Genomic DNA, 113,976 nt, shown 5'->3' with positions numbered 1-113,976 from the left:
TTTCTCAGATGAGACAGACTCGATTTGTACGATTCAGAGCAACAATTCATTTCTATTTACAGACCATTGTATCAGTCGTGCATGACGAAAAAAATTTACTACTCGAGCCTTGAAGGACAGGTGAAACATAAAAGCTGATTGAATTGAGCCAACATTGGATAAATAAGTTTATAAAAAATTTTTACAACATTTCGTGATTAGAATTCATAAGTTCCGTCAACCTTTAGTGTGGAAATGTAATCAAAAGTCATTCTTTAGCATGTATCTATTCTCAGTAATTTTTTAACTTTTGCAGCCGATCCTGATCACTCTTATCTCACTTTGACTTAATTCATTCATGAAATGACTATATAATCAGAACCGAAGGTAAAGTTTGAATTTAAATAAGGCATCAGTCTCACGATTGATTTAATAGCAATTTTATAATGAGCGATATTATCTCAGAAATATATTATTTACATTGTCAACGTTCGGATTCATTGTTTATTTATATTTTCTCCTGGGTCGTACATAGTCTAGAGATATTATTAACATTGCTTGTAAATTGATTCATTGTTTATTCATACTTTTAGATCATCCGCTCTTTCTACCCTTATTAAAGTTCTTCACGGTTAAAGTGGAACGTTTATTCATCTACCTACGTCTCTCGCGATTACGTTTTCCATCTCCATCATTTATTTTCCAGGAAAACGACTGATTGTTTTTTTTTGAAACTTTTAATATTCGTTGATAACAAGGAATCCAAACTTATCATTTATATCTTACCAAATCAAGTGTTCTTGGAATTTTCAGCGGGAGTTTTCATTCATCCACCCACGACTTTCGCAATTAGCTTTTCCAACTCGATCGTTTATCTTCCTGGAATGCAATTAACGCATGATCTATCGCCTTTGTCACACGTCGGATCGTTCAGACATTGAACTACTTCTCACCGAAATACACGGAATTTCTTTGTTCCCTCAATGAAGGAATTTATCGATCTCTCCAATCCCCAATTCGTTCCAATAACCAACACTTTTCTCCTTTTATTATCCTACCTCTCGGAAGTCACTCGCACGACTATTTTTCTCTTTGTTAATTGGATCCAATTATTGAACCAACTAAGTTTCACAAATCATCCAAGAAATTAATTGTTCAACTTTTCACATTGCTGATGAATATTTTTCTTTCATTTTTTACCATTTCATGATTCTTCGTCAGCTTGGAGGAATAATTACGGTAAGAAAATTCTATTTAACTTTCGTTAATTTTTGGAAATTAACATGTGTAGCTTTTACACAGGACAGAGATCACATCAGGCGATAACTGAAATTGCAAAATGGTTAGGACAAAATGAGAGATTTTGACGCCGTTCTCGTTCCATTGGGGTAATTCGAGCCGTTGTTCAGTTACAAACGTTTGGCCGCCTCTTTTCATAGCCAAGTGTGACAAACCACAGTAAATCACACCCACCAGTCATCGACTGTCAAATCCACCCTTGAAACTCTACACGTGTTCCAATTATTACCCAAAAAAGAGGTCTCCATTAATTTGCATAGCTCTCTAAAAAAAAATAAAATTTAAAAAAATCAAACTAGCGAAAAAAAGTAACGTAGAAAAAACGAAGTATTTGTACGTAATATAAAATCCGAGAGCAACCGTCGAAAAATATTCGATTCGATTAATTTAAGGAGCTCGTCGTGGCATAAATTATATAAAAAAAGCTGTACAATAAATCGAGCATATTTTATCAATGAATATTTCATTAATTAACGAGCCTCTAGGGAAGAGTCTCATTGGGCAATGAATTTACAGTGGAATAGCAAATCAACTTGAAGTTATAAGGCAAGAATGATTTTGTAACAATGTGTGCCGCGTCATCGGAGAAATCGCACAGTGCATATTTATGGCTCATTGCGTTACTATGCCGCTGCCTATCCTAGGCGAAGGACAAACACGCAATGGGAATGGCTCAATTAAATTTATAGCCGTCAACAAATCCAATATAGTATTAATGATGGCCGAAAAATTTAGTATCAATGAAAACCGATCCTTCGATTTGCCCCTTCAATTTTTTACCGTTTAACGAAATCCACTTTTATACTTTATAAATTAGAATAAATTACAAAAAAAAAGGTTAAAGGATAAATTTGAGCAATGAATCTGAAAGTAGCGTGACTAAAGAGAGATAGGCTTGAAGAAATATATATATATATGTATATATATATATTGACTAATTTTCCTATAAAATGATGCAGCAATGACATGAAACATTGAATAGCAAATATATCGAGTGATTAGTGGTACCATTAATTAACCGGAAATTGCGTAGCTCGGATTTCACGGTGGGTTCACAGTGACGGCCCTAATTCCGGAGTAGCAGAAGTAACGGGGTGAAAGGTCGAGTGCACTTGCCAGAGTTGCGGGTTCATTAGCACGTGCAGCCGCAGCTTGCGATTTCATCCAGCGGCGGGACGTCAGGTGGTTGTGCGACGAATCCGCGAGATGGCGACGCATCAGCCGGCGCCCGGCGTCGATTCGCCGGCAGTCGACAGCACGACGCCGGACCTACCACGTGGGGATCATTCAAATACGCCGCCACTACGGGCCTAATTTCAATCCTCGCTCTTACCCACGCTATTCGGCGCTTTAAAAACTTCCGGGTTCGCTCTGGAAAGCTCAGTGACGTCACCGTTGGAAGAGAGACCGTAAGAAACCTAGATAGTTCGCTGTTACTACCAGTTAGAATATTCGTAAATGATTGTTTGCTAACAACAGTGAAGAGGGTGATTGTATAATTTGTGTTTAGGTTTTTTTTTTTTAAGAGATTGAGAAAATTTATTGGTCAAAAGTTGGAACGCGTTGGGTGAAACCAGAACGGATCCTTTTGTGCAGACCTTGCTGTAAGGGTGACCTTGGAGGCTCGACCTTGGATTTGGCGCCACCATCCAAAGATTCAGCAGTTGGTCGCGAGGCGTCTCCGAGTAAGAGACTCCTAGCAGCTCGGCTCACACATCCAGCCGACTCCAACTCGAACGCACTCCGATCGTCACCTCTTCGACATCTCTCCAACCATCCTTCATTGTTCTCCGATCAAACATATATCGTTTGATTTTTTATCATCCTCCAACATTCTTATTATTTCCGTTTTATATATCCCGCTTGGCCTTTTGCCAATTTTTTCAAAAGTATTTTCGTTCGGCACCCTCTTCAAGATTCTCGATCTCTTCAAGCTCATCGCCGAGATATTTCGGCTTCTTCAAGATACTCGTCGAGACCTTTGGTCTCCTCAGCATTCTCATCCACACTGTTGCGCCCTCTTGCCAGGACTCGTTCAGCCAGGAGCCGGTATTTTCCACTTCAGTCATCGTCCTGACTCGTACAGGACTCTTAAAGGATCTTATATTTTCCGTAGTGATCAAAAGGACATTTTAGAATATCACATTTTCTACGTCAAACCCTATTCGACAGGAACCTTCGACTACCAACCAAAGTGTCAAACAACGAAAATTCGTACAATTTCTGCCAAATAGTTTCTATACCAAAGAATTCTCAGGCATTTCTACCAATTTTTAGAAGTATTTTACACACCTCTGAATTTGGATAAAGTGTGATTGCTTGGATTATAAGTAGTGATAAAGATTTGTGAGTTTTCCCGTGCTTTCACGAGACCAGTTGCGCCCTCTTCGAGTACCAAGCAGTGAAAATCAGTGGAATTCCTTGGAAAGCCGGAAGAGGAATAGAAATTTGGCTGAAGTGTCAATGGAATGATCGAGGATGCAGTTTAGGTAAGTACCAGTAAACTCTATTCACTTTTCCACGGAATAAATACTTTCGAAAGTTACGAGTAAGAATTTCCCAGGAAAACTCTTCTTTATATATTATAATTTATTTATCGTTCGATGACTCATTTCCAGTGGGATAGTATACACAAATTTTCATAGCCACGATCCGAGCAAAACGTAGCTCCGTAAATATCGAAAACGTGATGAGAGAGTAAACAGAATGTAGTGGGTGAGGAAAGATTGAGAGAAGGTGGAGAAATAAGAATAATGATTTAGGAGAAATACACGGAAAGAAAATGGAGCGCGCAGAGTTGGAAGGACGATACAGGAGGGGGGGAGAAGGAATCGTATTAATTCCATGAATGGAATTGATGGATGCAATGGTGATGCGCGCGGTTCTTGGTAATAGTCGAAGGATTCGTCATGGAGTCCAATTAGCGACTTTCCTCGGACTGGCGTTCGGAACGTTCGTCAAACATTCGAGTTGGGTTCATGAATAATCCGAAGCAAGAAGAAAGTTATGCAATGTTCAGCTGACGCTGTGCCCACACGGAGTTGCACTGATTGCAAGCTTCGAACTCTCTTGGTACAATCTGCCGCTGAAAAGTAAATATAAATGAGCGGCAAGAAGCTTATAATCTTATCCAACTCGCTCCAGTTCACTTTTATCTTCTCTCCTACTCTTGCCAACTGGTCCAGCAGCCCAGTAGAGAACAGCGATTCCAACTTTCCACGGCTAACTGGTCCAATTTCATAGCTTCCCCCCCCCCCCCTCTCTCTTCCTGTTCCTGCACCAAACTTTCGTAGACTACCTGTGGCTCATCCGGAAAGACACCTTCGCTAAATATTAATCTTGTTGAGACTTCCTTCCTCTTCCCCCCCCCCCTTAAAAAATTATCTCCTTTCACGTTCAAATTCAAAGTTTTATCGACGATATTTCTGTTGCTACGACTGCTTGTATAAATTTTTCGCTTGGTGAATTTTATGGGAAAGCTCCTGGCCGAAAATTACGAGAGGGAAATTTCAAACTGGTATATTCGTAGGTGACACCGCACGCTTACGAAGAGTCATGCACCACGTGTCACAATGTTCAAGCAACGTCACACGTGTACCGAATGTTCATCTCAACTCGTAAATGCTCTCGATTAACACGTGACGTCACATGGCGTACGCATATTATTGCTCGGTTCCTAAAATCCTGTCAGACCGTCCCCAGGTGTCATGAATTTTTTATAATGTAGGTCAAGTCTTGGTATAAAAAAATACACATCCTTTTTATGAAAAAGATTTTTTTAATTGGCAACGAAAAAGCAACAAAGGTTTTAATATCGTGAGTAATATAATACGTGAATGTAGAAATGTTTTGAGAAAGAAAAGGAAGAAATGGCTTTGCTTCCATATTGGAGAAGAGATGTAACGTAATGAGAGGAAGCGGGAAATGAATGTCAAACAAATGTACGGGCGAGCAAAAGGTGACGGAGGGTCATGAGTAGGCGAGATAATTTTATCTGTGTGATTTCACGCACGTTTAGTTACGTACCATGTGAATGTGAGTGTGCGTGTGTGTGCTGGTAGCGTGCTAGGAGGTATTCCCTTTTACTTCCGATGACTTCACGCTTCCTTTATTTTCAATATTGACAAGATTTATTTTAAACCTCCCTCCTTCTCCTCCTCCTCCAACATCTCCACTGTGTAACCCTTTTTATCTTATTGTTGGTACTAAATTCAAGCACTCTTCATTTTCTCATTTCCCTCTCTTCATCAAGAGCTTTACTTCAAACTCGAGTAATTAGAACTCATTCATTTGTACAAAAATCCTGATTGAATTATTGCAAATTCTATTCTTGCCCGAACAAAAAATTTCACCAGTTTTATTATTCTCCTTGGTATTTGCATAACTGGCACACGTTTCGTCTGAAAGTTTCAAGTCGTGAATTAATTATGACGAATTAGAACACTGATGCGGTTCGTTTTTGTAGAAAGTAATCTTTCGCTGCTCTTATAGCACAGTGGTGATGAAACTCGAGAGGAGAGCACGGAATTATCGAATTGGAGCAAAGAAATGGAGAAAGAGGATGAAATTGAGAAACAGATGATTAGTGGTGTATTTGTACTTATTTTAACGAATGGAAGGAATGAAGGACGATGGAATATTATTGCAGTTTGCGATATCGATGTGTAGCTCTGGTCGACGGACGCGCGCGCGATTATTATTCATTAATTAAAGGTGGATGGTGCGCCGGTAGGGATTTGGTTGGTAACAAAAAGCTAAGGGGAAGAGAGGAGGGGAGGGTGAGTGGGGGGGGGGGGGGGTAGTGTGGCAGGATCGACAAAGGAGTTTATCGATCCCGGTTCTTGCCTGGAATTACGTGGCTCGGAGGTGACAAAGGGAACGCCAACCTCGACAATGACTCGTGGAGAGTTGCCAAGTAACCAGAATGGCCAGTGATGAAAAGAAAGCACGTGTTTCACGCGAGATTATATGCGCCGCTTCCCATAAAATTCCCCTCTCGTATTACGCGACCAATGTATTTCATGGAAGGACACATTTTTCTATCCCTCTTTAAAAATTCAGATTGCCCATCTCGTTTCCCTCCCGAATATTCTCGCTCGAAACAAAAAACTAGACAACTTTTTGCTCATCACCAAACCAACCCTTTGCCACGCTCGTCCAAATCACCGAAAGTCGTGGGAAAGCAAATCGGTTTCTCAATTAAGTTTTTAATTGACATCGTGCTCGGTGAATATTTTCTCTCGTCCTTTTTTCCAGAATATATTGCAAATTTCTTGGGTTATATACTTGCTCCTTATTATATTACAAATCATGGTAATTTATTTTTTGATATTATTGCAAAATCGTTGAGATTGTTAATTATTATTTTTCGTTATTTTGTTAGGTGGTTAATTATAGAGAGATGGCAAGTGGTTGGACAGAAGTGAAATATTTAAAAGGCAAGCATCCCTAAATTAGAAGAACCGGCTATGGGCTGTTAAGCCGGCATTAATCAACGAGCGAGGCGTGCTAATTAGCGTATTAATTGCCGTGGAGTGCGAATTCCATCGGTGAGAGGCCGTCGAAATCCCCTGAATCTCTCAAAATCTCGTTTGTTAGAATATTAAATTACACACGATATGCGTATATTCTGTATGCACCGTCGAATCACACTTGTGCTTGAGTATTTCCAAAATAATTCTCACAGTCTAAATCTGTGCTATGGATTGTTTGTTCCTTTATACAACTTATTCTACTGAATTTATCGTTTCAATTTTTCGGAAATATTATATATACAGTATAATTTTGTTTTAATCTTGAAATTGATCGAAACATCATGGTCCTCGTACAAACATTTTTTAGTGTTTACGTCTGCATGTACATGATTATTCCTTTGAAAGCTTAGTGACTTATAACTGGGGATTATAATGAAAGTGCATACTTGCCTAACAAGGAAATATGGTTTACGAGGAAAGTTCTCGTTAAAGCTTAAGCACCCTGACAATGGCCTTCCTTGTTTTTGCTAGAAGTGTGCTATTCAGGTGCTCCGCGTCCCTCTGCTTCTACTCCTTCCATCATATTTTATTTTCTGACAACTGATTATCAACTTCTATTGATTTTCTATTGATTTTTTTTTTCAAAGATTTGTATTTTATTAAAACGAATACATCGTTAATTTATAAGTTAATAAGTTATTGAAAAAATATAATTATAGTAGGAACAAGTAAATCATTATAGATTGTATTTGAGATTTCATCTCTTGTATTTACTTAATAGGTTTTATATCAGATAGTGGATAAATTATTGCTGGTATTTCAGAGTAAACGATAAGGGCACAATTTATGGGAGTCTCTCGCAGGATAATGAACCGTTCAGTGTCTCGCTCCATGGCCGAGACAATGGGATGAAGGTCACTAGGAAAGAGTTCGACGTAGCTCTAATTAATCTCGTCAATCATTTCGATTCGAGTAACGCGATTAAATTTTATGCAAAATAACAAAAATAAATTAGCATAGCTATACATGGTATAATGCAACAGTATGTATAGAGATATATAAATTGTAGAACGATTAGATCTTATTACGACTAAAAAAAAATAATAATTTATGATTGTTCAAAATAGTATCAAGTTTCTGAACAACAAATTGAATTTACGAGCACGTAAGATTTTGCAAAAGATCGAGTAAAATATCGCGCAGTTCTCGAAGTGGGATGGATTTAATTTACGAGTATTCGAGATAATGTAACCAATCGGGGGAGTTTTGCTCGTAGGGGAGGGGAGCTGGTATAAAGAGAGCAATTTATCATTTTCTCGCTGCGAATTCGTTTTCTTCTTGGCAAACACGAGGGAACGAGAGGCACATTCCGCTCGAAGTTTATACGTTTGTTGGTGGAGAGAGAGTCCGTTCCTGGAACGTTAAAATCATCTAAACGTCGTATCGCTGGAGGCACATGGCTCTAAACGTCAGTTTATACATAGCGACGTGGCTTGGTACTTTGCGAGACCTACAATCGTCTTCGTGCAGTCCTTACGGTACACATTGTCCCCTTACTGTCAAACATTTCTATCTCACGAAAAATCCTAATTTATCCTGGCTATTAATTTATCCATCTCAAAATATAAATCTAGTTCAGTGAAATTAATCTTAACCGTAATTCAAATTGGTAATATGTTATTCAGCACATAGTTTATTTTACGAGCACTCAAACTCTTCTGCAAATTATAAATTACACTTGATATATTTTCATTGAATTATTTAAATATCGAAATTGTAATTGGACGTGTTTCTAATAATTTATTTTTGGTAGCGTTAATTCTGCACTTCAGTCGTTTCAAAAAACATGAATGTTTAAGTTTCGAGACGTGTCTTAAGAGCAATATTCTGGAAAGAATTTATTATAACTAGAAAAGTGAAAATATAAAATAACGATAATACAGCACGTTCTATTAGAAGCGTGACGATAAGAGAGAGTAAATAGCATGAAGCCTGCTTTAGTTGACCAAACTTAAGAGGCTATAAGAATGCGAAAAAAATAAATATTTATATACTTGATATTTATACTCAAATTACACGAGTAGCAAATTTCATTACAGATAAAACTATCTTTTATTTATATTCTAATTACAAAAGTGGAACATATGCATTATAGATTTATATAAAATTATGATTAATTGTGTTAACAGCATAAACAAATCAGTATCTGCTTTGATCTATCATGAGTAACCGGAAACTTGAAGATAAAATTTATCTCAATGTCTGCTTTGGCCAGTAACGATAACGTTCTGCAGGGATATCTTGCTACGATGATCGATTTATAAGGTGTGTATTTATAATTAGCAGCTCATTCCAATTGATACAATCTTGAATTAAATATAAACCAGAAATGATCGAACTTGTCTCTAAATTCGCAATTGACTCGCGTATTTTTGGCTGGATATTTTTAACATTAACGAGGAACGCGAGAAAAATGAACACCGAGGGTGGGATTGAGAATCGTCCAAGTTTTTTTCACTACGACGACAGAGAAACGCAAAATCGCCAAGACTTACCTACTCAAGATTGATGCTTATAATAAAAATACATACATTTATTTCCGTGTAGCAAAGCATACCCGAGCTGAGGTTTCCGCTCTCCAAGGCCTCCAATCGGTCAACACTCTTTTTCATCGAGTTTTATTCACATCTGTGTGCAACAAATCAACAAAAATCTAGCAGTCGTTACCATTGACACATATCACGTCTTTAATAATAATACATATTTATCTAACTTATAGTATTTTCACATTTTTAATACAACAAAATTGTATCTTTAAAGTTTTTCTAGGTTTTTCTTTCGTAAAAAATTGGAGATCGAAATAAATAGTAAAGAACGAAAGAAAGACAAGATATAAAAGAGTCTAAAAACTGTTTGCAAAGAATAACGAATACGTTCCATTATTGATTTTTGTGTTTTCGAGCTAGAGGATATTTTGTCACAGATGTAAGTTTCATTTATAAATGAATAAATCGAGATGGAACGTTGTAACGAAACGTTATATTTTATACGTGGCCTCGTCTGGAAAGAAACGTTTCAACGAAATGAATTTATTGCGATTGGCGTTGAACGACGTACAGGTGCATTTGCAAACAGTTTTTGCGTTTCAGCTGGTGATAATTCAGCTTCCTCTGTACGTTACAGGAACATATCAGTAAGGTCTCTGGGGGCTTTTCTAGCATAATCCAACGCTAGTGGAATAGTCCTGTATCATCAGCCAAAGAACCATAGATCGTGACGCAATACCTTCTACACCGAATATATAGAAATTTGCATACAATTTTAGATAAATATTAACTCAATGGTATTGAAAATAGCATTAGAACGGATAAAGATTACTTCGAAGAAGGAGGATGTAAAATTGCATTTTTGGAATTATTGAAAAATCCTTGAAAAGAAACGAGTGTGTTTTCCGAGCATTTAAACTGATATTAGTCAATGATGACATTAATAAAGACGAGACTATGAAAATGAAAATGTGTTAGGAGGCCTTTCTGGGTGATAACGAGGAGGGATGACGACACTCAATTAACCCTGTGGCCCGAGGGACGATAAAAGGAATTGAAAGAATGGGAGTTTTAGGGCCAATCAGCGCAGGCAACACGTGTATACTAAGCGCCACTTGGCATAATTAGCCTAGCGAAGTCATCTTCTTAACGAACTGTATCCAAAGTTGCTTCCCATTCTCCCCAATTCCTCTCCAAATTCATTCTTACTTTCGAAACTGTTTATCGATCGAAACTAAAATCTCAATTGTTCTCTTCTTTTTCCAGGAAGTTATTGCTGATTCTAATCGTGCTCAGCACGAGTTACGCCAGAGTGGATTTGTTTGGTGATAAGAGAGGTGAGTTTTTTTCATTACTTTTAATATTTATCTTTATCGCATGTGTATATATATATATACAGCATAGATCAACAAAAATATTATTGGAAATTATTTCTCCTGAAAGATACACGAATATTGTGGTAAGAATTGGATGTTTCTTCAGACTTTTCAAGCCTCGAGCAGATTTTCAGCTACCTCTCTCATTCCTTTCTTCCTTTACCCCTCTTACACTCACTCCTTAATCTGCAAGTCTTCCAAGCATACCGAAACGACTCTCAGGGGTGTCCTGACGGAATTCTCCATTCTTCCCCATAGACCAAATTCAAATTCCGCAGCTTTAAAGCCGATCTGCGGTTAGCCAGTGCTCCACAAGTACAGACTAGTAATCTCGTTACCTTTAAGATAATACCAAATTCCATAATTGAAAGGATCGCTGATAACTTTGGAAAAACCCAGCGAAAATAAATATAATCTCGTTTAAAACATCATTTTGCTGATTGCGCTATCTTCAACTATATAATAGAAAAAATTGTAATCAAAGGAAGCGGGGAAAATAGAAAGAAGAAGTTATGTATTTAATCAGTAGAATTTTTTTAATAAAGAGAAATAAAAAATCTGGGGTTAAAATTTAATTTTACAACGATTGACAGTAGGTGGTATCGTTCTCAAAAACGTGAGAAATTCAGAGACATTATGTCACCTACTAAAGAAGGGGATTATAAAGTGTAATGAAAGAATATCCTCAAAGGAATAATTTTATTAGCTTTCGGCCTGCAACGTGCTTATATTTTTCATACCTTTCTCGTCTTGACATACCGCTTAAATAAATTCTAAGTATAATCATATGAAGTTTAACCATTTTCCCAGAAATAATAATTGTATCAATAAAGTTATTATTTCTATAAGAGTACTTTTGGAAAATAGTAATTGAAGCTATCAGCGAAGATTCGAGTGATTCATGGCTTGTTTATCGTTCAGACCGATGGGAAGGAGAAGGTCGGGGATAAGGGTCCAAGAGTGGGTGGTCCTAGAACGAATTGTTCCCACAGGATACCAGATAGCACTTCTCATTCCATCGAGCTCATTTGTATCTAACGACAACCACTTCACGTGTAAAACGACCATTTTTTCCCTGCAGATTCAATATTAAAGTATCCACCCAATCTAGAGCTTGCAACTGATATTCGAATTTTAGCTTAACTCGATGAAAAAAGTATATCACATTTTTAAGGCCAAATAAAAAAATGAAGCAAACCTATTGGATCGCTGACAGATTGGTAGACTGATTTATCGCTATGAAATTCTCGGTTTATCAAAATTGAAAAGCTCAATCCTATTTTAGAGTGACTAGTTGGTAATACTTTATTGATTTTCTTATAAAATATTTGAATATTCTAACTCATTCAATGTAAAACTTGAAACATCCAATATAAAGATTTCAATTGCTACTTTATAAATTTGTCGAGAACATTTTGATGATCCTTCTACGAGATTTTATGCCTCATAAAAAGAGTTGGATTCATTCACATCTTACCAAATAATTATTGTTCTTTCAATATTTCCCCTATTATTTTTATAATTATTTCTTCCATTTTATTAAATTTATTGAATTGGTAATAAACACGTAATTAGATAAGTACATGTATCAAGTTCGCAGAACTACGTGATACAATTTTATTACAGCATATTTACTCCAGAATTATTTTTAGCTATGAATGTTGAACAGTGATCTCATTGACACTTGATGAAAAGTAAGTTTGATTTCAAAGTCATTAAATGATCAACCAAAAATACAATCTTGATAGTGAACAAATGTTAAAATCAAAGAGAAGTTTTGTGAAAAAATCAAGAATGAAAATACTGTTGAAATATACAATGATATGGCAGAATTGAACACTCATGGGTTTGATTCGAAGAAAGTAGTTTTTGAATTTTCGTACGTGTATGCGAAACAATTCAAGCACGAATGTGTTATTTAGTATGGGCAATAAGAATGGAAAAATGGAGGAGGAGGGGGCAGAGGAGTATGAGATCAAATATAAAAACTATGCGAATGGTGGAAACGTGATGCAGTTAGTTGTTGCCGGAGGCAGACATATTGGATCCTGGGCTTGCATAGAAAATATGAAATTTCTCATAATACTGCGCCTTTCTATGCACGTTATGTACGCACCCCTTCCCCTTTAAACTGATACAAACTTCCGTTTTATTACACACTCACGTTTACGTGACGACAATGATAAAAGTTTTTTTCACGCTGGATAAATTGTCCAATTATTCAAAAATCTACTCTCCTATTTTGTGAGAAATCTGTAGTTTTTGTTTTTCCAACAATGATAGTCGACGCACAGGAGAGGCGAATCCTGACAGTGGCAAAAACGAGTAGAGTAAAGTTGGCACTGAGCGAGAAGCTGCGACGGGAAAAGTGGGGATATGAAAAAGCAGAGGGCTGGCTGGAGTAGAATGAGTTTGGTGTGCAAAACGAGACTAACAGGGCTTATTTGCAGGTGGTAAAACATGGATAAGAAAAGGGCACTATGGGGTTCAAAGGGGTGGGAATGATGTTTGCAGGTGGTAAAGCATGAGTCAAATGAATTTGTATGGTGCCGGAGGGGAGAAAGGTGATTTTGAATAACGAGAATGGGGATTTGGGTGGGTCGGGGTAGAAAGTAGCAAGGGTGACTTAGCATAGGGGCGAATGAGAATTCGCGAAACAAGTGGACACTGGTATCTTTCCCTATATAAAAGTGCTTCCTCTTATAGATATTCGTTTTGATGGTTTTAATTCTCATTTGTTACTAGCCCCATTCAAATGTTTTTATACAATTATACAATCCACAAATTAGAGCTTGTTTATTGTACTATGCAATTTTCAGTGTATTAATCAAATATAATGAAAATCTTGATATAAATAATACCAATTTTATTTTGTTAAATCCTAAATCTGTAAATTATTCGGTACGATATGCGTAATTCTCCTACGGCGGTTATAAGTGTATGACGCGTATAGGTATGTATACGTACAGCACGAAAGCTTATATAACGAATATGGATGCATTAAATATTAAGAATTTTATTAATTCTGCTTATACAATGTTAACTTAATCAATATCTCCATAGTGTAATGAAAAATTCATCTAATTATCACCAGATACGCTTAAAAATACTAGTAAGCAGAAAACATTATTGCTTTGAAGTCCTGGCTAATTTTTACTTCCAGTTGCTTCCCACTAGATCTCACACCTATTGCATGAACGATAGTAGTGAACTCTATTGAGACAGAACAATTAAAACTTCCAGGTATTTTATTCGGAAAAAAAGCTTAACGAGCTTTTCTATCGCATTTGTTCATTCAAAGTTAGCTACGTCATTAGATCCCACCCCCTCTCAGTCTTTTCCTACGATCCTATTATCCCACAGAGCACCCTTCATTTTCAATATATGTAGCATGGTTAAGTAATGTAGTCACTGAATAAACCACTTATTCTTCAATCATCGACTGATAAAGATTGCTTGAATATTAGGTAACAGAAAATATTAAACTATTTAAACATATTGAAAATTATTTAAATTGATGAAAACTGCACTCAGTCGTTAAAATTATATAATATTTTTAAAAAAATGATTAAGTTACTTTTTGTTTTAAATTTCATCTTTTAAAATTGAACTAAGCTATGCCAAGGCCATCAAAAAAGCTTTATGAATGAATTAGGAGACGGTGAGAAGGTCGTCCTAGAATTTAATTGGTACAAGTGGTGAAAATAGGGGTGAAAAAAGAGTGGTGCACTGCACGACGTATACATAGAAGCGATATTTTGTTTACGACTTTTTTTTGCTGACCGAAGAGTAACGACCATTCGTTACAGCACACTCGTCACTCGTATAAGCTCCATTTTTCCTAGCTGAGAAAACTCGTTCACCTCTACTTCAAAGAAATCCTATTTTTACCTCCCTTGACTATTAAAGCTCACATTTCATCCATACTGTTATAAAATTAAAAAGAACCTGCAAAAATAATTAAATTCGAAATATAATTCTTAATTTTATATGTATATGTTTTGAATTTCACAGTGTTTTTTAAAGTATTCGCGTTACTTATCGAGGAATATAAATAAAACAGCACGTAGAGAGAATTCTTGAAAGAACAAAGCGAGAGAGATTTTTGAAGAAAAAGAAAGAAAGACTTGCAGTATCCTGGATCAAGTTCTATCTCGTAAACGAGTCCTTGCATGTCTGACCCTATACTGCCCCTTCGTCCTTTCGACATTAATGTACGATCCCTCTCATCCCCTCTTACACTATCTTACGACACTCTTCACTTCTCCGCTATTAAATTCGTTGCATAACCGGAAACGATGCCTCCACCATCATATCCCGAGCTCTTCCAGTTATATTTCAACTGCTCCGAAAGCGAATAAACATTACCCCTTTCCTGAATAACGTAGCTTTATCATACATCGTAAACTAAAGCGAATGTTCGAGGAGAAAGCTGTTAACCTGAATTAAAAGAAGATTAGACTGACCTTCCTCGATCAAAAACATGCACTGAAAATAACAAAAAGACCTTAAATCGATCTTCGGTTAAAAGTCTCATCTGCATATTTCAAATACAATTAAGGGACGGAAGAAGAGCCGCGCCGTAGCTTTTCATGTCGATTAGTCGACAAAATTAAAGGTGAAAATTGAAGCCGAAGAGAATTAAGGGTAGGTGGGAAGTGATAAAGTGAAACAAATGGGGAGTAAATAAATGATTGTGCATAGTGCACGTTACATATCGTACTGTTCCTGGGAATTGGGACTTCTTATTCCAGCCGTTCGCCGGAGCGTTCATTCAAATTGAACGCTTCAATTCCCCTATGCATTAGCGAACTTCTCGCGTATTCCACATCCCACTTTCTTAACCCCCTCTCTTCCCACCAACTTACACTCTCTCTCTCCCTCTCTCCTTCATTCTTCTTTCATTCCACCCTCCTCCATTTCTCTTTCTTGTTTCATTACTCCCTTACCAACACACACAAACTCGTCCCTTCCCAAGACCCAGGCCTCCCAGTAGAGCTGATCTCTCGCGCGTGCTGCGAGCCGGAATTTGCGTCGTGGGACATGAGATTCCGAGAAAACCGTTTTCCGTCAGCCTTCTATACGTGCAAACGTCAAGTTTCCTACTCCTATACTAGAGAGTACCGAATGCCTGTTTGTACTAATGCGCGCGGAGGAAATTCTTGCGGAAACGAAGATAAAGACCAAAAGTGACGTATTCTCGAGGAGGCAGCTAGTAAAACAGAGAAGAGACATAATAATACAGCGACGACAACGGATAAGCTAAATATTAGATCCGCAAGAACAAAACGTGGGACACGAGAGATCAGCCGTGTGTTGGTGCGAGTGCAGTCGTGCATAAGTGGGAGAAAATCCACTTTCCAGGTCGCCCAACCAAGCAAACACGCGAAACTCACCCCTCCTGCAAAGGGACGCTCTCTGTACAGCTTCAGGAAGATAGTACCTGTTTGCTTTTGAAATCACACCTGGGATACCCCCCCGGGATTCTCTTGTTTCTCCATTCCTCCTCCTTTCATCCACACGCAACACACGTACACTCTAAACTTATATCTACACGCAACTGCAGAAATTTTCCTCTCTTTTTTTCCTCTACCTTTTGCTTCTTCTCCAAACGTACATTTTTCCTAAACTCCTTGCCTTCTCTTTTCTCTAACAACACTCTTAATATTTTCACTTTTATCTCCTATCTCTCTTCCTCGCTTCAAATATCATATAGTGGAACAATGCCCGAATGTTTAGTTCTCCCGAAAATTTATTCCGCAGCTGAATTATTTTATAAACTTGTTTTTCATTTGGAAATTGTGGAACTTTGTGGACGAATAAATTGTATTTGTGGAGTTTTATGCACGTATTAAAATATTGAAATAGCTTGTTGGATATTTGGTGGTTGCAGTCTCGAAGTCGACCCAGTGGGTTTCCTGTATAGAAACACCTTACGGAGCTCAAAACGCATGCTAATGTAGGATAATACTTTGCAGGATTATATAGAAAGTTTGCCAGATGTGCAGGATTTTATTAGAATCCACCAAATTGAAGAAAAGCACACACGTTGCCAACTCTCCTTTTTCCGTAAACGTTACGACGATAATTCTTTTATCGAGAGGCAATTTTTGTATCGTTTAATTGTATTTTATCGTTAAAGTGTGCTTGGAAAAAAATGTATAAAGAAGAATTAAAATATGTTGTGATTCTTTTATACTGTAGGAGTCTGAGACAGTCTTGGTATAGATGAGATTTTTAAGATTTCCAAAGGCTATTTTAAATGGGCAAAATTAAATCGGGGGAAAAAGAAGGAAAATTCCGATAGTTCCGGTGGTCTTCTTCTTGTACAGAACTCCACTTCCTTTTGGGAGACGCGAAAGCCGCGAGATAACGAAATCAATTTCTGCGGGATTAGAAGGCTGAGGAGCTCCGATTCTCATTCATGGAAAATAAAATCAAAATCGAATTTACCTCATTCGATTGCTGCCTCAATACCAATAAGTATTGAAAAGATTATTTGAACCACGAGAAGATCTTATGACAGATATCTATAATACCAGCCTCTACATTATTTTTTCCAATAAAATGAAGAAGATTACTGTTTAAAAAAAATAGTAATGACCATGATGAAAAAACTAGGTAAAAGTCTCGGAATTTGACATTTAATTAATTTTTCGTTTCTCGCGTGGGAAGTTTCATGTATATACGTACACAAATGCAATTAACCCGTTTCGGCCCAAAACCGCGCGAATTGAATCGACAGTATACATTCAAATTTATAATAAAATCAATGGTAAAACTTACAGGCTATGAGAGTCCTTGAGAGGTTATCCCTTGGCCGCTATGCAAGGACAAGAACGCACAACGCAAACACAACGAGTTCCTTGGCCACACCGACAACAAACGTTTGCTATGGTATTTTAATTATTGCACGAATTTTGAGGGGAATATGTGAAAGCTGTTAATTTCACCACGCAACACTTCATTGAAAAATTGCACCGTTTAATTGAAGATTGTTGGATCACGGATTTAAAGAAATGTGCGAATATACACAACGGAAACACAGGAAACGCGCGCGCTGCGCATTGAAGATTTTTACACGATATTTTCACTCTTTGCACAGTATTTGAGAAGATTATTTGACAATCAATGGAGAAAAACGCGAATTCCGATGAAATTGCACGCGCGGGCGAGAAAAGTGAAAGATCCGGTCACTTTTGGTCGCGGGCGCGTAAAGTTAAAAAGACTGTCGCAACGGTGGATTCGAAAAGAAAAAAGAAAGATGGCGGAGGGATATCCGGAGCGGGAGAACGTGCCCGGGGAAATCGGAAAACGGATTTTTTCAACTCCACTGCACACTTCACGTCGATATTGTATCGAATTTTTACAGATATATATACGTTTTTAACTACACTGTACACATTGCACCGCAGTATGATGTCAGAATCTTGGAGAATTGAACGCTTCCGGTATCACTTGACACTTCACTTGGACATTTTATCGTGTTTTGAGCGATTTTCTCAATTAAAACTGAAGAAAAGTGCGAATTCCGGCGAAGAACTGGAGGAAATGTGGTGAAATCGCACTGGCGCGCGATAAAAGCGAGAAAAAGCAAAAAATCCGGTCGCCGGCGGTTGAGGACTTCAAAAAGGGAAACGTCGCGGCGGCCATGATTGGAGAAAAAGATGGCGTCGGAGTGGAGAGAGGAGAGAACCTGCTCGCTCAAATCCGAAAACTGAAAAGTGAAGTGTCAAATGATACCGGAAGCGTTCAATTCTCCAAGATTCTTACATCATACTGCGGTTCAATGTGTACAGTGTGCAGTGGAGCTGAAAAGTTCCGTTTTCCGATTTCCCCGGGCACGTTCTCCCGCTCCGGATATCCCTCCGCCATCTTTCTTTTTTCTTTTCGAATCCACCGTTGCGACAGTCTTTTTAAATTTACGCGCCCGCGACCAAAAGTCACCGGATCTTTCACTTTTCTCGCCCGCGCGTGCTATTTCATCGTTAATTTTCATTAATTTCATCGGAATTCGCGTTTTTCTCCATTGATTGTCAAATAATCTTCTCAAATACAGTGCAAAGAGTGAAAATATCGTGTAAAAATCCTCAATGCTGTGTATTCGCACATTTCTTTAAATCCGTGATCCAACAATCTTCAATTAAACGGTGCAATTTTTCAGTGAAGTGTTGCGTGGTGAAATTAACAGCTTTCACATATTCCCCTCAAAATTCGTGCAATAATTAAAATACCATAGCAAAAGTTTGTTGTCGGTGTGGCAAAGGAACTCGTTGTGTTTGCGTTGTGCGTTCTTGTCCTTGCATAGCGGTCAAGGGATAACCTCTCAAGGACTCTCATAGCCTGTAAGTTTTACCATTGATTTTATTATAAATTTGAATGTACTGTCGAATTAAACTATAGCTTCCGGTTGTGTGCTGCTGGTCACTTTTGGTCAGGTGATTTATACTACGCTTCTTGAATCTCATTTTATAAGATATTAATGTACCATTGTTTTTGACAGAATAGTATGATTAAATTCTATTATTCGCAACAAAGAATATTTAATTGTTTCATATTGTTGTTGAGAAAATATTCTAATCTAAGGATAGAACGGTTTGAATGAAAATTAATTCATGATTAGAGACTCCAAGTTGGCTAATTCGGTTCTTTTCTCTTAATACACACAGATGCAATTACAGTCCTTAACCTTTTTTCTTTGCTTTAACGAAATAATCAGATACTCCCTATTACTGATAGCAGTCATTCACTGGGAAACTGTGATTTTACTTTGTTATATTGAGTTTTCTATCTTGAAAAGTACTTTTACCTCTGGAAATAATAACTTTAAATTATTACTATTTTTTCTCGCTATATTTCTTTATATATACCCTTTTATACAATACAGTTCAGATTCCTTTTCTCGTTTTTGCAATAAACGAGAGTTTCGCCAGTTTTCAGCCATCCGCATTTAAAATCGAATATCGATTATTCGAATTGTGCAACGGTACTTACAACTACACCAATTGCTGGCTGATGGAATCAAAAGTACAATTTCACACCAGGCTGGTTAATGCACCGATTTATTATATAGCCAATCCCACACATCAACGATACCATAAAGCTTCTCAAAAATCGAACTAACCTGAATGAATCCTTAGAAACTTATGAAAAACTTTCATGAGATATTATTATTAATTTCTTACGAGAGAAATGTTATATACAATAAGTTTTGATTCACTAATTAATAAACTATTTAAAAATATAAAAAAGGAAATGCACTTTTATAAGAGAAAACTGCGAAAATGCTCAACGGACGAGTAATTTTTATTCTTATGGAATATGCTGTATCCTAATTTTTTCCTGCTTCAGTGTATTTATCTAAGACATACTAGGGCGATAGAACATACTTTGCATTCCTGGGACATAGTTGCAGTGAGAACTCCCACAGGTTTCAGAAGGGTGCTGTTAGGAAGTAGCTGGGATCTGCGAACTGCTCGAAATGTTGGGAAAGTATGGAAAATATTCTATAATGACTATCACTACACTGTAAAATATTATACTATAAATGCAGCATATAACATATTTTAACGAGAAACTGAATTTTACCTTATTAATATATTGTCGATAACTATCCCACAAAGAACAGACTTCGCCTGTAAAAAAAGGCGGCAAGTACATAAACCATCTAGCATAAATAATATAGTAAAATTATCTAATTAAAAAAAGTAGTGAAATCCAAATATTAGGCAAGTATATTTTTTCACCTTACCAAAGTTAAATTTTCGAAAAAAAAGGAACAAAACAGTTACTTGCCGGGCCCGTAATGTCCATGCACAGTGGGAAATTGAATCGTATGTGAGATTCAGCTATAGCGTAGTATAGCAAATGTCATGTTAAAATACAGAGTGAAGTTAGCCGATCCATATACGATTCTATTTCTCACTGTGCATGGATATTACGGGCCCGGCAAGTAACTTTTTTGTTCCTTTTTTTTCGAAAATTTAACTTTGGTAAGGTGAAAAAATATACTTGCCTAATATTTGGATTTCACTACTTTTTTTAATTAGATAATTTTACTATATTATTTATGCTAGATGGTTTATGTACTTGCCGCCTTTTTTTACAGGCGAAGTCTGTTCTTTGTGGGATTTCATAACGTTTTGTAAGAGTATAATATTTAAAAAATTAAATTATTCTTTTAATTTCTACAGATTTTAAAGAAAATCTCCACCCTTCTCATGTTTTGAAACAGCAGCGTTTAACTAATAAAAATATATATATTTATATTGAAAAAATATCGCAGTCAACACATTGATTTTATTGATATTTGTAATATATTTTGTATAAATGAACTTTATAATTAATGCTCAGGCTAGTTTTTTAATGTTTTCAGTTTCACCATAATAAAAGTATTATTAAATTTTTCATAATCAATAAACATACTTTCAACATATAAAAATAATGAAATAAAATGTATATATTTTAATTAATTTACATTTTCTGTTTATGAACATTTGACTTGTTACCAACATCTAACTTTGCCAAACTTCAGTAACTCCCTCAGCTGCTTCAGGTGATACAGGGGCAAGACAGGAAAAGCAATTCGTAAATCTTCAAATAAGATACAATGAAGCATATAATCGAAGTTGGCATTGTCGTTTTGCATACGCCGTTTCTTTTTAGCACCAATCATTGTCACCTTTATGCTGCTAACACTTGACAAAGGTGACATGAGAGATACATTGGCAAGTCGTCCTTATAACATTTCCTGTGCCAAAGTCCTCAAATTTTCCTTTCGTAAATTTCTATACACTTGAAACTGGTCTGATTTCTGGTGCTGCAAAATGCAGTCGAAACAACTAATTTTTAGACTGAGTTTTTTTCCATTGAGAATAAACGTGCATTTTTTCATCCATACCAATGACCAGTATACTGCCTCTCGTCTTGAATACTTGCATAGGTAATGGAGAAAAACAATCAGCAGCTATTAACTGCATTTTATATCATTTCATCCAATAAATCTCATACTTAAATTGTGGCTGAGCAATGGACGACGTTTATCTGAAAATTGGCTTATTCTTACTTTGCCAATCTTTCAATACTTTTTATACTTGCCTGTTTCAAGTCTCAGAATACAGGAGCGAAAAGCATAATCTTTGATCCAACTCCAATAGTCAGTATGTGTGCGAAAAATCCTCATTGGATTTTTAATTGAATTGTACCAAAAGTATTTAAGTCAAAGCACAAGTATTACTGTTTGCTATAATACACTTGCACAGTGACTGTAAAATACTAAATGATAACACTATGAGTAAGCCTGAAATCAAATTCATCATTTAAGAATTATAATTCCTCAAAGAAAATAAATATTTGAAGGTACATGAAGCATCTTATTTGCTTACCGACATTTGACTTTCTATCACCATCTGACCTTGCCAGACTTCACTGGTTTCATCAACTGCTTGAGATGATACTGGGGCAAGGCTGGACAAGCAATTCGCAAAGCTTTGAATAAGCTACAATTAAGCATATAATCAAAGCAGACATTGTCGTTTTGTATACCACGTTTCTTTTTAACACCAATCATTGTTAGATTTATGCTGCTAACTCTTGACAAAGGTGGCATGGGAGATACATTGGCGAGTCGTCCTTATAACATTTCCTGTGCCAGAGTCCTCAGATGTTCATTTCGCAAATTTCTACGCACTTTTGAAACTGGTCGGATTTCTGGTGCTACAAAATGGAGTGGAAACCATTAATTTTTAGACTTTGCTTCAATTGAGAATAAACGTTCATTTTTTCATCCATACCAATGACCAGTATACTACCTTTGGCGCAGAATACTAGTATAGGTAACAGAGGAAAACAATCAACAGTTATTAACTCAATTTTACAGAATTTCATCCAATGAGTCTCATCCTTAAATTATGGCTGTGCAATGAATGACGTTTTTCTGAGTATTGGCTTATTCTTACTTTGCCAATCTTTCAATGCTTTCATCTTTGCCTGTTTCAAGTACCAGAATGCAGGAGTGAAAAGCACAATTGTTGATTCAACTCCAATAGCCAGTATGTATGCGAACCTTCCTCCTTGGATATTTAATTCAATTGTACCAAATGTATTTAAGTCAAAGCACAAGTATTACTATTTGCTATAATACACTTGCACAGTGACTGTAAAATAATAAATGTTGACACTACAGGTAAACCTAAAATCAAATTCATCATTTAACAATCTCAATCTTCAAAGAAAATAAATTTTTGAAGAAACATGAAGCATCTCAGTTACTTACCAGTATTTGATGTTGCTCCATCTCTATTTTCTTTAGTGCTTGGTGACTTAACTTCCTTGAGACTAAAGATCTGTAATATTTGGGTGTCTTTGCGTCTTTTGTAAACATCTATTATTGTATAATTAGCTTAAATTCAAACACTAGTCAACTGGTACTCTACGTAAATGAAGGTTCATCGGAATGCTTCATATTTTCCAAACAAGCATTACTATAATTTAGTCTGAAATATTTGTACGCATATATGATATTTGTTTTATTTAAAATCTTCCTTAATCTGCATCCTCCAATAACAGGGTATTTCCAAGATTTGATACATTATTTGGCACTGGTTTGGCATCATACTGCAAACTATGAAATGGTGCCTTATATATAACTTTATTTTAATAAAACAAACTTTTTTTACAATGCACTTACTTTACTTAAAAACCTTTATGTCAATTGCTGTTGAGACAATACCATGTGTCTTGATTATGAGTGAACGTAACAACCTCATCCTTCTCTGTTTCATTTACAAACTTCCTTAATCTCCATTCTCCAATAACAGGGTATTTCCAAGAATTGTTACGTTATTTGTTTCATTTACAATCTTCGTTAACCTGCATTTTCCAATATCAGGGTATTTCCAAGAATTGTTACATTATTTGGCACTGATTTGGCATCAAACTGCAAACTATGAAATGGTGCCTTATATATAACTTTGTTTTAATAAAACAAATTTTTTTTACAATGCACTTACTTTACTGAAAAACGTTTATGTTAATTGCTGTTGAGACACTACTATATGTCTTGATTATGAGTTAACGTAACAACCTCATCCTTCTCTGTTTCATTTACAATCTTCCTCAATCTACATTCTTCAATAACAGGATATTTCCAAGAATTGTTAGAGCATTTGGCATTGGTAGGACTTCAAATCAGAGCTGCATACAAGGAATATGCATATAAGGAATATTATATAACCTGCAATAAAAAAAATCCCACAAAGTACCACCAAACATTAAATTTTATACATATTTTTCAATACAATGTGACTTATCTGATAATCTTGCTGGCTCCTTCATGTTTCTCCCTTAAATTATCCGTAGTTTTGATTATATTACACTATTACACTATCATTACAGCCAATTCATTTTTATAAAAATATTAAGGTTATACCGGTAAACCTTACAATTCAATTGACATTCAATTGACAGCTAACAGTAGTCGCCATATTAGTTATCGATTATATCGATTATTTAAACGTCGCGTTTGTAAAAATTACGTCATTTTCTTTAGCGATTAACTTCAGCCCGAGACATACATTCTGGCTGGAGAAGAAGAAGATGACGGAAAGAAATTAAATTCGTTATATATATAGCTAACAGATTATGAGATCTCTGGATTGCGTGAACCAATTTTGATGTTTATGGGCTCAAATAAAAGCTTGTTCCAAACCATTTCAAGAAAAGCTTTACTGAAATCATGAGAGTGTTTCATTTACGGAGAAAAATCTATTTAAAAATTGAGACAGCCAAACTTGCTGTATAAGATACAGTAGTGCCTCGACGGCGGTATAGACATGTCTATACCTACTTTTATGTACTTGCCGTCGAGACACTACCGTGTCTCTTGATTTGTAATGCTTACACGAATATTTGACTAAAAATATGTTAATCTTGACTTGCAGTCAATTTGTAAAAGTGGAAGTTTGCCAATTACTCAGAAGAGTAACGGTGAGAGATAAGTAAGACACCGGAAAGCGGAACAATAAAGAAAGGGTAGAAAATGCGGAATTCTCATTAAAATACGAGAGGTCCAATTTCGAGTTGCACGTTGCACGTTACAAGCATGTAATAAAATAAAACGATCGCCATTTGCATAGGACACCATTACACGAATGTTTCGCAATGGAGGCGTTCGCATTTTCCATACGAGCTCCCAGTTAATTTCGCGGATTCCCTAAATGGCCATCTGCCTTCACAAATTTCCTCGCGAAATAGACAAGTATTCTTGCAAATACCTTCTTAAATTTTTCTTGTCAAGCAAGGACAGCATTTTATCACAGTGGTTAATCGTTAAATATTTTATAGAAGAGTCACACAAAAGTACGATTTGCTTTTTCAAAGAAATTATTCTCTTTCCACTTAATCTTCCCCTAACATCTCATTTCAAAATTTACCAATAAACAAATATTAGAAAACATTCATTATCAAGATTAGAAATTAATAATATTTATGATGAAATTTGTCTTGAAAATCAATTAAGAAATTTGCTAAAATATAAAATTGTAGACTGTTCAATAACAACATGAGAATTTTCTTCAAAATATTGAAAGATCCATTCCAGGTTAGGTTGGGTATATTACAGTCAGCGTTTACGATCTTGAGGAAAATTCATACGAAACGCGGTGGACTATTGGGTAGAATTTTCGCGTCCATCGAGTCATTTAAAGTATCTGGTGCAAGAGTTTCACGATACCTGGAGTGGGATCCAGAGAATTTCCCAATCTCATTTAACCGTAATGGCCACGTTCGCAATGAACACTTGATAATCTTTGACCCACCGTCTCCCTTTCTAAATCTCCATCTCTTTTCTCCCTACAAAAGTTGAAAATTGGTGGCGAACCTTTAATAAGCAATTTTCATTGCACTGACTTCCCCGTGTAATTTATTTTCCACAACGATATTTTACGTTCTAAACTAATAGAGATTCTTCACTGCTCCAATCCTGATGACATTATTTTGTTTTATATTGCAAAAGTTGGACGCAGGAAGAAGTATCGCTTACGATAAAATCGGTCGAGAGTCGCGTAGCTTGAAGTCCAAGGGCATTCCCGTAAAAGTATTCCCATTGCCGAGGAAGATAAGCCGAAAGTTATCGAGCTCCTACGAATTACGACTCGATAGATTCTCGCTAATCCTGTGTGATTCTAGATATCGGGTAAAGTTCATTTTGTCCCCAAAAGATACTCTCGAATCTTGCCACGTAAATTAGCCATAATGGCATCAAAGAAATTATTAGAGGATATTGCATTAATTTTTTAAATAAATCTTATCCATTTTTTTTTTAGCAGACTCTGTATTACGCAAACATTTATTTACGAAAAAAGAGGGGAGGTTTCGTATTGAATTTATATATATATATACAAGAACAATTAAATTGACAGACCAGTATAACTTTGTTCATGATAAAAAATTCGTTTTATATAATTTTCATACGAGGCCAGTGACCCAACATGACTAGTTTGTTTCCTCGAGAAAGAGGAAGTCGATATCCCGAAGGATTCGGTTGTGCACCCACGTGTCCTGCATACGAGCAAAAAGAATTATTCCAGCCTGAAGCCCTTCAGAAACGAATCGGATCGTGGAGTCACGAAAACTCGTTCGACTGCTCGAAAAACTCTTTGCTACTCGATCCTCTTTCATTTCTCTCTGCATCTGTTCCTCCTTCATCAACAGTATCAACCAGATTCCGGTTCCATCCCATATTTTTCTTTCATTAATTTTTACCCACTATCTCCACCATGAATTACCCTCGTTACTTATTGGAACTTCCATCGGATAACTTTTGGTGACCACATTCTCCCAGAAAATTCCATCCATCCATTTTTATCCCAGTGACTCTTAGGTCTACTTATTATAACAATAAAAATTGATGGTTTTTTAATTGCCACTTTCATAAAGCCATAAACTATTTTCTACCATTGTTTGTTTCAAATTTTGATTGCTGAATGGAAAAGTTCCATGTGAAAATTGTTTTCAAGATTTTCGTTTACAATCGAAAAAGGCAATGCAGTTATAGAAGAGCAAAGATATAACCTAGGCTCCTGTGGGGGTCGCAGCACCATAAAACTCGTTATGCTGCAACAAACAACTCGCTTTATCATAGTATTAGATAGGATGCAAAAAGCCTCTCCGTTATGTTTAAGCTGTGCGATGAAAAAAAACATTACCACAAAATCCTCTTATTTATTGCTGAACAAACGAAATAGCTGCAATAAAACACGAATAAGCTTGGCTCTTGTGTGTTTTTATATTTTTCAGTTGTGTACTGTACGTTATAAAGTAGCTTTGAAAAAATGCAAACATGATATATAAAAATAAACTTGGGATCTTCTTCGTAACGATACATTCAGCCATAACGTTTGACTATTGATGGAAATTGATATGGTAGGTAGTTTATATTTTCGACAGATTATTGTTAGTTATTGCTGTATGGTGTAATTGTTCATATCGTAGTGTTGCAACTTTTATTATAAAACAAATTACTAGTAAGCTGGATGTAAACATTCGATGATTCAGCCATTGCAAAGTGCTTATATAGAAAGTAAAAATATAAAAATTTAAGCTTAATAATGTAATGAATTTTAAATAGCAAGTATAGTAAAAAAATTATACCTCTTATTATATATCAAGTTAGAATACCACATACAAAATTACAAAACGATGCTTTTTTAAGAAAAGGATATAATAATCCATATAGCCAAGACAGATTTAATTGTAACACTGAGTAGGGTCCCAGCTTAATGGAGATAGTGTAATTAGGAAACTGAAACAAAATTATTTTTCAACACGCAACCTCTATATTTTTCTTTATCCACCTTTCACACTCCTTACCATCAGTAAACGACCCACTTCTCCGTCGTTATAGCATAACGAGAAAGAGCACGGTAAAATCTACTCCAACACATTCCACTCTTCCAACAAAACCTAGATTCCACTCCCTCGCTTTCTTATCCTGGAAAATTCACCAAATATCATCACCCTCTTATCATTTCTACCATTCTTAATACACCTGACCCTGAAGGCTAACAAGATCTTTGTCAGTTTTATGAGGACATTTTTCTCCATTTTTTATAAAATTATTTCTACCTTTTATAACGATATTTTATTTATAAATATTTTGGTATAGTTCTTAGTTATATATATATTTATTATCATTAAGATTTTCGAGAATGATTTAATGGTGAAATTAAAATCTTTACATTCTTGAGCAGTTTTAAGGAATCTGACGAACCAGTATATGGTATCAGTTTAATATCCTTTTTAGAGATCGAGTCCAGAGCAGGATTGCACTATCATTGTGCCATTACGATAACAAAGTATCTTTTACCACTCTCCTTCCCCTCCCAAGACCCAACTTACCCCTTCTTCTTGGTCCTCTGCCATGTTTTCGGTTTCCATTCTCTACTAGCCAACTCAGCTCCGGGCGACGCTCATATTTACACAGGCGTTATCTCCTCGTGCTTCTAGAATTCTCACGTGAAACCCAAGAAAAACACAGTCCCCTAAATTACCCAAAGAGTCCCCAGGAAATGGGTCGATAACTCTTTCTACCCTTCTCCTTTACTCTCTTTCTTCAGAGCTTACATTAGTAATTACTATGTGTACCTATATTTTTTTCGATTAATTTTAATATTGGAAAAAGAAAGATCCACTGGAGAGAAAAATTGTAGGAAAATTGGCTTTCCGAAGAATGACAGCTTCAAATTGGACCAGTCATAGCAAATTATTCGACATCTTGAGTATAGTTACTGCATCAGAGAGAGAGAGAGAGAGAGAGAGAGGAATCATCGTGGAATACCGGAAGCTGCAATCCAATTAACGTTCTCAGGGTTGTATCGACCGCCAACTTGCAGCACCCGAGGCCACTGCGTCTGTGGTGATGGTTTCGCTAAACTTGCCTGTCGTATTTGTTACAAGACCTCCCCTATTCTCCTCTCGACCCTCAATGTGCTTTCCAGCTTACCTGAATTGTAACGGACAGCTTCTTCGATTTCCACCATAATCTCTCTTCATCTCCCATATACACTAAACGCTATTATCTAACAAAACCCATCCAGAACCGATTGTTTTAGATATCTCAGATTTCCACCTCTCTGCTGTTTCGTATCAACTATAGTTTCATAATACCATAACAAAACCATTCCAAAAACAGCCATAACCAATCCTGTCGTTTCCAGATGTTTGTCAACTAATTGCATTCTTGCATTAATCCATCTAATTATATTGCTCTGGAATTAAATGTCTGATCCTTAGCTGCCTCTTTTCATTAGAATAAACTTAATGACAGATTTTCATAATTTTAAATTGTATCAAGATTCACATACAACCGGGAAGAAAGGTTAATCGTCAGGAATCTACGAGTCCTTTAAGCAAATTTTATGCGTTTCATATTTAGCTTAAGAATCCTATCATTGTCGCTAGACCACGAAATACGAAAAGCAGTCTTATAGCTATATTGTGGTTTTGGTACTATTCCTCTCCTGTTTCTTTAAACAGCATTTCTCGAGATTCTTTCTATGTATAATTTGAATTTTATTACTCATCAAATTCATTTATTTACTTACAAACATTTACAACAAAATTAATGAAGAAATTTTTGTTAATTTTCTTTTTGGTTTTTAACTTTTTTAAAACGAGACAGGAAAATAATGTAATTTTAACCTTTTAGGACGGTAAATTATAGAGATTATAATATATTTCTCTCTCCTACCATACTGCACTCCTCTTTTCCTATTCCTTCAGATATATACTCAGGTAAAATTCCTAACCGATGATCGTCGTTTTCCTATAGTATTGGAAAATCGAAATTAACTACGTTCCATGGTTATCTAAATTGTATCCTGCTTTTCTACCGAATCTTAAACTTTTAGTTAAATTTTGCACTATTTCTGAATAGATAGATCCCCGATGTTAAATAAAGAATGAATCATTAACACTTAATTTTCTGCATTATAAGAATTTATTGAAAAGCTAAATTTTTCAACAAAAGTTTCATGATGTTTTTTAACAGCTCCCCTGGGTGAATAAGACTTGACAGCTCTTGCTCATCATCGCAACCCAAATGGTTGAAGGATAGTGTGAAGGAGTTATGAAAGATGTAGCGTACTGTGCCGTATTGTTTATTAGGGGTTGCTGGCAGGCAAGTCTGAGTGGTAGTCCCGAGAATCTTCCTTATAACTATTGTCTTGCGTGCCAAGTAACCTTAGGCTATATATTTTACAGTTCCTTGGATAATTAATTTAAGAAATGAATATAAAAGTCTCTTTAATTCAAGCATTTTCTTGGGGAAAGGCTTAAAAATAGAAAAATAAAGATAGAGACGTTTCTCAAAGATATTTCTATTGTTACAAATGATTTTTGTATTTTCATATTAATGAGAAAAAATACAGACCAAGGATTAATTGGAAGAATTATTGAAGATCGGTAAATACGCTTGTATGCTTTTAATCAAAGTAAATTCTTTCCTGACAAAGTTTTGGGTGGTGGATAAAATGTTCAGAAGTCAAATGATAGTAGGCACTTACCAGAGGTGATCTCCTTTTCTTCGAAAGTTTTCTGATTAAATCTTCTTCTTTTAGTCCAAAACCAGTACTTCAAAATTTGTTGGTGCCAACAATGAAATTCGCTATCTTCACAAAGAGCTGTAAAGTGGAAATTCACATCTTACATATTTCAAGTTATAGACACTGTTACAAAATTTGGGTTTAATTGCTACAGTTAAATTTGAAAGTTCACAATCAGATTTCTAATTTAAATGTTTATTTTTAACTGTATACTATCTTAAACTTCTGACTATCAAATTTGATAATCCTAGTTTCGTAAAATTAATAAATATATATTTTACAATATTCAACTAGGGTAAATATATTTGCAAAAATTTAATATTCAAATCAAATTGAAGCTTGTCATACTTATTGAAGAATTTTTTAACTTGTGAGAAAAAATAAGTAAAAAATTTTGATAATTTTTTAACAGGTGCTTTGAAGTTTACACACGTAAGACAATCAAATTGTTGAGAAGCTTGAAAATCCAAATCGGTTCGGTTCCTACCCCTGGGAACCCGCATGAGCTTTGATTTCGAAAGCTTATTAAGCTCTATCAGGCTGAACAATTAACACACTATACTGTTTCCCAAACTACTTCGATATTGGTTGCTATCTCCTATGTGACTCCAACTCCTAGTCTAATTAGCTAATTTATTAAATCGAGCATTTGGGAATACTCTATTCCAGTGTTAAATCTATTAAAAACATTCAGATTTCACTAATCCTTCCAATTGAAATTATTTAAGCACCACCTATCCGTGCATAAGCTTTGAGATAAATTGTATTATTCACGAATAATAATAATAATTTAAATGTTTCGTCTTATATCTAGTAGATAATAAAGTAGGTAGTGACTATAACGAGTCTGACAAGCTCCAGCCTATCTGGCGCCATCTGTTCATGAATTCTAGAACTGAACGGTCTGGTAAAATCGTTCCACTACTACTGTAAACCATCAGAGATAAATTTTGCATTTGTAATTATTAAAATACAATTTTTTCTTCATACATTAAATAAAAAATAATGTCTAAATCTTCAAAACTTATCAACTTTATTCATCCGAATTATGCAAAATTTTGTCTTTTTTAGAATAAATAGTTTTTGAACACATACGATACGAAATTGAACAAACAATGATTAAAGAAAACTAATAATTGACCCTAATAGGTGGACGATTAATTATAATATTTTGTACACGCAATATTTTCCAAATCCTGCGAGCCTTTGATATAAAAGCATTTGCGTAACGAGCTACACTTTTATAGCGAATAGAACCTTTCAGTATGTAAAAATACTTTCTGTGTAAAGGTGGAGGATTCATGATGCTTTGCGATAACATAATATGGAAAACATATTTTTAAAAAATGGAAGATCACTTGTTTTGAAAGCACAAGAGAGAGATTATCACCTGATAGATGATAATACGAGAAGTTAGGAAAACAAGGCGAAAGAAAGGGGGGGGGGGGAATATATAAAATTAGTTGATGTGCAGTTTGTTTGAATCGTTGATAGTGTGTTCCCCCCTCTAACATGTGTTATCTGTCGATGTCGATTGGACGTGCAACGAACGGGTAATCTCTAGGGATAGGGTGGAAGGGTATGAGAATGATCTTCCGTTTCAGCAAGTTTCTGTACTTCACCTACTCCTTTCCCTGTTCTCGGGAAAACGGACATTTCCTGTATCGCCGAGTCAGAACTTTTATAAAATTTCCTCGCAAAAACCGAATTCCTTAAATTTCCCTAAAGAAAAAAGTATGTGCAATGTTTTGTTAACTTTAATTTGATCCCTTCCACGAATATCATTATCCCCCTTGTACCACTATTTCTGAAAATAACTATAAAGTAACTAATGATAAGGAATTTTGTATTATTTGTCTACAATTCGTCTAATTATACGCCAGAAATTGTGTGCAGTTAAAATTTATTACGTAAAGTTTTATGATTCTTCGTTAGCTTTAAGCTGAACCAGCGTAACATAGATATACTACAGTGTAGTAATTTTTGCAATTTCGACGGTTTGTTTAATGGAAAATTACTAGGGAGGAGTGGTATTCAAGAAGAATTTAGGGGATATCTCGAAGTAATAGGTTAAAAGATAAATTTGAAAATTTTGAAAAGCAATAATGAAAAATTTAGATTTAGAAGATTCAGTGGGAGAAACAAAGAGAATATTTATCACGTTACTTTTTGAATTGAATGGAAAATAACAAAGGATCGGAGAAGTTGGGCTTATCGTAGTACTCTTGCATTAGATAGTCTAACCATATATGACTGTATATGTGTATATAAATTCGTTTGGCTGTCAGGTGTTGAAATCTTCTGCGTAAATGAGAACAGAGTTGCATAGTAATAATAAAGAATAAAAGATAAATAAGGATTTTTGTAAAATTTATAAATCAAATTAACAAAAATGTCCATTATTATTTATTTCAGAAACTGTATATGACCTTCTGCAAGCAGCAGTATCATCGGTGGACGTGGACGATCTGCACACCCATGATGGGTTGGATGGATTTCCAACATTCAGTTTTCGACTCGGAGCTGACGTAAAGCTCCCTTACAGGCTCTGCCTTCCGGAAAAACTCCCCGCCGAGTTTACTCTTGTGGCGACCTTCAAACCTAACACACCGAAAACAAGTTACCTCTTCGCCGTTGTCAACCCCTTCGAGACTGTCGTCCAACTTGGAATTCGAATTTCTGTAAGTTTATAAAGAAATGTATACATGCACCCTTACTTTATATAAATTATTTAATGAACAAAAATAATTTTTGAAATAACTTCCGGAAGACACATTTTATCCTGCTCTCTGTTATTTCTTAATTTAGCGATTAAAAAATAAACAATTTATTCACTTTTATTAAAACTTTTACTAATTGTCGATGTAGCATAAATTCGTATGCTCAAATTGAAAACATTTTTCGCTTTAATACAAAGGATAAAATATGGCAAGCAGGTTTATTCCAGTAACGTAGATATATCAACTTCCATCGGTGCGCTCGGCTTTCGAGAATATTTCGGTGAACTCACCTCCACGCAAATCTTATCCGGGATAACCAACTTGCTCTCACACCCCGCAATTCTGATACCTGTTACATATTCCAACCAGTCGCGTTTCAACTTTTGCAACTTTTTATCCCGTCATGACCCGCGTCGTTGCATCGGAACTCGCCAAACTTTGCCACAAGCGTAAAATCTCTATTTCATGCTTGAAAAAAAAAAATGAAAATTCTTGCACGAGCAAATCCAGTGCGAACGTGAAAAAATGCTCTCCTAGAACGATGAAATTAAGTATTTTGTAGGGTTTATGGAAAATACGTAATGGAAAAACAAAACATACTAAATGTTCCATTGGATCTGGAAAAAATTTGAGGAAAGAAGAGATTTGAAAAACTATATATAGTATTTCAGTATTAGGAGGATATTCTCGTTTAGATGGAAGAGAATTTTAAATGGAAGGGAACGTGAGGATGGAGAGATTTTAATGAAGCTATTCATTGTGGTAAATATAACCGAGCCTGGGGTAAAACTAATTGAGCCATTTCTGCACGTAGCATGTCCATTGAGGGAAGGAAGAAGAGAAGAAAAAGGAAACTGGCAAATGGTGGAAAAGGTTGTGGGGGAAGGGTATCTGGTATTGAGAAGTAGTGAAATAAAGACAAATAGCCGAGCAGTGTGATGGGAAGAGGAAGGGGATGGGAGGTAAGCAGGAAGAACGAAGCATGTCCTTCGAAAGCAAATTGACAAAATCCTCATTGAAGCGATTGTTGCATGCCAAACTTCGATAGTTTCGTGTTCTCTTTCTGCTGCAGAAATCTATCCCCAAGCTACTCGTCCGCGCGTGATCCGCAAGAATAAGTGACTCGTCTATACTGCGCAAATTTCCTCAAGAACAACGCGTCTACAAATAATACAACCCTCAAAAATATTTAGGCTTTCATTCCATACACTGTTTTGTCTCAGTCTTTGCGTATCTCTTTCATTATAACACTCTGTAATGGTTTCATTTACTACCTTTCTTAAAATAGAAAAAAAATATTGAAGTAATATATATATATATATCTACAAAATCAGGATTTTTCTCTGTCTTTAGGAAGGACAAGGATCCAATCAGAATATATCGCTGTTCTACACGAATTCGTACGAGCACTCGAACTCCGAAGAGTTGGCCAAGTTTTCCGTTCCGAAACTTTCCAAGAAATGGTCGAAAATCGTGATCAACGTTGGTCTCAATGACGTCACGCTGTTCCTCAACTGTCACGAAATGGCCAAGCAGACTGCCCTCAGGATTCCTCAGGAATTAGTTTTTGACACAGCAAGTACCCTATACATTGCCCAAGCTGGCCCTCATATACAAGAGAGATTCGATGTAAGTACTAAAATTTCCTATTTTTTATCATTTATGCCACTGTGCCAACAACGAGTCTCGACCGTAATTTTTTAACTATAATATTTTGCACTTCTTAAAACGCAATTTCAAGTTTCATGTAATTATTAAGAGAACTAATTTTTAGAGCATCAGATAATCCCTATTAAATGTTAATTACAAAAATATTTCGATGGAATCGAGTTCCATAGGAAAATAGAAGTAATTGGATACGTCGTATCAGCTTAACACGTTTTGTGAATGTAATTTCAAAATATTACATTTCCATGTCAGGTTGCATTAGAATTTTCATGGAAAATTTCGATTTTCCCATAAACCGCAACGACGTTAATTCGACGCTAAATAATGGCAATTTTCCGTGGATAATATTTGACTCCGATTTGCAAATAACAGAAGACTAAATTTTTACAACGTAAAGTATCGAAAACGATAGTTAAGTTATAACAAGAATTTTCAGAAATCCTAATATTATAATCAACTGATAAAGTCTAGAAATTAATTGCTTTCAAATTTTTATACGCGTGTATGTAAAAAAATTACTATGGAATTGAAAAAAACCGAGAGTATAGTCAATTTATCATAGCATCGAAGTATCGTTAAATTTCTTACAGTTTTCGGGGAGTTCCTTCATCGTCTTCTTGTCCAAATATTCCATTTCCCCCATTTAAAAAGGGTCTGTCGATGAATTTCCGGGAACCATCTACTTTTCCGGATGAGTGATAGACATGGTATGTACGAGGCTAATCTCACCATACTCCCATTTCAACCCTACCTCGATCTCATCCTAGTGTGCACCTGCTGCACCACAAAATTGAAAACTTTACGATCGTAAATAAATAAAATGGACAATCGGAATGGACCAGATTTTATGTCATTAATTAAACTCCATTTTTCATATTTTTAACTCAAATCTTACGTGAATGACTATTATTGATCCCGAAGATTTTCTTAAGTTTCTGTTTCGAATTTAATTCTACTCTTCATTTGTATTTCGATCTACGTTCAAAGACACTCGATTAACGCAAAGTTTCTTCTCCTTTCAACGTCTTCAAGATCGAACATTATTTACAGAACTATTACTTTTGCCAATCTCTATGTAAAAGTAAGCGAAGAGCATGGAATGCTTACACTCCATTAACTTGGAAGTTCATCAAACATTATCTTCTAACGAATCTCAATTGATATTCCTTTAAATACTCTTTGGACTATTTTAATAATGAATGGTAATATCTCAGCTTTCTGTTAACGTAAATTTCAATGTTATCATCCTTTTCAGGATCCGTTATTAACGATGTAAAATGATATACACCTGGCTTATGGTATATAAACGAGTTAAGAAATAATTAATACAAGTTTTTTGTCTCAACTACTTAAATAAATCCAGTCTCTGTAAAGTAATTTTTTTTTCTTAGTGAGTTAATTTTTAGTTTATTTGGCTTAGCTCAAATAAAATTGGATTGAAACTTATGCATTGCATCTTGAAACGTAGAGAGCTAAAAATTAAAAGTTAAGACCTGGCCTACTTTATTTCTTCCTCTTGTGTATTTCGCATTATTAACAATGCAGCTACGGGAATCCGTTTATAAACTTCGACGCATTTAAATTTCACAGGAATGCATTGTCCCCTTGGTCCCCCCCCCCCCTCAACCTCTATCCCTAAGAAACAATCCTATTAAACATTCAGAGTGCATACTGGAGGAAAACATTGATATCCCTAAAAGTTTATTTCACCATTATTAAAATTAGGATTTTTTACTGTGCTATTGATTATACGACTTGTATATTTATGTACAGAATTGTATCGTTGAAAATATTCAAATCTCTCCAGAACTTCCTTCGATACAAATAAAGTAACCATTTCCATCAGCTCTACTATTATTAATTTATTTAATAATTTTAGTAATCTAATTTGTAATGATCAAATGTAATTTCGGTCCATAATTGTAAAAACTCTGGATTCGTAATTTCGATTGTTGTACAAGGGAGCTTCACCTGGCTTCTAGGATAAATTTAGGAAAGTTCGGTAGCGCGATAAAGCGAGGTCCGCGCTTTTCTTTAACCCCACCAGCCATTCCCGAAACTGATAAAAAGAAGGCTCGAAAACTACGATATGTTGTGGTGGTCTCGTAACTTATCATCCTTTTGCCCCTGCGGGATCGTAATTTTACCCTTTGATCTTCGATTATTCAACATATTACCTAAAGTGAAAATGCGTAAATTTCTTCAATATTTTGTGTGTGTCACTGCTTAATGTAAATATATTTGAAAGGCACGGGGAGGAGATAAAAACGATTTAAACTGGACTAGGTGAATAAACGAGAGAGGAAGAAGAGAGCAAGATATAATGTTGCATTTCATAAATTCAACGGGACGCTGTGACAGTCTGAATTAGGGAGTCGTTCTGGAAAAAAGTTGTGGAAAAACAGTACTTCGAAGCTTTTTCGTCGAGCCGAGAACAAAACGGCCATTAAACTACTTCGTACCCAGGCTAACAGCCCACGAAATAAAACTTTATCTTCAACCATCCACTCTTTCCTAACTTTCTTAAGAAACGTCATAGATCTTCTTATCTCAATTTTTCTATAGGTATTTCTACTAAAATTATCAAATTCACAGTTTCAAAGTGAAAAACTGCAGTCTTTCCCGATAAATGTTGACCCTCCAAAAAATACCTTAACGTATAAGTCATATAAATATTCGATGTAGCAGCACAAGAAATAACAAAGTAAGAATGTGTAACTGTATACGTATATATATATATATATATGTGAAAGAATTCCGAGAAAATTGAAAAAAGTAATTAACGATATAGTGTTGATAGTATATGCATATGCAAAATATGACACCTTTTCATCTTAATTTTATTGGTTAAAATGTATGCTGTATATACGTAATTTAAAAATTTAAGAAATAATAACATAATCTGAACTATCCAAAATACTAATTTGAATAAGGCAATCAAACTCGTTGATCGCAGAGACAGTACAGAGAATAGGAAAAATGTCGAATGAAAGAAGTTTTCAGAGAGACCAAAGGGCGGAAGATAAATAGATAGGATGAATCGAAGTGTAGAATGGCGAAGAAAGGGAGAAAAGTGCTGAATTAGAAGAGAGAAAGGATGGAAAATTGGAACTAGTGCTTTTTCCACGCGAATTGGATTTAGACTTTCTCGTATGGCCAATCGTATAAATCCTTGCAATCAAGAAATAGCCATCTAAACAGTCGTCGATCTGTTCTGTAATCGCTATACCCTTTAACGTAATCAGTTCTTTTCTCAGAATTCTGCCCAAGTATTATTTTTATCTTCGTGTTAAGCATCCGTTGATGTTATTCAATTTCTTAGAGTTAATTCAATAACAGAATTAAATTAAAAAAATATCTATGTTAATCCCTAACGAACGAGAGTATTCTTGTAGAAAAATTACCAGTGAGTCTAAGGATTTAAAAAAAAAAAAATGAAGTGCTTTATTCGAAGAGCGAGACAAAATGCATAATAAATACATAATTATATCACTTTATTATAGATAGCAGATTCTAATAGATTTCCAAAAATGTTATGTCATTTGTCATATGTCATCTGTATGGCAGCATACGTTCGTTAAGGGTTATAATTATTACCAATTTTACGAAATTGCAATAGCAAAAAGAACCTCTCATTTTGTTTTTTGATAAAACTGCAACATTATTTATTACGATTTGCTAAAAAAGAAAACGGTTCTTTTTCTCTCCTAACTGAAAAGAGAAATGACTTGTCAGATTAAATTTTTAATCTCTTCTGTAATTGATTCCTCTTACTTTCTCTGGATGCAAACTGATATTTAATGAAAATAATTACGAGAGAAGAGTGGCTTTCGGGATATAAACAACAAGCCGGATGACTCGACTGGTAATTTCCGTCCTGCAGAGATTGATTTTCGTTTCACCCTTGTTCCTAACAACGCACAAAAATCTAATTTTTGTAGTCATTTACAAAATAATTCAAATTTATAATAAGATTACTTGGCTGGAATTTAATATAGATATAATTATTTCATGAAATTTTATATTTTTTAACTAATTTTGCTTTAGAATTACTTTTAAGTCGGTATTCGTGAAAGATTTCGTTTTACATACACTGGACTAAAACTGTGAGGGTAAGTTCTTAATAAATGACGATAAGTAACAGATGGGATAATTAAGAAAGTTACAAGAATTTGCTGACTGTGGAAAACAGCTCTCCAGCGCATCGGAGAGTGTAGTCTGCAGAGGGAAGCTTCAAATTGTGTCACTTCCGGCGATAAAGCTCGATAAGGCTCTCTTAAGTGCGCCTTAGGATCCTTCGTATCCTGCGGGAAGAGTGAGGATTTTACGAGGAATCCTTTCACTCTCCACCACGAAAGTCCCTTTTGCCATTAGAACTTCCATTGGAAACATTCAAGCCATCAAACGGAAACACCGCCATTTTTTTCACGAACAGCTTCCTGTTTTAAGTTGGTATCCTAGAAAAATCAGAAATTTATTTCCCCCATTAAAATTTAATCGATTGATCCGTATTAATAAATACGGCAAATTTAAATAATATCGCGTAACAGACAAACAACCGATTGTTCATTAAGAGATGAAAAGAAGAAAGAAACATTGCTTTGTGCACCTCCAGAGACGTTTGAAGGAGAGTCCATTTTTTAATTTAAATTTGATCTTCCCAACAATTCAAAGAAGCTTTCAAATGTTAATTACACTTCTGTTATAAGTTCTCCTTGTTGAACGTGGCTTCATAAAGTTACAGCTAGCAACATTATAAAGTTACAGAGAACCGAAATAGCCACGAAATGCTTGATAAGTTTTATAACAACGTCAGCCAGAATGTAACAATAACAAATTTGTTAGAGAGCTAAACTTGCCTATTCACGAAACGACAATTGTTGCTCCGTGCACATTTAGGTCGATTGTTCATACCAAGCTGTATCACTTAACTGCGATATTAATTCAAACGTGTGATATCCACTCGTGAAACGACTGTTCCGCCCCAAATCATATCTGCTCATCGGTTAATGGAGTCCTAAATAAGGACGAGGGATCAAAATTTATATCGTATTTCGTAGGCAAATATAAACAATATTTCATTATAAATTTCTATGCATTTTTTCATTGCCTGAATTTAGTTAAAACATCTTTTATGTTACGGAGGGATTTGAGGAATTGCTTGCAAGACGCAGCAGTTAGTTTCCTGAAAGAGATGGGCTATAATAGGAGTATGATAGAGTTGTGGACAGATGAGAAAGGATTGAGTCGGCGTTGGAAAGGGGAATAGCAGAGTCATGAGCTAAAAGACAATGTCAGATATGATACGGTTATGGAGGGTCAAAATGGGACATGTTGGGACACCGTGATACGTGATAGAGGTTTCATGTGGACTGAGTTGCTTTGGGTTAGGTTCACTCCCATCCAATGAAATAAGATTAAACGAGCAGCTGTTAAACTGATAAGATGGAGAAATACTTATTCTTGGATACTTTGTAATTTAATTCAACGAAAATTACATTTTAGTAAATCAAACATAATTATTAAACTCGTTACCTAGACAAACATTTACATATCATAAAGTAAAGTCATTCAAGATAATACAAATTAAATACTATAATCTCTCAGTAGTTTAGATTAATGATTCATTAAACCCAACACACTCCTGGGAAAATGTACTTTCTAACAGCGAATTATTCATAAAAGGCGTTTTTTATTTTGGACTTAGTGCAATTTTCTTGAAATACATGGAAGCTGGATACTAAGGAAAATAAAAAGATTTAGTAGAGTTTGCTAGCATGAATTCGTAAGTATTCTATAGCGTATATACATGTATACATATATATATATATAGGGTGAGGTACTTAAGACACCCTTGAGTTAGAACGTAGATTCGTTTATCTACATAACTATGGGAGATATCAATTTTTCTGTAAAGCCTCTTAGAATGTGAATAAATAGGAGGTTCAAAAGAGTCCAATTCCAGAAATTCTCCCGTGTATTAGCAAACAAAGACTCTCTTACATCAATGCATCTATATTCTAGAACGTATTAATTGAGACACCGTATGTAGTTTCGATGACAACAAATAAAATCGAATTACGATTCTTTCAACGAGAGTTTCATGTTTTATCGTATATAGACATCGACGGAGAATTTTAAAGCGGTTATTTTATTATTCAAGCATTTTGAACACCCTCCAGTTGTACACTATACTCAATAAGAAATCATTGTCTACACAATACAAAAATTAACACAACAAACTTAGTCCACTCTGAATGAATTTAAAGCAACCTCCTCACCCCTGCTTTATTTATAAAATATTTCATTGTTTAATCACCGTTAACCAGATTTCTCCTCGCGCCTTTAGTAAAATCGGAAACTTACTAACAACTGGTTTTAAATAAGTTCTACTGAAAAGAGCGATAAACCCAGTTCTATTATTTCAGAGAACAAAAAGGTAAATTTTTATTTTATTTTCGCTCGACTGGAGTTGTTTGGCTTCGTTCTCAATCGATACTTTAAAATATTCGTTTGATACTATTCAGGGGTTGAGAAATAATTAAAGAGAAGTAGTTTGTGGGAGTCGAGAAAATGAAGGATTTGCGCTATTACTAATCAGTACAGCAATAATAGAACTGCGAGGTAATTGTAAACTGGAGCACGATTATTTTTCAGATAAAATCGTAAATTCGCATTGCGAATGGAGAAACGAAGGAATTTTTACTTGAATTGGAAAGAGAGCACTTTTAGCGTTTTATTTCACTGAGTAAACGCTCCGTCTGCACCCGTCATTGCCAATGTGACACCACGACATTATCTCTTCATCGATAAATCTCTTCCCAAGCCTCTACTCTCCATTGAACTTTAAAATATTAAAATACTATTTTTTCGTTTATTCCAATTAAGTCGAAAACGAACGTAATAAAGAAATCGAGAGATTTCAAAGAGATTTTTATCCGTCGATAGTTGGGAAAAATTAGTGCGATGAGCTGGGTTAAAAAATAGTTAAAAAGTCTGGGTTAGAAAGGAGAAAAAGTAGCACAAGAGGAAAAGCCGAGAATTTTCACGCACGATAGCATAACTTTGCTTGGCAGGGATTTTCCCAGGATTTCCTTTCAGGCTTGCACCGTAGCACACAAAATGTATAGAATTTTTTCTTCTCGACGTTTTTGATGTTTAAAGTTTTTTTTAGCTAACGTGTACCCGAACAAAACTTGACTTCAACCGGAGACCTGTGGACATTTTTGTGTACAATACTTGTTTCGCTATAGTAGCGTATTTTTATACTTTCTTCAGTCACTGCAGTCATCTGCCCTTATCAATCTTTTTTCTTCAATCGATTTTCCTCCCTCCCCGTAAATCATCTTCCCTTTCTTTCATTTTTACAATAATTTTTTTGTTTATATAACCGTAAAAAAATTAATGCAAATAAATATTAAATATAATAAATTTGAGATGAAAAAAAGAAAGGGATACATCACAATTTTTGAGGGTTTAAATGGACGCAAACTCGCCCCACGTGGGACCACAGTTCGATAATCCGAAAACAGCTGGAACAAATCCGATCGTATTTATTTCCCTGCCCTGCCTTTTCGGATACAAAAATGGGATTCCATGCACGTGCCGCTTTTTTAAATTCTGAAAAGGTTGGAAAGCCAGAACAGAGAGTTTCTTCACTGGAAAACATTTGGATCTCCACAAAATACAATGAATTATTTATTATGAATATAATTAAGTCTATTTATTTGACCATTTTAATTTTGTCTACGTTTGGTTTCTTCTTCATTTCGTTTTAAAAAGTGGAATTTTTTGTTGTGAATTTTTATTATTTTTATTGAGGACGAGGCAGAAAATGGAAAGCTTTTAGAGTGTTTATTAAATAGTCGAATAGACAAATCATTCCAAGAAATTTCACCATCATCCTCAAAGGTCTTCCGAATGTTCATTCAATCATTGTTAAATGAGTGTAAATGTTCATCGATCGATAACACAAGTACCAATAAATGTTCGATTTACATTTTCATGGAAATCTCAGAACATAATGACGTAAGCAGGAATGAAATAAGCAAGTGTTTTCTAAATTGTTGTAAATAGATTATATACAGGGTCGTCGGATAAAGTGACCCAACATTTGAAAGTGGAAAAATCATAATGGTAGACAATATAGGCACATCATTGGTAGATTATAGGCAGAGAAGGACGATCAAGTTAATCGCGTTATCTCTCTCTCTCTCTCTCTCTCTCTTACTCCTTTGGTTTTTTATTTGTTAATCGCAAGATTGATGTAAAAGGAATAACAGAGAAGAAGCACAAATACTCTCTTTCTTTCTGTCTTTGTCTCAAACAGGCACATGTTTATTTATATTGACTACACCGATTAAAATACATAAATGCATCGTTAAAGAATGAACATGCATGTGTGAGAAGGAGAAAGAATGAGAGAGTATTTATGCTTCTTCTCTTTCATTCCTTTTACACAGTTTTTACTATTGACAAATAAATTCAGCTGGGAGGAAGGAGCGAGGGGATAGGCGCTAGAAAGAGAGAGAAATAACGAATCATTTAATCGTCTTTCTCTTTCTATCTTCGACCAAAAGCACGTGCTTATTATCCACCGTCGTGATTTTAGCACTTTTAAACGATCTTTCACTTCATCTGGCGATCTCTGTATTACACGAATTTTTCATTAATAACTTTCGAAAATTTAATGTTATTTAGATTCTTATTTAAGCTGAATAAATTAAACCTTTCAGTTGTAATTAAGTAGAGCAGATGAAAAATTACGTGAAAAAGCACTACTATGACTTTAAATATTTCAGTTTTTCTTATATTTCTAAGATTCTTTATCTTCAATTAGTATCCCATGAGATTTTTCTAAGCACAATTTTTTTTTTGATTTCCTGTTTAGTCGTTGGAAATAGAAACGGTTTCTGCAAATCCCCTTAGCTTCCGGGGACAAAGGGAAAATCCTTATGCGACCGGTGCTACAGCTAGTACTGAAATATTTACTTTACACGTATTTTCTCCCAAAATGAAAACTGTAATTAAATTCCAGCCGTGCAAAAATCTCCTTTGCATTTTTCCCGCTGTAAACAAAAATGCATTCATTTTTACAAAGGGTATAAAAAAACGCTCAGAATCGTTGTAGCTTGAGCTACAAAAATAGGTGAATTTTACAGGGACAAAAAATGTAGAATAGTGTATGGTAGAAGAAGGCTACGGGGCATGCAGAGAGCTGTTAGTTTCATTTGATCATTTATTGAGCATTACTCCTGAAAGCTTTCGAATTTCACCGTACGTTTAGTGTCATGAAGAAACGACAGACTTGGGACCAAAAACGACCAACGTTGAATCGTCATAATAGTCTTGTCTAGCTATTCTAGAATTAAAAGTAGATTCTATGCTACATTAAAAGCACTCTATGTCGAACAAAAATAGTACTACATTCTTTTTCTACTCGTTTGTAGACGAACCCTTTCGGGACAGCTCTCAGTAGAGATGAATAAATAAACTAAAAACAATTTTCCATTTTCATCAAAAGAAAATAGATTCGTAAAAATCTATTACATACTATGGCTAAAATCCACTTGGGATTAAATTCGAAAATCTGTAGACTTTTTTTAATCGATCCTTTTCGTAAACTGAAATAGTCGCAAGGGATAACAAAATTCAAAATTTACAGGGCCGAGTGAACGTTGAAATTGAGAGATGGGAGAGTTAAAATGGATACAGTGAAAATAGAACATTGAATATAAAAGATAATTGGTTAAAATTATAATTAAAGAGACTGGATGAATTTTTAAAAAAATTATTTAAACGATCAGCGCGCGAGTAACCGATTCGCGCAGCCCCTCCGTCAGTTTCCTGTTGATAGTGGGGACTCGCGGGGTGAAATGTGGGTAAGGTAGTGGTAGGGGTGCGCATCCTCACTCAGAGAAGATCGCTGGTTGCTGGAAAGGCGCCAGTCGCTCAGCTTAGTTCATCCAGCGGCCGCAAAGTGGCAGCAGCCACTATTCTCACCCTCCTCGCAAGCTTTTCCCGTTTTTCCACCCTCGAAGTGCGACGGAGACGCACGCGCTACCCGACTCCGTCAAAATTTGCCGCGCGACTCTTCAATATACACCGATTCGTTTATGATATTCGTCGATGAAGTTTCCTGCGAAAAACCACCCCCGAAGCCACCGGAAAATTCGTCAGATTATCCTTAAGAAAAAACCTGTTGTGCCAAATCGTCTTTCGACAAATTTGAAATTCGTTTATTATCGTGCAATAAAGTGAAAGCTGTGTATCAACAGTGAAATTTTGTCGTACGTGCTTTCTTTTTTCTTCTTTCGTTATTTTTTCAAGTGAAAAGGTCGATCAACGGTCAGACCGGTTGTGTAGAGAGGGTTAAAATTGCTCAGATGTAAAAAATCTGTTGAAAATAACAAGGAAAAAATTTCAGGTATAGAAATATTATCGACTCCGCATCGAGTAGTTCTTTGAATGAAATTTTCTTCTGAATCATTCAAGCCTCTCACTGTCAACTATTTGTGTTCAGCGGCGCGAGGAAAACTTTGTTAGTATTCGTGCGTGCGTGTGAGAAGGTATAGAAAAAAACATCAGAATTTTCATCGAAAATCCTTGGAGATATTTCCTGTCCCGCGACAGGGGAGTAAAATTCGTTTTTCCACACTGGATCGAAACGTCAACAAAATTTATCATCAACGATTTTTCATTTACTGTCATTCATCCTTGCACGACCTGAAGTAGTAGAGAATTCAACGCTCTGTCGGATAATTTTTTCGACGTCTTGGCCGAGTTTCTTTTTACCACGGATCTTTCAAAGTGCGAGTCTAACGAAATTATCTCTCTAATAATAATATCTTGACAATATATTAAAAGTAAGAATCGAGTTTAACTATATAATCATCAAAAAACTATACTCAATTGTTAACTATTTATTGGTCCTCGTATATATTTATAAAATTATATAGTTTTTGACCATTCGAAGATTAGGTCAATTGAGTTATTTATAATTTGAATTTATTCCTTAACTGATAAGATGGATAGATTTTAATAAAGAATATAAATATTCGCAGAGTTTTCGATATCGACAGCTGCTTACTAACTGGGACAAGTTGTATGATTGCTGAATGTAATTAAGTGTCTTGCACTTACCAAGAACAAACGAAGTTGCTATTCGCACAGGTGCAACCTGGGAATAATAAATCACTGAAATTTCGTTCTTTAATTAATGGAAAAACCTATGATAGATTCACGCTGAAGAAATTGTTCGAACGAATTTTTTTTTATTGTATTTTCCTATAAGCATGCAAAAAGAAAATTTTTCGATTATTCAATAATTCAGTATTCGTTCTAAACAAAATTGCCTGAATTAAATAAATAAATAACAATAGACATTATAAATTAGTTCACTAATGGATTAAAATATTTAAAGAAAAAATATTTTAAGTGAACGAGTTAATTCGAATAATAAATGTTAAATTATATATATTAGTATCCACACATGAACTCAACATTCACTACAAAATTTAACGAACCCTCTATGCATAAACTTTTAACGGTAACAAGCAAATAATTCCTCGTTTCAAACCTGCCCGTATTTACATAATTTCTACCTCGAGCTTCGTTATATTTTTTTACTTTCATCATACAGGAAATACTGACAAACATATTACTACTGTTTTCTTTGGAAATTCAAGTTTCCTGTAATGTTTGTGATTCTAGTTTCTTCATGGTAAAACAAAACACAGGAAATGTGTGCTACAAAAACTTAAATCCCAAAAAGTTTATGTAATAACAAATTCAATATTTGAAAAGTAATTAAGATCAAATCCTAAATCTTTTATTTAAATTTAAATGGGTTTTGAAGAGGATAAGGTTTTGCTCTTTGAAAAATTATTTTGCTCAGCAGTACAGCTGACATGAAGTTTGCTATCTGTCTCGTGCACGTGTTACAACAAACTCTCGTGATTTCACTTTGTTCGTTTATCCACATCCTTTTGTAACCTTTATTCACGGTGGCAGCTATTAAAAATTGATTTTAAATCAATAATTCTTCGACAACAATTGACTTTTCTTGGAAATTCGACCTTTTTGCGTCACTGTTATTTCGACCCCATTGCTTTTTACTCTACTCGTTTTATAAAATGTATTCAAATAATTCAATCGTCACAGTTTATCTTTTATTCGTTTACCCGACACATTTTTATTTACCCGTTTCAATCGTCAACTCTCGTTTCATTTTTACTCCGATATTTGTTTACTAAATTATTTTTTGTACCCATCATTAACAAATTCGTTATATTCGAATTGAAAATGGAGTATCAATAGGGGGATTTATATAGAATATTAAGATCTCTCTACTGAGGGAGAGAGATAGAGGGGCTCTGAATGGATGAATCCGGGACGTCTTGTTGTATTTCAATGGGGTAGCAAGTAGAGGAAGTTGATAATTGTCCAGACACGATCGAGATGACCAGATGTGAAACACAATGGAGATGGTTGGACACGTTAATTTTCCCTGACAACTATATCTCACGACACAAGAACCTACGTGAAATTAGCATTGAATAGCGCGTGTTATTCAACCGCGTAAAACGTGGCTTTATCCCGTTGAAATTTCCCAAGCGAATTATCCGGATCGAAACCAATAAGGACACTTATTAGCGACCAACATCCACTGAACCGCCTATTTTCACCAAATCAGCCGTGTTATCGACAGACGAATACAATTAACCAACCTCTCCATGTAATTGAATTATACAGATACTTAAATAAGAACCATCGAATTTTTATTTTCTCCAATCATGACAAATATAGTAGTATAAATTGCATCGAAGAAATGAGTAGAAGATAGGGTGATTGATATTGGCGTTTATGAGCAGCTGCAGAATGCTTTCGGGAAGGAATTTGTAATTTTTCAAAGCACTCGGTCTGGCATTCCGTATTTCTCGTTATTTATTCCAACAACGTATGTATGACACGACAACGAATGATCGGGAAGCTCCTCTGGTTATTTTAACCCTTTTCCTCCCAAATAACACAATTTTTTTGTTAACTTTCAATGTTATATCTTTTGATGAAAAAATCACGTGAAAAATTTATCACATATCATTTATTATAGATTTTTTCCTCCTCTTTCAAATGCCGTTGAGTAATTTTACCTAAATCGTAAGCCGGATAAGCTATAAACCATTTTTCCGAAAAATGCATAAATTTTTCACGGTTTCTTCTTTCTAAATGTTTATTTTGAATAGGAAAAAATTGTCACACACCATTGTAAACACCATAAACAGTGTTATAGATGTTTACCCTTTCAAGCTTCGTTTTTTTTTGTAGTAATTCAAAATGGCGGACACAAAATGAAGTCCGAAAGGAAAAATTTTATATTAAATTTTTGCGATTTTTTTACTCAAAAACTGTTAAGTTTGGCAAAAAATTCCTGAGAACAAAAATGTATTAGAATTAGCCAGAGAATAACCTCAAATTTTTTACACACTGTTTTCCAATATTTTTGAAATTTTTTATTTTTTGCCTCTTCAAAGAACTAAGAATTATTTTAAAAATTCTGAAAAAATTTCAGAATATTCTTCGATTAATTTTAATATATTTTTGCCGTTACAATTTTTTTTCCAAATTCTATAGTTTATAAGGAATCGTTAAATGTTCAATGTCGAAAACGTTTTGTAATTTTTATCTTACTAAGTTTTTTCAGTCGGTGGATTTTCAATTTTAAAAATACTATCGGATTCGGCTGTATAGGTATATGCACAAGTTTGGATATTGAACTTTTTCGTTATAATATTTGTGCTCTTGATACATACTTATAGGAAAATTTATGTACTAAATGTAATTATAATAGTACAACACTTTTGTAGTTATCTGAATCATATTATAATCTGTTGTGCAGCTTTTTTGGAAATTCTAAAATAATAAATTACATTTTTTTATTTGCAATCGTCAGTTATTATTTGCACTAATCCTAATTTTAATTTTTGGTCAGTATAGCTTTACATAGAAGACATAGTTGTCAGTCATAATTCTCGTACATAAATACACCTTACTTTAATTTTTCTTTACAATGCCGAAACGAAAACGACGAACGAATGAATCAACAAAATTCTCGCATCTGAACATTACAAATGTTTTGCACGAAGATTCGTGTCAACTATTGGAATATGATAATCGTATAGACGTTTCCGTAATGCCTTGTGCTAATGATTCTGATGTGGATTCTGATTGGTTCAGCGATGACGATTTATCTCACAAAGAAATATCAAATGAAATAGAAAATGTACTATCTTACAAGCAGATTGTCAATAATTATTCTATTGATCAAAAGTATTTAGAAGAAAAACATAAGTATAAGTGGACATCGGGAGAAAAAATGTATGATGAAGTACTTAAAAATGAGTATTTATTGACTGATAAACAAAGAAATCACATCCTTGCAAGTTCGTCAACTCAATTATTCGAAATATTTTTTTCTAAGGAGATGAAAACTCATATTATTGAATCATCTGCCGAAAACGACTTGCATTTATCAATGAGTGAATTCGATACTTTTCTGGGTATAATTATTCTAACAATTTTTAATAAAAGACCAGAGATCAGTGATTATTGGTCTACCAATCCATTATTGGAGTGCTCTGTAGTAAAATCAGCCATGTCTCGGAATAGATTTCAAGAAATCAAAGGGAAAATTGCATATTCCAAAAAATCTGAGCAAAATCAAGATGACTGTGTCTGGCGAGTACGTACCATCTTTCAAATTTTTAGAAAGAATTTGAAACATTTTGGTTTTTTCCAAACCGCCATTGCTGTTGATGAGATGATGGTGAAATTTTTTGGAAGATTAGCAATAAAACAATTTATTCGAAATAAGCCAGTTAGGTTTGGTATCAAGATGTGGGCCTTATGCGGAGCTGATGGGTTTTTATTCGATTGCGATATTTACGGTGGGAAAAATGCAACTATCGTTGGGAAGTTAAAAAAGTGCGCTTTGGGAAGTAGAGTGGTTCTCGGTGTTTTAGAAAAACTTTTTATAACTACCGTAAGACAGAAACTGAAAATGTACCATTTATACTGCGACAATTTTTTTACTAGCTCTGATCTGTTTGTGCATTTGCAATCACTAGGTTTGAGAGCTACGGGAGTTGTGAGAAAAGATAGGGTAAAAGAAAAAAACGATTTGGATAAAAAAGCTCCACGCGGAACTTTCGCTGTAAAACATGATCGAACTAGCGGCATGAATTTGATTACTTTGATGGATTCAAAAGAAGTATCGATGCTTTCTACGGCTGCTGGAGTAGGATCAGAAAGTAGTGTCAAAAGATATTCAAAAGAATTAAAAAAAAAGGTGGAAATCAAAATGCCTCTTGCATTTACAACCTATAACAAATACATGGGAGGTGTAGATATACACGACCAGTACTGTAGCAAGGCCTCACCATCCATGAAAAGCAAGAAGTGGACTTTTTCAGTATTTCTAAGAATGATTGAGTCATCTATTGCTAATGCGATTATATTGTCGAATGCTGTGCGTCCGGAAAAGACTAAAAAATCGACAGTTAAAGATTTTGCAATTGAAATTACACAAAATTATTTATCAAACTCTAAACTAAAAAATCACAATTATTACAAAACAAACAAGTATAAAAACTGCTTATACAATTGTGGTAAACGCAGCTTCTTTTATTGCAATGAATGCAATCAATACATTTGTCAAACATGTTGGAATGAATCTCATGCTGCATAAAAAAATTAGTTAATTTTTGTTTTTACAATTTTGTTATTTCAATCACAAAATAGAAAAATAAGTAAAATATGATAAAAATTTTAAATATAATAAAAAGTAAAAAAAAATAATTTCACGTTTATAAAACAACGTTATATCCATGATAAGAAATGCTGATGTACATAAATTTGTTTTATATCAAACAATATTACAGAATTTTTTTTTTTTAATAATTCTTAGTTCTTTGAAGAGGCAAAAAATAAAAAATTTCAAAAATATTGGAAAACAGTGTGTAAAAAATTTGAGGTTATTCTCTGGCTAATTCTAATACATTTTTGTTCTCAGGAATTTTTTGCCAAACTTAACAGTTTTTGAGTAAAAAAATCGCAAAAATTTAATATAAAATTTTTCCTTTCGGACTTCATTTTGTGTCCGCCATTTTGAATTACTACAAAAAAAAACGAAGCTTGAAAGGGTAAACATCTATAACACTGTTTATGGTGTTTACAATGGTGTGTGACAATTTTTTCCTATTCAAAATAAACATTTAGAAAGAAGAAACCGTGAAAAATTTATGCATTTTTCGGAAAAATGGTTTATAGCTTATCCGGCTTACGATTTAGGTAAAATTACTCAACGGCATTTGAAAGAGGAGGAAAAAATCTATAATAAATGATATGTGATAAATTTTTCACGTGATTTTTTCATCAAAAGATATAACATTGAAAGTTAACAAAAAAATTGTGTTATTTGGGAGGAAAAGGGTTAAATAGGAACTGGAATAAGTGTGAAAGAAAAGTGGTATAGGGATTAACTGATGAAAAATGCAAAAGGATTAAGGAAGAGTACACGCAAAAAAGGCGTAGCAACTCTAAATGATAATTTAAATTAAATAGTTTCTGTCAAAATTTACCAACATAATTTCATGAGAGATTTAGTAAGATATCTACGTTGCTAGTGACGTGAGCTAGATAATGGAATGATAAGAGGGATGAAAAGCGTTTAAAATAAGGGTGATAAAAAGGTACAAACGTTGAACGAAAGATCGGAAAGGGGACTAAGGTCACTGATAGTAATCGAGAAACGTGCAAAGGGGGGAGAAAATTAGGAAAATGGTAGATAGGGCGCACAAATTGTTATTCGTTAAATAGCAATCTTCCCGGGCATCTTTCTAACTTTAACGTGGCTGAAATGTCGAGTTTACAAATCGGCAAACGTGTCAGACTGCTGGGACAGCTGTCGCTTCGAAAATTTTGCTTACAGGAACCATTCATTTTTTTTTATTATACACTTAGTATCTATATCTATACTGTGATCTCTTTCTCTTAAAAAGAAACCCTTAATACATAACAGCTATTTCCAAATTGACAAAATCCAATTGTTCTTGCATTATATATCCCCTTAAAACTTATTTACCTTTGCTCTTCGCTTCTTCACAATTTCACATTTCAACAATTTAACAGTTAAACTCCATTACTTATTTGCCCATATACCTCCTGCTTCTTCGCGTTTTATTCTCCTTAGCCTATGAGATGAAATATTTCACTTACCATTCTGAATTTTTTGCCAAGTTGACGCTGAGAGAGCGAATCATTTGATTTAAACCTTCCTCGTTTGGCGAAACGAGCGTCATTCGTGGAATTACACACAGTGGGATAAATTTTGCTTTGTAAGGAGGGAGGAGGGTGGGCCCGGAGGGGGGGGGGGATGAGCAAAGGTGTAGAAAATTTCGAGATTCATCGGTATATTAATTTAGAGAAATCCAGGGAGAATTAGCCATTATGCTTAATGGAATAATCCAAGCTGGGCGAAAGTATTCAGAAGAGTTAAGAGGCTTACGAAGCTTACAAGTTCCGCGAGTTATTTCTTGTGCTCTGCCATCCATCCAAATCCCACGGGACTCCCCTAGCTATCCCATTCATACCACTTTACCTGCTGTTACACATCCGTGGACAAAAGCCATTCCAATGCACGCATGCTTCTGCCCATTTCTCCTCATAGATTCTCGAAACCTGATGTATTATTAAACCAAATAACCTTCATAAAATTAGAAATAAAACCTTAAATTTCAATAATAACCTAAGAGACAAAACAAAATTAATATATTTCTGTTTGAAATTAAACAATAAATTTTTAATGTGGGAAATATATCGAATATAAATTGTGAATATTTTTTACCGGATTAAAGGAGATTGTGATATGGGTGCTAGTGTCGATAACAGCGATAAATTAGAAGTATCGGTATATCCTCGTTAAAATAGGTCAGCTTTCAAAAATCGCTTTATGGGTGTACATAAATTTTGCTCCTTTTATTTTCTTTTTCAAATCGAGACACCTGAATCATTTAAGCATTTTGTTTCGTTAATGAGAAGGTACGAGTTTTCAATGACTAACGAGTTTTTTAATTCATAATTTTATTGCAGAGATCTTTATTTCTTTTAGCATTTTCTGTCATAAATCTTATTGTCGAGAATCTCCATAAACCGGTCAGAGAATTCGAGAAACGACATGCCCTACCAAATCTGAAGGGAGTAGACCAACTGGAAACCCGCTGGGAAATTCCAACGTTAAGCAATGACGCCAAATATATGGACTTATTCTAGTATGCTACACATATCGACCATTATTATTACTCTTTTTGTACTTGCATTTTAAGTTTTCATATTTGAGAGGGATGACAGGGGGTGTGAAGGGTCCAAATGCTTACTAACGAGCTGTCAAGTCGATTTTATCCCAATTTCGTCTCGTTCGATGGCAAACAGCAACCGGAAACACCTATTGGGGAAGCCGATAACTTGATTTTACGACTTTGCACTCGTGGCTGAATCGACGAATAATTGAAAAACTCCTCCTAGTGCTGTGACACTTCTACACGATGTGACGTGCGTTAACAAACTTTTGAACGAAAAATGGCTACGAGAAAATTATCCCTGGGTTTGGAAAATGACAGAATTCCGAAGTTCAGCTAATATTTATTAAAATTATTCAAGTTCTCAAAAAAATCTGCCAAAATTTTAATTCCTTATCAATATATCTAATTAAAGTTAGAAACCAAACAACTTTTTTCAGTACAATGAAATTCTTGTACTCAAATTACTGTGAAAAGTAATATTTTCACTTATTTTCATGTATTATATAAAACGAACCTTTTAAATGAGATATAAGATTTTAATTTTCCTTTAAGTAAAATTGATTGATTCTTTATTAAATAGTTTTATAAGCTGATCAATAAAAATGGGTTATGTCGAAGAATGAATTAATCGAAAGTAGCGAGAAAACGGTGGAAGGAAAGGAAGATAAATTCGTTAAAAAATCACATAAATGGAAATGGAATTATAATTAGTGCTCTTACTACCGATGCAGCTAGGATTTTTGTTCCATGTAACTTTACAAAATTTACAAACATACATAGCTTATATATATAGGTATGTACACTATATTGTATACCTATATATATGTGGTATATATTGCGTAACGGAGTAAGCCTGAAAGCCTCCTATAAGCATTCAGAACTTTTCACTTTTATCCTCTCCACCATTTTCCCAATAGCCGTACCTGATTATTTTCCTGTAATATTTCCCAACCCTCTCGTTCCACCAACCTATCGTCCCCGCATCTACAAAATCCCCTTTAATAATTTATATTATATATTCATCAACCGACTAGAATTTCTTTCCAAATTCTTCGTATCACCCCCACTCCAATTATTCATTCGATAGAAAGAAAACCAATTAAGAGTAATTGGATATATTTCTCCAAAGATTTTCTTTTTTCTTTAATAATTTTAATGAGAAACCATCCGAAAACATATATAATTTATACTTAGAAGAAAACGTAGATTGGAATTTACGAAGGATTTGGAAGAATACTTTTCTAACAGTAACTGGAAACAGGTGTTTGAAAGTTAGTTCGAACAATGACAGGGACGCAAATTCACATTGGTTTTTGGTGGTCGGTATCGATTGCACCCAGGAGATTCGAGTCTCCATCTCTCCGATGAACAGTCGGAATTATTTTCTTTTTTTTTTTCAACCCTACTCCAGGTTTCGCGAGAAAATTGAAAAGCTCAAACGAATTTCCTCCGTGGGGGCGTGTGTGAGTGTGACTGTGTGCACGGTGTCAATGAAAAAAACTCGTGCCGAGATTGCGGCTTCTCTGTCCCGTCATTTCCCGGCTAGAGGAGATTCAAACGCTAAAAATTCCTCCCTGAAATCGAACAAACCCCCGAGCAAATAATTTGTATCGGTAAAAGGAATTCTCCACAAATCGCCATTGCTAGACGATTCAAAAGATTTTTCAAGCTAGCCTATGTTTATAATGTAGGCAATTATTAATTTTTATGTGACATGGATGAAAAATTAGATTGTTGTACAAATTGTGAAATATATGAATTTTTCAGTAAGAAAGAGAGCATTAGGTTTCGAGGCAATTTGAATATTAATTATAATAATTGAAAATAGAGAAATACGAGGGAATGGATTTATCGAGGAGGAGAATTTGTAAAGGTCGTCGATCGATTAATTAAGAACAGAACAGATGAAGCGTGAATTTATGGTATAGTTCAGAGGTGAGGGGAAAATCAGCTTGAACAAACTTTTCGCGGTACGGTGGAAGCTCTTGCGAGCAGCTGCGAAATAGCCGCTTGAACTATTAGCAGGGTTTAAGCTGCTTTTGCATACTTCGTAGACTTGCAATTGATTAAGGGAACTCAATTGAGCCCCTCGGATTCATCCAGTCTCAGAGTCAATATTTAGCTCTCCTTTCCCACTGAGAATTTCCATTTCACAAGTCACTCGATGATCTTCCATTAAAACCAACATTAATCTCTACTCCAATTCGACATTCCCATTCATTACTCTCATCTTGATTAAACCATTGATGATCCTCCACTAAAATCAACGCAGACCTTCACACTTCATTTTATTCGTCCCTTCCAAATCAAATTCATCCAGCTGGAGAGATATTTGTGATTAAAAATCATGCGTTGCATAGGGCCAAAGCTTTTCAAAGCAAAAAGCTTTCACGTCGAAACTGTGATTTTTTCTTATCAGATTTTGTCCAGGGTGAATATAAGGCCAAGAACACGTACATCTATATCAGTCTTGGTAATATTCGTCTTTATACGAGAAAACTCTGCACTAAAAGGATTTTCCTGAAACTTAAACCGTGATTCTACGTGGGGAGATATGCAAATCAGCGTATCGCATTTCCTGTTGCATTTCGTTTTTCCGGCATATTTTCCTACCGTACTCTGAATTCTCTCCAAGTATTATCTCCTACGCGAAATTGCCATTTTCTCCAGCTTCAGCAGGAAAAGAAACAAATTCTCTCGAAGAGTATCTCACAAACCGAAACTCTCACTTTTACAGAGATCATAAGCACGCTGAATTTTAACCCTGAGACTTTCTTTCTTGAAGCAAATATTAAAAACTGCAATATAAAAAAGAAATTCTGTCCTGTGATTTCTCTAAAATTGAGATTTAACTTTTTCAATATTTTAAAATTGTGAAGAAATTTAAGCAGACCAAATCAAACCAATTTAAATGAAAATTACATGTTTTTGCTAGACTTGCATTTATATATAAATTAAACTCAGTAAAAAGTGCGATTGAATTAAACCGCGAGTAGGTATATTCTATTTGGACGTAAATGAACGATAGAGATGAGATATTAATAATTTTACGTGAATATTTCAGCGTTGATTCAATTTAAATTGTCTGACTGGTAAGTTCACTGTTCGATAAACTAAAAGCTTTTCATCTCTCTCGTGTTACGTTTCTGATAGGCAAGATTGCAAGGTTTCGTTACAGAAAATTGAGTTATTCGCGAAAAAACTTTCGGATCAACTTAATGCTGGCTTGCAACGTAAGAGAAATTGTTCAGCAATCATAAAACTCATATAGGGATATCAGGATTTCCCGGGAAAAAATGTTCCGGGAAATCCAATGACTCGAAAGCTTTTTTTACTCGGCCAGCATACAAATAGGGGAAAGTCTTGTTTTTTACAGGAGACAGTTTTCCGAAGAGCTACTACTAAACTTACCATCGAAAATCGATATAGTTAGGAAAAGCGAATTTTCCACAAGAATTTTCAATGAGTGTCACATCGACGTCATTTTCCATGGAAATTAACACACTGCGCTACCTTGGCTTTCAAAGCACGAGGTGGCAAGTTACCTGAGGAGACACTGTCGCTGCTGTCCTGGATCGTTGAATGTTTTGAAAGTGTTTGTTCTTGGGAAAACTCGAGTGGAATTCACGACGGAACGAAATGCAGCCGCAAAGTGGAGACTAAAGTGAAGGAAGCATTGTTTAAGGAAAAGTCGAGGGAAAAAGGGGGAAAATTCCAATAGAAAGGAAGAGCAGAATATTTCAAGCATAAAATTTCCCTCCCTCCAATATTGAATATTGTCTATTATCGATACAGATGATTAGATCCAACGCTCTGGAATCGAAAAACGCGGCGTGTAACCGCGATTCTACAGCGATTTATAATTCTATAATAATCTAAAAAAAACTCTATAAAACCTTATAAAAGAATGTTAGATAAAAATTGGAAGTAATTTATTGAAAAATAATCGTTGCTCAAAAAGAGATTTTCATATGTACAAAAGAGAGCATTTATGCACATACAGCTATTGTTTAAATACTTGGATATAACTGTTACAAAGAAACTATTAGATTGAGGAATATCGTTCGTTAATTATACAAAAGAAATTGAAATACTGCCAAATATATATGTATATTCATAGAAATATTGATAGAGTTAAATCACAAGACCTGAACTGATAAATATATTGATCAATTGTGACAAATGGTTGAACTGACGAGAATAATGATTAACGAACGATTGATAATAAGGTTTGGAATTAATTAATAATTGATTTATTGAGGAAATGGAGGGATAGAGGGAAGTGAGAATGTTTCGCTCCTGCAACAGAGGAAGATAAGGTTCAATTGTCGAATCGGGGAAAATTAGTGAATGAAAAATGGCGATGGTAATTTCGCCCCGCAGCAAAATCGTTACTCTCTCCCTGCTAATTGGCATCATCACTATCGTAGCGCTAATTATTACCGGAGTGATCGGCGTCTGGCACAAAAACGACAAACCAGCCAACGACACGAAAATGGTCAGCAGCAAACTCCAGCAATCTACAATGTACACGGTCCACAAACACGTGAGTAACCTTCCCTTCTCTAACAAATTTCACAATTGAAATACTGTGAACCGAAAAAAAAAAAAAAGAAAAAACAGAAAACGAAAAGCCGTTTAATTAATTTGCCTGTTTCAATATTGAACAAAAGAAGATTTTATTTCGTATGCCAAGCTGTTGGCATAATTTAAAAAATTGATACACGATTATTGCAAATTTTGTTTTGCGATTGTTCAGTTGTATCGTAAGGTTCGTTGTTATTATATTTGACAGAAAAATTAACAGAATTTCCGAAGATTTTTATTTATTGCTGCTATGTTTCATATGCGAATGCAAATTGGACGGGTGTTTACTGGCAGGGCCCAGCCCAGCCCAGTATAAGCGTTAATGTAAAATCAAATTAGACTTGACAGATTCGGGTGTTCGCTCGCAGAGGCGGCAATCTGCATGTTCATGGAAGATGCATAGATATTAGACGTCACGGGCTACGCTTTGTCAACAAGAAACGTTATATCATAATGTGTGTGCAATTTCCTAATAACGACAGTCAACGATGTAATATTACTCGTGCACATACAATAACGTTAAGTCGTATCACACACACACATACACACACTCATTCACACTCCCAGCCACATACACACATGACAAACAGGAAAATACCTCATTCCACCATTAATTTGTACAACGCTAATTGAAAATTCGATTAATTATTTTATCCTGCCAATCAGCCAAATTGAAATTCGTTCTAAAAACAGAATCTAAATAGAATCTTTATGATATCGCTTAATCAACAAGCATATTTATTATTCAGTATTGAATTTCAGTGAGTTAAGTATATAGATTTGTCTGAATATAATTTTCTGCTTCGTGTACTGTCGAGAATTGTCACCAAAAATATCCTGCGAGACGATCGATCCTGACTCTTAGCGCCGGAAGTTTGCGGTGGATCGAATTCCTCGGACGTTTGGAATTTCGCGTTGGCAAATTGAAGTTTTCTCTCGGGTGTCGCAGCTGCAGCTGCCTGAGCTAGCCACAACTGACCGCGAGAACCAGCTGCAACTGCAACTCCAACATCAATTTCCACGCCACGTGCACGATTTGTCCAATTCCTATCTCAATCGAGCCCCATTAAAAAAAAGCCTGAAGATCTCCCAAACTTTATCATCGTTCGAATTAACTCAATTTCTGATTCCGCAAGTTTCTTCATTTTCCCATCCTATATATATCTCAGTTTAATGCATTTTTGACTCATTCGTGAAAAACATTTTTACCGCGCGAAAATAATCAAATTTGTACAACAATAAACTAGGTATAAAAATTATCAGTCAGGATTTTGTAATCGAAACAGATTGAAGCTGGCGAAACGTTATAAAAGCAAATTTCACCATCAGCAATATTGAGATGGCTTTGATATATCAATCGGCGTGTCAATAATATCGTATAGTCACTCGAAAATGGCGAATCAATCGAAATAAAGAATGGAGCTCGAGTTTATTTATAGTTGAAAAATTAACGAAAGGAAAAACAGTAACTTGTGAGGAAAAAGCGAGAAAATGATAAGAATAAAAATGGACACGGTAGGTCTTAAATTTGGGTAAAAAAAATGTATAAATAGTGGCGAAGAAAATTATATTCAAGTCGAGCCTTTGGGTGTAGGAAATCTTGGTCTTCCGGTTTTCCGGAGTATATCCGGTCTCATCTGGCGAAAACACGACTTGCTCCACACTCGCATGCATATTAATAATACTCCATGTATAAGCCCGTATTACTCCCGGTGCTTACACAGGACTGGCTCGACTAAGCGTTCGTCGTCCTTTTCCATGTAACTCCCTCCGCGCAGCTAAAAGCAAAATCCTTCCAAAATATCATATCTTGAAGGACCCGCAACTCTGCAAGGGTTAATTTGTCCAACTGTCGACGCGAGTCGGATTCCAGTAGCGATTAGTGGCTACTTTCAGACGTCAGAATCCGATTTATTTTATCCCTAACAATCCCTCAAATAACTTTATCAACTGACAACTCCCATTTTCTCATAAACTTTTTATTTTTTAATCGCATGATTTCTTGAGTCCTCTCTATATACGAAATTCGGTGTAAAAACAAATTAGTTTGAAAACTAGAGTTAATTAGGTTTTGAATGAATTTGGTTAAAATAACTGGTAATGAATGGGGGGGGGGGGGGTGAAAGTTGTACCGTACTCTTCGATAGGGGTGGGAAACGAAGGGTGCAAGTAAGCTTCGCGGAGTATTTTCGGCAATCAATCGGAGAAAAGTTTTTGTGATTTAAATGAACTGGCATGTGTCGATGGACCTGGCTAATTCATTTCGTGACTCTCTCTAGCGAGGAACGAGGTGGAAATTGAGTCGATTGAAATTTAACAGTCCCAATAGTCAGTGGTGCATTTTGGATTTGAACACCCTTAAAATGTCTAGGGATCTTGGTAAATAGAAATTAACAGCCCCTGCGGTTTTTCTATAAACCTACCCGTTATTCCAATTAAACCCCACTCTGATACCAATTTTCATTCAATTGATTACTTTTTCATTCAGACAATTTTCTAAAATTCTAAGCACTGATTTCATAAAATATAAATTCATTCGTTGCAATTTCGATAATAATTCCTACGTAAATTCATAAAAAAATATTTTAATTTAGCGGCAGGTATAATTGAATTCACGGGAAACTGGTGATTCGTGAAATTTCGAGAGTGTCCGGGAATTGGGTTTAATGAGAAATTTTAATACGTCGGCAGTATTTTGTTGAATGAGTTCTGCATATATGATTAATATCCAGCAGTGTGCAGCGATGCTGGAATAAATTGTTGTTTGTGAACTACATTAGTCGCCCTTGCACATATGTGTATTATTATACTGTAGGTGTACTTCGGCAAGCCTTCTATATACGTAAAGAAATACTAAATAATAAGCATTAACTTATATCTTTTGTAAGTCATATCTTTTTTGCAAAAACTTTTAAGGGAGGGGTTGAGGATTTAAAAATTTGTTTTCATTCTCCAAAAAGGACCACGTGTTTCCGATTACGAAAAATTACAGCTAAATTAATTGATGCTTAATTATACTTGTCACTATACCATTCGAAATATTAACTAAAATAGGAAAACAAGTATTTATAAAGCGAAGCTTTGAAAAATGTATTTAATCTCATTAATTACATTGATTTAAATGTAATCTTTTGGCAGTTGTTTTCATTCAAATTGATCAACGAGTAATTATTTCCACTTTTTATTTGAAACCTGGTGCTTAAATTGCAAGCGCTCGATTGTTCAATTAAATAGTACCATGAAGCAGAAAAAATAAACGTTTTAAGGAAGAATCTAATTATTTTTCCGATACAGCAAAAATTTAATGAAAGGAAAAGGTAATTCGGTAAATAATAAAAATACCAGAAGGGTATAATCAAATACCTCTTTATAAGAAGTTCATTAAATAACTCTTCGGTATCCGATAAATATAATCCGAATGTTCAATAAATTATTTCTCGCAAAATGTAAGGTTACGTGATACCAAATTATACGAAAAGTTCGAACGATGATCAATTATTACTTTAATGCTTGACACAACAAATGAGCAGTAACGTAAGTAAATCTAAAAATTTTACATCTATGAAATTATTAAGATATCAAGAGACTGCAAATAGAAAGACCTACTTATATTTAATTGCCTGGCATTGTGGATACCTGTTATAATGAAAATCTATGGAATACTTAAATCAAATCGTGTTCTTATGTTAAACCGAATTCTAAGATTTAACGACTTGAAACGAGCGTTCTAATTTTTCAATAGCTTTATTACCTAGAATCGATGTAGTATTTATTAGTATTGTGTATTTTTTATACATTTCACAGACTACCATCTTTGGCTAATTTTACATAGAACTCTGGATTTGAACTTTTCGATATATTTCCAGAAATAGTAAAAATTTTTATTATGTAAGTAAGCCGGATCAGTATAGTGCCTATCCATTTAAAAAATTAAGAGCTCTCAGCCCCTTGCATTGGAATCGTGAAAGTCAAAGAAAGAAGCTCTATGTTGGGTAGTTTTCCTCCTATCTATCTCATTTTTGTGCTTTGCTTCCTACCTTCTTCTTTCCTCCTTTTTGCGTACTTGGTTACCACGAAATGCAGTTTCATGTTGGATATACCTGCACAATTTTGCATATAGAGCTTTCGTCCCCTGAGAATTAACGCCGCTTGCAGACCATTATGATAACAAAGCTATGATGACGCACACGTTTTTTCTTCTCTCACTTTATCATATTATATCAATCTAATTTTCTTTACCACCCCAACTCTTGTAAAGAGAGAAAAAATAGTGAAAAATAGAAATTAATTTTTAGCTGGAACAATTATTTTTGTCGAGTGAAATTAATGGGGAACGAGAATTATTTGAAGAAGTAAAATCGTAGATTTGTGCTACTTGACTATAGTCAAGAATAGAGAAGTTCTGAAGGATGAAAATTAGCCGAAGGGTTGGTTCTTCACCACTACGATGACTCGAGGTAATTAAGGTTGAAAAAATAAAAACCACCAAGCCAGTTGGAACGAAGCCAGTCAAATTTTCATCCCCTACTTACGTTTCGTGCCATGTCCTGATGAGAAAAATACTATAGGGCAATATTCACCACGAAGAAAAATCTCTCTCTCTCTCTCTCTTATGCTGCTCGGGATTTATGAACATTTCATTATTGCGCACTCGAGACACACGTGCCAGTGGGAATAACGAACCAACCAAATTGAAGTCTAAAACCGAATTCTTCCAACTTGGAAAATCTTACACCTTTAAAAAAAACTATCCTCTTGAAGAAAAATAGTCAAATAATTAAAACAAGATTTCCAGAAAAATGTCCAGCAAGGTAGACTAAAATTTTCTTGAACTTCCAATTAGTATATGGGTTGATGTGTCAGCAGGGACTGTATGACGAGATATTATTTAACAAGCATTGAAATCCCCGAAATGGTAGAAGGGTTTAGTTGGACAGATTAGATTAATTTGGGAAGGTATCAGGATTTCCAGTCACAAGGGCTTGATTTGAAAGGGGAATAGAATCGTCGAACATTCCGGAAGTGACTGGACATGACCATCCGACTAAGGTAAGCTGAGCAAACGCAAAGAACATTCAGCGACACAAGCCATCCGTTCGATCATTTACAGCAGTGGTCGTTGAATTTTGCAAGTTTGACCTGATTGATCTGCATAGAATTTCTCTGATTTTGAAATGTTATACAGATCAATTCTACCAATTCACTTTTAAAAAAACGATTATAAATAATAAAATTATAAGATAATAAATCATTTATTCTTTTCACTTCTCATTTCCATTTTCCCTTCTTATTATTTATCAAAAACCTTCATTATTTCAACAAAAATCTTTAAACCTTGATTTTACATGAATTACCTACCAGGTAAATTTGCTTGAAAAATTATAACATTCATTAGAGATTTCTATATAAGAGTTATAAATTCTAGCGTATACGCTTTTAGTCTGTTTTTAAGAGTCATTGTATTGGATTTGATCGAAATTTCGATTATTCTGGACAATGGAGTTTTATCGTTCTTCTGTAAGAATTTATATTGGGTTTCGAACCCTCTCTAGCCCGTATCTAGGAATTAGTCAAACGGACTAGGATAGACGGATGCCGTCGTAGACCAACTGACATCAGACGAGATTCCAACCTTCCTGACGTATTTGCTTAATTGCTCCAAAATTCGACTACACCCTCTAATTAAGGAGACCCTCGACGTCCTACCTTCCTACGTCTCGCAGACTCGCACAGTTTGTATACTCAATTAGACACAAACTGCTACCCGATAATCCACCGATCCCAAATGCGATATGTGTCTATACATATTATATACATACATATACGTATTGAAGCCCCTGTGATCCTTGCTAAAAAATCTCTGGAATACTAACCTAGCAACCCAGTTCCTTCTTTAATAACGCAGAATACAATTTCTTCTTTAATGCAGACAAATCGGATTTGGTATCATGATTCATGAATCCACCACAACAAAACCGTACTTTAAACTTATTAAGTGAAATCTTTCGGAAAGAACCTTGTGTTTCTTCGCTTTGGTTGAAAGATCGCAAATCTCTCTGTGAAAATTTAATATCTTTAATAATGTCCTACAAAGGATATCATTTTATTCAATTGCAACATTTTTAAGCCACTAATGTTTCTGAATTCTTATAGCATTAAAATTTATGAAGTTTCTTTTCACGAGGCTGCTGGAAGCCTCTGAAGCAGTGTAGGACGGTGAAAATTTAGGAGATGTTAGAATTGATTAATTATAAGGAGGATTCGCGTGGAAGACGGATGAGACAAAGTTAGCGAAGGAGACCAATTGGGAAGTAGAAGTTAGAAAATATAAGAGGGAAATTGTTCCTGAGAGATTTAGGAAGATTTTTCACGGCTGAAGATGAAATTGCAACGAATCCAATTTTATCGGGTGTCGTCATTATAATAATCGCATGCATGGGACTCTTCGCCATTTATTGCGTTTCGTGCATGGACACAGTTGGGAAACGGTAACCGAAACTGCCCCTCTCGAGGATTCAGGGGAGTCCAGAAATTTCCAGCTATTCAAACGTTGCATTCAAATGCCAACTTTACATTCAATCCTCTTCCCTATCCGAAATAGACACGCTCGCTTCAAACTCCAGACAATTCCACACTTCCGGTTTCTCGCTCATTCATGAATTTACCATCCCTTGTATAATTTCTCTTCTTCTAATATTTTCCAATAAACAAATCAGCTCTCAGCACATTTAGCGATTATTTATTAAAAATCAAATTTATTTCACTTAGCACTCTTAAAAGATTATCTAAATTACTCCTATTAAGTAAAAACTCGTTTCTATAGTGTTATTGCTATTATCATAGTTAGTTTAATAAAAATATATATAGTATTAAGGTAATTTTTGCGCAGATCCTTTTCTGTTCAGTATTCACCCAACGTTCAAAAGATTTGCTGAAATTTCCCGATGGGATATTTGTTGATTGTGTCAAAATCGCGTGGCTGGAGAAAGCTATCCCGCAGGAACCTTATAAAAGTCTGTAGGAGGGGCATGTGAAGAGTTTGCGGGAGTATGTATGCCTACGGACATGTTCAGTGCAAACAAAGCACTCGAACTCTCTTTCGACCTCCCGGAACTCAACATCCTGAAATTTTTATCAGACACGAACTACACTCTGAATATACTCTAAAAACTAAACATGGTACGATAAGAATGAAACGAAAATAAAGCCTCTTTGTAATCTTCTTGATACATCTCCCACAACATCATATACCAATGTTCTACATCTAAGCCAGAAAATTTTGAAAAGGAAAATGTGGATCACAATTGCCAAATTTAAAGAATAGATGAATTGGAATAGTTTGAATTTTTAAGAAAAGCAACGCAGACATTTCTTATTGGCGGATATTTAAGTATAGCAGCATACGTCGGGCTAGGTGCAGGTGGTTCCAGTTATAAAGTGCAGTTAGCCGAAATCTCGAGGGAGCGAGCCAGGAATTATTGGGCCGAGTCTGACGAGAGTCCACAACTCTCGTTTGAAAAAGCCCCTTGAAATTTTCGTTCAAACCAGAAGTCATAAATAATCCTATAAACTTTTTCATCGCCTCATTTCACTTTTTCAACTCTTGGCGCTATTTTACACGGCAAAGTTGGAAACCTCAATAATTGTTATTGGTAGAATCGGATTTACTATTTCCGATATTCATCTCTCCAATAATTATTGTCAGGCAAATATACAATATTGTATTTATAAAATGAAATGTGAATATTTTATATTTTACATGTAAAGACAAGAAAAATTAAAATTTTAATTTTATAGGAAAAAATGAATGTGTTACAATGGGAACATTAATTAAAAACGTGATTTTTAGGATTTTCATCTTTGGAAGAGTATTGGGGATGAACTTGTATCTAGAATAATTTGATCAGGATCAGTTTTAGGTAAACTATGATCAATATCGATATTGGCTTATCCGTGTACCTTTCGATCGTTGACCATCGACAGCTTTTCTCTGTTCTCTCGTGTTACACGTGCAACTTCACACCACATCTCCAAGCGTTTGCATAATTTATTCCTGTGGACGTATGGGGCTTACCTTGCCATGACTAAAATTAACGGATCCTGTTTACCTCAAATAAATTGGTGCAATTATCGAACCATGTGAAGCCAATTGTTCTCGAAGATATTTAGCGCTCGATTTCGCAGCTTACTTTATTTTACAGTCGATTCAAATCTTTACAGATTTATATCGATAAATGCACTCGACTCTATCCTAACCCATGAATAAAGTTTAACGTTATCGTGAAAAGTCAACGAGAAAAATGATGAGGATCCATAAAAAGATTTTGACCACTGAAATGGAATAAAATATCAGACAGATCAAGCGTATCAAATTCACATTTAATTATTTCAGAACATATGTTTGTTTAAAGTTTTTATTAATATTATTTTTACTAATCTAAAAATTACATGTTCCCTATATAGGGATCCAAAGATTCACAATTTGGAATCTTTTGCAAAAATTCTCAATTTTTTTTACATTTCACTTAATTTTTATATGAGCACAAGGTTGCGATATCTATCAAAAATATATTATAAAGTCTACTATACCATGTAAAACTTGAGATTCGCAAATAGTTTTGCTAATTATTCACGATAATTTGTAGATAGTATCGCAGATACGGTATTACGTTTACTAAATATCAATATTTCACGAACCTATAATATAATACCACTCTATTACCGACACTATTTCTGATACAATAGATACATTTTAAAATGAAAAAATACGTTGGAATTAATTTATTTTATTTTCATATTTACCTCTATAATTATCGATTCACATTTGTTAATTAATTTTACTGCATGAAAAATTTTGTCCGTAATGGGATTGGAACGTGCAACCGATGTCAATCTCACGTTCAGCTGCCCGATATTTTGTCCACTCGGTCAACTGGCAAAGTTGTTTCACATATAAGCTAGTTTATTTATCTTAAAATATATGACATATTTGTCTATTATTTGTATATGTGCGAAAATAATAATCAATCAAAGTCCGAAGTTTAGTAGAGTGGACTAAACATCTGTCAGCTGTACGCGAGATTGACATCGGTTGCGCGCTCGAGTCTTACCACAGAGCAAAATTTTCATGTAGTAAAATTAACTGATAAATATCAGTCGATAATTGTAATAGGTAAATGTGAAAACACAATATGAAAATAAATTAATTAATGACAATCTATTTTTTGCATTGTATAATGTATCTATAATATCGGTAATAGAGTGGCATTATAGACTCAATAAGTATCGAAATTTAGCACATACAATACCATATCTGTGATACTATCTGCAAAATATCGCCAATAGTTCGCAAAACTGTTTGCGAGTCTCAACATTTCTACGCGGGAATGTTACAAATGTTACTTGAAGATAAAAGCGTTGCAACACTATACGTTTATATAAAAAGTAGGTGAAAATTTAAAATATATATGTTCTAAAATAATTAAATGCAAACTGTCATATGCATAATTAAACTGATATTTTTTCATTTTTAAGACCAAAAATCCCTTCTAAACGAAAATCATTTGCTTTTAGAAAAATTTATGAATATTTTATGAAATATGATTTATTAATTAGTTAAATATACAGGATGAACTAATTGGATGAAATATATATTAGTGATACTAATTAAGGAAACACAGACAAGGGAATAGTTAGATATAGTTAATTGGCAGACTACAGTTGGCTGTCACTAACTTAGTAAGCCTACTGATGAGCCGCTGATTCACAAGTCAAACCTTGTAAGCCCATCACGCAAGATGTCAGTCGTCTTCAACCCTAAACGGTTCGTGAACCAAATTTCCAACAGCAAATTATCGCACAAATCAAACTTTTATATTGAAATTTAATTTGAAGAAAATCCATGAAATTCTAATTTCAATTAAAAAATGAACTTTTCGTAAAAATTTGTTTATTCGTATGGAGATCTCTCCATTGCCTAGCATATCCATTTGATGGTATGATTGTACTGGTTTGCAGGAAAGAAAGAAAACCGGAAAGTAGAGCCCGAAGGATAACCAGCAAATAAGTTATAGGGATGTATTCATTTTTATGACTCTGCGGCGTTAAATAAACTCCGGTCAGAAATTTTACCTCCAAGCACTCGAACGCTTTTTAGATTGCAAGCATTTTATGGTATTGAAGAAACAAACTCTAAAAAAAATGCAAAATTCACTGGTACTTCCTTCCGAACAAAAATCAATGTATGACTAATTCAATAGTTTCTCTCAATTTGGTCAGCTGCAATTTTTTAAACGACAAATATAATCTTGGACGTCTCGACAAGTTGATTCGGTGTAAACTATACTATGAAGTCTATTCCTATAGATTTATATTTACAATGCGACTAAGGAATTGAACTTAAAAATTGGCAAGATCGATAATAATAAAATTTTTCTTAGTTTTATAGGAATATATCATACATATATATTTTTAGATTTTGGTTTGTGTTTATAAAAATATTATTTTTTATTAACATAAGATCCGTAGCAAATAAGAAATCGGTAAGAGAAATAAAAATCAATCGATTTGCTATTGTAAAAGTTTTGTGAGTCAGAAAAATGCAATTTATCGAGTGTTTAGTCCGGCTTTTTTTCTTGTCAACAAGCTTAAATCGAGACGCAGATAGAATATAAGGATCTTCGTCCGAATTCCAGAGGAAAATCACATTGGATATTCCATTCGCGACCACTCGAACTTCCACTGCAGCTGGTTCAACCAATCGAAATTCCAACGTCAAATAACATTGCTGACTTTCTTGCTTAATCCCATTTCAGGAAAACTTATCTTAGCTACAAATATTTCTATCTCTACCCTCCCTAATTAATTAAATTGCGATAAAATTAATAAAATTAAATTCAATCAAGCTATCAGCTGATTCTTCTTTTAATCATATTTACCCTGGTGAAAGTTAGTCTGACGTCTGCCATCTCGCGACCTACTTTATCAGTTTTATCATTAATTCGCTATATCAGCTTTTCACCACGAAATACGCGGATCTTCTGCTGATCTCTATTGTTGAAATTCCTATACGTGGATTTTCTATGTCAAACGCTGGACTTTTCCAGATTATTCGACCTCTTGAGTAAATGCTCGTTTTCTTCCCCAGCCATGGAAAAACTTATGCTATTTTCCAATCAAACCTACCTTCTTTCCCCACAAATATTTTCTCCTCGTATCTCATCCTCTTTAACAACTATTATTTTCCTCACAAAAACAAAATATATAATTCGGAGGTGTTCGCGCGTCCAATCATCCAAGTTTTATATAAATTTTAAAACCACTCGAGATAGGTATTCGAAAAAGATTTTCCCTCTCGCGAAAATAATGGCTAATGGAGCTTAGAATTCAATATTATGCAGGAGAATCGCTCGCACTATTACAGTCACGTAGCTTAGTAATCACCAACCGTCCCTTTCCAATCCCCTACAAAAAGGAAATATTCGCGAACTTCCTTGTCTTTTTCACGTCCAATACCCCATAGAGGGACCCGGAAATGAGACTCGAGTATATATTTGAAAGAGGAATAGAAGATAAACTTGGCAAAATTGTGTAGAAGAAATGTTCATAAATTCTGAAATAATCATGTTGAGCGATGTTAGAACAAATAAGGGAAAGAGTTCGACATTATTTGATGAAGAAATTATTCGTCAATTACCTTTTGGAGCGAGTTTTATGGGTTAATGTCATTAGTTTCTTTCTCACCTATATTCAGTAATTTACATTGCTTTCAACTTGCTTCGTCACTAAGAAGAAATTAAGCTATACCTCGTCCGTCTGCTCCCTGAAACTTTGATAATTATTTAGCTTTTCTAAGTATCGATTAATATTAAATGAGTAGTCGATCGAGCAATATATGACTTATCTTGTTATGAGTCCATTCTAGTTAGCAAGCTAATCGATTGATCGATATTGCCATAGGAGATGAAGCTTCGAATAAAATTCATGGAGCGAAAGTGGAAAAGGTGAACTAGCTGAGTTCATTAAACACGTAGCATGTATGTAAGGATATAGTGCGAGAGAAGGTTCCAGGGGTTGTGTTCTGTGTGCAATCGGTATTTTCCCCATAGGCATTTGGTTTCTGCCAGTTCCATTCGCGTTTAAGCATTGATACCCTTATCTCCAGGAATTCTCGCTGATATCCGACTTAATCGAATTATTTTATCGATTTCCGACCACCAACTAAATATCTTGTCAAATTATACGCAGCAGCCTCAATGAATTAACAAACAAACTTACTGAACTTGGCCAACGTCATACATTATTCAACGGATTCGCAAGATACTAGCAAATAAATTTATCTAATAAATCTATCAGACCAGCCAATAAGTACGTCTAAAAAATTATTAAAAAGTGGCGAATAGTTGAAATTGTTAAAAATTTATTATATTTGCTGCAATTATGTTAAATGAGGATAAAGATATTCTTATAGTGATACTCTTGGTTGTTTAATAGAAGGGAGAGAAACTGAGGTAATTTAATATAATTTTTTATGGCAGAAAAGGACAAAAGGTGAAAACTGTAAGGAATGGGGTTGGAAGGCATAAAGTTAAATACCCTCGAGCGTGGCTCGTGCATTCCAACTAAGCACTTTCCCTACGGGATTCACTATAGCCGCGTTTTACTGCGACAGCCGCAAATCGCAGAACCCCCTCCACCCTCTTGCTTACCCATCCCCCATCACCTAGTTTACCCTCGTTACTATTTCTTCTCATCCAACCCCCAACCATCTTCAAACATCCCTTGCTCACACTCAACCCTCTCGTAACTTCCATACTCTCGAACTTGATGATTCTGGCTTCGCCTTAATTTCTCCATCCCGAACTTCTAACCCCGTCAACTTCTAACACCCACCCCACCACCTCCCCCGCCTGCGCCCCCTCGCATTTCCGATTTAACTCCACCACAGATCTCAAAGAAGAAGAAAACATTTTGATGAGAAATTCTCCTAGAATTTTTCTCTTTTAATTTTTCACTCTGGCGAGTAGCTGGAAATTTCAGTTTTAATTTAATATACGACGTAAAATATGATAAAGATTATAATTACATTTATTTGTTTTACCCTATTGCTAGGGACGCGGGAATTATATTACGGTGTGAATAGTAAGCGGATTTTAATTACCTCCAAAAAGAAGGTTAAAAAATATCCAGAAAATTATTTCTCTCGTAATTTTTAGATGCTTTTATTGCTCCTCTGGAGGGAGAAAACTGTTTTTTCAGTAATTAATTAGCAAATTAGCCATGACTGATAATACTTTTCTGTTCGTCTTTTCATCGGCTTTGCTATTGTTCCTTGAAAAAATCTATCGATCAATGGCACTGTCGTGTAACGAAGCATACTTAAATCTTTTGTAAAGCAGATCAATGGAATCCAACAGTAAAAATGAAGAATAACCATGGAGTTCTTTAGAAAACAAACAATGGTTAAAGAGTAATATTGCTAAGATAGAAATAATTAAAAATTGTTATTGCGTAATATTAGCAGTGATAAAATTGAAGAGGATGTGAAAAAACAATTAATATTTTTAATTCACTACTCCTCAGTGGAAATAGAGTTGCAATAAAACAATGGAGAGAGAGAAAAGCGAGTGAGGTATAGGTATAGAGGGATACTAAAAACAAAAGGGTAATAAAAAGTAAATTGAACCAATCAGCTAATTTCAACAATGGTATATACTCATTTTAATTAACTTAATGGCCTGAATAAAATGTTTGTTCTGGCCTTTTATCGTTTAACATTTTATATTTCCCTTTTACATGTTGCTCTTTATTCGTAATTCGAAGCTCTGCATTTATCGAAGTGGCCATGTGCTCAAGATCTCGAGTCTCTATGTACATGGTACATATACATATATATATATATATACGAGAGATACCCGGATAGGAAACAGATACCAAAAGGAAGATAAACTCCCAAACTTATTCTAAGCGCGTCATCAAAACCTTCAGTTTCGCGTCCTGCGTTTACTCAGACTGTCCAAACATACAATTTTATCGATGCAGAGTCTTATAAATTGAGCCCTAGTGAATTTAAATAATTTATCAAAAAAAGTTCATCGTACATTTATTTACTAGGAAATATTGCTCAATTCATATATATGCAGGACTAAAAATATATAGCTGTCACATAACAATTCAATTTTACTCAGACTGTCCAGAAATATAATTTTATTCATACAGAGTTTAATAAGTCCAGTCTTAGTAAATTAAAGATATTAAAAAAAAAACACTGTCTATTTACTGAAGAATATTGTTGAAAATTTATGGACGCGAAAGACTAGAAATATGAAACTATTTTTTGAGCAGTGTAATCTTCTTAGTTTATTCGATCAAAAGAACTAGACAACGGCAGCAATATTTACTAAAAGTTATAACGCTTTGTATCATTTATCAGCTAATATAATCATGCGACTAACTCGAGTTAAAATGCACCCAGGATCTATATGTTGGCTCAGTCAGCTGGATCCTGCATCAGTAAATCAGGTCTTCTTCCCTCACCCCTCACCTTCGGATTCTTCCCCTCGATCCCCACCATCTTCCATCTAAACTTTACATTCTTCCCCCGTTCGAGAACCCATCTTACCCATCAGCCATCGAGGAAACAGTCATCCACGATCATCCAACCTACAACGTATTCCTCTAGTTAATCTAGGGTGACTCGAATCTTATCAATTATTATAAATCTATCTGTACATTATTTTTCCTCATTTATTAAGTTTCCTTCCCCATTTAAAGCGGAAATTTGACTTTTTTCTTTTTCAACTCGATGCAATATCAGAGCCAATTGCTTCGCAGTTTGAAAAGGAATAAGACTGTACCTCGTGAAAAATCTCGCGTTTTTCCCGGAAGTGGCGGTCGTCGCCAACCGGAAGTGTGAGTATTCAGCAAGAAATATATAGTGTGTCTAGGAGACATAATTACAGGATGATCGAGAGAAGATTGGAGAATCTCCTTGAAGATGCGAATCCTTCGAGATAAATATTTTTAAAAACCTGCGTCTTCCTTTCTTGCGGTCGAGACTCGTAAGCGTGGTGATGAATCTGATTTTCCGCGTGATTTTCCACTACTTCCTGCTTGTTCATTTGAAGGGTCTGCTACACTCCCTCAAGATATATCACGGACATCCACAGGATCTTGTCAAGTGCACCGCCGATTTTGACGTAAGTATTTCCTCTCGTTCTCAAGGCCTCTCAACCCCGTACAATGCAGGTACGTGAAATTGTTCAAGTACTTTTCTGACTCTCCTCGTAATTTCAGATATTCAAGAAATAAAAGATTTTTACTCCAACATTTTCCACTTTCTAAATTAAAAAGCTTAAAAATAAAAGTATCTGTATTATAGTAGACTATAGCTATAATGTGAATGTGGATGGATTAAAATTTTGAAAAAAGAAAGAAATTGCAGTAGGATAGAGTTATTATATAGTGAGAACAAAGAATGTAGAGAGGGGTGAAATTAATTATTAGCTGTGGCGAATGCGCAGGGGATTTCGAGGATAGGATAATAAATTCATAAGTCTGGAACGAGGATGTAAGAGCGTGTATTATGGAAAATGATGATGTAGGAGGATGGATGGATTGAGAGTTAGGGATGGAGAGGTGTGGGAGGGGGGAGGGGGTGTAATGGGATCTCGTTCAAAGTGGTATACGAATAGGCCGAGGATGCGTTTTTTTTTTTTGCCACAGCCACGCCGTGAATATCGTGGCTGCCAAGGGGCACGCACGGGAGAAGCGAGAAAATAAAAGCTGAGAAATCGTCGTAATTGAGGGGACCCTCCGTGCGGAGGCGAGAAAATCTGACGAGGCCGCGAGGCTTCGAACAAAAATCGCAGAAATACGATACTACCTAATCACGGCTTAGCTTGCATTCCATGATCAGGGTCCCTTTCCATCTCTTCCTCTCCGCTCTCTCTCTCTCTCTCTCTATCGAACACTTTTCACCATTTTCAAAATAGTTTCCAGCTTTGTATAGCTCTTCAACTCTAACAATCCATATTTCGTGCAAAGCTTAAATTGCTGTATGGCGGATTCCGATAATTATTTGAGATTAATTCATTTCTATCTCTCTCTTTCCCAAAGCTCTAATTAATTCTAGGAATTATACGGTAAGATGGCCAATTAGGAGCTTCCCCCGATGGAGCATTATGATATAATGCCCATTCTCGGCGAGAATGAATCATCCCTCTTTTTTCTCATCTCCAGCTTCGCTTTTTTCCACACCTAGCCAAAGAAGTTGCGCACAGTAAAAAAAAACGGAAAGAAAACTGCAAGAATTCCTCGTGCTTCGAAGATTTTTTTCCACTTCCCCTGGCGTCGCCCACTTCGCGCTGCTCCTTCGTTCCACTCGAGTCCCCCTTTTGCACCTTCGCGAGCCCCCGTTTAACGTTCCATGAAATTAAGACGCTCGACACCTCGCGGGTAATGAGAAACTTCGAGAATCCCACTCACCCAACTGCCCTTATGAAACGCGCAACTAATTTTCGCCGTTTTATTCAGCGCCAGAATAATCGAAATCTTTCTCCAATTATATTTCAAGATTCGCCACTAGAACTTTTTTTAAATAGAATTTGCATAGAAAATTGCCACACGATAAAATTATTCTAATTTTTGAAAACTTATTTATGATAACGAGATTTTTTGGCTGGATTTTAACAATAAAAGTTACAGTTGAAAAATATAAGAGAAATGAGAGCTTTTAATTTCTAACGTGGTATATTTTTCATTATATTCGCGCAGAGAAAACTTTAAGTTGGCCAAGTAAGAAAATTTCTCGACGTAATAGAGTCTTTACGAGAAGGAAAAAGATCATTCGATTCGTTCCAGTGTTTACCAGAATGAATGATAGGAAATCTCTGTAGCTTCTTCAAGCAGAACTTTCAATTAACCAAATTTACGAAAGACAATTTTCTCAAGGGGATCAACAGAAAGCGAAGAGTGTCTGTGTAGAGGATCTGGAAAATTTGTTGTTTCAGTTGATACATCTTCAAGTTATAGTCTGGGATTTAATTACATAGCGACGGTTTCTGATTTAGCTCACGCTTCTCAATTATTCAAATCCGACTTCACATGAAATTACGGGTCACTGATGAAAGTGAATTTTCCTAAGTTAATAATTATATATCGCAACAACTCCAACTTCCAATTCCAACTTCAAAAATTTCCTACCTTCATATATCCTCTCAATCGTGAATTCTAAATCTTTCACAATCACTTATTTTATTTTGCTTTTCGACTCGAGGAAAAGTTTCATGTTTTTTTTTTGTTCCATTGGTCCTTTTTTAGTTTCCAGAGGGAGATGAGGAAGGCTCGGGGAATGACAGTGACAAGCTCTTTAACGAAACTGAAGGGATCGACTTCGACAAGGTAGAGGTGCTTTCATCGAATAGCAATTTACCAGTAATGATAAAAAATTAACACAACGCACGAAATAACATTTGCTAACAACAAGCTTATAATTCTTTTAACTAACATTTCAATTTATTTAAGCAATAAATTATACTTTAAATTTCTTATATGAATTTTATTAAATTTTAAAAGTGAAGAGATGGTTTTTCTTGATAATTGCATGCAAGGGGACTGAAAATGCAATCAAGTTTATTGGATCAACTAATTGCAAACTATGAATAGTGACAGAAGGTGAAGTATCGTGCTATAGAAGAGCTAGGCAGTCAACAATGTATCTTAGAGGGCTGTATCGAGCAGTGCAGGGAAATTTGTCAGGAAGATCGGTGATTCGTCGAAAACGACACGATCCAATAGCATTTTGATGAACCAGCTTCGACCCAATTTCAATCCACTAACATCGGCCCGATCTACCTTCCCGTGATTGGAACTTTAACGCCATCAGCAAAAAACAACTCGATTTATCTCAGAAATTTATTTATATCCCTCTTCCTCTAAATCCCCAGAAACTCATCCTATCAAATTATCTAGCTTTGATTCACGTCAAAGTAAAAAGAAATTCAATTTCAGTACAATTTTCTAATGCAATGAAGAAACAAAAGATTGAAATATAATATTTCGAAGATTTTTTTTATTGCAAGTAAAAGATTTTTGCTCAATCAAATAGAATTCTATATGGAACCTTTTGGATTATATTACTTACTGGATTATACCACCCATTTAATTTTATCATTTCATCCTCAATCTTCGAGCTTTTAGTCGAATCCTGACGATTTGCCTCATTTTTTCAATATCAACGAGATTATTGAATTTTCTCGATATTGTCGAAAACTTAATAATGTTTTCTTCTAACTCCATGGGTTTATGGTATACATTGCATTTCAAGTTTACTGTGTATTCAGGGAGCATAGTGAAATTACAGGCTAAAAGCTTGTTAATCCTAGACCAGGGTTAAATTAAACGTGCTGTTAGATAGAAGCTCCTTCCAAACCCCATATCCAGGTTAATCCAAGTTAAATTGCGAAATAAAGGTGCGTCTTGTACAGTTTCCAGCTGAGTTTAAGAAGGAACTTAGCCCTCTTATACGAATAATCCAGTTCAACATTTCGTTAAAATCCCCAATCAGTCATTAAACTAATTACATAACCATCTCCTTCGCCACACAAACATTGAACTCGATGAAATTTGTTATTTGTTTAATTCTGCATCATCCGAGTAAATAAATCTAAAACTAAAATCCGATGGCAGTTTTTTGTTTGTTTATTTATTAATATTTAAAACAATTGCACCACTCAGAATCATTTTAATGTCGAATACTTCTCCGTTTGAATAAATCAAACCAAATTGATTTATGCAATGAATTCAAATAAACCACAATCAAATTGATTAACGCTGCAAAATCATATGAGGTGGAATGAATTTGATCTTTGACTGTGACAATAAATAAACCAATATGAATTTAATTTTATTTTAAATTCAAAATAAAAAAGGAATTGATTTGGCGTATTATGGAGTGATTGAAAATGTTTTAGAATGAAGGGAAGAAAAATAAAGTGTATACACAAGATTATATTAAAGAATGTGGTTATTAAAGGCTTGGCATAATTAAGTTCAATCCGATGAAAGCGAAGCGATTTTCTCGAAAATGATTTATTCTGCTAGGTACTCTGTTATAATACGAGATTTATCGATAATTACTGGAAAGATTAAACAATTCAACTAGGCGATTTGTACAGCAGCTATGAATTAGGTAAAACCGAGCTTAAATTACTAGTAGTACTTTACAGAAAAAATCTTATCAAAAAAGGACAAACCAGGATATTGTATACCGTTGGTATTATATTTTATTTCACAAAAGATGCACTGTTAAATAAATAATCAAGCCTTTTAAATCTTCTTGCGTAATTCCTCTTCCAAACTATCCTGTGAAACATTTAATTTCACAAAAAATTCTGCTGTAAAAGAATTTTTAAATATAGAAAAATTACGTGAAAATACATAGAATGATTTAAATTTAGAACGATTGCTTCTATTTCATATCGATATTCTTCCAAAGAAGCTTTCACGGCATACTTCCTACCGTCGGAAAATTCAAGTAGACGAGGCAAAAGCTTTTCTTTCCGCAGAATTGATTTCTCACGGAAAATCCTGTTCTGCGATGAAAATTCTATGCCTGAAATTAAACACACCATTATTATTCTCCCTTACCGAAGATAACGTAATCCGGTCTTTTTTTTATTCTAGGATAAATAAATAAAGGTTAAAAAAAAGCGTGATTTATAAAATTGCTGCATGATTCATGAGCAGAGGGTGAGCGATAAAAGTGTTGCAATAATTTGTAACGAAATGTATATATATAAGTGAACGGTAAATAAAGGCAAGAAATAAGCTGGCAGAAAAATAAAGGCGATGTGTGCAGCAGGATTTCTGCTGCAGGATTAAAAGGGAAAAGCAGGAGGAAATAAAACTGAGGAAGAATCTTGCTAGGATTAAATATTGCCTGGTGGTGGTTGTAAAAAAAAATATTGAATACAGCCGTCGTCGTTGATATTTAATTCCGTTGCTTTGAGGTTCGCTATAGCGATTTGTCTCGACAGAAAGGGGTGGGAATTTGTACATGCACGTGAAATGTTGGGAGGACTCACAAAGGCCTGAAATTATCCAGGAAGATCCAAGCGCATAATTATTGGAAATCACTTAAGGCTGAATGTCGTATTTCCTGGGGGCTTCTGATTTGCTTGGGTCTCCATTAATCAACGTCACTTCCCACGATATTACACGCCGAATAAGCAACTTCCGGCCGCCTACTTTTTTTTCCTTCCCCTTTAACCTGCCAGCAAAAGCTCGCTTCTCTAATCAATTATTCTGTTGATTTCTAATCATTTCCTATTACTGTTTTGTCAATAAATTTATTTAGATATATATATTTAACTATATAGATATATAAACTTAACTAACACGCGATGAAAGCATTAATTATTCCTGTTACGATTGAACGATAGATTTTACATTTTTAGATCGACGAAGAAGAAGAAGAGGAAGAGAAAATGGAGGATAGCAATCCACCCCCTTTTATTACGCCTCCACCCCCTAATCCTGATTGTGAGTAATGTCATTCAAAATTATTACAATTTCTATATTTTATATAAAGTTCGCGTAATATTTTTATCAAACAATTTATTTTTTCCCTGATTTTATTATGTATGTAGGTGTTTCGGTTTATTATTATTATTACTATTATTCTACTTTGCCAATATTGATAACTAAACGTCAGCCGAATCCTCATTAATCCTGAATGATATAATAATCCTGAATAACAGATGGAAGGTATTATAGGTTGACTTTAAAAGATACTTTATAAGCTTTTTACTCATTTATTTTCATCGATGCTCAAATTAATCGTAGAATTTTTACAGTCAGGGGACCAAAGGGAGAGAAGGGTGACAAAGGGGATAGGGGGGAAAGTGTGCGTGGACCTCCAGGACCACCAGGTCCTCCAGGAGCTGGATTTGATATGACCGAAGAGGTGCCTTTTTTAAATTTACAATTAAAAGAGTTTTAAAGCACTGGAAATTTTAGATTTTGCAATGATTATTTATGTAGGAGCTGAAAGCGGGAGCTATAGGACCCCCGGGACCAAAAGGAGATGCAGGAGAGTGCGCCTGCAATGCTACTGCTCTGATGACGTCATTCACCATGCCAAAAATGATTCAAGGACCAAAAGGAGAGAAAGGGACACCTGGGCAGGAAGGGAAACAGGGACAGATGGGGCTCACGGTACAGCAAGATACTGCGATATCTATAACATAAGAAAACATGCATTTTGTAAAGTTCATTAATAAATTGTACAAAAATTTCGTGAATCTTTGAAAACCCCACATATTCAACAATGTTCGTAAAATTTTTGTAATAATTGTGAATTACGATCAAACTAATTGGAAATTACTGGATTATCACTGCAGGGGGTAGCAGGACCTCCTGGAGAAAGAGGACTGCAAGGATCTCCAGGTGCCAGAGGTGAAAAAGGAGATATTGGGGTTCCTGGACCGGAAGGACCTCAAGGGCAGAAAGGAGAGCCTGGCCGGGATGGAATTCCTGGGGAAAAAGGCGCCCAAGGACCTCCAGGACCTCCTGGCAAAGGCGAATTTTCCGGATACGACGTGAGTTCGATTCTCAGCTAAACTATTTTCATCCAGTTTCCGGTTAGAGTTACGAGAAAGAAATGTAAAAGCTGTTCATTTGATATATATCAGCGACTTATATTATTATATAATTTTATAAAAATCAAAACGGGGATAAATTTTTATTTAAAACATTGCAATTTGTTGGAATAGCAAAGGACGAGAGTGACGAAACAAATGTAACTTCTCTCCACATCATTCCTCATTTCCCGGTGCGTCGTCGGGAATTTTGCTGAATGAAAATTCACTGCTCATGTGTTTGTATTTGTGTTTTAACCCTTTGGGAATGGAACTTATGGTACACAATGATAATGAAACCTCCACACTTACATCCTTTTACGCTCTTCACTTTCATTTCCTACTCGCGCAACTTTTCAACCGATTAAAAAACTCCTGAAAATTGAAACTCTTGATTTAATTTAATGACATTCGAATATTCTCGATGCAACTCACTCAAATTAACAAGAGCTCTGCTTGATTATCTTTTCATTTTCTGCTTACCACTTGTCAATTATATTTACTTATGTCAATGAGAATCTTCAACCAAAATTAGAAGTAACCGATTCAACGAGTATGAACGAGCAGAATTTTATTTAAAATTTATTTCCACGTGAAATAATGATGATACGACACAGCTTGGCCCATAAAGTACGTTTGCATTTTAGTAACTCGAGAGGAAACTTTTAATAAAACCGATACAGTGTTGCAACGTGTAGTATAGCCAGAAACTGTTAGAAACTTATTCGAAATGTGTCCATACAGCTTTAAACGACGATCCATTATATTTTAATCGAATATACCTTAAAGTAGCTTACCCATTTTCATAATCAGCCAGAAGTCATTTATATCCTGACCTTATTCCACTGTGCAAACAAATTTTAAGAGGTTGGCAAGTAAAAAATGTAATTTTTTAAAGCATAAGGACAAATATTACAAAATAACGTTTTTGCAATTAATTGCATCAATTGAATATAGAATAGAGCAAAGGATCGATTGAAGGGGGGGGGGGGGGAATGAATAGGAAATGAACTGATGAAAGAAAATGAGAAAAAGGGGTTCGCACTATACGGTTCTCGTGTAGTTTAAGATACTAAATAGAAGATTGATCTTGGTGTTACTTCATGGTATATCCGGTTCATCTCGTTCGTTTACCATCAAACGCGTAGCCGGCGTCTCGTAATTCTCGATTTCCCCGGAGTGTTGGAAAACCAATTTCTAAGTCCTTACTCAACCGCCATATTGAAGCGCGTAAAGGATCCTGAAAATTCAACGTCAAGACCCTGGAACTTTGTGTTTTAAAATGACCAATCACAATTTCAGCTATTATTACTACTTTTTAACGTCTGGAATGCAAATTGTACAATATTGGTGGTTAGGAATAATTATTTTTAACTGAAAAATCGAGTTTACACACGCCGAATATCTATTATTGCTGAAGATTTTAAACCGGGCTTTCACCTTTCTTTTTAGAGGAGGCTCTTTTGAAAGAATGACGACAAGTGGGAGAAATGACAGGTTTATATTATTTTTTAAATTGAATTTGGAGGGGGTAGGCTGCTATTATTCTGAAATATTGGTATTATGAGGATGGGTATTAGTGTAAGGGAGGCGAGTAGTAAAATAACTTTCACTTATCTCGCTACTCTATAAAAGCTATAACTTTTTAAACGACCGGTAAAACTCGCAATTCCGGATGAAGATGGCCTTGCACTATTTTTCACTTTTCTTCCTATATAGCTTACCGAGATAGTAAAAAATAATTGGTAAGCTCAGGCTAACGAAAAAGTCCATTCTTTCGACCAAACATTGCTAGAAAACTATATTATGTTTTAAGTAGCTATTTCAGTGTTTACACGATACTCTGCTTATATCAGTAAAATGAGTAGTGCACCAAATTTAACCAAACGCAGATGGCTAATTAAATAAAAAAAAATTAATGTTTTCTACATGCAGCCTAGTTGGAAGCCTCGAGGAATCTACAGAGTAAGTATCGAATTAGATAAAATCGAACAATAAAGAAACAATAAGGCTTGCGATAAAAAAGTTTTGTTGACTCGGTATAAAATTATGATGGATAATTGTTCATCACAGAAATTATAATAATAACGGTTCCAATAATAAATCGAAAATCGAGTGATTATAAAAAATTTTCTATAAGATTTAATGTCGTTATTGCAAAGTTTCTAAATGAAAACACTATGTTCATAATTTAGACAGAGGGAATGACAATGAGACCAGGACTTCCTGGACAAAAAGGAGATGCTGGACTTCCAGGAAATCCAGGGCCAAAGGGGGAATCTGGAGTCCCAGGCTCGAAAGGTCAGAAGGGCGAGCTGGGTCACAAGGGATCGAAAGGTGACCATGGGAAGGAGGGTCCAAGGGGAAATCAAGGTTACAAGGGTGAACCGGGAGCACCGGGAGCACCGGGACTACCAGGAGCACCTGGTGAAAATGGAAGACCCGCTGAAAAGGGTGCTAAGGGTGATTCTGGTTCCGAAGGAAAAATGGGATCCCCGGGACCACCAGGGCCCCCAGGAAGTGCTGGTGTCGCCGGTGAATCTACTGCAATAGTCTCAGGTGATAATTCGCATTGTCGAATCTTCATATCTATCAACGATTTTAAAATTAATGAAAAATGTAAAAATAATAAGAGAGAGAGAGAGAGAGAGAGAGAGAGGGATGATAAGAATGTTTTATGTTCTAAAGCTACCGGAATGAAGGGAGATAAAGGGGAGATAGGTCCTCAAGGTTACAAGGGTGACCTTGGGATAAAGGGTGAGAAGGGTGACAAAGGAGATTACGGTCCAGCTGGAATTCCCGGTGTCAATGGAGTTCAAGGTCCCCAGGGTGAGAAGGGAGAACCAGGAAAGGATGGAATTCCTGGATCGTCCGGAATTCCAGGGTCCAAAGGTGATAGGGGTGAGCGTGGTCCGCCTGGTGTAACAGCGATAGCAAGTGCTGGTGATTACGTCACCATCAAGGGAGAAAAAGGCTCGGAGGGAAAACGCGGCAGACGCGGACGTCCTGGACCTCCGGGGCCAGTGGGACCACCGGGAAGACACGGACCCGTGGGCGAGATAGGCCTCCCTGGTTGGATGGTAGGAGTTATTTCTTGTTCCACTACTTTTCATAATTTTTACGTGATAATTTCCTTTACACATCCATAAAAAAGCACTAACCGTGAAATTACTTGTACGCTTCCTGAAGAATACCATAAAGGTATGATGTAATAGATTGCGCAATGCTCTGTTGTATAATGTATATGTACCTAGTATATTGTATAATGCATAGGTAGAAAGCAAGCATTGTTTAGTAAATTGGAGGAAGCTTATAACCGTAAATAATCTCCCCGTAGGGTCGTCCTGGAATTCCAGGAACTCCTGGTCCAACCGGTCCTAAAGGCGATAAGGGAGAACCTGGTTCACCAAGTCCTTATGGCGTTTCAGTTGGGGTACGATCCAATTTTGTGATTAATCTCACCTTTAAGTCTATCTTTCAATAATTATAATTAACATTTCAATATATAGGTGAAGGGTGACAAAGGCAGCGAAGGTTTTCCAGGAATTCCGGGTCAGCCAGGACGGGATGGGGACATAGGCCCATCAGGACCACCGGGACCACCAGGACCACCTGGTTCACCTGCTCAAGGCAATTACATTCCAGTTCCAGGGCCACCTGGTCCTCCAGGACCTCCAGGGCCTCCAGGAGTCTCCCTCATTGGACAAAAAGGCGAGCCTGGAATTGGTAGAAGCCATATTTTTGGCGAACGTGATTATTATGGTGTCAGACAGGGTATACAAATAAATTCATTTCAATCGTAGAATGACAAAAGACCATTTTATCCTTATTAGTGGTAGATATAGTTTCAAAAATATAATTTATTTTTTTTTTTTTTGGTTTTCCAATAAGAAAAACGTTTTCACACTCGCACGCTACCAGGATCCAGAAGCAGTCTAGACGAGTTGAAGGCCCTTCGTGAATTGAAGGAATTAAAAGAATTGAAAGAGCATTTCGGTAAGAGTGTTGTATTATCATTCGTAGAAATGTTCTTTTCAAAATCATAAAAAAAAATCTCACGCATTTAGGAGTTACAACAAAAGAGCCAATAGAAAGTGCGACGAAAATCGTTCCAGGAGCGGTCACGTTCCAAAATACTGAAGCTATGATCAAGGTAAGATTATGAATACCTATCATACATCATCAAAGAAGTAAACTTAATAGAATTAATCAATTTTTAGATGTCATCAATCAGCTCAGTGGGCACCATAGCTTATATTATAGACGAGCAAGCTTTGCTGGTCAGAGTGAATAATGGCTGGCAATACATAGCTGTAAGTCGGAAAATCTTTAAATTTATGAATCTGATTATTAATAATTACCGTATAATTGCAGTTGGGCTCTATATTACCGATAACAACACCTGAACCTTCTACCACTTCGCCACCTCCAGCGAACCCTCCATTCGAGGCTTCCAACTTAATTAACCAAATTCCTATGAAAGTCGACGGACTAGGAGTAAGTCAACTATTTCACTACATTTTACGAATATTCAAATAAAAAATTTAAAGCGCAAAATCTAACGATCGATTAATAATAGAATTATTATTTTAATTCTACTAACAAGTGGAATCCAAGAATGGTAAGTTTAAACAATATTTAAAACGAAACAATTCGTATAAACATTATGTATATCTTCGTTATATTTTTTTCGTTTTGGACACAAAATTCGTTTACGATTGAAACTTTAATTTCAGTTAAGAATGGTAGCATTAAACGAACCATTCACTGGCGACATGCAAGGAATTCGTGGCGCTGATTATTTATGCTACAGACAAGCAAAACGGGCTGGACTTCGAGGATCTTTCAGAGCTTTCCTGAGCTCCAGAGTGCAAAATGTGGACAGCGTCGTTAGATTGAGCGATCGTGACTTGCCAGTAATAAACATCAAAGTAAGCATTCGGAAAAGAAGAATTATAAAAAATAGCTGTTATACTTGTGTAACAGATGGAGAGAAAACCATCAAAGTGAGTGAGATTATAACATATGTTATATTTACTAGGGTGATGTCCTTTTCAATTCCTGGAAAGAGATTTTCAATGGTAATGGTGCCTATTTCTCGCAAAATCCAAGAATTTACAGTTTCAATGGGAAAAATGTGTTGACTGACTATACATGGTGAGTAAAGAATATATAGAGAGAAATAAATTGATAAGGAAGACTAATAACTACTGTGGATGATGCTGTTTGAATTTCAGGCCGGAGAAGGTAGTTTGGCATGGTTCCTATAAGTTAGGGGACAGAGCTATGAACACTTACTGTGATGCTTGGCATTCAGAGAGTCCTGATCGTTACGGTTTGGGTTCTCCTTTGACGGGAGGTCGACTCCTGGAAGAAGTAAGCTACACCTGCGACAACAAATTTATTTTACTGTGCATTGAGATCACCACAGAACTATCCAGGAGACGAAGAAATGCCGATTATTACTCTGACTTTGACTTTGAAATGACGGAGGAGGAATACCACGAGCACCTGGAAAATCTCATGCACAATTAAACTTAACAAGAAAACTAAAACAGAAAGAAATTATCAACGGCCCATCAGTAAACACCTGGAACATAACAATCTCCTGAAGAATAATCGATAAACCACTGGAATTTGCAGGGACAATTAGAGAAAGATGTAATAAATTATTTATTATAAAAACCGAGATACTTGAGAAATATCGGAAAACTTTTCAAGTTAAATTCCTAATAATTCTGCAAGCTCTGAAAGACTTTGCATAATTATCGAATAACGACTGTCTTATCGTAGTAATAATATAATTACCAAAATAGCGGAGCTGTTCATAATGGTGAAGAGATGATTGATCGAGAACGATTATGAAAGCAACCTGTTGATCTTAAAGTCGATTAAACTTAATTAAATTTGATCATCTCAACTTCATTATGATTTAATTTGCTACTTGGGTGTGTATGTATATACATATATGACCGAGATGCGATTGTCCTCGATTTTTCATTTTATTCTGCTAATCGTAAATGACAATTATCTTACGATTCTATATCTGTATAAACATATCCTAAATCATAAAAAAAGTATTTTATGGGATATTAAAATTTTGCTTGTATTACTTTAAGGAAGATATTGTACTGCAGTTCTTTTAACAAGACTGATCTCCCCGTAAATTGTTCATATATCATTATAATATTCGGGAATTCGACTGAGAATGATTAAACGCACAAGGCGACCGCATCTCAGATTTTGCCATTTCCTATTTAGGACATAGATGGTCTAATATAAAAATTAAACGAACATATCCGCGTCAAATATCATCTACATTTTAGCTTATGCATTCAATGTGTATGTTAGAACTAAGCAACAATTAAGTTTAAGAAATCCATAGCCACGGAACATGAAAATTTGTGCTCAGATCAGTGTACCATTGCTAATTTCTATAATCCATTTAAACACTTGCTGCTAATCCTTCAAAGAAGCGTTGAGTTTTAAGGAAGAATTGTATACACCGTTTCAATTTCAAGTTTGGAAAAAAATGTTATCAATTTTAAATTGAAAAAGATATTTGGAGAACTTTTTCAATTAAACTTTTAAGATTTTATTACAACGAGCATAAATCGAATCTAAGTCAATGTCTGTATCACAAAGCTACTCAGATACCATTAGCTTTAGATTAATTTATTACTGTTGAATAGAGAACACACTATAATGTTAAATTTTCTCAAAATGCTTCTTGGCATGTTAACGAAACTTTCTAATAATCAAACAACAGCCAGTATATACTTAATTATAGTTTGCCGGAAAAAGTTTAATTTCAAGATTTTTATGATTTATACACTTTATTATTGTCTTTATAAATAAAAATCAATTTTTCTGGGGAATGAAATTTTTTTCATTGCACACACTTTGTTAAAAAATACATAAATATTTGATAAAAATAAGTGGAATTATCATTTTTTTAATTAATCATAAATTAAGTAGATGGACAATTATATAAATTAATTAAAAGTGCAAGCAAAATTATGATTTTAGGACCTGCACTGCTTCCATCAATTTTAAACCTTCAAGGTAATATGCTAAATTCTCTACTGAAGCGTCCTCATCTGCTTCTGCCCAAATTTCTAGCATGCTTTTGCACTGCTCATACTGACTTGGCTTAGACTGAAAAAATTCTATCTGCAAAATATAGGTATAATATCTTAAAACCAATATATAAAAAATATTATTATTAGATTAAAAATTAAAAACTCTACCTCATCAATCGTATACCCAAGTTTTGGCGCCAATTTCTTCCAGTCATTTTTTAGCACTTCAGACAATTTAACCACCATATCCATTGAAACTTTATTGATTTTTCTGGTTTTCAATTCTATTGTACTTTCAGATTCTACTTGATCGGTCTCCTGCTTCAGCACGTCATCATTAAATTCTTGATCATTTGAGTCGTTTGGTGGCGGTGTTTCGTCCGACTCCAATTTTAAATCAGACTGTGCTTGCTAGAAACATTTATAAATAATAATATATTTAAAAGAAAGTGTATACAAATTTAAAAACAAATATTCTTATAAGGAAAACAACGTACAGGTCGATCCTTAGCAATTTTCTTTATCATAGTCTCCAGATATTCGGGTAATTTATTTATAGGATAATTCCCATGGACAAAAAAATGTGGACTTCTTCTGGCTAATAGTCTCAATGCTCTCCACCCAAAATTTCCATCGTTAACTTTCCTAGAGAAAAATTTAATGATTAGATATTTAATATTACATCATGTTTTATATTCTAAACTTACTTACTTATATTGCTCTTCTACCATAGCTGCAGGATCCAATTCCTTAATGGCATCTTCAAAATAAATTTCCAGAGATGGTAAAAAGTCTCTATCCTTGGATTTGCAAGCTTCAAGATTGTTTGGGCATAAATTCCAAAGCTTTGTCAATTCTGAACTTTAAATTAATTAAATTAATACTCAACTAGGTTATTGTACAAAAACATTAGCCTTAATATCGAAACTCTAAGGATCCTTACTTTCCCATTTGATATTTTCCAGCTGCTTCTGCATCTTTAATGAGATCGCCAATATTCCTTCTTCTTGGTCTTTTCTTTTTTGGCTCATCAGTATCTGAAATTGGCTCAGGCGCTGGTTTCTTGAATGGTGGACACCCTTCGTTTTTCCATGAATTCCAATACTCTTCTCTTTTCAAAATATTTTTAACTGTTTTTGCGAATGCTGGACCATCAGGTGGTGTCTCTGACAATAAACTGTATACCTGATCTGTAGTTTCTTTTACCCATTCCACTTGATCAGGTTTCAGTTCATGCACCTCGCTAAAAGAATTACCAAAAATTGCAGTTGTTCACTTCAGATCTCAAAATACTATCTAATTGATTAACGCAGACCTTGTTTCATAGCCACTGGCAAGAAAGCTTTGGAAAACAAACAATCTTTTATGACTGATTTTCCCTACTGCATTAAAATTGTTTACTTATCACTTTAATTTTTAGCATTGCTAAATTTTTGAAAATTTTATTGATATTTAAAAATTGATACTTACGCCTTGAATTTCACTGTACTGTTCAAGTACTGAAAGAGTATGAGGAATTGAAGAAGCACGTATCTTCTAAAATTAGAGTCTGATAATTGTAGCTCTAGTAATTTTTGATTTGTCAAATATTTGGCAAAGTAATGTGTCTCTTTGTGGATCCCATCACTCGATGTATCCATTTTCATAGAAGATGAAGGATAAGTGGTACGTTGATCTTCCAGTTTAAATGAAGAAAAGGCAGATAAAACATTGGATGCATGCTATAAAAATATTTACAATCAATGAATAATAAATTAATTATAAAGATTTTATAAATATAAAATTTGTACCAATAACTATTGTTACTTGAATATATTTGCATTCAGATATAGAATAAATATTGCGAATCAAAATAGGATGATGATATAGAGAACTAGTTATTAGGAAACTGATAATTCTTACCGCAGAAAAAATCTTCCAATACATTTTATTATAGAGTTGATTAGGATTTCTAAAAAAATCTTGGAGTGCCCAAAATTTCCTATATAAATTATAATCTATTAGTACTTTATTATCAGATTTAAGATCTCCATCTTGAGCCATTGGCTCCAAAGTTTCCACTTTCTCAGTAAATTCTGTATGATTTTCTAAATTAAATTCACTAACTATATTCAAACCAGATCTTTCAGAAAAAGGGAAGAACTTTGCCAAAAATAATAAAATTCTGCCACAAAAAACTGTTTGTTGAGATCGAGACAGTCTCCTTAATAAATCATTACACATCCTTAGTAAATTATTTTTACAAGCACTAAAGAATAGATCTTCCTTCCACACAGCCACATTGTTTTCAACGAAGGTGAATAAGTTCTCACACCGATCTAAGGTCATTGTGTCAAATATATCACCCAATAATAAAACTGGCATGCTAGTAGTTGCTAAATCCTTTCTACAGAGATTTATACAAAATGATATATAGGATTCAAATGCTTCTATACATCCTTTGTTATTTTGCAATAACACCATTAATAAAGTATCCCGTAAAGCTTGATCAACTGCAGTTTTTCTGTCGCTCTCATTAGCACAACGCTCGATGCATTTTTTATGGAAAGATGGAATGTCAGATGATTTATAATACTGCTGCAAATATTCCTATTAACAAATAAAAAAATATATAACCTCCAAAGGGAGCAGATTAGAAAAATCAACTATTAGAAAAGGTTAATACTCACGCTGTAATCTTTTCTTAATACTTCAAACGTGGTCATTTTAGAAATCTTTTACTGAGTCAGTAGTGCACAGTACACAAGCCTATAGGTTAGGACGTTGGGAACTCAGCATTCAGCATTAAGTTAGCATGTATGTAGCAGTTGGTAGCATTCAGCAGAGACAAATGTTGAGGGAGCGGTGTATGTTATTGGCTATTACTCTTAGATCCTATAATTTTATCCAATAGAAGTAGAAGTTTAAAAAGAAATCTGGTAACGTTACTGAGCTGCTACCTCTGCTGAATGCTACGTTGAGCCCAATAATCTTGCGTCAGGCGAGGGGAAGTAGAAATCAGAGGGGCGAAGGAATTTCTAGGGAGTTTGTCCGCAGCTGTCAAATGGCGCGATTAACCTTAAATTTTGGATCGTAAACAAAAATAATATTTTCTTAAAACGATTGCGGAAAAGAAAGAAGTATTTTAATACATAACAGAGAAGAAAAAATATATTAGATGAGTATAAAGTAATAACAAAAATGAAAATTAATGTAAATTTTTAAGGAAATATACTTTGTGGTTATTTTATTTCTGTTACAGGCTAAATCCTATTCTTCATGAGTTTAAATCGCAGGAAAGAAATACTTAAAGACCAATGAATGAAAAAGGACTGATTTATGAAGCATTTCTGTGTGGCCCAGTCATTTCAATAATTGTGACATAATGTTATAATAGTGAAAGTGCAAAAGCGATTGCTGTGTATACAAAGAAATTTCATTACAAAATAATAATAATTTTGTATGATAATGTTTTGATTCCTATTATTATAAATTAAAGCTAGTTCAATTAAAATTAATTATTTTTATTTCTTCCTTAACCACACACAGATTATATACGTACAGAGTAATTACATATTCTTGTAGAACCTATCTTTCAGCTAATATAACTAAATTGTAACTATTTTATATCTGCATGTTATAACTATTTGTTTCAATGATTTTTATTATTGAATGTGAGATAAATTACGTAGAGTTTCTGCAAATTTCTTATTAGTCTGTCACATCCTTGAACATATTAGCTTGTATGATATTTATATGTCTCCTTTGCACTATTTTCTTCTAGTCTATAACATATAACAATAATTTTATTATCGTTTTTAAATACACGCAGATAAGATGATTATGCTGATTTGTAATTAATTTTATAAATATTGGAATGATAGTTAAACCATTGTCTTATTAAATTTGGAAAATGGGCATTTGAATGATGCTATTTAAATTAGGCCTCTTTTGTGTGAGATATGTTCTCATAATACTTGATTAGATAAAGTTCCTTAAAAGTTATGTGTATAATACTGAGTTCATCTTATTTTTTAGCTTCAAGTAGTTTTCCAGCAACGTGTTTGAATATACATTTTGAATATAGAATACTCTTATTTCCTTACTCTTATTATGATGTTGTCAGGATTGATAGAAAGATTTGTCAATCATCTGAAAATGATAGGATATACATATGATGACTGGATAAATTAAGGTTTTAGGACAGATAAGTCTCATGAACAAATAGGAATAATAAAATAAGTATTGAATATTGGAAATGGATATCCAAATATGTAGCTGGAAAATATAATTTGAAGCTGAAAACAAGCTGAACTCAGCAGTATATATAAACGTATTGGTCGACAATATCCTCTCAAATAGAAGAAAAAGATATCAGGTGGATGAGGTGCCAAACATATTTAAGTACAATAAGTCCAGTGTCCATTCTTCAAATTTAATACAGCAATAGTTTACCAATCATCTTAATTATTATAGAAACAATTAGACAGCAGAATAAGCATATTTGAGCATATTTAAAAATATCCAGAGAATTATTGGTATATGCATTGAAAACTAGAAGAAGAAGGAACATTCAAGGCAAATAAATGTCATACGAGATGTGGAAGCATATGTGACGAATCAATAAGAAATTAGTAGAAAATTTATACAATTTGTTTCACTTTGAATAATAAAAATCATTGAAACAAATAGTTATAACATGCAGATATAAAATAGTTACAATTTAGTTATATTAGCTTAAAGATAGGTTCTACAAGAATATGTAATTACTCTGTACGTATATAATCTGTGTGTGGTTAAGGAAGAAATAAAAATAATTAATTTTAATTGAACTAGCTTTAATTTATAATAATAGGATTCAAAACATTATCATACAAAATTATTATTATTTTGTAATGAAATTTCTTTGTATACACAGCAATCGCTTTTGCACTTTCACTATTATAACATTATGTCACAATTATTGAAATGACTGGGCCACACAGAAATGCTTCATAAATCAGTCCTTTTTCATTCATTGGTCTTTAAGTATTTCTTTCCTGCGATTTAAACTCATGAAGAATAGGATTTAGCCTGTAACAGAAATAAAATAACCACAAAGTATATTTCCTTAAAAATTTACATTAATTTTCATTTTTGTTATTACTTTATACTCATCTAATATATTTTTTCTTCTCTGTTATGTATTAAAATACTTCTTTCTTTTCCGCAATCGTTTTAAGAAAATATTATTTTTGTTTACGATCCAAAATTTAGGGTTAATCGCGCCATTTGACAGCTGCGGACAAACTCCCTAGAAATCCCTTCGCCCCTCTGATTTCTACTTCTCCTCACCTGACGCAAGATTATTGAGTTGGCGACATTTTCCCACCCGCTTATAGTAATTTTTATAATATACAGTTGGCAACTCTGAACTCATGAATCATAAAATATCAGATTAAAACTTAAGGCGTAATATTGGCCGGAAGTTTTGGTTTTTGGCAGCTTTAAAAGGTATTGTGTATTTGATATGAAGTATGATTTCAATGCACAAATATTATTTTTTGAATGAAAGTGCTAAACACAATATAAATAAAAATGAAGATAATTAAGCACGCTAGCTATAATATGCAAAAGGAAAATAATATTTCTGCTATATTTTATTTAATGTAAAGTAGTGGGGATTAACTGTCTTAAATATTTAACAAAACTTTACTAATATTAACTGAAAATAAAAAGTAATGATTTCTTTTTTAGGTTGGAGAAAAGCAACTTAATATGGAAATGGTTATAATCTGCAAGATAAGAAATACCACTGAAGCTATAGCATATATCAGATAAGTTACAAATTATTTGCCTTTATATTATCAACTTTTACACAAAGAAAATGAATAAGTGTTACTTTGTGAAAATTTTAATTCCTTCCACAGGCTGTACAATTAACACTCATTCATCCTGCAAATGTTATCGACAAGAGTAACCTGGATGTTGGACTTCAAAGTAATGTCCCCTCGACAATTTATTGGTATACATATGATAGGAGCAATAATGTTGGTTTACTTTGTGCTGCTAGAGGAATATACAAATAAAGCGACAAATAAAACCATTGCATATATGTGAACATTTCCAGGTAAAAATACAATTTCAACTATTTAACTGTGGTTGATATTAACGTTAATCTATCTCAGAATATATTGTAATCTGATTTATATTTATGTAAAAAATACTTACTTTAAATAATTTTCCCATTTTTATATTGCAGATACTTTGAAATGTATTGTCACTGAAAATTTAAATACTATTGAAATGTTTAAAAACACCACATTTAAATCCAGAGAAAAAAAAGGTGTCGTAAAAATGTTGAAATTCTCCATTTTTTTGAACAAATTGAAAAAATAATGCAAGAAAAAAATTATGAGGAAATTACAAACTTATTTGACAACCTAGAAGAAGTGCAGCAATTAAAAAACAAAGAAAAGGAAAATATGATTCTTCAATTACAAAATATTAAATTAAAACAAATTGATAACATTATATATAAACAAAACTTAATTCCACAAATTGAAATAGATAACGATTCATACGATAACTTTGTAGATCAGTTAATATTATTAAAGAATCGATATTGGAAGATGGATGAAGATGTATTTATCTTTGAAATAATAAATAGAAATAATTAAATAACTATGTTAGTTTAATTGTTAAATAGATATTTAACTGTTTACTTGCTTATCTTTGCAATATTATTAATTTGAATGTATCTTTGATAGATTAGTAATTGAAACTATCTTTTATTGCTCTTGTAAATCAATAACCAAATAGAACTTTTTGTTACAATTCGAAAGTCCTGTTATTCTACATATATCAATAACATTGCCAGCAAAAAGAAATAATTAAGACCTACAAAGAAATTAAAATTTCTATACCCACACAAACACACAGACCTATTACATTTTCTTATTGTAAGAATTGATAATATGGATAGAAACAATTTACAATTATTTTGGACCAAATTTATATACCGAACTAAGCTTGAACTTTAGTGTTGTAATTAATTGAAATATAGACGAGTTAAGCATTATATTGAAAGTTAATTGGGATCAATCTAATAAAACCATGATAATGTTTTCTTCCACTTATAAAATTGCTATACGATACTACAACTGATGGTATCTCTGATTATGTATATTATAACTGCTTTCACATTGAAATAAAACATTTATGATCTAAATAAGAAATTATTACTCTATTTTCACCTAAAATTAATTTGTCTTATTAAAAATATTTAGACCATCTAAGGAAACCGTCTTATTAAAATAAAAAAGGGAATATATTACTGTTTAGATATCAACCACAGTTAAATAGTTGAAAATTGTATTTTTACCTGGAAATGTTTACATATATGCAATGGTTTTATTTGTCGCTTTATTTGTATATTCCTCTAGCAGCACAAAGTAAACCAACATTATTGCTCCTATCATATATATACCAATAAATTGTCGAGGGGACATTACTTTGAAGTCCAACATCCAGGTTACTCTTGTCGATAACATTTGCAAGATGAATGAGAGTTAATTGTACAGCCTGCGGAAGGAATTAAAATTTTCACAAAGTAACACTTATTCATTTTCTTTGTGTAAAAGTTGATAATATAAAGGCAAATAATTTGTAACTTATCTGATATATGCTATAGCTTCAGTGGTATTTCTTATCTTGCAGATTATAACCATTTCCATATTAAGTTGCTTTTCTCCAACCTAAAAAAGAAATCATTACTTTTTATTTTCAGTTAATATTAGTAAAGTTTTGTTAAATATTTAAGACAGTTAATCCCCACTACTTTACATTAAATAAAATATAGCAGAAATATTATTTTCATTTTGCATATTATAACTAGCGTGCTTAATTATTTTCATTTTTATTTATATTGTGTTTAGCACTTTCACTCAAAAAATAATATTTGTGCATTGAAATATTTGAAATCATACTTCATATCAAATACACAATTGTACCTTTCAAAGCTGTCAAAAACCAAAACTTCCGGCCAATATTACGCCTTAAGTTTTAATCTGATATTTTATGATTCATGAGTTCAGAATTGCCAACTGTATATTATAAAAATTACTATAAGCGGGTGGGAAAATGTCGCCGACTCAGATTATTGGGCTCAACTTACCAATGCAACCAATGCCAGGTATGGCTTTTTCTAATGTTTCGATGCATTTAGGAACTGCTTTAAGAAGACACCAGCGCTCTTACTATGTAGTGCTAATACGCGCGCCTATGTATAACTCATCCTCGCTTATCTCGTATATACACAATGGGAAATTAAATCATATGTAGCTCAGGCATCAGATAGTGTAGTAATGAATTAAATAATATAATTCAACCCGGGAAAGAAAACTATAGTATAATTAACGGGAATCCGTATACCGACATTACATAGCGAAAACTATTTCGCATGCAACGTCGTCATTTGTTGACGGATTGTAAAGTTATTACAGGTTTTTGGAAATGCCAGAAGCTTATCTACTAAGGGTGAGTCCGACCAAAACCTGTAAGGTAAAATTTTACCATGTAGGATTGCCAATTTTTCGAAAATACGTATGCTGATTGGCTAATTCACAGCAAATTGGCAATCCTACATTGTAAAATTTTACCTTACAGGATTTGGTCGGACTCACCCTAAGTTACGTTAGGAAAATTAATAAAAAATGAAAAAAAATTTTTGTTTAAATAAATATATTAACATTATTGAGAAACAACAATTAAATCGCAAAATCCCCCAACGTACTTTACTAGATAATGTTCATACGTTTCCAAAAAGTCCACAAAAATGCAAATCTGTCAAGAAATGACGATGCTGCATGCAAAATAAATAATGGAAGAATTTCGTGTTGGCGACTTCCCGAACACGAAATTCTTCCATTATTTATTTTGCATGCAGCATCGTCATTTCTTGACAGATTTGCATTTTTGTGGACTTTTTGGAAACGTATGAACATTATCTAGTAAAGTACGTTGGGGGATTTTGCGATTTAATTGTTGTTTCTCAATAATGTTAATATATTTATTTAAACAAAAATTTTTTTTCATTTTTTATTAATTTTCCTAACGTAACTTAGTAGATAAGCTTCTGGCATTTCCAAAAACCTGTAATAACTTTACAATCCGTCAACAAATGACGACGCTGCATGCGAAATAGTTTTCGCCCTGTAATGTCGGTATACGGATTCCCGTTAAGATGTGGTGTGCTCTTGGCACTTCTACAAGATTCCCAAAGATCAGAAAATTAATTCGAATCATTTACTAATCGGAAGGGATCTTGTAGAAGTGAGCCCCCCCACCACGACAAGGTGGCACACCGTCGGGGAGGGAGGCGGCGCCGCCACACCTGAAACAAAAAGAAAACAAAAATATACTTGAAAAAACGAGTATTCAACCCGAAATGTGGAAGGATTTTCAAAGAAAATATTTCCACATTTCAGATTCTAATTAGGAATTTCAAAGACAGACAAAGATATAAATTAATAAAGCATGCTACAAAAAGTGAATGAATAGAGAAACTAACTAAATTGTTACTTCTTTCTAGCTGTTAATTGAAAAGCTTCCTCCTCTCGAGCGTGAATGTTAATTCACACAAAGGTCAACCAGATCATGACTGATACTCTCCTCAGTGACTAATTACCCTTACATTCTTTGTCCCTTGGTGTGGATCCGAGTTGTCACACGAAGAACTACTACGTCGAGGAAACAATTTACACATCAATAAAGATGGACCCCTATTAGGTGAACTTAATGAGCCAACGTCGAGAGTCCACAAGGACAAAGTAAGTAAGGGTTGATAGTCGCTGAAGGAGGATCAGCCCGAGCCAGTTGACACTCGAGAGTCCACTTCTCAATAAACACCTGTACTTGAATTAACAATGAATGAAAGTAATAAAAGTAAATTTGCCTATCCTTGAAATTATTTAAATAAATGTGGACTTGAGTAAACGGAGAGTGTTTACTTCCTACTCCTTGGTAGCCTTGTCCTATAATTGTCCTTCCTAAAACATAAAATAAATTAAACAAGTATAAGAAATAAGAAAAGAATGTATTTGCCTGTACGTCTTCCTCCAACGACGGCTCGATTCCGAATGATGGTTTGACTCACTCCAACCCAGGGTGGCAATGGCGCATGATTGGTGTCGGTTCGTGTTGTATGTATGCCGACAATCGACAATGTGGTCACTACCCATGGTCCTCTCCCGATCCAACTGAAACAGAAAGAAAACAAAAATATACTTGAAAAAACGAGTATTCAACCCGAAATGTGGAAGGATTTTCAAAGAAAATATTTCCACATTTCAGATTCTAATTAGAAATTTCAAAGACAGACAAAGATATAAATTAATAAAGCATGCTACAAAAAGTGAATGAATAGAGAAACTAACTAAATTGTTACTTCTTTCTAGCTGTTAATTGAAGAGCTTCCTCCTCTCGAGCGTGAATGTTAATTCACACAAAGGTCAACCAGATCATGACTGATACTCTCCTCAGTGACTAATTACCCTTACATTCTTTGTCCCTTGGTGTGGATCCGAGTTGTCACACGAAGAACTACTACGTCGAGGAAACGATTTACACATCAATAAAGATGGACCCCTATTAGGTGAACTTAATGAGCCAACGTCGAGAGTCCACAAGGACAAAGTAAGTAAGGGTTGATAGTCGCTGAAGGAGGATCAGCCCGAGCCAGTTGACACTCGAGAGTCCACTTCTCAATAAACACCTGTACTTGAATTAACAATGAATGAAAGTAATAAAAGTAAATTTGCCTATCCTTGAAATTATTTAAATAAATGTGGACTTGAGTAAACGGAGAGTGTTTACTTCCTACTCCTTGGTAGCCTTGTCCTATAATTGTCCTTCCTAAAACATAAAATAAATTAAACAAGTATAAGAAATAAGAAAAGAATGTATTTGCCTGTACGTCTTCCTCCAACGACGGCTCGATTCCGAATGATGGTTTGACTCACTCCAACCCAGGGTGGCAATGGCGCATGATTGGTGTCGGTTCGTGTTGTATGTATGCCGACAATCGACAATGTGGTCACTACCCATGGTCCTCTCCCGATCCAACTGAAACAGAAAGAAAACAAAAATATACTTGAAAAAACGAGTATTCGACCCGAAATGTGGAAGGATTTTCAAAGAAAATATTTCCACATTTCAGATTCTAATTAGAAATTTCAAAGACAGACAAAGATATAAATTAATAAAGCATGCTACAAAAAGTGAATGAATAGAGAAACTAACTAAATTGTTACTTCTTTCTAGCTGTTAATTGAAAAGCTTCCTCCTCTCGAGCGTGAATGTTAATTCACACAAAGGTCAACCAGATCATGACTGATACTCTCCTCAGTGACTAATTACCCTTACATTCTTTGTCCCTTGGTGTGGATCCGAGTTGTCACACGAAGAACTACTACGTCGAGGAAACGATTTACACATCAATAAAGATGGACCCCTATTAGGTGAACTTAATGAGCCAACGTCGAGAGTCCACAAGGACAAAGTAAGTAAGGGTTGATAGTCGCTGAAGGAGGATCAGCCCGAGCCAGTTGACACTCGAGAGTCCACTTCTCAATAAACACCTGTACTTGAATTAACAATGAATGAAAGTAATAAAAGTAAATTTGCCTATCCTTGAAATTATTTAAATAAATGTGGACTTGAGTAAACGGAGAGTGTTTACTTCCTACTCCTTGGTAGCCTTGTCCTATAATTGTCCTTCCTAAAACATAAAATAAATTAAACAAGTATAAGAAATAAGAAAAGAATGTATTTGCCTGTACGTCTTCCTCCAACGACGGCTCGATTCCGAATGATGGTTTGACTCACTCCAACCCAGGGTGGCAATGGCGCATGATTGGTGTCGGTTCGTGTTGTATGTATGCCGACAATCGACAATGTGGTCACTACCCATGGTCCTCTCCCGATCCAACTGAAACAGAAAGAAAACAAAAATATACTTGAAAAAACGAGTATTCAACCCGAAATGTGGAAGGATTTTCAAAGAAAATATTTCCACATTTCAGATTCTAATTAGAAATTTCAAAGACAGACAAAGATATAAATTAATAAAGCATGCTACAAAAAGTGAATGAATAGAGAAACTAACTAAATTGTTACTTCTTTCTAGCTGTTAATTGAAAAGCTTCCTCCTCTCGAGCGTGAATGTTAATTCACACAAAGGTCAACCAGATCATGACTGATACTCTCCTCAGTGACTAATTACCCTTACATTCTTTGTCCCTTGGTGTGGATCCGAGTTGTCACACGAAGAACTACTACGTCGAGGAAACGATTTACACATCAATAAAGATGGACCCCTATTAGGTGAACTTAATGAGCCAACGTCGAGAGTCCACAAGGACAAAGTAAGTAAGGGTTGATAGTCGCTGAAGGAGGATCAGCCCGAGCCAGTTGACACTCGAGAGTCCACTTCTCAATAAACACCTGTACTTGAATTAACAATGAATGAAAGTAATAAAAGTAAATTTGCCTATCCTTGAAATTATTTAAATAAATGTGGACTTGAGTAAACGGAGAGTGTTTACTTCCTACTCCTTGGTAGCCTTGTCCTATAATTGTCCTTCCTAAAACATAAAATAAATTAAACAAGTATAAGAAATAAGAAAAGAATGTATTTGCCTGTACGTCTTCCTCCAACGACGGCTCGATTCCGAATGATGGTTTGACTCACTCCAACCCAGGGTGGCAATGGCGCATGATTGGTGTCGGTTCGTGGTGTATTTATGCCGACAATCGACAATGTGGTCACTACCCATGGTCCTCTCCCGATCCAACTGAAACAGAAAGAAAACAAAAATATACTTGAAAAAACGAGTATTCAACCCGAAATGTGGAAGGATTTTCAAAGAAAATATTTCCACATTTCAGATTCTAATTAGGAATTTCAAGGACAGACAAAAATATAAATTAATAAAGCATGCTACAGAAAGTGAATGAAAACAGAAGCTAACGAAATTGTTACTTCTTTCCAGCGGTTAATTGAAAAGCTTCCTCCTCTCGAGCGTGAATGTTAATTCACACAAAGGTCAACCAGATCATGACTGATACTCTCCTCAGTGACTAATTACCCTTACATTCTTTGTCCCTTGGTGTGGATCCGAGTTGTCACACGAAGAACTACTACGTCGAGGAAACGATTTACACATCAATAAAGATGGACCCCTATTAGGTGAACTTAATGAGCCAACGTCGAGAGTCCACAAGGACAAAGTAAGTAAGAGTTGATAGTCGTTGAAGGAGGATCAGCCCGAGCCAGTTGACACTCGAGAGTCCACTTCTCAATAAACACCTGTACTTGAATTAACAATGAATGAAAGTAATAAAAGTAAATTTGCCTATCCTTGAAATTATTTAAATAAATGTGGACTTGAGTAAACGGAGAGTGTTTACTTCCTACTCCTTGGTAGCCTTGTCCTATAATTGTCCTTCCTAAAACATAAAATAAATTAAACAAGTATAAGAAATAAGAAAAGAATGTATTTGCCTGTACGTCTTCCTCCAACGACGGCTCGATTCCGAATGATGGTTTGACTCACTCCAACCCAGGGTGGCAATGGCGCATGATTGGTGTCGGTTCGTGGTGTATTTATGCCGACAATCGACAATGTGGTCACTACCCATGGTCCTCTCCCGATCCAACTGAAACAGAAAGAAAACAAAAATATACTTGAAAAAACGAGTATTCAACCCGAAATGTGGAAGGATTTTCAAAGAAAATATTTCCACATTTCAGATTCTAATTAGGAATTTCAAGGACAGACAAAAATATAAATTAATAAAGCATGCTACAGAAAGTGAATGAAAACAGAAGCTAACGAAATTGTTACTTCTTTCCAGCGGTTAATTGAAAAGCTTCCTCCTCTCGAGCGTGAATGTTAATTCACACAAAGGTCAACCAGATCATGACTGATACTCTCCTCAGTGACTAATTACCCTTACTTTCTTTGTCCTTTGGTGTGGATCCGAGTTGTCACACGAAGAACTACTACGTCGAGGAAACGATTTACACATCAATAAAGATGGACCCCTATTAGGTGAACTTAATGAGCCAACGTCGAGAGTCCACAAGGACAAAGTAAGTAAGAGTTGATAGTCGTTGAAGGAGGATCAGCCCGAGCCAGTTGACACTCGAGAGTCCACTTCTCAATAAACACCTGTACTTGAATTAACAATGAATGAAAGTAATAAAAGTAAATTTGCCTATCCTTGAAATTATTTAAATAAATGTGGACTTGAGTAAACGGAGAGTGTTTACTTCCTACTCCTTGGTAGCCTTGTCCTATAATTGTCCTTCCTAAAACATAAAATAAATTAAACAAGTATAAGAAATAAGAAAAGAATGTATTTGCCTGTACGTCTTCCTCCAACGACGGCTCGATTCCGAATGATGGTTTGACTCACTCCAACCCAGGGTGGCAATGGCGCATGATTGGTGTCGGTTCGTGGCGTATTTATGCCGACAATCGACAATGTGGTCACTACCCATGGTCCTCTCCCGATCCAACTGAAACAGAAAGAAAACAAAAATATACTTGAAAAAACGAGTATTCAACCCGAAATGTGGAAGGATTTTCAAAGAAAATATTTCCACATTTCAGATTCTAATTAGGAATTTCAAGGACAGACAAAAATATAAATTAATAAAGCATGCTACAGAAAGTGAATGAAAACAGAAGCTAACGAAATTGTTACTTCTTTCCAGCGGTTAATTGAAAAGCTTCCTCCTCTCGAGCGTGAATGTTAATTCACACAAAGGTCAACCAGATCATGACTGATACTCTCCTCAGTGACTAATTACCCTTACTTTCTTTGTCCTTTGGTGTGGATCCGAGTTGTCACACGAAGAACTACTACGTCGAGGAAACGATTTACACATCAATAAAGATGGACCCCTATTAGGTGAACTTAATGAGCCAACGTCGAGAGTCCACAAGGACAAAGTAAGTAAGAGTTGATAGTCGTTGAAGGAGGATCAGCCCGAGCCAGTTGACACTCGAGAGTCCACTTCTCAATAAACACCTGTACTTGAATTAACAATGAATGAAAGTAATAAAAGTAAATTTGCCTATCATTGAAATTATTTAAATAAATGTGGACTTAAGTAAACGGACAGGTAATTAAGCCTTACTCGTTGACAGCCTTGCCCTATACTTGTCCCTCTTAAAACTTAAAAAAATTAAGCAAGTATGAAAAGTAGAAAAATAATTAGGATATTTGTCAGTACGTCCTCCTCTGATGACGGTTTGACTCCAAATAATTGTTTGTCTTTCTCCAACTGATGGTGAAAAGGGTACAGGGTTGGTATGAATTCCATATCGAATATATATCGATATTGGACAGTTTTGCCACTAGGAATAGTCCTCTTCCACTCCACCTGAAAATAAGAAATGTTAATAAAATTTGAAAAAACGAGTATTTAACCTGAAATAAGGAAGGTTTTTCAAAAAAAATATTTCCATATTTCATTTTATAATTTGGAATTTCAAGTACTGGCAAAAATGGTATTTAATATGAAGATTCTACCAAAACATACGATTATAAAAAAAAGGGAAAATGGTATTTGATTCTAGTTATTAATTGAGATGCATCTTTCTCTCGAGAGAGTGAACGTTAATTCAATTAATATGTGCCTTTATTAGTTGAACTGGACATGTGGGAAGATAGAATCTCCGTGGAAAATGAAGTTGAGGTGATTCCCTTTATTTTAAAAGGAATTAAGAAACCTGAAAATGATACCCTACCTAATACAGAAAACTATAATGACTATCTAATTTACAAAGCTAAAGAGCCTACATATAACGCCAATCTAAACCTAATGAAAAACAGAAAATACGCGCAAAATAGAAATAGACGATACGGAGGATCTGAAAAACATTAAAAACAAAACAAGAAATGATTTTAACCGAAGAATGGCCAACTGTAACCTACTGATAGGTTTTTGGTCATTCTTTAGTTAATAAAAAAAATTTCCACGGTTTTACCCGTGGGACTCACTCACTCAACGAATTCCCAGCCATAATTCATACATATTCTGCGATAATACCGAAGATGGGAATGGTGATGTTGATGGCGATGATAATGGCGTTTATGATGACGATGGAGATGAGGACGCTGACGTTATGCACTCGTGAAGAAATGATTTTTAAACGGCACTGCGCGAATTCTTTTTAAGGTACACTTCTCGCGACAACCACACTACGCGACGAGCACTTCACGACTGACACTACAGACTCGGATTCTTAAAGTAGCAGTACGCTACGCGATTTCTTTTTAACGAACACTACGCGAGAGAACCGCACTACGCGACGAGCACTTCACAACTGACACTTCGAGACTCGTATTTTTCAAACTGCACTGCGCGACGCGATTTGTCTTTAACGTGCACTAGGGGGGACAACCGCACTACGCCACGAGCACTTCACGACTGACACTACAGACTCGGATTCTTAAATCAGCAGTGCGCTACGCGATTTCTTTTTAACGAACACTACGCGAGAGAACCGCACTACGCAACGAGCACTTCACAACTGACACTTCGACACTTGGAATGTTAAAGTAGCAGTGCGCTACGCGATTTCTTTTTAACGTACGCTACCGGGACAATTACACTACGCGACGAGCAGTTCACGACTGACACTACAGACTCGTATTTTAAAGCAGCTGTGCGCTACACGATTTCTTTTTAACGTACACTACGCAGGAGAACCGCCCTATGCGACGAGCAGTTCACGACTGACACTACAGACTCGTATTTTTAAAGTAGCAGTGCGCTACGCGATTTCTTTTAAACATACACTACGCGGGAGAACCGCACTACGCGACGAGCACTTCACGACTGACACTACGAGACTCGGATTATTCAAAAGGCACTACGCGACCCGATTTCTTTTTAACGTACACTACCGGGACAACCGCACTACGCGACGAGCAGTTCACGACTGACACTACAGACTCGTATTTTTAAAGTAGCAGTGCGCTACGCGATTTCTTTTAAACATACACTACGCGGGAGAACCGCACTACGCGACGAGCAGTTCACGACTATCACTACAGATTCTGATTTTTAAATCAGCAGTGCGCGATGCGATTTTTTTTAACGTATACTACGCGGGACAACCGCTCTCCGCGACGAACACTTATCGACTGACACTACGAAACTCGGATTATTCACAAGGCACTACGCAACGCGATTTCTTTTTAACGTACACTACCGGGACAACCGCACTACGCGACGAGCACTTCACGACTGACACTACAGACTCGGATTCTTAAATCAGCAGTGCGCTACGCGATTTCTTTTTAACGAACACTACGCGAGAGAACCGCACTACGCGACGAGCACTTCACAACTGACACTTCGACACTTGGATTGTTAAAGTAGCAGTGCGCTACGCGATTTCTTTTTAACGTACGCTACCGGGACAATTACACTACGCGACGAGCAGTTCACGACTGACACTACAGACTCGTATTTTAAAGCAGCTGTGCGCTACACGATTTCTTTTTAACGTACACTACGCAGAAGAACCGCACTACGCGACGAGCAGTTCACGACTGTCACTACAGATTCTGATTTTTAAATCAGCAGTGCGCTACGCGATTTCTTTTAAACGTACACTACGCGGGAGAACCGCACTACGCGACGAGAACTTCACGACTGACACTAAAAGACTCGGATTTTTCAAACTGCACTGCGCGACGCGATTTGTCTTTAACGTGCACTAGGCGGGACAACCGCACTACGCCACGAGCACTTCACGACTGACACTACAGACTCGGATTCTTAAATCAGCAGTGCGCTACGCGATTTCTTTTTAACGAACACTACGCGAGAGAACCGCACTACGCGACGAGCACTTCACAACTGACACTTCGACACTTGGATTTTTAAAGTAGCAGTGCGCTACGCGATTTCTTTTTAACGTACACTACCGGGACAATTACACTACGCGACGAGCAGTTCACGACTGACACTAAAGACTCGGATTTTTAAAGCAGCTGTGCGCTACGCGATTTCTTTTAAACATACACTACGCGGGAGAACCGCACTACGCGACGAGCAGTTCACGACTGTCACTACAGATTCTGATTTTTAAATCAGCAGTGCGCTACGCGATTTCTTTTAAACGTACACTACGCGGGAGAACCGCACTACGCGACGAGCACTTCACGACTGACACTAAAAGACTCGGATTTTTCAAACTGCACTGCGCGACGCGATTTGTCTTTAACGTGCACTAGGCGGGACAACCGCACTACGCCACGAGCACTTCACGACTGACACTACGAGACTCGGATTATTCAAAAGGCACTACGCGACCCGATTTCTTTTTAACGTACACTACCGGGACAACCGCACTACGCGACGAGCAGTTCACGACTGACACTACAGACTCGTATTTTTAAAGTAGCAGTGCGCTACGCGATTTCTTTTAAACATACACTACGCGGGAGAACCGCACTACGCGACGAGCAGTTCACGACTATCACTACAGATTCTGATTTTTAAATCAGCAGTGCGCGACGCGATTTTTTTTAACGTATACTACGCAGGACAACCGCACTCCGCGACGAACACTTATCGACTGACACTACGAAACTCGGATTTTTCAAAAGGCACTGCTCGGCGCGATTTTTATTTCAACGTATACTACGCGGGACAACCGCACTCCGCGACGAACACTTATCGACTGACACTTCGAAACTCGGATTGTTTAAACGGCACTGCACGACGCGAATTTTATTTCAACGTATACTACGCGGGACAACCGCACTGCGCGACGAACACTTATCGATTGACGCTTCGAAACTCGGATTTTTCAAACGGCACTGCGCGAAGCGAATTTTATTTTAACGTATACTACACGGGATAACCGCATTCCGCGACGAGCACTTAGCGACTGAACCTACGAAACTCGGATTTTTCAAACGGCACTGCTCGGCGCGATTTTTATTTCAACGTATACTACTCGGGACAACCGCATTCCGCGACGAACACTTATCGACTGACACTTCGAAACTTGGATTTTTCAAACGGCATTTCGTGACGCGAGTTTTATTTTAAGGTATACTACTCTGGAAAACCGCACTCCACGACAAGCAGTTATCGACTGACACTACGAGACTCGGATTTTTCAAACGACACTCCTCGACGTGAAATTTTTAAACCCGCTCTCTCACTCTTTAGTGAAGTCGCTAACCGTAACAGAAATAAATTATTGCATGTAATTTTAAGGAGTTAATTTTAATTTATTTAATTTTAATATAATTAAAATAAAACTGGAAGGCTTTAACAGTCTTTGAGGCTTCTGTCTTTATTCGCTGCAGCACTCACACACACATACACAATAGAGACGCTCCGCACTGACTGTAGTCACAAATTTTCTATTTATTACGCGAATTACACACAGATAAAAGCTTTTATTTTCATCACACGCTGCATTCATTACTATACAGGGTCTTTTCCTAACAGCGGAGCATAGGAGATTCGTGTTAGTTGACTATAGCACTCGGAATGATGGAATCTGAGAGCGCTGATTGGTCAATATTGCGTAGTACCAACATATAATAGGCCGTTACCAATAGTTGGATACGAAAAATGAGATTCATCCGCCATTTTGGTGTGGAGAAATGTTTACATGCTAATCGTAGCAGAAAGAGGTGTAAAATGGAAAAATGTCAAATGTTATCGTTACTAAAGTAAAAATTGAATACTTTGAAGGAAAATGAAGAATATTCATACTTTCCATTCATTTTTTTCAATTTTTACTTTAGTAACCTTACCATTTGACATTTCTCCATTTTACACCTCTTTCTGCTAGGATTAGCATGTAAACATTTCTCCACACCAATATGGCTGATGAATCTCATTTTTTGTACCCAACTATTGGTAACGACTTATTATCTGTTGGTACTACGAAATATTGACCAATCAGCGCTCTCAGATTCCATCATTCCGAGTGCTATAGTCAACTAACACGAATCTTCTATGCTCCGCTGTTAGGAAAATGTATACATACGAACGAAGCAAGCGAGTGAGTTAGGTGCGCGAAGTAAAAGCGCTGGTCTTTTTAATGCGATTCCTAAAAGCATCGAAAAATTATGGAAAAGCCATACCTGGCAATTACTGTACAATGACAATGACCGTCACTAGAGATGAAATAGTTATTACTGCTATTTGGCAGTTGGCACTGCTGCGGATAAAATTATGCCTGAAATATATGCGCAGTAAACGTGTCCCAGTGTCCCCAGTTCCTGACGTTCCTGAAAATCCTAATTAGATTGATCCTTCCTTGCATTCCGAATTCCGAGTATAATGCGCAGGAAGTATGTGTCTGTATATAGTTTGAGTGAGACGCGCTTTACAGATTTGAAGCGGTATTTATATGCAATGACTAAGGAGCGAAAACTAAATTAACTTAATTGACACAGATTTTACAGTAGTATTGAACAACAGAAATTAAAATGTAATATTAACTTACCAGGATACAATAGTATAATAATTCTATGGATTGAGTTTCATAATACTTTTCGCTTTATTAAAATATACATTGCATTCGAAATACAAAAGGAGAAATACATATTTACAATTATTCTTTAAACAGTTGTTTTTTTTGTTTATAATACGATAATTATAATAACGGTGACATTAGTGTTTATAATTATCAGAATTGTTAAAACGATCATTGTAACAATAAACTGTCACATTCTCTATTATTTCACATTATTATTATTATTATCATCATCATTGTACAGTATATTAAAGAATATTTCATGATTGACCAAGTATATTTGATAAGGCATCATCTTACCAAAACCAAAGTAAACAAATTAATACATAGTTATAATGATACAATTTTATATAATTCAATATTGTCAATTAATATTGCTACGTCTATTCATCGATTTCATTGATATATTGGTTTATTTTATTCATTCAAATCTCTACAGATTTGATAGATGATATCGTTAATTCTAATGGTACAGTGATAATTAATATTTGATAAAGCACAAAGTGAGCAACATTGATCTTTAGAAATTAGCACTAACACTCTTTTTTTCTGGTACAACTTGAGCAGAATGTATAAAAATTGATAAAAAGTTGCGATACGTTCTTTAGTTTATGATAAAAGATGGAGTAATCGCGTAAAATATTTCAGATATTTTACAAGGCACTGTTAAGGCCTATGTCAAGGCATTCTTAATTACCGATTTCCTAAACGATAGCAATAAAAAGAAAAAAATAGCTTAAGTCTGTACTTTAAAAGCTGCTTAGATGATAAAAATTATTATGGTAAGATGATTGATTTTTTCTGAATTTTCACCATCCATAAAAAAGAAAGCAAAAAGGAAAACGAAATATAACATACAAAGAGTTTGTGACATTTTTTCTACCACTAAGAATAAAATGAAATGGTGAGAAGGTGATATAAATTTTATGAGGCTTCCAGTAAATAATAAAAGTATTACTTAACGTTTTAATCAAATACAAACCATAAAAACGTCCCGTTATAATCAAACGACGAACTATCAAATCGAGCATTATAATAATTTATCAATTAAAAGCGAGTATATCTAGTTAAAGAAGGAGAACTTACCATTTGTTCTACGATATGTATGATCACAGTTACGTGCACGATATATAATAATAATGCAATAATACAAAACAATAATACGTGACATCAACTAAAATGTTTTAAATCTTATTTACAACCAATTCAATCGTCAATGAAGAGTACATGATATTATATTAAAAATGAATTTTCGTGTTTTCTAGAAAGTTAATATTACACGAAAGCTAAAAAGCAAAATAATCTTATAGCTCTCGAATTGAATAATATATTTTTATCCTTCAAGTTAACTCAGTGCTTAAATAAGGTTAAAGCTAAGTGTAGGGTTTTTCAGCCATTATTAAATATTACCTTTCCATCGCACTTTATCTAATCTGCTTCTTAAACAGACCAATTCGCATAATCTTTATAATCATTTTCCTAAAAATTATTTACATATTTCAACACGTTTAATAATTTTGTTAGCATTTGTTTAAAAAAAAAGCAAAACAATTTAATTTGTGCGCATTAACAATGCACATTTCGATATTATCCGAGCGACGTATGCTTGGCCAATTTTATAACAAATTTGTACACTCTCCTTGAGATAATAAATCAAAAAACAAAAAAATTGGGCAGATATGTATTGCAAAGATTGTATAATAAACTTTATATTAGCAAAATGATAAAGAGTATTGCGAGCTCTTTTTATTAATGATATCATCAGAGAAAAGTAACCTTTAAAATTATTTATATACACGCTAGGTAATCTTTTTCTCGTAGTCCATTACGTTTAGCGCTCTTATCAATAGCTTTAATTCAAGCTGAATTGTGATATGTGTAATATGATATACGTATTATCATCTAATGAACAATAGATGATATGCTTAATTGACCATATTTAATATCAATTAATAAGAAACAGAGTTATTGCGAAAATATTGCTCAGTTAATTGCAAAACTAAGGCTTAAAATACTTGCGTAATTAGGTCATGACTATTTCACAATTAAGAAATCACAATTCTTTTCATCAACGATGATATTTCAACAAAAATTTTTTGTACCAACAGTAATATTTTTCTAGGGTGCAGCTTAAGAAAAGCTATAATCATCACGATGCGACGCAAAAAATTGATTTATCATTAATATATTTTCTCCTAAGAAATGTTCATAAGAAAGAAATTTCTTGAACGCTCCCAAAGCTTACCTATTATTCCACGGCAAAACCACAAGTTTCTTCGACGGCTTGCGTAAGCTTATCCAGCATCTTTTGATAACTCGGATAACTCTGTGGTATATCTATTCTATTAAAGCAAGTGTGTGCTTTTGGTAAATTTTCACTTGGTGCATCAACAGCATGAATGGTAAAAAGTCGTGGTCCAGCTGCTCCCGTTGATCCTAAGCAAAATTTAGTTTGACTTTATTCATAAATGAATCACAAATAAATTAAGTATCATTGTAAAAATATTAATTAATTGAACAATGTAATCTTTTATTTAAATAAAAATAATTTTAATTACCTTGCAATGCTTTAAAACCTTGCAATGGGACTCTGGAACTCCCAGTGACAAATTGCAACAGTCTTGCTCTCATTTCTTCTCCATAAGATTCCACGATTTGCCAAAACCATTTGACGACTGGTGTATCCAATGTACAATGTTTCAGCCTGGTATGCATTTTCCAGTCATTGATATCTATTGTCCCTAAACCCCCAATGACCAGTTCCAATTCGCGTTCATCGAAGGGTCTTAATAGCTGTGGCGGTATAAGCTCATGGAATCCTTTTTGAAGGGCTAAGAACTGCTGCTCAATTCCTCTCATGAATCGATAATTCACGTAAAGACGCACGTACTCTCTCTTGTTCTCCTCCGTAACTGGAATGTCTTTGCCACCAGGTTTCAGATCGTGATTCTTTAGCATACCAAAACAGCTATGCTCAACGGAGAAAGTTGCATCAAGAACTCCGTTTATACTGTTCTCTCTGTTAATTAAAACCAATTATCCTTTTAACGTATCCAATACGACAATATCAGAGCAAGCTACTTAATACGCCCCAGAATTTAGAGAAATAATTGTAAGAAAATTTCATCTATTTATTTACAAGAAATGTCAATTTTTGCATAATTTTTTAGAAGCTCCTTTCTATTTGCACATTACAAGAGATCTTACGCAAAAAATTGATGTTCCGCAAAGTAACGCACAAATAAATGAATTGTTACATTCTACCTCTGGGACATCATAAGTGCCTCACCCCGTATATAATTTAACAAAGAAAAATTTGATATTATTTACAGCATCCATGTAAGACTCCTATGAAGTTCAGGGTCAACACCTTCTATATCTGTTAGGGTTATTGCTTTATTTAGCAACATTTTGTAAAAAGGTGTAGTAAAGCCTCCATCAATATGGTGGCCATGGAACACAGCAATGCCTATAATTCTTCCAACAAAATGAAAATAGGATAAGTGCTCGGGATTTATTCCCGAATCGGGATTGATCTGTAGCGTGTAATTGTCATCCCTCGAATACTGAAATAATCCATATTGTGGATTTAACATTTCATGGGACAGTAAATACAGCCACTCGCGGGCAACTCCTCCGTAATCTAGACCTTCCTCTCCACGGAATTTTACCATAAGTCTTTTACGCATATCTTTGGGACGCATTTTCATAATCAGTCTATACGATTCCTATATAAAATAACAGTTGCATAATTAAAAAAAAACAAACAAAAAGTTCTCATGGGATATTACTTTAATAATCATATAGTTTACCTCAAATATTTCATTTCTAGAGACTTCCAATCTGCAATGTCCACTTTGCGGCTGAAGAGCATTTAATTCGGCCCTAAGACATTTTAATTTAGCAACCAAATCCCGTTTATACTTTGGAAGAAGCTCGCTGTCCATGAGTTCTTTCGGCAAATCCGATACAGTTTGTGTATTTGGTGCTGGTGTATTTTCCACTGAAAAGTAAATATAAAATTAAACATTATTGACCCCTTAGAAAAGTTTTACGTGCTACCTACAAGTAGGGGAATTGTTGTTGCTTCCATTTTCAGTTCTTGTTCTTTGTTGGATCATATTAGGTGGGGTGGTAGGCGAGCTAGGAGCCTCTATTGTCGAAGATTCATTAGATGTGATAGAAGCATTTATTATATTGCTCGTATTCTGATTGGCTGCATTATTTTGCCTCCTACTAGAGATCAATTAATACATTAAATTCAATCAACAAATTAAATTAAACTATCTATTTAAGATCTCCTTACTTTAATAAATTGCTTATAATTTGACTGGATAGCCTTGGGTCAGTGAACTGTGTAGTTCTGTTATTGTGATCGACAAAATAAACCCGTCCGCTTTGAGTCTGCCTCATTTCCCATCCACTAGGAAGTGGACCGAGTTCATTGGCTAACTCATTTGCAGGCAAATCTCGAGGTATTCTAGGATCATGCCATGTAGAAGAGCCAGTTGGAACATGATAGAAATAAACTTGGCCTTGCTGAGTTTTCCTCATCTCATACCCTCTAGGAAGATCTAAGGGCTGAGGCTGCTCCAGCCTTCTTTCGTTATTTGGTGTCACGCTATTTCTATTCCTATTACTGCGATTAGGCCTTCGAGGCTGACTATTACTGCCACGATCTTGTCTGGTATTAATTTGATTACCATTCTGTTCATCAATAGGTCTCTGAGGCCTGCGTTCTCTCACGGATGATGCTGATGGTGTATTCCTTACATTCTGCTGATTTTGCTGATTCTGTGTTGGTGTATTTCTTGGGGTATTCTGAGCAGAACCCTCTCTGCTTGGAGTTCTGCTAGGAGTGCCTTCAAAAGACCATTCTTGAGGGTTTCTGGAAGGACTCTCAGTTCTTATATTTGATGGACTTCCACTGCCACTTGGAGATGTAGGCTCTGAGGAAGGTACTGGTGGTGGCTCAGGTGAGGTTGGTATAATACCATTGTTAGGTCTAATTAAAAACATGAAGTAAAATCGAAAGAGATACAAACACATTTTTACAATGTAAATGAATAAAAGAACAAAATTTATACCTTGTATTAGGCCTAAACCATTGAGTAGTTCTGGTATAATGATTTACATAGTAAAGACGACCATTAGATGCTCTTCTTTCTTCCCATCCATCTGGTAAGTCTGTAGGACAACTTAAATCTCCAAGCAAATCAACTACAGCGTTATGACCAACTGTATTGCTAACAGCACCATTGTGCCCATCGCGAGAAAGTAGAGATACCACTATTTGACCTTTTATAACATCTGTATCATCTGTACGAGCTTTACAAAGATCCAAGCGTTGGTCTAAAATTGCAAAATTTGTAAATAATTTTAATTCATTCATACAACTAAATTCACTTAATCAGTCATGTAAAATGCTTACATCCAGTGTCTTTGAGTCTTTGAATTGTATTTGATATAATACGAACACATCCTAAAAAGCCTCCACCCTGTTTCTTATGTATTTTTCTTTGATTCCAAACTGATATAGTGATACCATCATTTTTTCCAATATATCTATAACATAAGAATAAAACAAATAGCCAAAGAGTTTATGTCTTAAATATTTTACTGAAAAATAACTCACAAGTCGTAATGCTGATTCCATTTGGGGTCCAAAGTAGCTTTGCAGGTCTCTGTACTATGACATTGGCCAGAGCCATCAACAGTTATTTTTGCAAATGGATCTGGTAGGCCTAGATTACAAAATGATAAAAAATAGCTTATAATGTTATTACAAATTTTACTTAAAAAGTTATATAGCTAATAGGTAAGAAGCCCAAAAAACTTACGAAATAAATCTTTTCTTGCAAGATTACGGGCACATAAAACTGAAACAGCACAGCAAAATCAATTAATTTATCAATAATAATAGCCAAAATTCATATATAAACTAACAAATAAAGGCTAGTCAAGCATTTTTCACTTTTTAGAACTCCTTATAATAAAAAATATATGTCAAGTTTTACTTTATGTTCATAGCTGTTCATAGTGCACACAAATGCTATAATAGTGGTTACATAAACTATGTGAGTATTAAGAACATGCAGTGGAGCAAACTGATCCAGAACAGAATATTAAACTTAAGAATATCATTGATTATGGATAATTCCTTTTATTAATTAGACCAATGATATTCTTATGTTTGATATTTAGTTTTTCATAATTATCATTGTGCAAAATTTTTTCCTTAATGAAGAAATAAAAAACTAAAAAATGAACAAAGCAACTGAGAATATAGAAAAAATACATTAAGCTATATGGCAAAATAATGAATTCTAATATATTGCATTTATTTTGCTTATATCAATTAAGGTCTCAAAATTGAAGTTATTTGTCATTAATTTTCACCAAAATATTATGCAAAGAAGAATTGAGTAACCACTAGACAGAAGGAATACAGAAAACATTTTACAAAAAATGTTAATTCGGATCTATCAAATTTAATTTGTTTGTCCCAATTAAGGCTACTCAGGCGAGGTCCAAATGTCATTTTTGATGAATTAATTTTTCGACAGAATGAACGAAATCAAGGATTTAACTAACTTGAAACGAGAGAGAATGGAAACTAATCATAGTTTTTAAGTGGAATTAGTTGGAAGAAGTTGGAAATTAAATACATGGAAGTATGTACCACCCGTGGGCTCGCGGTGGGGTCTTGACCTCTGACAGGGAGTTGCCATAACCAAAGGAGGAAACTGGGCTCTAGAAAGAGACCTCCTGGACTTCTTAAAGGAAGATAGGATGTCCACTGATTGCGACAAAATGTCGACTAAGGTTTTTGAAGGAAGAATTGTTAAGAAAAGGCTAGCAACAGGAGCCATATTGAATAGCGCATAACAAAAACAGGGAATGAGAGGGAAGAGGACACGCTGTGCTTTGCTGCGTTCGACTTTCACGATTACACCAGAAAATTTTCTGGTTTCCACTCACTCGTCAGACGGATCTTCATGGCCCCGTTCCTCCTGCTACCTCCGGGATTCGACATTTTCCACGCACATTTAACGAACCTCACCGTACATCGGCACTAATTGGTAAATAAAACCGTTCGTT

General features: G+C 35.0%; 3 protein-coding genes across 9 annotated transcripts in view; 1 reads left to right on the top strand and 2 right to left on the bottom strand.

The window, feature by feature from the left end:
- The first annotated feature begins 2,592 nt into the window (after nucleotides 1-2,592).
- Nucleotides 2,593-84,779, top strand: Mp (Multiplexin). 5 transcript variants are annotated; one of them, XM_066726928.1, is made up of 25 exons: nucleotides 2,593-2,687; nucleotides 2,875-3,767; nucleotides 10,565-10,635; nucleotides 32,691-32,956; nucleotides 34,349-34,624; nucleotides 72,732-72,803; nucleotides 74,926-75,006; nucleotides 78,063-78,147; nucleotides 78,462-78,571; nucleotides 78,649-78,822; nucleotides 79,008-79,205; nucleotides 81,180-81,209; nucleotides 81,440-81,803; nucleotides 81,933-82,324; nucleotides 82,434-82,445; nucleotides 82,582-82,677; nucleotides 82,754-83,018; nucleotides 83,166-83,240; nucleotides 83,312-83,397; nucleotides 83,465-83,557; nucleotides 83,619-83,741; nucleotides 83,824-83,865; nucleotides 83,981-84,175; nucleotides 84,286-84,401; nucleotides 84,482-84,779. In XM_066726928.1, the coding sequence occupies exons 2-25, from the start codon at nucleotides 3,757-3,759 to the stop codon at nucleotides 84,777-84,779; spliced, it is 3,531 nt and encodes a 1,176-aa protein (XP_066583025.1). In that variant the 5' UTR covers nucleotides 2,593-2,687; nucleotides 2,875-3,756. The 5 variants fall into 5 exon arrangements, with proteins under 5 accessions (XP_066583025.1, XP_066583022.1, XP_066583024.1 ...); XM_066726925.1 differs by having other exon boundaries at nucleotides 83,136-83,240; XM_066726927.1 differs by lacking the exon at nucleotides 81,180-81,209 and having other exon boundaries at nucleotides 83,136-83,240.
- Nucleotides 84,780-84,786: 7 nt separating this feature from the next.
- Hpr1 (THO complex 1-like protein Hpr1) lies at nucleotides 84,787-89,179 on the bottom strand. 2 transcript variants are annotated; one of them, XM_066726930.1, is made up of 9 exons: nucleotides 88,996-89,175; nucleotides 88,229-88,915; nucleotides 87,797-88,047; nucleotides 87,642-87,668; nucleotides 87,270-87,569; nucleotides 87,038-87,187; nucleotides 86,824-86,971; nucleotides 86,495-86,737; nucleotides 84,787-86,417 (listed from the first exon to the last, which is right to left on the bottom strand). In XM_066726930.1, exons 1-9 carry the CDS (start codon nucleotides 89,029-89,031, stop codon nucleotides 86,262-86,264), a joined length of 1,998 nt encoding a protein of 665 aa, XP_066583027.1. In that variant the 5' UTR covers nucleotides 89,032-89,175; the 3' UTR covers nucleotides 84,787-86,261. The 2 variants fall into 2 exon arrangements, with proteins under 2 accessions (XP_066583027.1, XP_066583028.1); XM_066726931.1 differs by having other exon boundaries at nucleotides 86,260-86,413; nucleotides 86,490-86,737; nucleotides 88,996-89,179.
- A 19,362-nt stretch (nucleotides 89,180-108,541) lies between these two features.
- Smurf (SMAD specific E3 ubiquitin protein ligase) overlaps nucleotides 108,542-113,976 on the bottom strand; it is a 5,460-nt gene continuing 25 nt past the window's right edge. The window contains exons 1-11 of one of the 2 annotated variants that reach the window (XM_066727993.1): nucleotides 113,857-113,976; nucleotides 112,716-112,754; nucleotides 112,511-112,619; nucleotides 112,307-112,440; nucleotides 111,963-112,227; nucleotides 111,182-111,880; nucleotides 110,942-111,111; nucleotides 110,688-110,878; nucleotides 110,206-110,603; nucleotides 109,434-109,894; nucleotides 108,542-109,311 (exon numbers count right to left, since the gene is read on the bottom strand). The exon at nucleotides 113,857-113,976 is cut by the window's right edge and continues 25 nt beyond it. In XM_066727993.1, coding sequence (XP_066584090.1) covers nucleotides 109,124-109,311; nucleotides 109,434-109,894; nucleotides 110,206-110,603; nucleotides 110,688-110,878; nucleotides 110,942-111,111; nucleotides 111,182-111,880; nucleotides 111,963-112,227; nucleotides 112,307-112,440; nucleotides 112,511-112,619; nucleotides 112,716-112,754; nucleotides 113,857-113,911 — 2,709 coding nt within the window. In that variant the 5' untranslated portion in view covers nucleotides 113,912-113,976 and the 3' untranslated portion in view covers nucleotides 108,542-109,123. The remainder of the gene's footprint in view (nucleotides 109,312-109,433; nucleotides 109,895-110,205; nucleotides 110,604-110,687; nucleotides 110,879-110,941; nucleotides 111,112-111,181; nucleotides 111,881-111,962; nucleotides 112,228-112,306; nucleotides 112,441-112,510; nucleotides 112,620-112,715; nucleotides 112,755-113,856) is intronic. The other variant, XM_066727994.1, reaches the window with a different exon arrangement.

Source organism: Prorops nasuta, unplaced genomic scaffold, assembly GCF_024137725.1.
Source record: "Prorops nasuta isolate Cenicafe-Biocafe unplaced genomic scaffold, Cenicafe_Pnas_1.2 PNAS00005, whole genome shotgun sequence".
NCBI lineage: Eukaryota > Metazoa > Arthropoda > Insecta > Hymenoptera > Bethylidae > Prorops > Prorops nasuta.
This window is presented reverse-complemented; position numbering and strand designations above follow the sequence as displayed.

Excerpts from the sequence above, each read along its gene's own strand:
- Mp (XM_066726925.1), top strand. Across the intron at positions 78,823-79,007 it reads AGGGACAGATGGGGCTCACG|GGGGTAGCAGGACCTCCTGG; the intron begins GTACAGCAAGAT and ends TTATCACTGCAG. Across the intron at positions 84,402-84,481 it reads GTGTTGACTGACTATACATG|GCCGGAGAAGGTAGTTTGGC; the intron begins GTGAGTAAAGAA and ends TTTGAATTTCAG.
- Hpr1 (XM_066726930.1), bottom strand. The coding sequence starts at position 89,031 with ATGACCACGTTTGAAGTATTAAGAAAAGATTACAGC. Across the intron at positions 88,916-88,995 it reads TATTAAGAAAAGATTACAGC|GAATATTTGCAGCAGTATTA; the intron begins GTGAGTATTAAC and ends ATTTGTTAATAG. Across the intron at positions 86,972-87,037 it reads ATGGTAGAAGAGCAATATAA|GAAAGTTAACGATGGAAATT; the intron begins GTAAGTAAGTTT and ends ATTTTTCTCTAG.